A 144,179-nucleotide genomic window follows, 5' to 3' on the forward strand; every position below is an offset into this window, starting at 1 on the left:
GGCTAGGGAGGTGCACAGGAGGCCTGGTACGTGAGACTGGCACCATCTTCACCAGCCGACTAACACGCACCTCAGGACGAGTATGGAGCGCTGACCCAGGTGCCATCAAATCCCGACACGCTCCGTCGGGCGAATTCCATGTTTAAAACACCAACACAGCAACTCCCTCATTTCTCTCTCCTCCAATTTCCCCATTAACTCCTTCACAGTCTCTGTTTCGCTCACCTCCAACACCGGCTCTGGTTCTGGTCTCCTCCTTGGCTCCTCACGATAAACAGGGAGAGTTGGCTCAGGTCTGGCTCCTGACTCTGCCACACTCTCCCTGAGCCCCCCCCCAAGAAATTTTTGGGGCTGACTATGGGGCCTCCGTCCGCGCCGCCTTGCTTGCTTCGCAAACTCCATTCTCCTATATCCTTCCACGCACTGCTCCATCGAATCCCAGGCGGGCTCCGGCACTCTCCCTGGGTCGACCGCCCACCTGTCTATCTCCTCCCAAGAAGTATAGTCCATACTGTACTCCACTTTGGGCTGTTCTTGCCTGTTGACACGCTGCTTGGTCCCTTTGTGGTGGGTGATTCTGTAACGATTTTCCGTATGAGAAGGAGAGTCGGACCAAAATGCAGCGTGTAGATTGCGATCCATGTTTTAATGAACAAACGTAAAACACGAATCAATGCAAACACTACAAAATAAAGAACGTGATGAACGTAACGAAAACCTAAAACAGCCTATCTGGTGAAAAACACATAGACAGGAACAATGACACTAAGGACAATCACCCACAACAAACTCAAAGAATATGGCTGCCTAAATATGGTTCCCAATCAGAGACAACGATAAACACCTGCCTCTGATTGAGAACCACTTCAGACAGCCATAGACTTAGCTAGAACACCCCACTAGCTACAATCCCCATACATACACACCACATACAAAAACCCATGCCACACCCTGGCCTGACCAAATAAATAAAGATAAACACAAAATACTTTGACCAGGGTGTGACAGCTCTGTATGACATTAGACAACCAGTGTCTGGAGCTCTATATTCCACCACAATCAAGTACATTTCATGAAAAATATCTAATCGGGATCATTGTGAGATTAAACTAGACATTGAAAGGGAGTAATACAAGATTATGACAAGTCTTACAATGTGTTAGGCCCTATAACAGCATCTTAATGAATGTATTTCTTAACAAATACTGTTTGTTTCTTTCTGCAATGCAGTGAACCTTTCTGTGTGCAATTGTGTGTCAATGCTCTGGCAGTACAGTGTTGGTTTTAAACCAACCATTTACATTTGCACTGCTCAGTGTGGGAGTAGGATTTTCTCCTGCTGATTGGTTTCCTCCTACGCAGCAGGCCACAAAGACATGCTCTGGAGTGCCATTCTGCTCCTGTTTAATTTCATCAGGTGTTCCTGGTACTAAATAATGTATTGATTTACCAGGTGAAATCTCATTCAGGGTCATAGTTGTGAGATCGAGGAGAGAGAGAGAGAGAGAGAGAGAGGGGGGGGGGGGGGGGGGGAGACTGTTCATCATTACTTTTATTTATCTGAGCAGTAGTTATGGGAACAGGCTTTTATGATACTGCCTTGGCAGTTGCCCTGATTAGCAAGGATGGCTTTCAATCCTGCATGTATTTGCACTTAAATAAAGGTTATTGTGCAGTTGGCAGGCTACCAAGGTCCATTTGGTTGAATGGCTGTACTGCACATTTAAACCTCTTGATTGGCACAAAGTAGTGGTCCAACACAATTCTTATTTCATTGGTCTGGTTTTTATCCACGTGTCAATGTTTCTGAGTTGTATATCTCAGTAAGGTAGCTCTCTAATAAATTAAGACTTTTCACTGTCCAGCTGGAAATTTCCAGACAGCAAACTTCACTCTAAGTGTTGAAACTGCCCTTACCACAGCTGCACTGCACTGCCCATGTTCTTCTACTTAGATGAACATGGACAGTGTTGGTTATGGTCAAAATAGCTACTTGTTTTTTTGTGTTTTCCAGCTAGTTTTATGTAACCACACATATCTGTGTGTCAGCTCTAATATAGCCTATTAGTCTGGAGTTCACAGTGTGTCTCTGAGCTGTTAACAAGCTGCTGAATGGGATACCACCTACTGTACTTAAGTAGTTTTTCACTGTGATATTTACAGAAAGGCTGCTAATTTACTTTTACACTGAGATGAGAACAACACTATTCAAACCGACATGTTTTGTTTAATATGTGACATCCTTTTTCTACAGACTTTGATTTTTTTTTCGAGAAAATATACTGTGGTATATGGAGCCATCATCAAAGAACAAAATACTAGTTCAAAGTTACCTTAACGTGCCCAGAATGACGTGCCCAAAGTAATCTCCCTGTTGCTCAGGCCCTGACGCCAGGATATGCATATAATTGGTACCATTGGAAAGAAAACACTTTGAAGTTTGTAGAAATGTTAAAATAATGTAGGAGAATATAACACAATACGTATGGTAGGAGAAAATCCAAAGATAAACCAACCAGAATGTTTGTTGTTGAGAGAGACCATCCTCTTAGAATGGCAAGTATAAGGTCAATCTGAGAATTAGCTCCCTGGATGCAAATCCTATTGCTTCCACAGGGTGTCAGCAGTCTATGTTCAAGGTTTCAGGTGTGTAACTTCAAAAACGAATAAGAAATATCAGTTTTAGTACAGGGTCACAGTCTTGGAAATTTGTGTTTGCGTGCGCCATGAAGACAGGAAGCACCTGCTAAAATTGGTTTCCTATTGAACATACCTCTTTCCGATAAGAAATATTATAGTTTGATTACATTATAGGGTATCTGAGGAGTAAATAGAAACGTATTTTTAATTGTTGAAACCAATTTTACGGGTAGATTTTCGGATTCCTTTCTCTGCATGTTGAATGAGTGGATTACTCAAATCGATGACGCCAACTAAACTGACTTTTTGGGATATAAAGAAGGATTTTATCTAACAAAACAACACTACATGTTATAGCTGGGACCCTTTGGATGACAAACCAGAGGAAGATTTTCAAAAAGTAAGTGATGGAATTCATTAAAAATCCTACAATGTGATTTTCTGGATTATTTTTTTTCTCATTTTCTCTGTCATAGTTGAAGTGTACCTATGATGAAAATTACAGGCCTCTCTCATCTTTTTAAGTGGGAGAACTTGCACAATTGGTGGCTGACTAAATACTTTTTTGCCCCACTGTATATGTACCTAAATTATTAATATCCATAATATTTACTCAATTTTGACAGCACCCCTTTCGATTTGAACGAAGCCTTCCATATATATTGTCCCATTGTAGAAATGCTCAGAAAGTGCCTTTTTGGACCTGAATGTCAAAACATTCAAGAGATAAAGGTGTTCAAAGTCAACTCATTTTGCCTACCCCACCATACCATGAGACATCCATGTCTTCATCACTGGAAAAGATAAACGTTTGAGATTGATATCATTTAAGAGCTTACATGCAGAGTTGTCAAGCTATTTTATAAATTATGAGGGAGAAATTATGTCCTTTTCTTTCACCTTTAACATCAATTATCAAAAAAATGTGTAAACTCCAATGTTTTTCATGTTCGCCAGTGTTGTAGCTTAGATCCTATTTTACATCTAAGGTTTTTGTGTTTTGCCCGCCATCTGTCGAAACACAACATGCTCTTGAATACAGGATAGGTGTTCTGGCTGATAAATGTCCTAAAATGTTAATACATTGAAATGTAAACTTTAAAATGGTACCACAAGATGGTTAGAGGTCCACACATCAGAGAATGTTGACTTGAAGGGGAATATCTGTTGTTTCAAATTATACAGTCAATCCTCCATAGGAAACTTATTGAAATCATAGAAATATAGATAATAGAATAGACATGACCATTTAAGTTAACATTCCATGGTGGGTGGACCGGCTAACATCTTTGTGGCAGCAATCAGAAGTTAAAATGTCAATTCAATTGAAATGTCAATGATGTACCAGCTAAATTGTAGTGGTCTGAAGGGATAGGCCCATTCTATGGATTATATTTCTATGATTGAAATTACACCCACCATGTATTCAAGAGCATGTAATGTGTCAACCAATGGCAGGCACAACACAAAAACCTTAGATGATGTAAAACAAGGTCTAAGCTACAACATAAAGTAGGTGAATATCAAATCGGGGTTATAAATTATTTGATAATTGTCGTTAATGGTTTAAAAATGACATTCTTTAAAGAAATAATCAAAAAGTTTGCAACATTGTTCTAAAGCTTTTAAATGATATCAAACTCAACCGTTTATCTGTTCTAGTGATGAATACAATAATGTCTCATGGTATGGTGGGGTATGCAAAATGGGTCAACTTTGAGCACCTTAATCTTCTGAATGTTTTGGCATTCAGGTCCAAAAATCACTTTCTGACCACTTCTTCCATGGGAAAAATGTGTGTAAAGTTTTGTTAAAATCATCAGGAATGCTGTCAAAAAGTGATTGAATTCAAATGGATTTAACCTGCATCGTTTTGCCTTTTTGAGGGGTGGGGTGGGGGTCTTCACTTCGTTGCATTGTTTTTCCTCTTTAATGTGAGGGGATAAACAGAAAGGTACTGTTTTTGAAAGGTTTACTGTTATCCAGGCAGCCTTTAGGCGTGTTTCTTTAGTCTGTGTCTTCTTTATTTTCATGTTTCCTAGAACCACAAAACATAAGCTGTCTGACTGATGTATTATTGACTCTGTTTGCCTTGTAGATTTGTTTGACTCCATCCTGGTTGTTTCCTGGGTTGTTTCTTTCTGTCCTCACAGTTTCTCCCCGACACCTCAGATGTGTCTGCCAATCACCCTCTCTGTGTTTTGGAGGCTCCAGAGCATGAATCAGTCAGTCTGGGCATCTGGACATCCGCCTAGTTTCCATCCTCTGATCTCTCTCTGTCCCCCACACTTCCTCTGTCTCTAGTTTTCTAGTCATGTGGTTGAAGAAAGAGAGATAAAATAGATTAGATAAAGAACAGAGTAGCAGCACCATATGATGAGTGGAGAAGTGTGTGTGTATGCCATATACAGTGTGTGTGTCATAAGTGTGACTCATTTGCATGTTTAACCTAACAAGCTTTTTATATTGCCTATTAATTGCCTGGTCATGTGACTTGAGCTGTATATATTTAAACCCCGTTTGGTGTTTCTTAGTGGCTGCCCACAGGAAGTGAATGTATTCCGGATGCATGGTGGAGCCTAGGTTTTGCCAGAGCACTCGATGACTTCTTCTGGTTAACACACATGGATAATGGAGTTAGTTTGAGCTAAGTCTCTCCTGGGCTGTATCACTTCCAGTGCCCCTTTTTGTTTGGTGTGTGTGTGGGTAATTTATTTGAGGTTTTTGTGTGAGTGTGGTGTGTGAGTGAGTGTGTGTGAATATTTAGTGCGTGTGTATAAATACTGTGTATACAGTACCAGTAAAACATTTAGACACACCTACTCATTCAAGGGTTTTTCAAATCAAATCAAATCTTTATTTTTACTATTTTCTACATTGTAGAATAATAGTGAAGGCAACAAAACTATAAAATAACACATATGGAATAGTAACAAAAAAGTGTTAAACAAATAAAAATATACTTAATATTTGAGATTGTTCAAAGTAACAACCCAAACTTTTGACTAGTACTGTATATACAGTATACAGTGTATATATGGTATTGTGAGAGTGCATAGGGTCAGTGCAGATAGTCCTGGTTACCATTTATTGAACTATTTAGCAGTCTGGCTATTTAGCAGTCTAATGGCTTAGGGGTAGAAGCTGTCTCGGCGTCTGTTGGTCCAACAGCTGATGGTCCAATACTGTTTGGCGGGTGGTAGCAGAGTGAACAGTCTATGGCCCTCAAACTCAACTCTGGACCTAGAAGCCAGTTCCACTGCATGTTTTCATTGTTCCCCTCTAATCAGGGACTGATTTAGACCTGGGACAACAGGTATGTGCAATTAATTATCAGGTAGAACAGGAAACCAGCAGGCTGCGGTCCTCGTAGGGTAAGAGTTGAATAACCCTGGTCTATGGCTTGGGTGGTTGGTCTTTGGCAATTTCTCGGGCCTTCCTCTGACCCTGCATGGTATAGAGGTCCTGGGTGGTAGGGAACTCAGCCCTACAGTGATTTACTGGGATGTCCACACCCCCCTCTGTAGCTCTTTGCAGTTGAGGGCGGTGCATTTTCCATACCAAGCGGTGATGCTCTCGATAGTGCAGCTGTGGAACTTTTTGAGAATCAAAAGGGCCCATGCCATATCTTTTCTGCCTCCTGAGGGGGAAGATGAGATGTTGTGCCCTCTTCGTGAATATGCAGGTGTGTGTAGACCATGTTAATTCCTTAGTGATGTAGACGCCAAGGAACTTGAAGCTCTCGATCCGCTCCACTACAGACCCGTCGATGTGGATGGGTCTTACTTACGTCATATGGGAACACTCAACAAACTCTCTCTTTCGCTCTCCCCCCTACCTCCCTCCCTCTCTCTCAGTGTGGTTGTGGTTGACTGGGTTCGGAGTGTTGTGTGTGACGGATCCTTTGTCTCTGGGTAGAATGCCATATACAGTGCCGTGAAAAAGTATTTGCCTCCTTTCTGATTTTCTTTATTTTTGATGACATGGATCCCATTATCCCTGGCGAAAACCTGCATTCCACAGTAAGAACCTTATACCAATGGTCAACCATGGTGGTGGTGGTGGTAGTGTGATGGTTTGGGGATGCTTTGCTGCCTCACGACCTGGAAGACTTTCATTAATAGAAGGAACCATGAATTCTGCTCTGTATCAGAGAATTCTACAGCAGAATGTCGGGCCATCCGTTTGCGAGTTGAAGCTGAAGCACAGCTGGGTCATGCAGCAAGATAATGATCCAAAACACACAATGAAGTCTACATGAAAATGTAAAGCAACAAATTTGAAGTTTTGAAATGGCCTAGTCAAAGTCCAGACCTAATACCAACTGAGATGTTGTGGCAGGACTTGAAACTAGCAGTTCATGCTTGAAAACCCACAAATGTCGCAGAGTTAAAGCAGTTCTGCATTAAAGAGTGGGCCAAAATTCCTCCACAGCAACGTGAGAGACTGATCAACAACTACAGGGAGCGTTTGGTTTGAAGTCATTGCAGCTAAAAATGGCACAACCAGTTATTGAGTGTAGTAGGGCAATTACGTTTTCACAAAGGAGCATTGTGTGTTGCACAACTTTGTTTTATGAAATAAATATGTCATTGTTGTGTTATTTGTTCACTCTGGTTATCTTCATCTAATATTAGGTTTTGGTTGAAGATCTGATAACATTCAGTATCAAAAATATGCAAAAGCAGAGAGAATTAGAAAGTGGGCAAATGCTTTTTCACAGCACTGCAGATCAGGCCGCTAGTCTCCCATCTCACTCTGCTGTCACCATCAGAGGCACGGATCACCAAGCACAGATAGGGAGGAGATGGAACATAGTAACATAAATATTAACTAAAAAGGGGAGAGCAGAATTGATATTCCTCTTCAACACTGTGACAGTATAATAAAGCAATGGGAGTGAAATTAAACCACTATAAACATGGGCAGAAACTGTTATGAGAGGAATCGTAATTATGCTATGAAATGTCAGGAGCAAATACTAACTCACAGTCCCTGTGCTCAAAGTCCCCCATACACAATAAAGCTATCAGTCTCCTTCATTGATTAAAGTGACAAACATTTTGATGATCGTATTTCAAATGTTATTTGGAGAATAACACACCATCAATCAGACATTCAATTCAAAGTCTGGAGAAATAATTGCTTGAGACCACATCCCGTTGGTCTCATTGGGAAATTTTGAGCACTGGACTGCTGTTTCACATTTTGCTTATCATTAATTTTGTTGTTCATGGGGGAACATTAATGCAGGGGGTGAAAATAGACATCAAACGCACTGAGAAGCGTTCAGTCATATCTGCCTGTGTGTTCTGCATTGTGCCAGGCTGCACTATCATGGCAAGGTCTATCTCTCCAAACCACTGAGAGCTAACCTGCAGAATGAAGATAAAGAAAATGGCTTCAATTTTCCCTATCAGAAAAAGTCTGGTTGTTAGAGCGGAGAATCCATCCCCATTTCCCTGGGACCTTTGATCATGGATTACTCAGGGAGCGTGGTGAGGAGAGAGCTCTGTGTTTGGCTGGGAAACCTCATGGAGCTGCCTGAGGTACACTGTCAGAGCCTCTGAAGTCCACTGAGAACCATTCAGGGCCAGCACTCACATTAGTGGCACTCCAGTCTACTTTTTACCTAATTTAACACCTGATTTACTTAACGAAGGGCATATATATTCTCAATAGGTGGTCCAGGTAAGTCTTTCATTCTCTATTTCTCCTCTATTGTTCCTCAAGCAAGGGAGGAGGCTGATGACATCACGAAAAATCCCATCAGACCAACTCATTGAATGACCTACTTCTTGAAGTTTGCAGTTTTAAAACATTTTTTTTTACTATTTTGCTCAAAATGTAATTTTTTACCGTTTTGTGTGTGTGCAGGTGGCCTAGTTGTTAGAGTGTTGAGACAGTAACCAAAAGCTTGCTGGTTCGAATACCCGAGCCGAGAAGGTGAAAAATTGATGTGCCCTTGAGCAAGGCACTTAACCTAAAATTGCTCCAGGGGTGCTGTACTGGTATGGCTGACCCTGTAAAACAACACGTCGCTGCACCTATCTGGTGTTTGTGATGATACAACTGTATTTTTTATTTACTGTATTTATACTTGGGATATCGCTTTTAAACAGTAAAAGTTCAAACATTTATGGAGGATGTCTTTAAATACGACATAGGACTAATAAAATGTGAAACTTAAATGATTGCCAATTTTCCTGAGTTCGCCCAAAACTCCATTCACATTGTCCAATTTCTCTGCTTATAAACCACTGATATACTAGAAGAGATTTTCTATCAATTTTCCTTGAAATCCCTTGAATGAAATATTGCTTGCTTGACTCTTAGAACTAATAAAACAATATCTTTCATCAAGCTGCTGCTCCCCTATTTTCTAGAAATCCAGTGGGTGTTTAATGTGAGTTTCTGGTCATTCCTTCTGTGTTTGTTTACTATTACTCCAGTGACTATGACGGCCACAGCCAATAAAATTAGGTTAAGGTGATGAATCACACAAAACGTCTGTTATTTATTGTTTTCACTCTCTATTATCAGAGATAAATGTGTATTGAACAGCAGTCAGAAGACAATAGGGAAGAGCAGCATAATAGGCAGAGCCGTTCTCTAAACTGCTTTGTATTAGCCAGGACATCCCCGGAGACGACTTGTCTGCAGTCAAAGAGTTAAAGGGAATATGAGTGTCTGGTTAAAACAGGTTACCCGTCAGGTCTGTAGAGCTTTGGAGATGGATGGATTTCCACTGACCCACAGACACTCATGAATTGAAGGCATGACAGTCTAGTGAAAACTACAGTGTTTTCTTCTTTGAATGCTTCAACGTGTACTGTGTTACTCTATGAAATTGTACGCTCAAATGGCAATGCCTATGTATGTATGTATTTATTCATTTATTCATAAAATACACGGTATGGTAAATTGGGCTGTACTACGAAAATGAGTAACTACTGCATGAGAAAAATGATTGATCAGTTGGTCATGAGGGGAGGACATTGCCCCCTCTGCTCCCCCCTCTCTCTCTCTTTCTCCCTCCTCTCTGCAGATGCATGTTGTGATGTTATAGGGTTATAAATGGCTTCTGTGGCTGAACTTAGATTAGATTTGTTTCAATGAGATTCATTCCAGCCCTAACTCTGGTCTCAGGGCTCTCACAGCTTGTTTCTTTGATGAATACCTCCTGCCCTGTCAACAGCCATTTGCTAGCTCCCCTTTCATAAACTCCTCCTCAGAGGGAGGCCGAAACTCTTCCTCTCACAGTCAATGCCCCTGTCACTTCCTCGCCTTCTCTACCCTTTCAAAGTCAACAGAAATACAGCTCCCTGGAAATAACAGTTATAGCTTGTTTGTAGATGTATTGCAATTTACATTAACAAGCATTGCCATTCATAATTTTGTATTTGCATTACATGCAGTATAAGGAAGTATGTAGGATGCTCTGATTGATACAGTATGTTGGGACTGTTGTAGAATTAGGAGTCTAGGCTTTTTAATGCTTGTTGCTTCATGTAGAGTAAAGTATTGATGGGAGGGGCCTCCAACTACTGTTCGTTACACACCCTTAGGCCTGACAGCTCCCAGCATGCTTTAGCAAGATGTCACTTATTCCTGCTCAGTGAAAGCCTTCTCCATGATAATGACCAGGGGTGAAAGTAAGCCAGTACTGTCCAGTAAGGAGTATTGGAGCCTATAACAATAATTAAAAACAAAGATGCCATGAAAACTGTAGGCGACTACAATATTATTTAGACACCCTGAAGGTTGCTTCTCAAAGCAGCATGTACTGTACCCCTAATGACTAGACTCCAACATGGTTTTTAGGAAGTGCCACAACATGGCAGAAAGACATCTCTACTGTATTAACAATGTTTCATTCTCATATGAAAGGATACAAAAGGGGATTGCTTGCCATTAGGATTAGTACGACAAGTCCTTTACAAGTTGTCCAAAAGGCTCAGAGTCAAGGAGAGGCTAGTTATTCAGTCTAAAAAGCTTTTTCAGACAAAGAAAAAAAGTAGGAGAGTAGGGGCTGGTTCGCATCATGGGTAGACTGAAACAGTGGTCTTAATATAACAGAAACTCTTGAGGGTGCTGTGAATTAATGTGGACATTGAATTGTATGCCCTGCGCCCTCATCATTAGGCCTAGAGATTTTCACTTTCACTTAATCTGGATCGGAGTGGTTTGGCTAAGAGCAAAAAGTAGTATAAAAAGAACCAGACCCTCACTCCCAAAATGTAAGATATTTTCTTCTCAGTGCCATGGCAACTGGCAGACAGGGAAATTACTTCTTGTCCAAACACAGAACATACTGTACACAATGGAAACAATTCTATGCTCTGCCTGCTTAATAGTTCCCTTATGACTGATAAAGAATTAAAACCTCTGATGGAAAATAACATCTCTGATTGTGCATGCTGTGGAAAAATACAATTCCATTGTGTTTGTCTAAATAGCCTATATGTCTATGATAGCATGGAATAGATGAAACAAATCCAATTCCCGCCGCTGAAAATGTATAAAGGATGACATGATGCATTCTTGATGTCTCATCTAATAGCATGTCATATTTGATGCAAGGCGATGAGCCATATTAAGAAGAGACATCTCTTTATGTTGGATGGGAGATGATGGTTACTAATATGAGCACAGAGGGGATGTTCTTCAACCCTGTCTGGCTTTACCAATGACACCTCTTATCAACTGTATGATGTGCATAATGGCTAAGACAGTCAGTGATGTGCTGGATTTAGTCATGCGTCAAAACACAGATCAGTCGACATTGACTACAATAAGGGAGCACAGAGATTACAATACGGCGAAGATCACAGTGTTCAAATCAAACTGTGAGAAAAGACAGTTCTGTGGCTTGTGAAGATCTGGTTGTAATTGTGATTTTCTCTCTCGGTTAGAAAAGCTGAGTATCTTTGCAAGTGCTATTTATGTGCTGGCATGTGTGCCACCCGATTGGCTCTATAGTGTTAATGAGGTTAGGTGGGGCAACCTGCCAAATGTGTCTTCGTGATAGATTTTTGTTTTTTACCACACTGACAGTATCTCATAGTCTACAAAGGGTTTCCATTCTATTCTCCATCCCAATCTCACCCACTGAATCGGTTGGCACCCCCTCTCAATATGATGATGTCCCTGACAATCTTATATGAACTGCACCATAATCGTGTGTGTGTGTGTGTAACACTCATTCTGAGGTGGATTTCAGACCCAGTGATCAGGTCTTAGCCATCCTCTTGACCTGGAAGCAGAGGTAGACTTCCTCTCTCAGTGATAAGTCTGCTATCGCTCTCTCTACTCAAATTGAGATTGGGAAATGCCACCATTTTCCCTCACAGGACCTGACCTTTTCTGCTCTGAGCCTTTTCTCATCCTGGGGGTTTTTCTATTAGCTTTTGTGAAGAAGCCTTGATTTCTGATATCTACAGTATAAGGAAGCCACGGTCACTGCATTGTGTGTGTTTGTTTACCACCAAGCAAACACACACGTAACACACACACACACTTTGTGCGCCTTCAAATGTATGTCCAGAAGGCAAGACACAAATCTTCAGTAATCAGTCTAGTTTCTGCATCTGTAATTCAAGAGCCCCTTGCGACTGTATAATTTAACAAATGTGCAGCACAATGTTCAATTTACACAAATGATGCAGTTTATAATAAATGCAGTTTTGAGTGGGGAAAACAAGCATTACATATGCAATATCTACTGAACAACATTAAGTGCAAAAAAACAACAACAATGCATAAAATATACAACTACTGTAGATTCATTTGAAGCTATTAGGAATAGTCTAGTCAAATAGTGTGCTGAATCTCTACCAGTGTTGCACATTATTTTGTAGCATGTGGCTCAACTGGCTATCCTCTTTTACGTGATTTGCCTTATCTTGTTTTAAGTGAAACACCATTAAAACCATAATGTCCAACTTGAATGATCTGTACCAGCGTTCTTTAGGGTAACACTCTGGGTATGTTGCAGTCAATGAGATCAAATGAATAAGCACAGAGCTTATGATGCCACAGTGAGCTCTTCAACATTGGATCAGTGACTTTATAGGATCTCTACAGGAAAGCCTATAACGGCATACAGAGCAGGGGGTTACTATGTAATAGGCCTCCTCCATACACTCTCACATCGCTGCCTGAGAAACAAGCAGCTGGGGTAGGATGTTATTTGCAGAAAGACCCTCAGAGGACGAAACCATCAAGGCTTGTTCTTTCTCTGTCTGGTGTCCTTAGGCCAAAATTCAACAAATGACAGGTACAGAGTGGGCTCGGAGATGGCTGAAACATTCATATATGACTCTTCATCTGTGTCACACCAATAGACAGCTGCTCCCTCACTCATAGGTTTGGACACTGAAATAAATGTAGAATAGATGATGAAGAAATAAGTTATATACTGTAGCTGATTCACAGCATTGAATGATGAGGTATGTCTAAGCCTCAGAAAGCACTGGAGATGCATGTCATAGACAGTGCCTAATCCCATAGACTTTATAGAGCCAAAAATACATGATCCTAATCCCACAAATCCGCTCCACAGAATATTCTCTGTAACCCCCTAGATCCTGACAGTCAACTAGCCTATTACTCTAATCACGATTTACCACGGGAAAAGATCCTCAAAGGAAAAGCTCTATTAGCTTTTCCTGCATGTTTATGTGATCATGCATACGAAAAGTCTTCTTAACCAAGACTGAGATGCCCATTTGGGCATACTGTATGTAGACCCTTTCGAATAAGATGTTTTTTCAGTCATGTCTTCATCTTACCTTCTTACAGTATGTGTACATAAGCAAGAGTAAAGAGAGAACACAAAGAGTGCTTCTGTGTTAACAGTAAACTGCTGATTATGTGTTGTGTGATCTACTACATGTCGGTGAACTGTTTGAACTCTTCATATGCTCTTGAGACTACAAGGTTAGCTGCCTGTTCTAGAATGTGTGTTGTGTGTGTTGTGTCTGTACCATTTATTTCTATGGTCAGTACATCTAAAGTGGGTTGTTTCCAGAATGCCTATTGTGTTGTGCATGCTGTTCTGTACATCTGGGTGGGCTGTTTTCATTAACCCCGTCCAATGCCATAAACGGGTCACCACTCTGGGGAGGTGATTATCCTCTAGCCTGGGTAATGGTCCTTACTCACAGCACTTAGTGAAAAGAAATGAGGGCTGAAAGACTACACACTAGGAAGGAAGAGACTCTCTCCATCACTACTGTATGTGTTTAGTAGCGTTCTTTCATCTTGTTTTCATGTTTAAGTAATCCCTTTTTGACATTCCACGGAATTGGGCCAACAACAAATAGAATGATGAGATTACTATGGAAACACAGGGGAATGAAAAAGCAGCTACTATGGGCATACTGTTCTTGCTTTCCTTTTTTAGTTTTACTTCAAATAAACCATTAAACCATATACTGTGTGTGAATGTCCTGGGCCCATTTTCAATTGTACCACAGTATGCTGAAGAAGGGCTCTCTTTAATATGACTGCAGTAGAGACAATAAGGGCATCTCCTACACTCCATTGGTTTTCCATTATTATATTTTGCATTGGACGATCCGCCAGAGTGAATGCTATGATCAAATTTGATTATTGCCTTCATACATAAATAGACTGAAAAATGGCATGATAAGGGGGTCATTTGGTTAATTGTGACTTAATTTAGCAACAATACTGCCAATAAATCTCATTCTTGGATTGAATGGGTGCCAGGGGAACGGTAATACACGAGCAAAATAAATAAGCAAAAGCACAACAAATTCTGATTGCTTTTATCCCTTTGTTTTCTGGTTCCTCTTTGTCTTCATTTCTCTATTATGACCTCTAGAGTCGATGTCCATGCCCCCACGGAAATCAAATGAGCATAATAAAAAAATCCCCCATAAAAATCTAAGGCATGGGCTTCGTCTCTATCAACCGTATCTACCGATGTCGGCCTTCCATATCTGCAGTGAAGAGTGTCATATCTTCAGCAGTGTTGTCAGGCCATGAGACATCCCGAAAATAGGTATTCTCCCGAAAACCTCTTTACCGTCCAAACGGTTTGGTCTACAAACCATTATGGAAAATCTTTACTCTCACGACTCTCTGTTTTGCTCTACGACTCCCACAAGCGTCACGGGACTAGTCTTAAGTGGGTTAAACTAATGTACATGACAAAATGTCCATTGGCATAACACTAAAGCTCTGAAATAGATATTATTCCTGTACAATGGGTGTGGAAGGGAAAGTAGTAAGGGACTTATGCAATGTATCTTCACATCGACTGAGCTGCTTTTGATAAATAACAAAGTTGGATACTTGGCTAAACTGTTGTTAGAGTCAAGCGGCAGGGATAACAACACCATTAGCTACCACACCCCCGGGTGGCTCTCATAGTGTAATTAAAAGGCTGTCATCGAAAGCCTGTCGACTAGGGAAGCTGTCCAAGAGATCACATGGGTGCCAGACCAACATTCCCTCCCGCAACCAGCCTCACTATGTTGCATCCTCTCCTTCTCTTCTCTCCAGCTCTCTTCCCCAATTGCTCTCCTCTTCCAACCCCCTCAATCTCTGTTGTTTCCACGCTTGGCCCCACTGCCTCATCTCCTCTCTGACACACCCCCAAACCCAACTTCCCCATCTCTCCTCATCCCCTTCACCCCTCCAGCCCAGCTTCATTCATTTCTATCATTCTTTTTCCCTATGCGGTATAGTTGGGCAAGACTGCCCTCTCTAGCATAACATTAGTTTCCTTCTTTCCTCTCTCCTGTCAGTGTCAGTCCATCCCCCCTCCGTGCTGCAGTCCCTGAGGTGTCTTTAGTTTGGTGGGGGCGAAGGGTGTCATGGAGGAGGACTGCCATCTACTATCTTCAGTATTCTCTGTTTGTTTCTGAGCTATTCTCTCTGAGATGTGGCATCAGTACAGTAGGACAACAGTGCCATCTGCTGCACCAAAATATGACTTAAAAAGTGGGGAATCATTTCAAATAATAACCCTATTTAATGTCTCTGCTTGTGTTCGATAGCTATACAATACCTTTCATCATGGATCAAGTTTCAATGCCTGTAGACATCTTGTGCAACAGAAACATATTGTTGCAACAAACTAAACATGGATGTAATTCACATATTTTATGGAATATTTGCTGTACATTGCTGTTTTTCCTCATACAATACAAGCCACCTACTTAATAAATCTGCAATTAGCCTAAACAGTTCAATTGTGTAGCTTTTTCTTGTTATTACTGTAGCTGCAATACTATTTCTCCCTCTAACCTGAAGGCAGGACTCAGAGCAGAGGTCACCCTCCATGCTCCCACACAGTGGCTCCATCAGCACCTTCCCTTTGTCTGTCTCCTTCTCACCAAATCTCTCCTATTTTTACTCATTCCTCCCACATACACACTCTTGTTCAATGCCTTTTCACGTAATCTCTCTCTCACACACACACAAGCACGCACACACAGAGAAGATGGGGAGGGATTTGTTATTAAAATATGTTCTGCGTTTTTGACACAAATCAACTGTACGAGTTGTTCAGGCTCTGGTCTTGTCCCATCTTGATTACTGTCTGGTAATATAGTCAAGTGCAGCAAAGAAAGACCTACAGTGGCAAAGCTGCATCTGGCTCAAAACAGAGTAGCACGGATTGCCCTTAACTACACACACAGAACTAACATCAACAACATGCATGCCAGTACTTCCTGGTTGAGGGTTGATGAGAGATTAACTGCTTCTCTTCTAGTTATGAGAAAAATTACTGTGATGAAAATTGTCTGCATAATCAAATAACATTCAGCTCAGAGACCCATTACATACCCCACAAGACATGTCACCAGGGGTCCACAAGTCCAAAACGAATTGACAGCAACGCACAGTATTATACAGAGCCATGATCGCATGGAACTCCCTTCCATCTCCAGTTACTCAAGCAAACAGCAAAATGACCTTTAGAAAATGGATTAAACAGCAACTCATGGAACGGCGGGGACTGTGAGGGGGAAAACACATAAACACAGGCACATACGGGTTGTGACTTCTGACAATGAGATGAAAGGTTGTCAGAATGCCTAGCCTACATACCACAGCCAGCAGGTGGGAGAACTATACCTACCTTTTGATTGCTGGCTAGTGGGAGGTCAGTGCTGGGAGCACTACATAATGTGTCAGCACACTCTACAAAATGGAATTAGAGTCCTACCTCCAGTCAGAGGCACATTACAGCTAGCAAATAATGTGGCCAAAACAAAATGATTTGTGCGTGTGTGTATGGACTCACGCCTGGGAGGCCGCCCGGTTACAAAACAAATGCAGCTCTACTAACCCGGTGCACTTGTTTATGTACAGCAGCCTATAACAAAATGAATGCGCCCCAGCACAGGCCATCACCCAATTATAGAGCCATAGCCAATCGGCACAGTGGCCCCATTTTATTCCAGTGAGTAAAAATGTTTTGATATTTTTTATTTTATGATTTCTTTTATGTTGACTATGCATTAAAATGTCTGTAATGGAGTATATATTGGCAAGAACTAATGTTGACATCAGTGGCGTAGGGGAGGACGGCTCATAATAATGGCTGGAACTGAGCGAATGGTATGGCATCAAACACGTGGTTTCCAGGGTTTATACCAGGTTTATACACATCATTGGATCTGACATTTCTGCATGCTGGCATTCATAGTTATGAACATTAGCTAGATGCGAAAGTCAAACCTAGGCCTATCGAACGTCAAGCTACCTCCACCACAGTGATTCTAAGAGGGAAAAGGCTATGCGGACACTTCTGACCTGCAAAACAATATTTAATTTCCGAATTGGTGAGAAGTGAGGCATACCTCCACATCTGTAGTAGCTGCAGCCCCTTTCCTTTCTTCCAGTACCTGGCAGGTTATGATAATATCATGTGGGAGAGTATTGATGAGTCTGCAGTCCTCTAGCTCACGTAGTAGACAAGACCTGCTGTATGAAGTACTACAAACCCATGGCAGGGTGAGACAGATGGGTATACAGATAAGATTTACTTGGATCCCAGTCCATGTGGGACTGGAGGGGATCAAGGCAGCTGATGTACTGGCCAAACAGGCCCTTAGCAGTGGGGAGGTGGGAAGATGTTTTCGGGTACTTTCCTCCCAGCTCTGCTGACAAGTATTTTTCTCCGCTCATACAGGAATAAAGGCCTAGTGTATTACTTTGTTAGTTACAGTGAGCAAGGACAACCAGTTCCATCAATCATAGATAACGAGTTTTAATGTTATTCCACCATTGCTACACATACACCACAGGTGTCATACAAGAGTGTTGTAAACCATCACTCAGAACCCCATCAATTATCTTCCTTTTTTTTTTTTTTTTACACATATACACACTACTGTTCAAAAGTTTGGGGTCACTTAGAATTTTCCTTGTTTTTGAAAGAAAAGCAATTTTTTTGTCCATTAAAATAACATCAAATTGATCAGAAATACAGTGCAGACATTGTTTATGTTGTAAATGACCATTGTAGGTGGAATTGGCTGATTTTGTATGGAATATCTACATAGGCGTACAGAGGCCCATTAAACAAGCATCACTCCTGTGTTCCAACGGCACGTTGTGTCAGCTAATCCAAGTTTATAATTTCAAAAAGACTAATTGATCATTAGAAAACCATTTTGCAATTATCTTAGCACAGCTGAAAACTGTTGTTCTGATTAAAGAAGCAATCAAATTGGCCTTCTTTAGACTAGTTGAGTATCTGGAGCATCAGAATTTGTGGGTTCGATTACAGGCTCAAAATGGCCAGCTACAATAGTAATTTACAACATTAACAATGTCTACACTGTATTTCTGATCAATTTGTATTTTCTTTCAAAAACAAGGACAATTCTAAGAGACCTCAAACTTTTGAACGGTAGTGTATATCTATTTTTTTTATACAAAACGTACACATTTCATCAACAAGCAATGTCAATTCACAAATATCAATTCATCTCTGTTTCCAAATAGTCAATTGTGAACATATCAGAACAAACCACAACAACTCAATGAGTCAGTCTTTGGTTCATTAAACATCACCACTGAATATTCAATCTTTCCGGAGACCTGCTGGCCCTCACAGTCTGAGGCACTGTGTCCGAAGCTTCTGTCCTACTCCTAGTCACATCCCCACTTGTTCTCGTTTCTTTTTTCTGTGTTTCCAGTGGCAGTATGCTGGTGTCCTGAGCGTCCTGTGTTCTCAAAAGGTTTTCTCTATTGCGGCCATTAAGAGTTCTGCAGGTGACCGGCCACATTCCAAGGGAGCTGCTCTGTAAGACAATAAAGCCAAGTATGGATCAGTCCCACTGTTTGCTGCCTTTTTTAAGAGTCTCTTCAAGATTTGCACACCTTTTCAGCCTTTCCGTTACTTATACAGCGTAGTAGAGGTTATAAGTCTGAACTCATAATGCTCTGCAAACATCTCAAACTGACATGTATTATCAGAAGCCACTACTAGGGGAATCCCATGCCTAGCAAAACATTTCAAGTGCAAAATGACCGTCTTTGCTCTTGTGCTGGACAAGAGTGCAATTTCAGGGAAATTTGACAAGTAGTCGATAGTCAACAAATAGTCCTTACCATTGCAGTGAAACAAGTCGACTCCAACCTTCTCCCAGGATGAGGCGGGTACCTCTCCCATAACCATGGGCTCCTTGGGCTGTCTATAATGACATTTGAGACGTGTCACAATTTCCCACCATTTGCTCAATGTCAGCATTTATATTTGACCATTAAAGGGACTCTTTAGCCCTTTTCTTACATTTCTCAGCCCCCAGATGTCCTTCATGTACTCTCTGTAACATCTCCTGTTTCATTGAAGTCGGTATCACCATTCTATTGTTCTTCAACAGCACACCATTGACAGCTCTGCGCTTAGTGGGAAGTACTGCTTACAAGAGCCTTTTTGCCAGCCATTTTCCAGATTATGAATCACCTTGCAAAGAATGGCATCCGTTGTGGTCTCGTCAGCTATTTTTCTTAGTTGCTGCTCAGAAACAGGAAGTGACTCCATGACCATATCCACATGCAGGGCAACCTCCTCCTCCTCCATAGACTCCTGACTGAGGCTGATTTGGGCCACTACTGGTGGAGCCCTTGAGAGGGCATCTGCTACCACTAAAGTTGACACAGGCCCATAGTTTAGAAGAAAATCATAGTGTTGCAACTTCATCATCATCCTTTGAAGATGAAGAGGCATGTCATTCAGATTTAGAGAGATTGGAATAAGGGGTTTATGGTCTGTTTCTAGAGTCACCTTCGGTGACAAATGTAACTTGTCACAACCAACGACCAACCCTAGGCACTCCTTTTCTATTTGAGCATAACGCTTCTCAGCATCGGTCAAAGAAGGGGCTGCATAAGCCACAGGCTTCCACACACCTTGATGCTCCTGAAGCAGCACTGCTCCAATGCCATCTTTGGAGGAGTCCGTTGGACACCTTAGTAGGCCTCTCAGGTTTGACAATTTTTTGCACTGGCTTCAGCAAAAATGTTCTTTATATTGTTCCACTCTCTTTCATGTTCTCTGTTCCACGAGAACTCAGTCTTGTCCTGAAGGAGTGTCCTTAATTTCACTGTTCTAGCTGACAGATTTGGTACAAACTTGACCATACCCAAAACCCGCTGAATGCCTTTCCTATATGATTTAGCTTCAAACCATGCTTCTGAACCCTCTGTAGTCTTTTCCATCCGCTCATTGTGTTCCTGAATAATGGACCCCCAGAACACAAAATCATCCACATACACACAAACTCCCTCTCTAACCCCTCAATGACACTTTCCATGGCCTTGTGAAAGAGCTCAGGGGCAGCTTATGCCAAAAGGTAACCTTTTTAAGGAATATCTTCCAAAGGGGGTATTGACAGTACACAGTTTGGTGCTGGCTGTTTTCACGAGCACATCGAGTTTCACCATTCCTCCCAACTCCTCCTTTAGATCCTTCCGTAGTGGCACCGGAACGCTGCGCGGTGCATGAATCACTGGCTTGACATTCTCTGTGAGGGTAATCGAGTGAAGGAGAGGTAATGCTCCAAATCCTGTGAACACATCCGAATATCTTTGAGCAATCTCCTCACCATTTTGATTACTTGTCACCCGTTGAACACTGTGCAGCCAGTCAAAGTCATCAATGGTGTACACTCGCTTAACCAGGCCCAACGACTCACATGCTGTATCCCCAAAAAGAGAATCATGCCCCTCTGGTACAATCACAAACATAAGTGTGTGGCTTCTTGTTTTCCCCTTTACAGTTAATCGACACAAACCTTTAGTCTCAATTACTTGGGCATTGTACGCTTTGAGAGCCACAGCCTTTTGCATGACGACTGGTTTGTGCTTTAACTCATGACAATTCCTCATATTGATTAGGTTGGCTTTAGCTCCTGAATCCAGCTTTAAGGTCAAAATTGTACCATTGTACAACCCAATGGTCACTAACTACAGTAAGGACCTGTGATGGTTCTTGCCCATCCTCCACGCATTCCACAGTGCCCACAAACAAATCACTTTGTTCATTCTCCATTTCAATGGTGTGAACATTTTGTCTCCCATACTTGTCCTTTGTAAAACACATTTTTCAAAAAATATTTTCTCACTTGCACTTGTAGTAACATTTCCCAAAGGCAGGACACTTCCTGGTCTGGTGCCTGGTGCGGTGCCCCACCATATTGTTTGTGAATCCTTTGATCAAAGTCATATGGTTTGTGGCTCCTTTGCTCATAGCGCCCCCTTGTGTCCTAATCTACAAAATCCATTGATGCGCTTTCCACCTCCATAGCAGTGTTTGCCGGTGTGGAGCTAAAGGTTTTAACAGGCAATTGTGCCAGCTCACTGTAACTCTCTGTCCTGTGGCAATCTAACTCTGGAATAATTTATACCAAACACAATCTGATCTCGAAGCAGAGATGAGGTTAGGTCTACAAAAAGCACAGACGTGTAATTTAATCTCAAATCAGTAAGAAAAACGTTCACACATAACGTTCATATGTCTCGTTCTTCTTAGGTGAACAATATGCATCAAACTGATCCAGTAACTCCGCAAACTGGTCTTTATCCTCATTTGCAAACGTGAAGGTATTGAATATATCGATCGCCTGTGTTCCCGCTATAGTAAGAGAGCAACTTTACATTCACCCGACTCCTTTGTAACTCCAATGGCAGACATATACAGCAACAACCGCTGCCGAAATGTTTTCCAATTCGCATCCACATTCCCATCCAGGCTCAAAGCCTCTGGTGGCTTGATTACATCCATTGCACTTCCATAAACTCCAACATTCACAGAAAAAACACAACTTCCACTCCTGGTACCATGTATTACTTTGTTAGTTACAGCGAGCAAGGACAACCAGCACCATCAATCATAGATAACGAGTTTTAATGTTAATCCGCCATTGCTACACATACACCACAGGTGTCGTAAACCATCACTCAGAACACCATCAGTACACTTTTCCCCCAGCTCTGCTGACAAGTATTTTTCTCCGCTCATACAGGAATAAAGGCCTAGTGCACTAATTTGGTGAGGAAGAAAAAATATTTTATTTAAAAAAAAAATTCATTGGGATTTATCAGGGATTGCTGCAGAACCCCTACTTCCCGTGGCTATGGTGGATGTTGAAGTGTCAATGAACAAGACCGAGGCAAAAGTCAACAGGAGCAGTGGAATAGAGACACTTAGGGCCGAAGCACAGTTTTGACTGCTCCTACAGTTCTTCTTCCGTACTGCAGTTTAACTGACACCCGGCACAGAAAGACAATTTCCTTACAATGCCATACAAATAAGTCTGATTTGAAAATTCCTAATAAGACACTTTAGTCATCAGCTTTGTGCACAAAACATGCATTGAATTATAAAAAAAAAATTGGCGCTGGGCAGACGGGCGGCTCAGGCGACGCTGGGCAGACGGGCGGCTCAGGCGGCGCTGGGCAGACGGGCGGCTCAGGCGGCGCTGGGCAGACGGGCGGCTCAGGCGACGCTGGGCAGACGGGCGGCTCAGGCGGCGCTGGGCAGACGGGCGGCTCAGGCGGCGCTGGGCAGACGGGCGGCTCAGGCGGCGCTGGGCAGACGGGTGGCTCAGGCGGCGCTGGACTGAGTAGCTCTGGTGTCTCTGGAATGAGGGGCGGGAGCTCTGGTAGCGCCAAACAGGCGGGAGACTCCGGCTGCGCTAGAGAGGAGGAAGGCTCTGGCAGCGCTGGAGAGGCGGGAGACTCCAACAGCGCTGGAGAGGAGGAAGGCTCCGGCAGCGCTGGACAGGCGGGAGCCCCTGTAAGGATGAGCCGGAGAGACAGCCTGGTGCGGGGGGGCTGCCACCGGAGAGCTGGTGCGTGGAGGTGGTGACGGATAGACCGGACCGTGCAGGCGCACTGGAGCTCTTGAGCACCGAGCCTGCCCAACCTTACCCGGTTGAATGGTCCCGGTCGCCCTGCCAGTGCGGCGAGGTGGAATAGCCCGCACTGGGCTATGCAGGCGAACCGGAGACACCGTGCGCAAGGCTGGTGCCATGTAAGCCGGCCCAAGGAGACGCACTGGCGACCAAATGCGTAGAGCCGGCTTCATGGCACTTGGCTCGATGCCCACTCTAGCCCGGCCGATACGCGGAGCTGGAATGTACCACACCGGGCTATGCACCCGCACTGGGGACACCGTGCGCTTCACAGCATAACAAGGTGCCTGCCCGGTCTCTCCAGCCCCCCGGTAAGCACAGGAAGTTGGCGCAGGTCTCCTACCTGGCTTCGCCACACTTCCTGTGTGCCCCCCCCAATACATTTTTGGGGCTGACTCTCGGGCTTCCATCCACGCCGCCGTGCTGCCTCCTCATACCAGCGCCTCTCCGCCTTCGCCGCCTCCAGCTCTTCTTTGGGGCGGCGATATTCTCCAGGCTGTGCCCAGGGTCCTTTACCATCCAATTCATCCTCCCATGTCCATTCCTCTTTTCGCTGCTGTTGCTGTTGCCCGTTATCACGCAGTTTGGTCCTGTTGTGGTGGGTGATTCTGTAAGGGTTTTCCTGTGGTGAAGTAGAGGCGGACCAAAAAGCAGCGTGATTATATTGATTCATGTTTAATAACAAAAGGATAAACACGAACACTACAAAACAACAAACGTGGACAACCAAAAACAGCCCTGTCTGGTGCAAAACACAGAGACAGGAACAATCACCCACAAACACACAGTGAAACCCAGGCTACCTAAGTATGATTCTCAATCAGAGACAACTAATGACACCTGCCTCTGATTGAGAACCATACTAGGCCGAAACATAGAAATACCCCAAAACATAGAAAAACAAACATAGACTGCCCACCCAACTCACGCCCTGACCATACTAAATAAATACAAAACAAAGGAAAGAAAGGTCAGAACGTGACAAAATCGAAATGTTCTTTTGCCTATTTCTCTTTTCTGTCTGGATAACGCATAGATGGTGGACAATCTATTCCTAGTATTTACCAACTTGGCCGTTTTAAATGATGTATATTATAAAATAAAATAAGCATGTTTTTTTCAATGACCTTGTTGATTGATGACCAACCAAGAACACTGCGCATGACTGCAACAGAAGAACCATATCTCCACCTTAAAACAATCCTTGCTGCTTTATTCTGTGCATACTGCAGCCTCCTAACTTCACTTGATGATGCATTTCCCCAGACCACCGAACAGTAGTTCACCTGACTCTCAATTAATGCTTGTGTTATTTGCTGAATCATTTTTCCTGGTAAATATTTAGCTATCCTTCTGATTATGCATGCTGTTTTAATATATATATTTTTTTACATAGATTAGTTATTTGAGACGACCATGATAAGCAGTTATCTAGCTGCACTCCCAATAGTTTGGTTTCTGCCACTTCTTCAATTTGTTCTCCTCCCATACTTAATTGTATCCCATGCTGTTTTGGCCTTTTCCTAGTTGAACAGACCAACATAACTTTGGTTTTCTTGGTGTTTAAAACAAGGTTGTTTTGGCAAACCCACCTCCTGATATTCTACAAATCTCCTTGTAAAACCTGCTGTACCTGTTGAACCGATTGTCTTGCTGCATAAATTGTAGTATCATCTGCAAATATAGTAGATTGAGTTTCAACCAAGGCATATGGAAGGTCGTTGGTATATATTAAATAAAGAAGTGGCCCAAGGCAGCTGCCCTGAGGTATTCCACAGTTTAACACATTAGGGGAAGAAAATGAACCATTGATAAAGGTGGACTGTTTCCTGTCAGATGGATACAGCTCTGAAGTGCGAAATCAAGGGTGTATGATAGGCAGCCTAGTCTTTGCAAGTCTGATCTGCGATGGATTTGTTATTATAATGTTTATACTGGTCACAACAAATAGTGTGGTAGTCTTTTCAACATGTGGAGCATAAACTGTGTGCATTAAGGAAATAAGACGCCTGGGTACTGTGTTCAGTGATTGAAGCAAATAAATGCCTGGCCTATTAATTGAAGTTTTACGGTAGTTCCTCACTGTCTGTGGCCCACTGCATCCAATGCAGCAATGACATTGGATGCCAACCGCAGAAAAAACCCACTGAAGAAGAAGAAGTCATGTGGGACCAGACAGGTCGTCACTAAAGATTATCAATTAGAGTGACAAGACAGTCAAGTGACCACTTTAACAATGAAAATACATGTCCTGAAAGATGGAAGGCAGGCTGGAGGAGGCAAGATAAGGTGGGACCATTCCAGCCACTGAGAGGGCATAGAGATAGGACCCATCTTTGTATATCAGTGCCATTATAGCATCTGTGACAGCATGGGCAGTGCCATTGAGGCTATCTCCATTTTAAAGTGGTCCATTTTCTTGTTCTGCATTGGCTGATTGCTCCCAACTCATTGGAATCCCCACCCAATTGACTACTTTAAAAAGCCCTCAATGGCAACGTCCATGGCAACTATTTTTCAAAGTTGCCGAAATGCCACATGCATCCACTTATATCAGTGCATTCGTAACAAGCTAACCACTATGACACTTCTATTCGATCTAGCAAATTAGCAATTTTGTTGACACAAATGCACGCTCTCTCATTGACCTCCATACAAAAATTCCTCACTTCGTGGGCTTATTTTCATGGACAGATTTTGGGCAGGGTAAAACCTCTCGCCTCACCACTTCCACCCTGTAGTCACTAGCTTCTATAGCCACAAGGTCATAAATCCTGCCCATTTCCACAATTTCTCTTCTTAAAATTGTATTTTAAACCTAGCCTTAACCCTAAACACATTGTTAACTTTATGCGTAAACCTAACCTTAAATTAAGACCAATGGTTTTTTTTGGGTGTCATGAGTAAATACATACATGGAGTGTGTCTGAAAGTGGGCGTGTCAACAGAAGCGGGAGGTACAAGGGAAGTGGGTGTATGGAAAGAGAATCAGATAATTGGGGAGATTTGTTGCCACACAAGACTGTTTTGCGTGGCTGATTGGGCTGCAATACGACTCGATTTTTGACAACTGTAGCATTTTAGCTAACTCTTTTCCTAACCTTAAACTTCTTATCCTAACTTGCCATGTTCATTATCCTAACCTGCTACCCATTTTAGCTAAGCCGAAACCTAACCCTTTTCCTAACCTTAACCTCATTCTCCTAACCTGCCGCGTTAATTACCCTAACCTGCTAAGTTAATTCTCTTAACCTGCTACATTCCGGGTCGCCTCTGGGGATAACATCAATGAATACACCGACTCAGTCAACGGATTCATAAAAAAATGCATAGATGATGTGATACCGATTAGTGTCTATCAAAACTTTCCCGAATCAAAAACCGTAGATGGATGGCAGCCTTGTAGAAGTAGAGAGATGCTGCTTATAGACATGGCAAGGTGACCGGGGACAATAGTATGGTTAAACAAACAAATACAACCTATACAGATTCATCAAAATGGCAAAACATGTAGAGAGACAATGTGGAGGAGCAGTTCAGTGGGTCAGACACGAGGCGTGGCAGGAGCTCCTAACGATCACGGATTACAAAAAGAAAGCCAGCCATGTCAAGGACACGAACGCCGCCCTACCAGATTACCTAAAAAACTTTATTCTCATGCTTCGAGCACAATAATGACTCTGAGCAGACGAGGAGAACCCATGAGGATGAGGGTTACGTACTTACGGTCTCCACTGAAAACATCTGTAAATCATTCAAACGTGTTAACCCTCGCAAGGCTACAGGCCCAGATGGCATCCCTAGCCGCTCCCTCAGAGCATTTGCAGACCAGCTGGCTATTGTGTTTTCTGACATTTTCAATCGCTCTCTAGGTCAGGCCGCTACCCCCCTCCTGCTTCAAGATGTCCACCTATCATCCAGGTGCCCCAGAAGGGAAAGTGACTGAACTGAATGACTACCGACCCGTAGCACTCACTTCCATCATCATGAGGCGTAACGGATTACATGTAATCCTTAACATATAAGGGATTACATGTAATCCTTAACATATAAGGGATTACATGTAATCCTTAACATCTAAGGGATTACATGTAATCCTTAACATATAAGGGATTACAAAAAAACGTTAACTGTAATCCGTTACGTTACCATCAAAAATATTGTAATTGAATTACAGATACTTTTGGAAAAGTAGATGATTACTTCAAGGATTACTTTTAAATTCGGAAAGGAAAAATAATATTTAACACTTCTCTGTTTTCTCAATGACATTCAAATCAACATTGAAAAAAGGTGCAAGTTTAAATTTGTTCCACCTGAGCGAGTCTGACCACAAATCAAAGACCACTATGACGACACACCAAATGTGTTTGATTGATAACGAGAAAAGAACAGGAATAGGCTTTTCTAGGCTACAGTCCAATCTATTTCTTCCAATGGTGCGACTGCTGTGGGCATCCAAAGATCATTCAACTTGAATAAACGCTTGGAGGTAAGGATGACAGCAGTGATATCTACATAGCGCATTGATGTGAATCACACTGCTGTTCTCTCATTTAGCTACTTGCGCCTTACAGATTGTGGTTGTTGTGGATGGCTGTTTTCAAATCTAAATGTGTATTTGAACCCAATAATGGTTGAATTCAAGAAGTTTAAGCTGCCTATCAATCATTGTTTTTGAAATCGGTGGACAGCCATTGGAAAATGCACTCTTGCAACAGCTTTACAGTGTGGATCCCAACCTACGGAATAAAAGTGAGACTTTTATTGCTCAATATAATTCATGCTGATAAAAAAAAAATCCATAGGCCTAATGGATACATGCTCGAACTTTTGATAGACTTAAAGGGGCAATCTGTAGTTGCTACATCCATTTTTTGGTCTTAGAAATTATGTATACATATGTATATACATGTATATACATTGATTCTTGAAGATTATATCTTACAAATAAATAAATGCCATGAGTTTAGTTCAACTGTCATACTCCACGAGAACCCAAAATATAAGCTTGTTTTACTCCAATGTTTGTAAACATTGTAAATGTAACATGGTTAAAACAATAATTGTTATATAATGGATGGTCAGTCCTTGCATCCATAGCTCTGTCTATTAATCTGAGAGTGGTTACATTTCTCCAGGCCCATCCCTCAGCTTTTACCAAACCAGATGTGGGGTGTCCGTTTTGTTATTGTTTCATCTGTGGATTTGCCCTTTAAACAGCTGCATATTATGAAGATATCAAAGTGTCACCAACAAAAAGGTCAACAACAGACCCATAGCAAATGCAGAATATGGCATTCCATTTTTCATAATCGCAGCATTTATTTTTCAACTCGAATCAATGAGCCTAATCAGTCCTCTAAGACAACAAAATCATAAACATCATGGCTAATAAATCCTTAGTTTTGGGGTCATGCTCAGGTAAAACAATTTGACTAATCTATACTTATATATTTCCAAGTATTATTCTTGAAGATAAAGGAGCATAAGATGAATTGGAATGACTGGAATTCTGACAGACTTTGTTTTTAATGTAAAGATATAATTTCATTGTATTATATTATATGTAGTAGCAAGCGATGGGTTAGAAGAAGCCTACATAACCAACCCATAAAGTAAAATGTAACATCCATATATGGCCAGCTATGTAAACTTTTACATTGATTTATCCTGCAATAGATGTCGTTATATTGGTAACATGCATTTTTGTCTTCTTTTAAGGGGAAAGTAATCTAAGATTAATAGAATGTAATCAGATTACGTTACTGAGTTTGGGTAATCCAAAAGTTACGTTACTGATTACAATTTTGGACAGGTAACTATTAACTGTAATGGATTACAGGAAACAGGTTCCCTGGAGTGATGAATCACGCTTCACCATCTGGCAGTCCGACAGAGGAATCTGGGTTTGACAAATGCCAGGAGAACGCTACCTGCCCCAATACATAGTGCCAACTGTAAAGTTTTGTGGAGGAGGAAAAATTATCTGGGGCTGTTTTTCAATGATTAGGGCTAATCCCATTAGCTCCATTGAAGGGGAATCTTAACGCTACAGCATACAATGACATTCTAGACGATTCTGTGCTTCCAACTTTGTGACAACTGTTTGGGGAAGGCACTTTCCTGTTTCAACATGACAATGCCCCCGTGGATAAAGCGAGGTCCATACTGAACGGTTTGTCGAGATTGTTGTGGAAGTGCACGACCTCACTAAGGCTCTTGTGGCTGAATGGAAGCAAGTCACTGCAGCAATAACCCAACATCTAGTGGAAAGCCTTCTCAGAAGAGTGGAGGCTGTTATAGCAGTAAAGGGGGTACCAACTCCATATTAATGCCCATGATTTTGGAATGAGATATTCGATGAGCAGGTGTCCACAGTAGTATGTATGTATTATTATTTGTATTGTTATTATCTATTTTTATTATATACTGAACAAAACAAAAAAACACAACATGCAACAATTTCTAAGATTTTGTTGAGATACAGTTCATATGAGGAAATCAGTCATTTGAAGTAAATTGATTAGGCTCTAATTTGTTGATTTCACATGACTGGGAATACAGATATGCATCTGTCACAGATACCTTAAAAGAAATGGGCCTCCCAATGGGCCTCTGGATCTTGTCACTCTATTTTTGTGCATTCAAATTGCCATTCGATAAAATGCAATTGTGTTCATTGTCCGTAGTATATTCCTGCCCAAACCATAACCCCACCGACACCATGGGGTACTCTGTTGATATCGTTAACTTCAGCAAACCGCTTACCCACACGACACCATTCACATGGTCTGCAGTTGTGTGCCCTGTTGGACGTACTGCCAAATTCTCTAAAACAATGTAGGAGGTTGCTTATGGTAGAGAAATTAACATTCAATTCTCTGGCAACAGTTTTGGTGGACATTCCTGAAGTCACCATGCCAATTGCACCCTCAAAACTTAAGACATCTGTGGCATTGTGTTGTGTGACAAAACTGCACATTTTAGAGTGGCCTTTTATTGGCCCCAGCATAAGATGCACCTGTGTAATGATCATGCTGTTTAATCAGCTTCTTGAAATGCCACACCTGTCTGGTGGGTGGATTATCTTGGCTTAAATGCTTACTAATAGGGATGTAAACAAATTTTAGCATTTTAAAGAAATAAGCATTTTGTGCATATAGAACATTTCTGGGATCTTTTATTTCAGCTCATGATACATGGGACCAACACTATATTGTTTATTTGGCTTTGTCCTGCATTGTTGGATCTCGGAGCTCAAGAATTTAATTGTACCCTGTAATTACATCTGCAACCCTGTACATGTGACAACTAAACTCTAATCTAGTCTAATCTAACAGTAGTTCTCTTAACCTGCTATGTAAACATTAAACTGACCCGTGGTGCACCTGGCTGTGGCCGGTCTAACCAATATTGAAGCGCTGATGTTACACCCATCGCCGTTGATCCACCCACTTCTTTTGCAACGCCCACTTTCAGACACACTCAAACAGGTCAAATAAAATCAAATGTGATTTGACACTCTATGTTTGCAGTTACCCATACTTGATTTTGTGTAGCCAATTTTGACTTTTTGGTTTTGGAATATGATTTTGGTACTGTATAATCTGACTTTGTGGCTATGGTGGAAGGGTTAGTTGTCACGAATATCACCGAAGGTGGCTCCCCTTCCTGTTCGGGTGGCGCTCAGCGGTCGTCGTCGCCGGTCTACTAGCTGCCACCGATCCCCTTTTCCTTTTCGTTTGTTTTTGTCTAATTGTTTTCACCTGTTCCTTGTTGGGGTTTTGGGGTGGGTATTATTTAAGTTTGTTTAGCCCGCTTGTGGTTGTGCAGGTTTGTTGTTATTGTACGTAGGTGGTATATTGTTGATTTTGGGTTTTCGCTGTCCGGTTTATGCAACAGTGGTCTTTGGGTTGTGTTGCGCCTGTGTTTTGGCTTCACCCATTTTTGTACCTGTTCCTGTTTACTGAGGACATTAAAGCGTTTTTTTCCCGTGAAACTTCTGCTCTCTGTGCCTGACTCCACACCCATCACTCTCCCGACGTTACTTTAGTGCTATCAGAAAACCTTGGGACATCCCTACCCTAAACTCTAACTTTAACCCCTACTCTAACTTTAAGCATAACGCTTACCTAACCATAACCCTTTAAAGGGACATTTCTAAATTGCTCAACTTCATATCATCATCTCCAGCACCACCCAACATCAACATATGTGAAAATGGAGTGTTTCTATGTTTTGTAGTAAAAAAAGATAGAAGCATTTCCAATGACATAATCAACCAATTAGTAGACAATAAGTAGTCAATGCCTACTCATAATGGGTTAAAATCACACGATGCACACCAATGTCACTGGAAACACTTATCTTCCTCTTGTTTTTTTCCTCAAACATAGAAAGGTGCCATTTTCACATGTTGATGTTGTGGTGGTGCTGGAGATGATGAATATGCAGGGATGCAAACTGGTGAGGGCCCAAAAAGGTGAAAATGTAAAAAAAATCCCTGCTAGGGGGAAATGCAGGTTTTTACTAATTAAACAACAATGAATATGATCTACATGATCAGTCTCTGTGTGTAAAATAAAGTGGTTAATGTAAACCTAACTCACAGCTAAATAAATTAAAGAAAGCAATCCAATGTTATTTGTTGCCTAGACTTTACTGCAAATGACACTCAAGTCTTGAGAAAAAACAATACACTAATATTGCAGTTAGCCATGACAGCATTTATAATAGACCGCTTGTGACCACACACATCTAAATATTGCACTTGGGAAAAAACTTCTTAAAGTAGAAATAGAATGAAACAAACAGGCATTCTATTTTTTGCTCTATTATAGTGGCCACTATAGTAGACATCGATCAAGTGAACAAGGCTACATCTGTGCAAAAATAACATTCACTGAGTAAACAATGTAATAATCCCCCCACACTCACACACAGATGTTACTGTCAAGTTCAATAAAACAAAGGCAATATCTTCGGGCTACACTGCACATTATTACATTGTACACTTTCTGCCTGTGGACATCGGTTCTACGATGTACCAGTAGAGCATGATACCCTTTGTTGGCATAATTTATATTTTTCAGGCAGAGAATACACCCTTTTTATCCACTATATTGAAAAAGTGGGAAAGAGGGAAAGTGTGTGGTGTTCCTTTCACCGATATAGTGGCATCCAGCTTAAGCCAGGCCCAGCTCCAGCTACACTTGATCCCTGAATCCACTTGTTTAACAAGCAATGTATCATTTTCACCTAATTCTCTCATTCAGAAAATTAACCACATACTGTAGAGGGAAAACATTAGTTCACAGATAGTTTGTTAGCTAGTTAACATTTCACACAGATTGCCAGGGTCCAGTAAGCAACTAACACGTTATAACTTTGAGGTAACGTCAAGGAGTCATATACCAGTTAATACTATAGAGAATTGGTTAGGTTACTAGCGTTAGCTCATCTGATGTTGTAACGTTAGCTAGCTAACGTTAGCTGTCGGACTTTATTAGCCAGCTAATTTTCACACCATAAACTCAGTTATTTGATCAGTTAAGTTGGCTAATGTTGCTCAACATTTATCTGGCTAGCTAACGGAAAATTCGATCCAGCTAGCAAGATACTTAACAAGGATTACAAACCAAGTAATATGACTTATAGGTCTTCGTGTTCCCTTGAGAAAGGAAGTTCGACAGCAGTGGTGAGCGCTCTGAGGTTGAGCCAGTCCAGGTTGAAGTGGGCCTACCTGCAGTGGCGGGTGTAGGGGAGACTTTCAATGTATGCCCTGAGATTTCTACCAGAGATGATTTTGGACCAGTAGGAGTAGGGCTGTGGCGGTTATGACATTTTGTCAAGCAAATAACTGCCGGTCTCATGGTAATTGACAGTTAATTAACATAAACATGTTTAGCATCTCCTGGCTTCCATGCATAGCCTACAAGCCACTGATGCAGACCTTTGGAACATCTACGTTTTTAAAAAGTATAAGTCAATTAATATAGCCTACACCATCAAAATAAATCCATTATTTATTTTAGACAGTCTTTTTCAGAATAACAGAATAGCATACTCTGACTTGTCCTTTTGTTAGGCCCTGATATGGCTATGGCATATGGCTGTGGGCTATATTAGTTAATTTAGCAGACAAGATGTGCTTAGAATTCTGTGGCATTATTTTTTCTTATTTTATAGTATGAAGAATACAGTTGAACATAGCTTTAATAAAATAGAAAGGTTATTCTCCAAACGATTTCAAATGAAGTGTGCACATTCGGCTATTCTGTGTTGAGTGGTTAACAAATGCTCTGTCTGTCTTGAGCTTTGACACAGAGTTTCTTCTGATATGGTCAGGTTAGGTTATATTTGCTATTCTGTGAGGGCCTATGTTCCGAACCTGCTTCGGTGCTTTAGGTGCCAAGGATTCGGACATGTTGCAGCAGTATGTAAAAGGGAGATCCCACAATGTGAGCAATTTGCAGGAGGGCATAGTCATAGAGAGTGTACAGGTGGAATAAAGAAAGCACTGTGTGTCAACTGTGGGGGTGCCCATGTAGCTGGGATCCGAAGTGCCCTGTGAGAGAGAGACAGGTTGAGATTGCCAGAGTGGTGAGGCGGTGAAGAGTATAAAAGATAGCCAAAGGGTGAGTGAGTTGACTGGGAGCCCCTCATTGAGTAGACTCTTCAGGAGTGAGACCCAGAGAGGCTGTTTTAGTAAGGTTAGATTTCTTGCGTTTATAGCCACGGTGATCAACGTAGTGCACTGATGGAGCGGAAATCACAGACGATAGATGTGGTAGTTGCATCGGGAGGGAAAGATTTGAGTGTGAGAGATTTTAGTGCAGAAGATCTACAGGAAGTTTTGAGAAAAAGGGTTCTATCCACCAGCCTATGGCCTGGTGTAGGATCGTTTAGGGTCAAGTAATGGGATGGGGTGGTGGGTTTTGGGGGATAGTGTTTAGGTGCAGGTTTAGATGGCGGTGCAACTTAAGTTTTTCCCATTTCCCCTTTCCCTTAAATGTTTTGTTTTGTTACAATGTGGAATGCCCAACTGAGAAAGGCAGCAATACACGAAAACCGTCTAATCCGCCGGGAAATTCACAAGAAGAAGACCCTAGAACATTTACAACTTCAATAGTGTAACGTTAGATGGACTTGTTTAGATGTTGTGTGTGTATGCTGCTCAGCTGCTCGTTTCAAGACTTCAAGCAGTAGCCTGATAACATGTTTATGGTCACGTTATAGTCACCATGGCGCCCTATTAGCAGCCTTAGCACAGAGCTCCTGTAAATGTGTACATGTTTTGTTTTTTTACTTTTTAATTGTTGTTTTTTAAATCAGCTCTTTTGTATTTGATAACATCAAGTTTTTATTGCATATATCTGGCGTTTTTTGAGCCACAGATTTTCAGACTGACTGACAGGTTAACACTTTTTGGCTTGGCTAGCTAGCTTTTGTCTGAACAATGCATCTGGACACAGTACCATCTTCTTTGTTTCACCTGGCTTCAAGATCTTTTGAGAACATAATTTGAGGAGTCGTCTGAAGCGTGATAGGAATGGGAGATACAGAAATACAGCAGTGCTGAGGCAGAGGGTTCATAATGAGGATGACTGGTGTGGTGAGTCTTCTGGTGCCCAGAGCTGCTGAGGCATCACCCAAGTGGGTGTTATACAGAGAGGAAGAGGAGAAGTCCAGTGGCTATAAGACTCGGTCTGGTTCCCAGTCTTGCCCTCAACAAGATCATCACCATTGTCTACCATCCGCTGATGGTTCAAGCCATGAACTGATCCTCTATATCTGCAGAGGATGCAGCTTTCAAATGATTGGCCTCTACTGGCTGACCTTTCATGATACATTGCTTGTTTGTTTTTTTTGCTCGTCAAGCAGTTTGAGATTCCATGAAAAGCGCTATAGAAATTTAATAAATTATTATTATGTTGCAGGAGTATGTAGGAGGTAGATTCTGAGGTGTGAGAAGTGTGGAGGAGGGCATACACAAAATAATGTGTAGTTTCAGTTGAAAAAGAGGAGTGTTTCAATTGTGTGGGTGGTCATGTTGCTGGGGATCAGAAATGTCCTGTGCTAGTGAGACAGGTTGAAGTTTCCAGGTAGTAGCAGCCGCAGATAAGTTTTTGGTTATCAGAGATTTTAGTGCAGAATAACTACAGGGGGGGTTGAGAGAAGGGGTTGCAGCCTCCCAGCCCTATGGCCTGGAGTAGGTTATGTGTGGGCCAAAGTAGTGGGAGGGGGTGGTGAGGATAGTGGTGTATCGGGTTAGATGGCGGTGCAATATCCTTTTCCTTATCTCGTGAACAAATGTGCTATGCACTTTCCAAACTGTGAACGGCATAGCGTCTAGTCTACCCGAAAGCCCCGTACAAAGAAGAAGAAGAGTAAACGTCAGAGTTGGGACGTCCCAAGGATCCCAGATAGCATGGACCATAGTGGAAAAAGACCAGACGCGATAGCGCCATTTTGAACTGTCTGCGAATGGCTGGTGTTGGAAGGACTTGTCCGGGAGGGTGCGCGAGTGATTGAACAAGCCGGGAGAGGGAGGAAAGAAAGTCAAGCAGGAGGGTGGCCCGCAACGTCTGTCCCACTATATAGCGCCATCATTTGAGAAATACCGCTTGCACGAGTCCATACCCGGACATACAAGCCCGGGAATCGAGCGCGCGGCTAGAATCCCACTCGCCATGGCAGGTAATGGTAGCTAGCTAACTAACTGATAAGACACATAGCCCGGTGGTAATAACGGAACTGTAGCTAGCTAGAGAAGTCTAAATATAGCATTGCAATATCTATCTAGCTAGCTGCTAACGTTAGCTAGGAAATATACCGGCGGTAATGACGTTATATATAAACAATACTGTGTTTAGAGGTAACTGCAAGTCTAGCTAACTTAACTAACTGCTAAAGATAACTAACGTTAACTAAGTAAGGTAACTCATGACATATCACTGGCCCTGAACCAATCATCATCACTGGGGTCCTAGCTCCACGTTCCTCTCACACATCATAACTAGCTAATATGCATCGCTTTCATTTCAAGCTAACAGGTAGTATTATACTGTTGCTAACCACAGTTATACCAAAGACTATACTTTCCGTTACCATTGTGGCTATGGTATATAATATAGCTAACTGTCTAAGATGAGGTGAGTTAGCCATGCGACCAATTATTGTTAGTCAAGCTAGCTAGCTTGCTAAATTATCCATAATGTGATAGTACTATCACGTTAGCTAACTAGCTACTGGTAGCTTGCTAGGCCTGTGCGCAGCAAGCTAACCTAAACTTTGAGAGAGACACCGGTGGCATTTGTGAGTTTCCTCTGTCCTGCATTGTGGGATAGCACGTTCACGTTCTCGAACCACCATTTCTATATGATGTCTTGCAATGGAAGGCTATCTTAACACATTTAGCAGGTTCGCCAGTCGCCGCAGACTGACTGGCGAGTTGAGCGGGAGTCATGATGTGAAAGATTAGTGAATGATGACTTGCCTCTTCTGAACAGCACCTTGCACATACCTACCTGTACGATGTCCACCTTTAATGCCCCACCACCATCATGGATTAAGCCATGAGTCACAGTTGAGTTTTACAGCTGGATGTAATTCAACTGGATGTGGGATTTGATTTGATATTTACTTGTGCTTGAAAATGAAGATTATCAACACAATATAACTGCCATTTCCCTCAGGTGGATTGCTAGGTGTGATGATAAATACCTGGCTTAAGTCAATCTAATGCAGAATGCATTTAGCTATGACTCAGATTATGCATGAGATTTAGTGTAGGCTGGGCAAACCCATTTTGGTGATCTCTGCAGTGGTGAACTGTGACTATAGGACCTAGGCCTTCAGAGGGACAAAAAAATCAAGAAAATAACAAAAAACATAGCTTCACTTAATGCGCCCTACATATCTACTGTAGTTGGACCATTCTAGTTCTATTGAAGGAGGAGCAATAATTTTTGAATGAATCTAACAGGCCTGGCCGTGCTTCGGGCTGCCGCACACACAAAGACCGAACCGGCATAGACACAACGTGACACAGCATAAAATAATGCACTGTTTACACAACTCATGATAGCCAACACCACTATAACACCATCACCAAAAGGGACAACTATGTCACATCAAAGGTGACAGACTAATGGTCCTGAAAGAACAGTGACCTTAATACCTGTGCATACTATGGCACTGAAGGAGAGCTAATTTTGGTCAAACACATAGACATGACTGATAGACAGGCTGCAGAAGTCACACACAGCATCATATAATGTTAAAGAATAAGCAGCCCATTCACTCTAGTAGGCCCCATGAAGTCATAACAATACAAAAGCACAACTACTTCATGTCCAGAGTCATTAAAAATAGTTTTTCAACCACTCCACAAATTTCTTGTTAACAAACTATAGTTTTGGCAAGTCTGTTAGGACATCTACTTTGTGCATGACAAGTAATTTTTCCAACACTTGTTTACAGACAGATTATTTCACTTATTATTCACTGTATCACAATTCCAGTGGGTCAGAAGTTTACATACACTAAGTTGACTGTGCCTTTAAACAGCTTGGAAAATTTCAGAAAATGCTTTCATGGCTTTGGGCTAATTAACTTGATTTGAGTCAATTGGAGGTGTACCTGTGGATGCATTTCAGGCCTACCTTCAAACTGTGCCTTTTTGCTTGAAATCATGGGAAAATCAAAAGAAATCAGCCAAGGCCTCAGAATTTTTTTCGTAGAACTCCATAAGTCCGGTTCATCTTTGGAGCAATTTCCAAACGCCTGAAAGTACCATGTTCATCTGTACAAACAATAGTACGCAAGTATAAACACCATGGGACCACAAAGCTGTCATATCGCTCAGGAAGGTGACGCGATCTGTGTCCTTGAGATGAATGTACTTCGGTGCGAAAAGTGCAAATCAATCCCAGAACAACAGCAACGGACCTTGTGAAGATGCTGGAGGAAACGGGTGCAAAAGTGTCTATACAGTAAAACGAGTCCTATATCAACATAACCTGAAAGGCCGCTCAGCAAGGAAGAAGCCACTGCTCCAAAACCGCCATAAAGGCAGACTATAGTTTGCAACTAAACATGGGGACTAAGATCGTACTTTTTGGAGAAATGTCCTCTAGTCTAATTAAACAAAAATAGAACTGTTTGGCCATAATGACAATTGTTCTGTTTGGAGGAAAAAAGTGGATGCTTGCAAGCCAAAGTACACCATCCCAACCGTGAAGCACGGGGGTGGCAGCATCATGTTGTGGGGATGCTTTGCTGCAGGAGGGACTGGTGCACTTCACTAAATAGATGGTATCATGAGGGAGGGGGAAATTATGTGGATATATTGAAGCATCTCAAGACATCAGTCAGGAAGTTAAAGCTTGGTTGCAAATGGGTCTTCCAAATGGACAATGACCCCAAGCATACTTCCAAAGTTGTGGCAAAATGGCTTAACTTATTGAGTGTGGGGGGCAGTATTTTCGTTTTTGGCTAAAAACCGTACCCATTTGGAACTGCCTATTTCTCAGGCCCAGAAACTAGAATATGCATATAATTGTCAGATTAGGATAGAAAACACTAAAGTTTCCAAAACTGTCAAAATATTGTCTGTGAGTATAACATAACTGATATTGCAGGCGAAAACCTGAGGAAAATCCAACAAGGAAGTGCTGTTTTTCCTGAAAGCTCTCTGTTCCAGTGGATGCCTTGCCTCCATTTAAAGGGATATCAACCAGATTCATTTTCATATGGCTTCCTCAAGCTGTGAACAGTCTTTAGACATAGTTTCAGGCTTTTATTTTGAAAAATGAGCGAGAAAGAACCCATCGCGTCAGTTGATGGCTGGGTGCCAGCAGAGTTTTTCATGCGCAACAGCCATTTTCTCTCTCTCCTATGGAAGAAGCTACATTCCAGTTGACATATGATCGATTATATATTGTAAAAACAACCTGAGGATTGATTTAAAAAAAACATCTGACATCTTTCTACGCACTTTACGGATACTATTTGGAATTTTCGTCTGCGATGTCGTGACCGCTCGAGCCTGTGGATTTCTGAACATAAACGCGCCAAACAAATTGAGGTATTTTGGATATAAAAATAATCTTTATGGAACAAAATTAACATTTATTGTGTAACTGGGAGTCTCGTGAGTGCAAACATCCGAAGATCATCAGAGGTAAGCGATTTATTTATTGCTTTTCTGAAATTCGTGACCAATCTACTTGGCTGCTAGCTGTTTGTAATATTTTGTCTACTGAGAGAGATGTGCTTACATAAACACTTGGATAGCTTTCGCCGAGAAGCTTTATTGAAATTAGACACCCCAGGTGGATTAACAACAAGCTAGGTGTGTTTTGCTATATTGCACTTGTGATTTCATGAAAATTTTATATTTTTAGTAATTTGAATTTGGCGCTCTGCAATTCAGCGGATGTTGATGAAAATGATCCCGCTAACGGGGTGGGTGCGTCAAGTAGTTAAGGACAACAATGTCAAGCTATTGGAGTGGCCATCACAAAGCCCTGACCTCAATCACAGAAAATGTGTGGGCAGAATTGAAAAGGCGTGGGTGTGCAAGGAGCCCTACAAATCTGACTCAGTTACACCAGCTCTGTCAGGAGGAATGGGCCAAAATTCACCCAACTTATTGTGGGAAATTTGTGGAAGGCTACCCGAAATGTTTGACCCAAGTTAAACAATTTAATGGCAATGCTACCAAATACTAATTGAGTGTATGTAAACTTCCTACCCACTTGGAATGTGATGAAATATATAAAAGCTGAAATAAATCATTCTTTCCACTATTATTCTGATATTTCGCATTCTTAAAATAAAGTAGTAATCCTAACTGACCTAAAACTGATTTTTTACTAGGATTAAATGTCAGAAATTGTGAACCTGAGTTTAAATGTATTTGGCTAAGGTGTTTGTGAACTTCCGACTTCAACTGTATATTTTTATTATTTTCCTCAGACTAACCGGTGGTCTAAAGTTTAAATGCAACAATGTTTCAGTCATGCGCTGTTGAAACTACCACAACTCAAAAACCAACTCAAAATATTTTTACCTCACTGGTTTGATGACAACCTGCAGAACACAGTTGGCTACGTTTTGGAATGATACAGGTTCACCAAAACAGAAAGATCACCACAACACTTTTTTTTTTTCAATCACTCATCAATTATGTTGAAATAAATTGAGGTTGCACATCCTGTTAAAATCAACATGGCAAAAAAACAAAAACAATCTGGGAATACTGTGTACATCACTGGTTTATGGACAATTTCTAGAAGAGAGCTAGCTACATCTTGAGGTGTTGCCAACACGGTAACTGTAACGCAACACATTTGTTTTGTTAATCGGTTCCTTGGATATCAGGGTGAAATCAATAGAACCGGCAGCAAACGTTTGGGGTGTAGTGCAGTTTTAAAATAACACTATTCTAAGGCCACATGGAAACTTGGAATAACCTATATATGGTTGGTTAGATGAGAACTTGTAGAAGGCTCATTTCTATATTATGAAATGGCAGATGTTGATTTTGGGAGGCTGCCATCACGGAAAACGGAACCGATCACTTTTTCTGTTAACCTCAACAAATCACGACCCGCCATAGGATATCAACCATGACAACGGTTGTCTGCATTTAAGTCGTAGTTTGACTGTCAAATCAGTGTATTGGCTGGTGGCCCAGCAGCCTATGACAAAATCAATAGTACAAAACAAAATATGTTGATCTGTTTTAAGCAACTGATCTTGTCATCGTCACCAATCTGAGGTAAAAAGGATGTGTAATTCGATCTGGTCAAAGCATCCACGTGTGTGGTGTAGTAATACGTACAGTCCACATCATGGAAAGTAGAGCAACTAGATTAGATATTAATTAGATATGCCAAAATAATTCTGTTTTAATTTAGGATGGTAAATTAAGCAAATTCACAGATTTTTGCAGTCACATATTTCTCACTAGTTTAACCATTTTAGAAATAAATACAGTGGGGCAAAAAAGTATTTAGTCAGCCACCAATTGTGCAAGTTCTCCCACTTAAAAAGATGAGTGGCCTGTAATTTTCATCATAGGTACACTTCAACTATGACAGACAAAATGAGGGGGAAAAATCCACAAAATCACATTGTAGGATTTTTAATGAATTTATTTGCAAATTATGGTGGAAAATAAGTATTTGGTCACCTACAAACAAGCAAGATGTCTGGCTCTCACAGACCTGTAACTTCTTCTTTTAAGAGTCTCCTCTGTCCTCCACTCGTTACCTGTATTAATGGCACCTGTTTGGACTTGTTATCAGTATAAAAGACACCTGTCCACAACCTCAAACTCCACTATGGCCAAGACCAAAGAGCTGTCAAAGGACACCAGAAACAAAATTGTAGACCTGCACCAGGCTGGGAAGACCTGAATCTGCAATAGGTAAGCAGCTTGGTTTGAAGAAATCAACTGTTGGAGCAATTATTAGGAAATGGAAGACATACAAGACCACTGATAACCTCCCTCGATCTGGGGCTCCACGTAAGATATCACCCCGTGGGGTCAAACTGATCACAAGAACGGTGAGCAAAAATCCCAGAACCACACGGGGGGGGACCTATTGAATGACCTGCAGAGAGCTGGGACCAAAGGAACAAAGCCTACCATCAGTAACACACTACGCCGCCAGGGACTCAAATCCTGCAGTGCCAGACGTGTCCCCCTGCTTAAGCCAGTACATGCCCAGGCCCATCTGAAGTTTGCTAGAGAGCATTTGGATGATCCAGAAGAAGATTGGGAGAATGTCATATGGTCAGATTAAACCAAAATATAACTTTTTGGTAAAAACTCAACTCGTCGTGTATGGAGGACAAAGAATGCTGAGTTGCATCCAAAGAACACCATACCTACTGTGAAGCATGGGGGTGGAAACATCATGCTTTGGGGCTGTTTTTCTGCAAAGGGACCAGGACGACTGATCCATGTAAAGGAAAGAATGAATGGGGCCATGTATCGTGAGATTTTGAGTGAAAACCTCCTTCCATCTGCAAGGGCATTGAAGATGAAATGTGGCTGGGTCTTTCAGCATGACAATGATCCCAAACACACCGCCCGGGCAACGAAGGAATGGCTTCGTAAGAAGCATTTCAAGGTCCTGGAGTGGCCTAGCCAGTCTCCAGATCTCAACCCCATAGAAAATCTTTGGAGGGAGTTGAAGTCCGTGTTGCCCAGCAACAGCCCCAAAACATCACTGCTCTAGAGGAGATTTGCATGGAGGAATGGGCCAAAATACCAGCAACCGTGTGTGAAATCCTTGTGAAGACTTACAGAAAACGTTTGACCTCTGCCATTGCCAACAAAGGGTATATAACAAAGTATTGAGAAACTTTTGTTATTGACCAAATACTTATTTTCCACCATAATTTGCAAATCAATTCATTAAAAATCCTACAATGTGATTTTCTGGAGAGAAAAAAAATCTCATTTTGTCTGTCATAGTTGAAGTGTACCTATGATAAATTACAGGCCTCTCTCATATTTTTAAGTGGGAGAACTTGCACAATTGGTGGCTGACTAAATACTTTTTTTGCCCCACTGTAAATCAATCCTCTTATGCACAATTTAACTGGGCACTCTAGAAAGAACTCCCCATAGTGACTGTGCAGCAGCCCATTCAATCGACTTCCCTATTCAGTGTGACAAAGTAGGCAGCGCTCTAAATATAGGCCTGTCTGCCTTCCAGCATGTATTGTAAGTTAGCCAGCTAAATAGGCCTTTGCAATGCCTCTCTAATGATGGAATTAGGACTGGTCGATTTATATTAAATTCATTCGGGTTCATGTTTTGCGCAATATTCAAAATACCTTTATCACAAGAATCAAGGTTTTGTATTTTTTGTTTTTATGAGCGATTATGTCCTCTTTTGTCTTTTTGGTCTCATCTCCTTCGCTCCATCTGTGCTGTGTGCACCTTCCCATTTACACCGGAGATCTGAATATGATGACGAGATACTCATGTCCCTGCCCTAACAATCGTCGTCGTCGTCCCAAAGGCTGGAAGGCTGGCGACAAGCTTAGGTCCAAAATAAACGCATTGGGCTTATTTTGGACAGATTTTGGCAATAGTGAAACCTCTCGCTTTGCCTCTTCCTCTCTGTTTACACACACAGACACCAAGCCCCTGCCACTCACACCAACGAAGTTGAGAGATTTCTTCTAACTCGCTATTTGCTTTTGAGGTTTGGTCCAACAGAATCAGTCATATTAACATCAAAGCACACTGAGAAATTATTTTACTGAATTAGAGGAAGTTGACCCTTCTAACGATACCTTTTTATGTTCTAACTACGCAATTTGCTCTCAGAGAAGACACCCCTGTTTTAGTAGGATCATTGAACATTGATTCTGGAAAATGAATGCTCAATTGATTGCGTGTTGCATTGCGTTACCATGTAGCGCTAGCATCATTTTAGCCAAAGACTTATACTGTCTAGTCTGTTTTATAAATGCAATGAGCACCCAACACTATTTTATAAGGAATTGGCAACTTGTTCTCATTCTGCAAAATAAAGTAAGCTCCTTGATTTCAAAATCGGAACAAAGTGGAAAGGCTAACATCCTTTTCAGATGGACAGAAGGGTGTGTTCATAACAATTCAACTGTTATGCCTTTTTTTAAATAGCAAGTAGGTGGCAACTTGAAAAAACATCTGGCTATTCACTAGCATGTGGGATTGTGCTTGAAGTTGTTTGAAACCTGTGTTGATTTTCTATAATGCGTGCTACAAGAGGTTAGTAATTATTAGTGAAAATGCATAATGCATGGTTCTGGATAAATTTGTAACAAAAAGGGCATTTTCATGGACAGACATGAGTGCCAGATCAATGATTACTGCAAAAAAGTTTATATTTACCCTAATTTCACAAGCTCAATTCATTAGATTATTGCTGACTGTTTGAAATGCAGTGTATTTGACCTTTTTAATTGTACAACAACGTTTTTTTTGTTTGTTTGTTTTTTGCCCATAAATTTGGAATAATCTAGATTTGATTTCTAGGCCATCTTGCCCAGCCCTAGATGGAGTAAGTTATTACTTGTTGCCAAATGGCTCTATGGTGCTTGTATCACAATTTTCTGCAGAGGCAGATGACAACCTAATTTCAGAAAATAAACCAATCCCATTGCCTTTTATCGATAGGACATTAGGCTTCCCCCTCTGCATTGAGAACCTCATTGTCATAACCGTTCCTCCTGCAGTTATCACACACCCAACCAATCTACACCCCAAACGTATATTTGTATGGACAAATCTCACCAGTTTCATTGTGCAATGAAATAAATGATCACATGTGGAAATGTACAACTCAACCTGTTTCATTGTGTAATGGCAGTTTTCAATCAAGTACCTGTCAGGACTAGTTATACTGTACCTGTATTAACCCAGCAAGAGAGAGAGATTTTGATTTTGACAAATTTGGGGCTGGCTGTGCACATCTTTTTGGGGAAAGTTTTATATTTCTTATCTACAGTGCATTCGGAAAGTATTCAGACTCTTGACTTTTTCCACATTTTGTTACGTTACAGCAGTATTCTAAAATTGATTTTTTTTAAATCCTCATCAATCTACACACAATACCCCATAATGACAAAAACAGGTTTTTCAAAGAAAGAAAAAAATATTACCACTAAATACTAACTGCAATATCACATTTACATAAGTATTCAGACCCTTTACTCAGTACTTTGTTGAAACACCTTTGGCAGCAATTACAGCATCGAGTCTTCTTGGGTATGATGCTACAAGCTTGGCACTGTATTTGGGTTACTCCCATTCTTCTCTGCAGATCCTCTCAAGCTCTGTCAGGTTGGATGGGGTGGGTCGCTGCACAGCTATTTTCAGGTCTCTCCGGAGATGTTAAATCGGGTTCAAGTCCTGGCACTGACTGGGCCACTCAAGGACATTCAGAGACTTGTCCCGAAGTCACTCCTGCATTGTCTTGGCTGTGTGTTTAGGGTTGCTGTCCTGTTGTAAGGTAAACCTTCGCCCCAGTCTAAAGTCATGAGCACTATGGAGCAGGTTTTCATCAAGGATCTCTCTACTTTTGTTCCGTTCATCTTTCCCTCTATCATTACTAGTCTCCCAGTCCCTGCTGCTGAAAAACATCCCCACAGCGTTATTCTGCCACCACCATGCTTCACTGTAGGGATGGTGCCAGGTTTCCTTTCAATGTGACCCTTGGCATTCAGCCCAAAGAGTTCAATCTTGATTTCATCAGACCAGAGAATCTGGTTTCTCATGGTCTTGAGTTTTTAGGTGCCTATTGGCAAACTCCCAAGCGGGCTGTTATGTGTCTGTTACTGAGGAGTGGCTTCCGTCTGGCCACTTCTCCCCCGATTGCTCAGTTTGGCCGAGCAGCAAGCTCTAGGAAGAGTTGGTGGTTCCAAACTTCTTCCATTTAAGAATAATGGAGGCCACTGTGTTCTTGGGGACCTTCTATACTGCAGAAGTTTTGGTACCTTTCCCCAGATCTGTGCCTCGACACAATCCTGTCTCGGAGCTCTACGGACAATTCCTTCGACCTCATGGCTTGGTTTTTGCTCTGACATGCACTGTCAACTGGGACCTTAGGCAGATGTGTGCCTTTCCAAATCCTGTCCAATAAATTGAATTTACCACAGGTGGACTTCAATCAAGTTGTAGAAACATCTCAAGGATGATCAATGGAAACAGGATGCACCTGAGCTCAATTTCAAAGCTCATAGCAAAGGGTCTGTTTGTCATTATGGGGTATTGTGTGTAGATTGAGGGGGGGAAAAGATTTAAGGCTAATGTAACAATTGGAAAAAGGTCAAGGGGTTTGAATACTTTCCAAATGCGCTGTATTATAGAAATATCGTACTGTAGTATTCCCCCTGCTTTGACCTAGTGTATGTTGTTGGAACTTTTGACATTAACTGCTGTTGATCTTGAGCTGTGCCTCTGCCTGCGAGTTGTATTGTCAATAGGCTGTGGAAGTACAGTCCTAGGCCATTGCTGTTAATTTCTACTGTATTGTCTGTCCATGAAGTATGTTATTAAAGACAAATTGGCTTATTGCACGAGATCAGACCAAGACAGACACAGAATGACCTTCTGAGACTGTCTACACATTTTCTCACTGCAATGGTCAGGATACAGGCTCCCCCCTCTCTTCTAAACTCCTCTTCCTGTCAGATTTGTAACGTAAACCATCATGCGATAGATATCTTGATCCGTAACTGTCATTCTGCCATTTCAGGAACTGGAGGTGGGAGCAATGACGTGCAGTGGTGCTTCTCACAGGTGAAGGGTGCCATTGATGATGACGTGGCCGAAGGTAAGAGCCCTTACTCACATTGTACAGTACCACTGTTGCTATGACCAATGGCAGTACTTGTTGCAGAATCATCATGGAGTCCTAGTAGTTGTTAATCATTTAGTAATTTATTGTAAACTATTGTGCTGGATAAATCCTAGTCAATGAGACACGCTCATCTACTTATCTTGCATTCCCTTGTGGTCACCCATGTCTCCTAATCTCCCTAAATATCACACTGCTATCCTTGCAAACAGTCTAACACTATGTGCAAGAGTGGCTGCGAAGTTGATTTCTGACAGTGGCTTGCTTGCTGCTTTCATGCAGACAGTTTGTCTGAACATCCAACAAAGGTGCACTGTATGCCGAGTTGCCGAGCAATTCTATCATCTCCTGCAAATCCTCAGATCTGCCAACCTGCACACGTTTTGCGTACCATGGCTGTAATTTGAGGTCCTATTGCAAAAAATACGCAAATAATAGGCTTCGACTTGGCACATTTTTGTTTTTTGACAACAGTCTGAAGTTGGAACTGAGCCAATCAGAGGACTTTGGCGAGGAGAAATAAACTCTTAACTCTGCTCTGGCCTTCCTTGGGCCCACCCCCAGTAGTCATAGTATTATTTTCCTCCCCCATGCTGGATGGCAGCCCTCCACTTCGTCCCCGTTGACACCAATGATGCGTGAGGAAAATGGTAGCGAAAATGGACAACCAACTTTTAGCAATAAACATTTTCCAACATTGTATGTGTTAGTCAACCACTATTTTGTAGTTATGTGCTCATCACCTTAGATGAGGCAGCATTATGACGAAGGTAGTTAGCTACAGCATTTAGTAAACTAGGCAAACAGTTTTTTGCCGGCACATGCTTTGATCCCCGCAACCATAGTAGGAGGAAGCGCATTGACTAGCAAGGAAGTGCGTGTTGTTGTGATAGTTCAGTGTGTGTGTTGCTACGTGGTAGAAAACAGACACTGCAGAGAGCTGTTAGACTAATATCGCTCTTCAGAGAAAGTCATGTCAGGCTGTTAGATTAGTAGGCCTATAATAATCAGTTCTTGATCTGACCTCTTGATATAGCCATATGTTTTCATTTTTGCCATGAAAAAAAATATTGCAGTACTGGTATGTCACAGCCCTACTTGTATGTCGAATACCCCCTAAATTTAACCTAGAAAAATGTGTCATTGAGACCACCTTAATTTAAGTTAGGATCAAACACTCTACTATGGTGTTGGCTACAGTGTTTGATATAATATAAGACTCTAGGTTTTAGAAAGTCGCAGTTGTGGGTTTTTGAAAAATGCTAAATGCTCGACCTCCCCCGTACCCAACCTCAGGGCTACATCACCACCACCCAATCCTAGAGAGAGCCCTGATTTGTAGAATGAAACATATTTCTGGTTGGCTGCTGAAGAGCATCAGATTACCAGGTGTCCGTAAGTCTATAGTCTACCATTCCTACTGAGCCAGTGTTCTGCCAACAACATTATTGGGCTAATAAAGGTGCATTTGTCTGTGATTTGAGCAGTGTGGGTGTCACGCTCTGCCGCCATGGGGTCCGCCTCTGGGCTGAAGTGGTAGGTCTGGATCCTAGATCAGTCTAAACCTGCACAGAAGGTGAACTGATTCACTGTGTGCACTGCTCATGGTCGTAGGTCAATCTCTTAAGGATTTAGTGTGTGTGTGTTACTCTGTAGACTGGCACTAGGCATATGTATGTGTGGTAAATGGGGGGTGGGGGGGTGTCAGTCAGTGTATTGACAACGTGGCATTCAGCCTCCCCATCCTTACACGCGATACAAACACTCACCCACATACCCCCACCCTCGGCCCCAGGGTGTTCAGCCCAGACAATGGCCTCCTGCTCCTGCAACCTTTCTCGGCATTGTCTTTCTGCTCCAATAGGCAACAAAGCGTGTGTGTCAGCCTCTGTCTAAAAAGCCTCCATACTGCTGTTGGTGTAATGTGTGCTGCGGCCTGTAGAAACTAGGTTACCGATCATTGTGTGTTTGCTTTGGATGCGTTCACATTCTCAGTAGAATACTATGGCCTGCCTCAACTCATCCAGGCCTAAGACTCTAGCTCCTAGACATCAGACAGACTCCCTAACTAATCCAATGCCTGTAATGCTGACATGCTACCTGCCCTTGCATGGATACAATGACCTGAAATTCCTTAAGTGTTGGATAGAAAATGATAGTGGCCTAATTTCTTGTTTTCCTGATGTTGTTCAGCCGACATCATATCTACTGTGGAGTTCAACCACTCAGGAGAGCTGCTAGCCACAGGAGACAAGGGCGGCAGGGTCGTCATCTTTCAGCAGGAAATAGAGGTATGGCTGCCTGTTTGGAAGTTTAGTTTGAATTCAAAATCTGCATTATTAATTCTAGTTATGTTTGAATGAAAAGGAGGTGATGAGGAAGACAAAAGCAAACATTTTCCAGCCTTTCCTCTGCCTTTCTCCATCCCTTACTCCATATCCTCTTTTCCTCCTCCTAACAGAATAAGAGTCAGCCACAGTGCCGCAGTGAGTACAATGTTTACAGCACTTTCCAGAGCCATGAGCCCGAGTTTGACTACTTGAAAAGTTTGGAGATTGAGGAGAAGATCAATAAAATCCGCTGGCTGCCCCAGAAGAACGCAGCTCAGTTCCTGTTGTCCACTAACGGTTAGTCAGTTACCTTCACCTACAAACAGCCAGTTCACTCTCTGGTGAACTTTTGTACGAGCTTTGTTTGGCTGTTAAATATATTTATCTACTTGTCTGTTCTGATTGGCAGACAAAACTATAAAGTTGTGGAAGATCAGTGAACGAGACAAGCGACTGGAGGGTTACAACCTGAAAGAGGAGGATGGACGCTGCATCGACCCCAACACTGTCACTGCACTTCGGGTACCTGCTTAGCTAGCTGATTACATGCCAGGGGTTATAGTATAGAGAGACACTTGTTGTCACTGTGACCCTCACCCGCTAACTCTTCCCTCTGTGCCCTTGCAGGTGCCCGTGTTTAGACCTATGGACCTTATGGTGGAGGCGAGCCCTCGAAGGGTGTTTGCCAACGCCCACACCTACCACATCAACTCCATCTCAATTAACAGTGACCATGAGACATATCTATCCGCAGATGACCTGCGCATCAACCTCTGGCACCAGGAGATCACTGACCGCAGCTTTAGTATCCTCAACCAGCTGTTAATTATTGTGTGTGTGTGTGTGTGTGTGTGTGTGTGTGTGTGTGTGTGTGTGTGTGTGTGTGTGTGTGTGTGTGTGTGTGTGTGTGTGTGTACACCACCAGTTTATCCTGAATACCTTCTCAGTAGTTGTTAGTCCCCCTTGACTCTAGCCCCTCCAAGACATTGTGGATATAAAGCCAGTCAACATGGAGGAGCTGACAGAGGTGATCACAGCAGCTGAGTTCCATCCTAACCAGTGCAACACCTTTGTCTACAGCAGCAGTAAGGGCTCCATCCGCCTCTGTGACATGAGGGCATCAGCGCTATGTGACAAGCACTCCAAACGTGAGTACCTATGATCACCAGTCACTTAGAGGCTTCAGCATCAACCTCTATATTAGGGGCTTACACATTTGACCACTGGCTTGAATGAATTCACATCGCTGCTAAGGACAGATGTGGGAATATCTTGGAAAAGGCTTGCTAGCACAGCAACATGCACTTATCGCTAATAGCAGTTTATAAATGAACGTTACCTCATCTCCCCCTCCAGTGTTCGAGGAGCCAGAGGACCCCAGTAACCGCTCCTTCTTCTCTGAGATAATTTCATCCATCTCGGATGTCAAGTTCAGCCACAACGGACGCTACATGATGACCAGAGACTACCTGTCTGTCAAGATCTGGGACCTGAACATGGAGACCAGGCCTGTGGAGACGTTCCAGGTGAGACTGGTAGAGGGAGTGTGGGGCGTACCAGGTGGGACTGGCAGAGGGAGTGTGTGTGTGGGGGTTTGAGGTTGGGGAAAGTCAACAGACTTGGTAGTTTGTGTGCATGCATGACTGTAAGTCGCTTTTAATAAATCTGTCTGCTAAATGGCATATTATAGGGTGTCAATAAAAAACGCATATTTTGACCAGTGGGTAAAATATGTTAATTGTGTAGATAATTCTCTAAGAAAACCAATGGTCCAAACCTCACCCCTCTATAATAACCCAGGTAAAAATAAGGAAAATTGCACTGCATGGATGCTGTGCAAGAATTAAGCTACCAGACAGGCTCCCATTGAACTCATCTTTGTTCTCGAATCCGCATGACATAAAACAATATCGAGGTAATATGGATATTGATTTTGAGACGTGACATGTAGCATTTTCATATGTTAGTATACGCTTTTCATATTAATGTGAAGATTTCTCACAAAAACAAGCTTATCTCTGTGAAATGTCAACGGAGCACTGAAACATGTCAAATCCTCAAGTTGCTTCGAGAAATCTGCACCGCTCTGTCAGCAGAGCTCTGTGCTTTTTATCGGATGTATTAGGTTACAAAATCCAACTATGGATACACTGTTAATGAAATGTTAGAGCGAGTCCCCACTGAACAATTCAGAACATGAATAATCATATTTGTCTTGGTAAAAATGCATTTTATAACATAAGGATTTTCACCCACTGTGGGCAGAGTGGGTTGACACCCGGTATATTATTATATATGGTAGAATAATTATTTACTTTTATCGGCGGGTAGGTTTTTATCAAGGACTGACCCACCTCATTTTCTTTATGCCGTTTCAGACAATGTCCACTAGAGGGTTCTCTAAGATTAAGTTCTTGCCGGACTGCTGCACTATTGCACCCAAACAATGAGTTTTACTTTGAACTTATTTAATTGTGTTGTAAGCCATTTCAATCATTTGAATTAAAATGACCCTCCTAAATACCCAGAGTTGATCCCTGTTGTGAGCTCTGAGCTGAGGTTCGGGTATGTGACTCTATGTTGAAGACCTTTGACCTGTCTGTCTCCCTCCATGGCAGGTTCACGAGTACCTCAGGAGTAAGCTGTGCTCGCTCTATGAGAACGACTGCATCTTTGACAAGTTTGAGTGCTGCTGGAATGGAAACGACAGGTTAGCATTGCCAAGTTCTCATTGTATTCATAAATGACAATAACAAGCCATAGGTTCTTCATTTCTTGTTTTAATCCTCTCCCTCATTTCCCTCTACAGTGTGGTGATGACAGGCTCGTACAACAACTTCTTCCGGATGTTTGACCGGGGCCAGCGGCGGGACGTGACCCTGGAGGCGTCCCGGGAGAGCAGTAAGCCACGGCAGGTCCTGAAGCCCCGCAAGGTGTGTGCCGGCGGGAAGCGGAAGAAGGACGAGATCAGTGTAGACAGCCTGGACTTCAACAAGAAAATCCTCCACACTGCCTGGCACCCCCAGGACAACATCATCGCTGTGGCAACCACCAACAACCTCTACATATTTCAGGACAAAGTGAACTAGATGTGTCCGTGAAGGCAGACATGACATCCACTACCTTCAGCCTCTAATTTTAGTCCAGGACAGTGATTGAGTGACAACAACGTCGCAGTCAACAACAACAAAACCTGTCATTGGACAAAAAAGACTATGCCATGCTTCCAGGTGTGGAAAACTGAAACCTCATTCTTGCCCACCATCAGCCTCTGTGGCACAGTGACACGTCGCTCAACTTGTTATTGTTTCGGTGATGTTGTGCCAATCTGTGTGCCGCCCGCCAAGTATCGCCCCACCCAGCCCAGCCCAGCCCAGCCCCAGGGCAACATGGGTAAAGAGCACCATTTTATATGTATGTCTGACAAGCACACTTTTTTTTTTTTTTTTTTTTTTTTTTTTTTTTTTTTTTTTTTTTGCTGATGGTTAGAAAAATCAAAACACACCTAGAACCATCCCTACCCCTGTTCAACTCCTCTCATTGTCTGGTGCCATAGTCATGTATTTTTATTAGTCAACTGCCAAGCTGTTTGTTTTTTGTTTTTAATTCAATTGCAAGAACTGGAGTTTTTATTTTTGTTCGTCTTCATAGTTGGAAAGGAAAAGGCACAATGCTTGCTCACCGTTAAATTATTTGTTTTATTTAAGCAAGGTTAAAAGATTAACGTTTCGGCCTTCATCATATCACATTTCTTCACTTGTGCACGCACAAACAATTCATGCATACACAAACCCAATAGGAAACAAACTCACACTTATTAAAGAGCCTCGCTGTCTCTCAAAGCTGTTGCTGCTGGTGGTGGACTGCTGCACCTCAGAGGAACACTTTAAAACATGTACTGACAGCATGTTGTATGTATGTAGTGTGACTGGTCCTTTCTGCACACACTACTAGATGCACAACCAGTCTGTCTGGCCCAGTGAGGACTCCTTGCTATTGCTGTGAGTGGACTAGCAGGCTAAGGCTTGGGAGAGAATTGACTGAGTCTGGGAACCAGAGTTCTTGCTGTGTCTTGTTGGGTTTTTTTCTTTCTTTTTTCCTGTTGACGGTTTTCTGTTGTCAAAGAAGTGCTATAGGTATCATACGTGATCTGTGTCATTGTACTCTATTAGTATAACGCAAATGACATATTGAAACGTTATAGATGTGTGTAGCGTTTTAAGCCGGCATTTCATGAAGAACTGCCACCATAAATGGCTAGGTTCAAGGAAAATCCTGAATCTGAGTACCCATTACCATGATCTTGCTCGTCAAGCCTGTGTCTACACCAGTGAAATTTGAAGGTTGAAATCATGATGTTTGACAATAATTACAAATACAATCCAACTGTTGTAAATCTACAATGACAGGAATAAAGTAAATACTTTTTTTTTTTTTTACTAATGTGTCACGCCCTGGTCATTACATTCTGCTTCAGAATAGACTGTATTCCTGCCATAGTCTGAGGATGACATCCCTTTGTTGATAACCCCCCCACATGGAAATATGAATATGGACTATTCCCCAGGTACATGACATTCTTATACAAGGACTTGTTTTTATGCACCTTGGGTACATGCATATGTGCACATTCTCCAATTAAAAAGGTATTTCAGTTCTCAGAAATATACAGATGCCAGTAATTGTGAAAGTAGTGAACGCCCATTTGATAATTTTTCCCCCGATATTTTCTCACAAGGTGGTGAACCATTTCCAGCAGTTACATAATGTTTGTCTACCCTGCTCGACTGCCTTCGTTATCAACTACTGGCTTATCTGACGTCATCACAGAGTTCCAAGAATATTCCTGTTCCACCTACTGGTTCCAGATCAGCTAACAAAACACAAATACTGTGACTGTGTGGCTACTCTACAATAAATTAAAGGGGACCCGGGTCAGTTTTGGTACGCGATTGCGCGCACGTCCGAGTGTGTGGAGGAAGTGCACGTGTTGCATTGACAGTCTTATGCAAGCCACCATGCACACAGGCAAGATGTCCGAAGCTGCTGCTGTATCAGAGAACAACGGACTAAATGGTAGGTGTCTTCGAAATGCTTGGTTATATATCATTGTCATTCTAATTGTTTATTAGAAAACTTGTCAGATCATTTGAAACTGTGTATTTTGATACTTTACTATCTGTTTTTGAGAGATAAAACAATCTACTGAGCTTTGGGTTGATTTTCTATGTAGACATGGAAAAGGGTTGTTGGAGGGCTAACATCGTGAACGGTGTGCTATTTCTGTATTGACAGTATCATGGACCAATAGGATTTTAAGAGGCGGTGTAAACTGTATGATTGACCATCAGTAAACCAATCGTTGATGCACGTGGTGCTGAATAGGCGGGGCGATTTTCATGGCAATAAGACATAGAGATAAATGGAGGACTCTTCTTTATCTATGCCGTTATAGTTCCTATGACCTCATGGGCAGCGCCATTGAGGCCACAACCCACAGGAACCTCCACCCAGTGGTGGACTACTATGACTACTTTCAAATGGCGGATGCCCTCAATGGCGCTGCCCATGCTAAAATAGAATTCTGGCCACTAGAGGCTTCTATAAATCTCTATGCAACAAGACGCGATGGAAGAAGAAGAATAAAGAAGTCTGAAAAATCAAATATTGGGTTTGGCCAAATGTTCGGAATTTAAAAATGTTGTAATAGTTCATATACCCAAGGGCTGAGGAAAAAATATTCCGAAAACCTAACGAAATCTACTTTGAAATATTACATCATTTTTTAAATGTATAATCAGCTAATTATGCATTGTGTAACAGTGTAATAGCTAACGTTACTTGTCGTCGATGTAATCAATACACATAGCCTACTGGGCTATTTAATCTGGTTTTGACTAGATGGGATCCAGCTAATGACAAACAGAAGTGACTTTTCGTAGCAGGTTAGGTTAATTAGGAAAGGGGTTATGGTTAGTTTAAATGCGAAAAAATCTCCCCGACGCGACTCGGAACATGCGACTTTTGACGTCAATTTGACATTAGCTGCATCCCTTCTAGCCATGATCAGTTAATCGGCGAGTGTGAATTTATATGTAAACCAGCAAAGAGTGTCTGCTACACCTACCTCAACACACCTGTCAATGTGGGATTGCTGCACTCGAGAGTCTGGTCAATTTGTATTTTTATTTTATTTTTTTATTTTACCTTTATTTAACCAGGCAAGTCAGTTAAGAACAAATTCTTATTTTCAATGACGGCCTGGGAACAGTGGGTTAACTGCCTGTTCAGGGGCAGAACGACAGATTTGTACCTTGTCAGCTCGGGGGTTTGAACTCGCAACCTTCCGGTTACTAGTCCAACGCTCTAACCACTAGGCTACCCTGCCGCCCCAGGCTACCCCTAGGCTACCCTGCCGTATACAGCCTGATACCTAATGGAAAATAATAATACAATATGATCAGTCTATAATGATCTATGTCATATACCATATGCTTTATTACAGATGTATTCACTATATCAGTCCCAAACATACATTTAACACAATTTAATCTTAACATTGCATTGTGATCTTCCTTTCTCAGAGTCTTCTACTCAACTGTGTTTGTCGTTATGAGTGTGTCTATATGGATTTGTCCTGTTAGCACATATTGGTGGACTATGTGATCAGACTGGAATGGACTGAGGGACGTGTTTATCAGAGTGTCACACATGCCATGCCTCTGGAGTAATCACACAGTCAGCTCTGTGTTAACCTGGGTTTGGATGGGTCTGGGTTTGGATGTGGTGGAGCATTACCAAGCCCTGAACCAGGGGGGCTCGTTGACTTGGCGCTCTGATTTATTTATGGACACAGTGGAGAACGTTTTACAGGACACACCAGGGCCAGGAGGGGTGGAGTACGAAAGTGGGGGTGGTGAGGCTGGGGATCAGAAGCTTTTCATTCTGAAGTTTGAGAGTACATCTCGTGTCAGTTACGTGCTAGCTTCTGTGAGGGTCAGAGGGGGAACAGGTTTATTATTGCTAGAGACAGCTTACTCACTCTGCCTATAAATAAGTGGACACTCATTTTTGCTGTGTAATTCTCAGAATTGAGTAAAGCTTCCTGTATACTGAAGTGTCATTGTCGGATAAAAAACGTTGGGAGCTATCCCTGAATCTGCACTGTTCTTCAAGTAAATGTGTTTTTGTAAAGAGTAGTTTGCTAAAAGTATTCCTTGTGCATAGAGTTGTATGGTTTGTTTAACTTTGCAATCATTGGTTTTTGTTTGACACATTTTAAGGTGAAAAATCAGTCTCAGCATCACTCTGTTACTGTGGAATTGCCCATCTCACTCCCATCCACACACTAGAAATTCAGTTGACTTTACTCTTCTTTTGTGAGTCTTTGGTGCCATTGGTTAGGCTATATATTTTATGGTTAGAACGAACCAGGATCTATGTTTCTCTACCTCATTTGTTTGAATCTTTTCAGGGTGTCTACCAAGTTTTTATGATGTTTCATGGATCCCCCACACCAAGTAAGCAAGGTCTCCAGGAGCTTCATGGGGTTTTGGTGGGCTTTGTTCCTGTGGGGTTCAAGCCAGCTTGACAGGGGGTTGTGGATGGTGGTCAGCTCATAACACTAGGCTTCCTGAGCTTCTCTGTGACCTCCTACAACAGCTGATAATGGCTACACAACAGAGAGAGGAGCAGCCAGAACGTTCGGCTCACTACCGGCGCCATGGTAACCTTGTTTAGGCGATGGAGCATAGACAATAGCTGTAGATAGTGGCTCGGCTCATGCCACTGTGTCATCCTTGGGATGAACCTGGGTGCTGAGTCGGGCTTGGGGCAGGGGGATGGGGACTGCTTTTATCCAATGCCTGGCCAGCGAAAACAGTTTGTGCTAGTTACCATAGCCACAAGGTTGAAAAAAATGTCTAGATCATATGTCTAGATCATTTTTGTTTTGTTTTAAGGTTAGGATTAGGTGTACGGTTGGTTAGCAGTGTGATTAAGGTTAGGTTTATAATAACATTTTAAGAAGAGAAATTGTAGAAATAGGTGGAGTTTATGGCTTTGTGGCTGTGGTAACTAGTGACAACCCAGTGATTCTAACTGTCACATGACCAGATTGTTTACTCTCTTGGCTATGAGATCATGTGCTCTGCTTGTGAGCTCTAGCTTCCTCCTTTCTGGCAGGATGTGTGATGGAAAATGAGAGATTTGATATGTCTCTATTCCTTTTAAACGTTTGTGTGTAATATTTACTGTTAATTTTTTATTGTTTATTTCACTTTTGTTTGTTATCTATTTCACTTGCATTGGCAATGTAAACATATGTTTCCCATGCCAATAAAGCCATTTGAATTCAATTGAGATACTGGATGTCTCTCCAGTGACAGTATGTGGATGTCTCTTGCCCTGCAGCAACTTGCCTACCAATATAGCAGTGGTTTCCCGCCAAAGTTTGAACACACCTACTCATTCCAGAGTTTTTCTTTATTTGTACTATTATCTACATGTAGAATACAAGGAAAGACATCAAAACTATGAAATAACCCATATAGTATCATGTAGTAATCAAAGTCTTAAACAAATCAAATTAGCCACCCTTTGCCTTTGACAGCTTTGTACACTCTTGGAATTCTCTCAGTCCGGCTTTCAACATACTCTTGAAAGTTGTAATAGTAGATGCACAAGGTGCAATTTTGAAATTGGGTATTGCATCATCAGTTCCTCTTGTCATGTTAAAACCAGTTTGTGTCATGAATAGTGTCTGTGCCCATAGAAATAGATGTGGCGCGCGCACGCTCAGGGGGGGCGCGGGATGTTCCCCAATGCTGGAAGGGGGGCCCGGGTGCAAAAGTTTGGGAACCTCTGCAATAGAGGACCACAATGAAAACAAGTCTTTGACTTTGTCAGAGATATGTGTATAGGTGGCAGGGAAGTCAGGCGCAGGAGAGTCAAACGGAGTGTAAAAGAGTATTTTAATATATGTCCAAGTAACATGCTCCATTACACTAATAAGAAAAATGAATATAAACAAATATGGATACGAAGACCCGTCGCGCACCTAAACAAAAAACACTACACTGACAATAAACAATCTCTGACAAAGACATGAGGGGAAACAGAGGGTTAAATACAGAACATGTAATGAATGGGATTGAAAACAGGTGTGTGGGAAGACAAGACAAAACCAATGGAAAATGAAAAATGGATCAATGATGGCTAGAAGACCGGTGACGTGGAACGCCGAGCACCGCCCGAACAAGGAGAGGCAACGACTTCGGCAGAAGTCGTGACAGACTTGTTGTGTGTATAATCTTCGGCAATTGTGGTACATGTATTGGTTGCCTGATGTGGCTTCTTTATGTATTTCAAATTGCCAAATCAAAACTCGTGTCAGTGTTACTCTGAAGAGTTTGTATCAAAGCTGTTATTGGCACTCTCCCCTGTAGCCAGTCCCTGCCTGTGCTCATGTAGGAGCATGATCAGCTGGCTTGTATATCACAACAGGGACTGTAAAAACTGACATCACACAGAGGTATTTACTGCCCTTTCACCATGCAGTAAATAGACACAAGACCGGCTTAGGGAGAGTTAAACTTCCTTGGTTGTGTGTTTCTGCCAGACTTTCTGTCTGTCTAGCTCAGCGTTCAACACAGTGCCCTCCAACCTCTCTTGGCAACTGGATCCTGGACTTCCTGACAGCCGCCCCCAGGTGGTGAGAGTAGGCAACAACACACCCCCCACACTGACCCTCAACTCGGGTGTGTGTGTAGTTTCCTCCTGTACTCCCTGTTTACCCACAACTGAGTGGCCGCACACGACCCCAACACCATCATTAAGTTTGCTGACAACACGACGGTGGTATGCTGATCACCGATGACAATGAGGCAGCCAATAAGGAGGAGGTCAGTGAGGTGGTGTGGTGCCAGGACAAAAACCTCTATCTGAATGTCAGCAAGACAAAGGAGCTGATCGTGGACTACAGGAAACGGAGGGCCGAGCACACCCCCATCCACATCGACAGGACTGTAGTGGAGCAGGTCGAGTGCTTCAAGTGCCTCTGTGTCCACATCCCTAAGGAATTATCATGCTCCAAACACACCAACACAATAGTAAAGAAGTTACGACAACACCTCTTCCCCTTCAGGAGACTGAAAATATTTGGCATGGGTCATCAGATCTTCAAAGTTTTATAGCTGCACAATTGAGAGCATCTTGATTGGCTGCTTCACCGCTTGGTATGGCAACTGCTTGGCATCTGACCGCAAGGTGCTACAGAGGGTAGAGCGTACTGTATATAGCTGCCCAGACTGCATTGATCCTTTTTGCGCTAACTCTTTTGACCCATCACATACGCTGCTGCTATTGTTTATTATCTATCCTGTTGCCTAGTCACTTTACCCCTACCTTTATGTACATATCCACCTCAATTGCCTCTTACCCCTGCACATCGACTCGGTACTGGTACCCCGTGTATATAGTCAAGTTATTAGTTACTCATTATGTATTTATTCTTTGTGTCATAGTTTTTTTATTTTAATTGTTCTATTTTTCTCTCTACCTTGTTGGGAAGGGATAGTAAGCATTTCACTGTTAGTAAGTCAGCATTTTCACCTGTTGTTTATAAAACGTGACAAATAAAATGTTGTTTGATCTTTATCCCCTTCATCTTCCCTTGTCTACATTGTCTTTTGAATGTTTGGGGGTTTTTTTTTCAGAAAAAAACCAATGTTTTTCTTATAATTTTATGTTCAGCATACTGGCACAATGTCCCAAGGTCTGCTCTAACAGAAACCATAGTAATAACATCAACAATGAGATACAAAAACATACCAAAGTTGCTCTCTAGAGCTCAATGGGGATACATTTGCTTATTCTCCCCTTACTTCGGAATGGAACTAACATCATGTGTCCCATGTGTTCTTGTCCTCAGGGTCCTGGGTGGAGTTGGAGATGAACAGAGCTGCGGCCACAACTGCAGCGAGGTTGTCCCAGTCTGCCTCTGCCGTAGGCCAGGCTCTGGAGCTGCTCCCCCTGCCTCAGGTGGAGGAGGAGGTGGAGTCCATGGTGGGGGGACTGGAGCACGTGCCCTCCTCATCCTCTATCCATAATGGAGACATGGAGAGAATTCTACTGGACGCTCAGCATGAGTCCAGCCGCAGCAACTCTTCCTGTGACAGGTAGGGGGCAGAGTACAGTTTTAATCTTGGCCTTGGAAAACTAGGTAGATAATTACCCCCCCTGTTGAGGTCCTTTCATGTTAATTAATTCTGTGTTCCCGGTCCAAAATTAATAAATCCATAATAATACATAAATTATCACCTAATGTTGTGTTAGATCTTTTTATCAACTTAAGTTCTTGTGAACATTACACGTTTTGAACTTCTATTTGCTATTTATGGCCTGTAGGCCTCATTGACCTGAGCTCAGACAACTAGTTTTTGAGTTAAAAAAAAGCATCATGTATGGATTATTTTGACTACAACAAATACTCAGATGAAACATATTGTGCTATTTATCACAGACTACTTTGTGTCAAAGTTTAACAAGGACTCTCTTCTCCTCACCAGTGTCATGATCAAAGATATGATCAAGAGCCTCACATACAGTATATCGTTTGGTTGTTGTGCTGCCACAGAATGAATTGTGAGCAAGGCCTCAAAAAAGCTTTATATACCAGAGCTGGAGAAAAGTTCTATATATTATTGAAACAATGGTGTGGTGTGGTGCCTGTGGGGGAAAGATTATATTGGGGAAAGGTTCCCTTGGGGGTTGCCATGGAAACCAAGAAGGGGAGTGAGGTGTGTGTGTGCGGGAACAACACAGGTGTACAAAAGTTAAATAAAACACTCAAAATGTTATGAAAGTCATCAAAAGTATTTTGTGTGTTCAGATGCCCTGTGTGGACAAAGTCATGGAACCTTATGACAATCAGATTAAATGAACTACATTTTTCAGAGAGAACTTGTAAATCGGTCCAATTCGACCGGAACACAGAAGGAGGGTTAAAAATCTTTTGATTTCCCTGGTGAGGTCACGTACTAGCCCAAAATGAATGTGATTTAATATCTGAATTCATATAGTATAAAGTGTGCTGTGATGGCGATGTAAATACAATGGATTTACAATAGGAAACAACATCCTCATCAGCTGTGTGTGCACAGGGTGATGTTCCCCACCAAACTTAAATCCACTCACACTGTGTGCTTTCCATTTCTGACCCATGAGGCTGCCTGCTATAAACCCAGGCTTATCTGATCACCCGGAGTCAGTCAGCTGTCAATGAGTCACCTGACAATGTTTACCAGGTGTGTTTCTACAACAGCTTACTGCAGAAGCTTACAGATAGACAGACTCATCCAGACTCATCCATCCACTTTGAGGTTGCAGGCTGAGAGGCAAAGTGAGATCCTAATAGAGGCAAGATCTGCATGCACATTTAGCCATTAGAGATAAAATCTCTCTATTAATATATTGGGAATTTGAACAAAAACTTCAACCTGATTACTGCCTACATTCTCATTCACCAAGGGAGAAAAGACTTGGAGTGCAGTGATTGGCTGTAACAGTTTGTTATTTTGTTGTTTGATCCTCCCTACAGTCCTCCCCGGCCTCATAGTCCCCAGGAGGATGATCATGATGGACAGATCATATTTGATGTGGACGTGAGCAGCAGGAGAGACAGCCAAGTAAGAGTTATTGCTCAGTCTGCCTGAGCTGCCTACGTCACTTGTCTGTTTCCATGGCAATATAACCTGCTGCTTCTCTCACTATCTGTATCCATGTGAATGACAACCATAGCATTTGTTACTATGGTGATGGCGGCATGAAACCCCGACCCGGTGGGTTTGACTCCATGGGCATGGCAGTAGCCACAGCTTCAGGTTCCATTGCAGTTACACACACACACACACACACGCATACACACACACACACACACTGTCAGTGGATGACATGGAAAAGCCACACTCTTGTCTGTTGATGAATGGAGACTTGACTCTATGTGCCTGTAACCATGGCAGCCTCACACACAGGGTTTATTGTAAGGTCTGTATTGTATGGGTGATCAGCCATATAGTCTTAGTGGCTCAACCTAGGATGAGTTGGATGGGCTTGTTGATTTGACTTAAATCAGTGTCCTAATGCTCTGCGTGTGTTCCTGTGCAGTCAGAGGAGGATGCCCTGGAGAAGGAGAGGGACATGGATATCCTCATGAAGGACTCTGACTGGGTAGCAGACTGGTCCAGTCGGCCCGAGAACATTCCCCCTAAGTGAGTGATGTACACAGCCCATTGCTCCTAAAACATACAAGTCTTAGTGTATCTGGTCTCCTTGGTAAATCCTAGTGTGTTTGCATTATACAACTTAGACTGAACATTTTGACATGATGAAGAGAAGATGAATTATACTGTTATGGACAACTTTGGTTTTTCGTTGAAGAGTGAATGGTAAACTTGATGATGATGTTGACGTTACTGTATGGTAACTATAATGTGTTGTTGCCTGTAGGGAGTTCCATTTCCGCCACCCCCGGCGTTCAGATACACTCAGCATGAGAAATACAAGGGCGATGAAGAAAGGAGGCGTCTTCTCTTCAGAGTTCCTCAAAGTGTTCATCCCCTCGCTGTTACTGTCACACATCCTGGTTCTGGGGCTGGGGTAAGAGAAAACATAGGCCACTATTTGGCCATCAACCTCAGCTAGGCAATCATTTCTGTGATAAATGTGATGTCACTTTTTTTATGGTAGTGAAAAAGCCGAGTGATGACATTTATGGAATGTTTGTTTCAACCCATCAATGGGTCTGCCTGCAGAAAAACATGTTCCATTATTTAGCCGTTAACTGGCCAAGTAAATACTCTATTCATAGATGAATGTAGACAAACACAGCAATTCTCAAATATAATCTCATGAACAGCTTTTCATTTCCTTTTGTTACAGTTAACATAAAATTAGAAAACCCCAATCCGATCCAATATAGAATGTGGTTAGGAAAATTGAGAGGACTGTTTTGTTTACTGGAAATCAGATACCCATAGAACAGAACTGCATGTACAGAAAATTATGAAATAATATATTATGAACTCTGACTCATACCTGCTCACACACACACACACACACACACACACAAACACTTCCATGCAGTTTTCTGTATAGACCAGCAGAGGGTGTGTGGCTGCAGCAGACAGTGGGAAGCTGCAATGCTCCAACCCTGTTTATGTCTGTGTCTGGCTGGTAAAACAGCTGCTGCTGACATGGATATACACCTGTACCACACCCTTAACACACACTTTATGACAGCATACATTATAAATTACATGACAGGGACACACTCCATCTGTCACTTATCAACCTACTAGTTAATGACTCAGGGTGTAACTGCCCTCTCCCTCTCTCCCCCTTCAGGGTGTACATTGGGAAGAGGTTGACCACGCCCCCTACAAGCTCTTTCTGAGCGGGAAACTGAAGAAGTGCCTGAGGAATGGCTGTAATATTTTGGGGGGAGGGGAATGTTGCTGTTTTGCAAAGAATGCCCATCTCTCCTCAAACTTTCCTTCTCTCCCTTACCCCTCTTTCTCTCTCTCTCTGTATGCTTTTTCCCACCTGTCAAAGCATTTCCTCTTCCTGTATCCTGGGCAGACCTGAGATGTGCTGTTCTCAGGACAGATGCGTTGCCCTTTCTCTTATTTTACCCCCTGCCCCTCTTTCTATCAGTCATTTTCTGACTGCTTCCAGAGTAAGGCCATATACTTTGCTCCTGTTTGGGTGGGTATTTTGGGAAGCGGCAAAGCGTAAAACCAAACCTAACTCTTCTACACACTAGCTCCAGCACTCTGTAATTGCCTGGTTGTACGAGAGAGAGCTGTCTGCCCGACAGATTTTGAAGATAGAAGTAGCCCAAGATGGTGCCACCTACAACGGTGGTTGGGTGAAACTCTCAAACCCTGAACAGGTCCAACCAAATTCAGAAAGAAAGAAGCTAACCTGAAGATGTGAGCATGCCTTTGAAAGTAATCATTTTGTTCAGAAGTAGAAACACATTTGACTATAGTTATGGTCATTTCCTATAGATGTATTTTACCACCAGTGGTGTATTGATAATGAAGCCTGGGTTTTGATTATGAAGGGTGTTACCATAGTGGCCATCTCAAACCCACAACCACCTGACGCTGTGCACTGGAGGGAATCTGCTTGGCCTGCCAGATGAGATGTCTACAAGACCTATGGTATCAGAAATATATCTACACCTAGATGGAAAATATCATATTACACATGTATCCAGTTGTTAATCATTATAAAAATGTCTGTCATTTCAAATGCATTTTAAACCATTTTCAAAACTGCCATGAATGACTGGAAAATTATGGATATATTCCTCCTATTAAATGTAAACTGACACAGTTGTTTTGTGGGTGGAAGTTGGGTAGCCACACTGGGGTGGTGTGTTTGTTCTGTTGCGTGTCATTCTCTTGTTTGTCTGTTTTGAGTTCTCTACAACATATCGTGGGCCTAGTTATTTAGGCCTGGTTCACTGGGTAGACCTCTGATATGCCTGTCCAAACTTAAGCATGCTCTGACTGTCACGGCGATCTATGTCACAGTGCTCCAAGATGGACAGCAGTATTTCAAAGTTGACACAATGTGCTGTTTGTACCAGCTCCACCATTGGACCTTGCTGAGATCAACCTCTTGTATACAGTATCTTATTTGCATCTCCCTCTACACAACTGCCAAAAGGAACTGAGGTCCACCTTGAAACTCAACTGTTCTGAGTAACCACGTGCCTCACCTCTGTTCCCAAGCCTCCATTGTGGTTATTTTGGTCTCACTGTCTGCCTGTGATCAGACATTGAGAGGCTAGTCCATGGCATGTTTTTGGGGTGTTTTTTTTCTCAATTAGTTTTATTGTCTGTATTGTTGTGACATTGGAGTCTGAACAGACAGAGAATGAGGTGTAGCTATGATGAGATGGAACTACAGGGATTTAATGAAGATTATGTTAGAAAGGCACCTTGCAAGGCCCAATGTGAAAAGGAAAAGGAATGTGTAGAAATGGTTCCCCTCAGACTGCTATGGTAACAATAGTTATTATCATACACATCCTTTTGATTTCATTTGATGTTTTTTCCCCTCATTGGAAAATGTAAAAAATAATTTGTCAATAAAATTCCCTGAATCAAGCTGAATTGTTGCTAAGGATTCTTTTGTGATTGATCAACTACACTGAACAAAAATATAAACGCAACATGCAACAATTTCAACGATTTTACAGAGTTACAGTTCATATAAGAAAATCTGTCAATTGAAATAAATTCAATGGGCCATAATCAATGGATTTCACATGAAGCTGCAGGGGTGTGGCCATGGGTGAGTCTGGAAGGGCATAGGCCCACCAACTTGGGAGCCAGGCCCAACCAATCAGAATTAGTTTTTCCCCACAAAAGGGCTTTATTTCAGACAGAAATACTCAGTTTCATCAGGTGGCTGGTCTCATACAATCCTGCAGGTGAAAAAGCTGCACGTGGAGGTCCTAGGCTGGCGTGGTTACACGTGGTCTGCGGTTGTGAGGCCGGTTGGACATACTGCCAAATTCTCTACAATTATGTAGGAGGCGGCTTATGGTAGAGAAATGAACCACTCAATGATATGTGGTTCATTTCCTTCAATTCCTGCAGTCAGCATGCCAATTGCATGCTCCCTCAAAACTTGAGACATCTTTGGCATTGTGGCGTTGTGTGACAAAACTGCACCTTTTTGAGTGGTCTTTTATTGTCCCCAGCACAAGGTGAACCTGTGTAATGATCATGCTGTTTAATCAACTTTTTGATATGCCACACCTGTCAGGTGGATGGATTATCTTGGCAAAGGAGAAATGTTCACTAACAGGGATGTAAACCAATTTGTGCACAGCATTTGAGAGAAATAAACGTTGTGTGCATATGGAAAATGTTTGGGATCTTTTATTTCAGCTCATGAAACATTGGATCAACAGTTGTAGCGTTTATATTTTTTGTTCAGTTTAGAAACACACACAAACTTAAATGCATCATCTCACTATTGTCATGGTTTTGGTATTTTCCTAAACAACTATTGTGGTCAGAAGGAAATTTGGGGAATGCATTGGAGAGACACCCCTTTCAGCTCCTACCCAGGTACCAGTCAGAGCCCATTCCTGCTTTGCTTCAGATAAAAGCCAACAGGTAGAGGCAGGGTGATATGGCTGCTAGCCAGTCCTCATACCTCAGCCTATAACACTCAGTCAGTTGTCATATTCCAGAGCCTTCATTTGGAACTGGTCAGGCATACACAACACCAAATGTTTAGCAGAGTGCGCACCTGCAATGGAGCTCCTCATGTCTCTCCCTGAATGTCCCTAGGGAGGCCACAGGCCTGGTTCTGCTGACTGGAACCTCTTTCTCTTCCTGGACATTGTCCCTCTCTTGTTGTTTCTCATATCGCTGTCTTTATGTAAGTGCATAGAGTCAACACTGACAACACTGTGTTGTTGCTTCTAACATGATTTTGGATATCTTTTTAAGCTCCTCAACTGGAAAGTAACCACCCCCCTCTCTCTTTCGCACGCACGCACACTCACACACATCCTGTTACTAAACTGATTAGGTTCAAATTATCAATCAGTGAAACCCCTTTTAGTGGCCTCTGGCTTTCTGTAGGCACAGCACAGATATACTGTAGAGGTCTCACCAACCACTGGTGAACAACACCTGCTCTTTCTATGACATAGAAAGTCAGTTGTCCAACTGAATGTATTCAACTGAAATGTATATTCCGCATTTAACCCAACCCCTCTGAATCAGAGAGGTGCGGGGGGCTGCCTTAATCGACATCCACGTCTTCAGCGCCTGGGGAACAGTGGGTTAACTGCCTTTCTCAGGGGCAGAACAAAATTTTTTACCTTGTCAGCTCAGGGATTCAATCCAGCAACCTTCCTGTTACTGGCCCAACGCTCTAACCACTAGGCTACCTGCCGCCCCATAGACTGACCAGGTGAAAGCTAAGATCCCTTATTCATGTAGCCTGATAAATCCACTTCAATCAGTGCAGATGAAAGGGAGGAGACCGGTTAAAGAAGGATTTTGACACCTTGAGACAATTGAGACATCAAATCAAATCACCTTACAGTGAAATGCTTACTTACAGGCTCTAACCAATAGTGCAAAAGAAGGTATTAGGTGAACAATAGGTAGGTAAAGAAATAAAAACAACAGTAAAAAGACAGTGAAAAACAGTAGCGAGGCTATAAACAGTAGCGAGGCTATAAAAGTAGCGAGGCTATAAACAGTAGCGAGGCTATAAAAGTAGCGAGCCTACATACAGACACCGGTTAGTCAGGTTGATTGAGGTAGTATGTACATGTAGATATGGTTAAAGTGACTATGCATATATGATGGACAGAGAGTAGCAGTAGCGTAAAGAGGGGTTGGCGGGTGATGGTTGGTGGGTGGATAGCCTGGTTAGCCAATGTGCGGGTGCACTGGTTGGTCGGCCCAATTTAGGTAGTATGTACATATGTACATGAATGTATAATTAAAGTGACTATGCATATAAGATAAACAGAGAGTAGCAGTAGCGTAAAAGAGAGGTTGGGGGGGTGGCACACAAAGCAAATAGTCCGGGTAGCCATTTGATTACCTGTTCAGGAGTCTTATGGCTTGGGGGTAAAAACTGTTGAGAAGCCTTTTTGTCCTAGACTTGGCACTCTGGTACCGCTTGCCATGAGGTAGTAGAGAGTGGCTGGGGTCTTTGAACATTTTTAGGGCCTTCCTCTGACACCGTCTGGTGTAAAGGTCCTGAATAGCAGGCAGTTAAGCCCCAGTGATGTACTGGGCCATACGCACTACCCTCTGTAGTGCCTTGCGGTCGGAGCTGGATTTTGTATGTGGAATGTGTATGTGTGCCATTCAGAGGGTGAATGGGTAAGACAACGATGTAGGCGGTGTGTAGCGGTAAGCAGTTATGATATGAAGGTTTGGCTTGGAAAGTTTTTTTTGACTGGTCACAGAAAGCTGATGTGTTGTCCACAAGCGAAGGGAAAAGGTGAGCGAAGGTGAGCGCGTAGATGCGAGAAGGAATACAATGATCAAAGGGATCATGCTTTTTTTATGTGGCTGCTAGGAAAGTGAACTGTGTTTGCATGTGATCAGGGGTGTATTCATTCCGTCGATTCTGTTGAAAAACAATTCTTGAATGGAAGCAAATGGAATGAAACAGGAATAAACATACCTGATATTGTCTAATAGAAACTCTCGTTTGTAACTGTTGGAGTAAAGATTACACCCTAATTCAGCTAGACGCATGCAAGAGCGTGCAAGACAATAATGAATGTGTCAATGTCTGTCATCTTGATTACTCAAATTTCTCTCGACCTGTGCACCTACGTTGTAACCTTTCATTAATAGGCTAGTTTGTAGCAACCTCATGATGGGTATAGGGAAAATTAAAGTATCATGTAGTAGCCTAAACCTCTTGATGTTAGATTGATTTGGTTGAATGGAATATGAATGACAGTCATCCAATATGCTGTAATAGAAATAAGGACATGCTCATTTTTTATCATCTTCCATCATCTTCAATGGCACCAACCGTGACTGGTATCAAGAATTCCTAATGTTTGGTGTACTCAGTGTATTTTCTGGTTCAGTGCCTAATGAAGAATAATGTCCTCTAGTGGTGAAAATGAGTATGAGGCGAGGCTCTGCTTTGTGTGTTCGGGAAGGCTGGGGACCTGTGTGTCTCTGTATGTTTGTAGCCTATATGAAGTTCATGTTCAGTAGAAATGACTGATATGTGTGTCAATATGGTGAAGTTATGCAATACTCGTACACTCTGACAATACAAATGACACAGATACTGAGAGTCATACTCTAAAGTGAAGTGTAACTTGATCTTAACACAATTGCACTGAACCTTTTGATACTCAGCCTGGCATGTGGCGAAGTGGTTGACTCGGATAAACAGTCAGTACGGCTTCCTGAATCGGCTGAGTCAGTGGCTGTTGAGCAGCATCCAAGAAAAATTCACCCTCACTCCAATTCTTCTCTAACAAGTGGGACATGAGGCAGAACAGTAAATAATGGTAATCAATGAAGGGGGGGATACAAATAGGAATTATCCTAGAATTCAGTTCTACTTCCTTTGTAATAATGTATGCATACAAGTGGGATGGCATGCCTAGACATCATTCCACCTTCATAATACACTGAACAAAAATATAATCACAACATGTAAAGTGTTGGTCCCATGTTTCATGAGCTGAAATAAAAGATCCCCAAAATTTTCCAAACTCACAAAAAGGTTATTTCTCTCAAATGTTGTTGTTACGTTCGTTAGAATGAGGAGACCAAGGTGCAGCGTTGTAGGCGAACATCTTACTTTTATTAAAATGAACACCGAAAAACAACAAAATACAAAGCGAACGTAAAGATCTGCAGGCTACACAGCAACTATACAAAAATCAAGATCCCACAAACTAAGGTGGGAAAAAGGCTGCCTGAGTATGATCCCCATTCAGAGACAACGATAGACAGCTGCCTCTGATTGGGAACCATACCAGGCCAAACAAAGAAATATGAAAACTGGATTGCCCACCTTAGTCACATCCTGACCTAACCAAAATAGAGAATTAAAAGGATCTAAGGTCAGGGCGTGACAGTTGTGCACAAATTAGGTTATGTCCCTGTTTCTCATTTGCAAATATAATCCATCCTCCTGTCAGGTTTGACATATCAAGAAGCAGATTAAACAGCATGATCATTTCACAGGTGCACCTTGTGCTGGGGACAATAAAAGGCCACTCTAAAATGTGCAGTTTTGTCACACAACACAATGGCACAGATGTCTCAAGTTTTGAAGGACCGTGCAATTGGTATGCTGACTGCAGGAATCTCCACCAGAGCTGTTGCCAGAGAGTTGAATGTTAATTTATCTACCATAAGCTGCCTCCAATATCGTTCTAGAGGCTTTTGCTGTACGTCCAAACGAACTAAAAACCGTAGACCACGTGTAACCACGCCAGACATCCGGCTGTTTCACCTACGGGATCATTCGAGACCAGCCACCTGGACAGCTGAAGAAACTGAGGAGTATTTCTGTCTGTAATAAAGACCTTTTGTGGGGAAAAACTCTGATTTGCTGGACCTGGCTCCCAGTGGGTGGGCCTATGCTCCCAGGCCAACCCATGGCTGCGCCCCTGCCCAGTCATGTGAAATCTATAGATTAGGGCCTAATTAATTTGATTAGGGCCTAATTAATTTAAATTGACTGATTCCCTTATATGAACTGTAACTCAGTAAAATCTTGAAATTGTAGCATTATACATTTATATTTTTGTTCATTATATGTACATCCTCCTCCATCTCCCTTTTTTCTTTAGATAATATCAGTAAAATCCTGTTGAGATATGGAGTGTTGTGTTTCACTAGGAAACGACACAGAGAGCTGGCCACCACCCTGTAACCCATGGTAACACCACAAGCTGCAATGGGAGGAGCTGGGGAACTTGCCGCCTCTGGATTGGCTGGAAGCAGGTGTTCTGAGGTTCCATATGGGGATTGTGTAGGAGGAGGAGATGGGATGGGGTAGGAGGAGGAATGGAGAGCAACATAATGTTTATTTGTGTGTGTGTCTGTTACCACAGAAAACAGTGATCATTGCTGTGCACTACCTGTTAATCCAGACACAGAAACACATTCTCTATCCATTGGGGGATGTTCAGATATGTGTTATCTGTGGCAGTGTAACAGAAGCGACAGTGTATAAAATATGGATTTACGACTCCTTGAACACCATCTGTTTTCGTAATGCCAGGACCATACCCTCCATATGCTGGTGGAATACCCAGAGGTCAGACATGGGGCCCCTTCAGTTTTTTGTCAAACTGCCCACTTTTCTCTCTTATTATCCAAGTCCCTCCCTCTTCCCTCTTTATTACAGAGGGTTGTACAGTATGAAAGGCCACCACAGTGACAGGCCTCTCACTACTCACTACTCTTGATTGTTGGGTGTGGTTGTGTGGACATACTTTTAGCGTTTGCATGTGGACATAAAAACTCCTCTTTGACATCCAATCATCCACTCCTCTCTTCCATTCTGCCCTTTCCTAGACAACCCTAATGCTCACCCAGACACGGGCCCCGATGTCCCCCCTGGAGAGCAGCCAGGCCAGTTTGTACTATGTTGTTATGGAAACTAGGCCTTGGCTCTGTCTGTCTTGACAGGAGAACAAAATGGCCTTGTGTCCTTCCAAGATGGGCAAACTGTGTTTTGACTCTGCTGAACGCTATTATCATGTGTGATACTGCCTGATCTAGCTTTTGTCTTAATGCTGTTACAAGAAACCATGTATAACATGTTATGTAATCGAAAAAATACAATTTAATGTCATCAAATGTACAAGTATGCATAAATGCCCATGAGAACTTATGATCATCATGTAACTAAACATAGGCCTATACAATCTGCATTCATGTATATAACAAATATCAGTGGACACTGATATAAAAAAAAAAGTCTGATTTTGTGATACTGAGGAAAATATGTAAAAGTTCAAACGCAATTATTTTTCAGAATATAGTTGAGTCATGTTTTTTCCACGTGTGAGCAAGCGAGGAAGAATTCAGAACATGAACAACTGCTGCCAGAGCTCTCAGCGCCACTAGTGCAGAAGACTTGCCCAGTCACACATGTGGATGGGATGGTGCTGAAGGGACAGCGCCCTTCATTGTTGAGCGGGGTGTGACGTGGAAAAGTCAGAGGTGCTCTGACTGCCTTTTGACCCCATTCTGAAGATTCGAAGTTTTCAGTTGACCACAATTTAACCCAATAGTTACATTTATTGACGTAGTTTTCTCACTACCTCTCCGGTGCAAATCACATTAAGACCAGACCAGTGTATGAGGCTTTTGATTGACGTCATACCACTCTAAGTAGTAGGCTACTCTTAATCGATTGGGGCAACAGATGAGCTACATTTGATTAAGAAAGCATTGTCTGTCCTAGCTAGTGAGTGCACTGTTCATTTTTGGGCATTACTTCCGGACAGACGGCTCTGATATCCTCCAGCTATATCTGAGCACCATTTACCAGACACTGTGGAGTTTGCTCGCATCTTAAAGGTAAATCTTCTCAGCATATCTCAACCTCACTCATTCATTGCGCATTTGGGATGGGAATTAGGTTACTAGGCTGGGCAAGTTACTGGATCATTTATTCATGTTTTGCATTTAGGCTGTGTGTTATACAGTATTTTCTATCTACATGAGAAAGCAATTATGTGACTGCAAGAGATTACATTTGGTCTCAAAATCGTATGGGTATAGAAAATTATAGGATATAGTGAACATTTGGTGCATCTCTGTGTAATTGCTTGAGATGAGCTCAGGAAATATTTGGACTTGCATTAGCAAATATTTAGCTATTTTCGATTTTACAGATAAAATAATGTCGCACCTTTCCTATTAAATTATGATGAATGATATTCTTCCCTTTCGCACTGAGGACAGAAACAGTATTTTCATCCAGCGCTGATACCGTTCAGGGACGACCACCTGCGCTATCAACCGGCAAGGCGGTGGCTGTCCAAGCTTAGGGTTCGCAATTCGCAAGCAGCGCTACAAAGGATCAGAACTCATCAACCCCGCTGTGCAATCATGTCGACTACCGGGGAAGTCCCTGCCTTCTTCAAGAACATGGGCTCGGGTAGCCCCATGCCACGGCAGAAATTCTGTGGCATGTTCTGTCCAGTTGAAGGTTCTGGCGACAGCAAGACGTTGGATTTCCAGTCACTGCCGGGGGGCAGTAGAAGGAGTGACGGACAGGTCATTGACAGGCAGACGGACATCTCCCAGCCAAGGGTCGAGATACGGGAGAGCAGAGGAAAAGCAGCCCTGCAAAACCTGGATGACAGGGTAAGAGCTACAGATTTTTGTGCTTTGTCACCCTGGATGAAATGAAATAAAATAAATGTATTTCTTTCTTTCTTCTATATATGTATGTCTGTCTGGCTCCCACAGATAAAGCAGAAATAAATCGACACAGTCATGCAGAAAGGAGTTCACTGGGATCTCTAGAAACTTCCCAATCGGTAAAAAAATGTCAAGTCGCTTTCCAAACCATTTAGCTATTGCCTTTACTCAATCAATCAATGCCAGGGCAATTAATTATGCCGACCTCTTGAATTACTGCGTACGAAACATGACAACCATTATTCTAAATGAGGAAAAATTGACACAAACCTGGTTAATAAAACATTTATATTACACCAAATTGCAGATACAAAATATACACTTACAAAAATACATCTCCCAACATGTTTACTGCTCATTTTAAAATAAATTCTAGCCTAATAAAAATATTCAGACAATAGCAGAGTAAAAACGACCAAAATATTATATTATTTATATTATTACCATCATCAATTACAATCGATCAGGGAATTATTTTTACCTAATAATTTAAAAACAGAACAATGGGCCTGTCTACAAAATGGTTGAAATGGGTGAAACAGCACCGCGCATGGTCAACTGGTATAGTTGATACATTTCGCCAGTTCCAAACGAGATCTGGTCCCTGCAGATGGTATAGCTTCCGCATTTCGCCTGGTTCACACGTAATCTGGTACCTTCAGAATCGGCACCCTCTCCGGGTATTTTGTAGGATACTGGGTTGCAACATAAACTACCAGTTGCATAAAATGACTTGGTTATTTAGCCATTACCTACCAGGCCTAGAGGATAAGGTTTTATAGGCTATTTCATGTTATTGAGGTATGGATCATTGACTATAGGGAAAGCAAATCCAGAGCAAGGATAGCACACAGTGATCATTCAAATCACCTTTCAACAGACGGGACATTATCAGGTGAAGTTTGCCTACATTCCCCATCAGGCTCTGTGATTGGCCATTACTTCCTGTGCTATGCTGGGTGGAGTAGCCATCAGAGGGAGTAGTTCCTGCTGTGAGCTGGCCGAGATTGATGTTCCATAGGGTCCCTCTGCAATGGGTGTAGGCTATAGGTCGGTGGAAAAAAAAGCTAAGCTAAGCACACACCTCTGACAGATCATCTACTACTATAATACTCTGCAAATATCCTCTGATTTATATTCCATTTCTTGAGTAGTCTAATGTACTAATTTCTCACAATCTGATACTTTTCCATACATTTATATAATGTTTTATATACTTTAGAAGTATTTTTTAAATATTTAACCAGGCAAATCGATGGCATAGGAACAGTGGGTTGGTTACCTGCCTTGTTTAGGGGCAGAACAACATATTTTTACTTTGTCAGCTCGGGGATTCGATGTAGCATCCTTTCGGGTTACTGGCCCAACGCGCTAACCACTAGGATACCTGCCGCCCCAGTATATCTCTTTGTATTGTTGATCTATGCTTTTTGTGTGGTTATGATGACGTTCTTACGCCAGATTCTTCAACGATTACATGAATTTATATCCAGGGCAGGCAGTAGTGGTGTAGCTAGCTGGAGCCTACTACTGTACTGGAAATGGCATAGTGCCTGACTTTTCAATGGATCAGGGCGGGGTTCTGCGCATGCACGTTGGGCTTCGTCCAGAGTATATGTCCCTCCCTCCCTCCCTCTGTGTCTGAGTCGGTCTGGCAAGGTTTGGTGCATCCGCGGAGAACAGGAGAGAAGACGTGATCTGGAGCTGCGATTCTTTTCCTAGATTCTGCGAGCGGTGGCCTCCCCCTTTAGGACGCACGACTCCTTTTGGAATTGTACCCACTCTTTGCTGCTATTTTTTTCTGCCGATTCCACACCGGCCTTATCCACCCGTCGCGCCTCAGTATTCTGAACATCCATTCAATTGATAGCGGTCCACTAAGTGCAGCAAGAACAGAACAGCGAAGATGTCTGGGCAAGGCTATCAGGGCAGGAAGAACATTCCCCGCATTACAGTGAGTTAGGAAAACATGTATTCATTCCATTGAACGAAATGAACATTGTGCATGTAACCAATTAACCTACAACATTCGCCACTCACCAGTGAAATTGGTGAAATTAGGCATGTGGTCCGTAGTTCAATGCTCTCTCGGGTAGACCTACAGCTCAGAGGTGAAGGACCTGTTTGCATCATCTGTGAAATCATTTCTGCACGAGCTCTTGGTTATAGGCCTTTAATAAGGTGCCTATAAATAAAATCGGGTCAACACACGTAATCTTTCAGAGCATCTATTTCAAGGAATTATTTCAATTGTCTTTATTTGACAACATGTAAGCCTGTGGTTGACTGTCCACGTTTGAATAAGCTATATCACATGGCTATTGTAAAACTATCCTTGAAATCCATGTTGTCCGTGAATCATTTTCACGCATAAACGGCAGTCAGCGCACTGCTGAGGTTTCGCGGTCGCGCGTTATTACATTTCCACGCCGATGTTCTTTGTTAGGGAACGGTGTCTGGCCGGTTATCACCGCAAGCAAACGAGTGGAGCAAATGCAATAGTTTTCTCGCAACCGCCCATCCGCTGCAATGTCGGGTTCGCTTTTCTGCACAATGCAAACTCGGATAATTCGGTTAAATGTTTTATTTAAAGGCGGGGTTAGGGAATGCAGGCCGTTATTGTTGACGGATTTTGTGTGGTTTGGGTGAGGCAGCCCTGTCTTTTCCCCCAGGTTATTCCCGAGAGCCGGGAGAAATCATGGCGAAGAGAGAATAGCGGTAGGCCTATAGGATAATAAAAAGAGAAGAAGAATGGGAGAGGGGCGGCAGTAGCTCCAATTTCCTTCCTCGTCTCTTACCTTCCACAGTAATGAAGGGAAAGGGGCAAAAACTATAGACTACTGTCTTTCCATATTGATTTCGCTGAACTGGATCATTAATAGGTTTTCGTCTCTAAAACTGTACTGGTCTATGAACTCCTCGTGGTCACAATAAACTACTGACCCTCATGGTTCCCCACCCCAATGCAATGATCCCATACCTGAATACACCCTTATAAAAGACGTGTAGGCCCACATGTCATAAAACCTACCCTTTCATCGAAAATATGACCTAAAGAAAGATCTTTAACAGTCTAAGCTTTTGGGGGGAGAGCGCCTCTCCTCATTGTGTGTGCATGAGCTTTGGTGTGGACAAAGAAAGCACTTTGAAAGGGGCTTTGGCTGGCATCCTGGTGGGTTACTCCAGCAAGCTGTCAGGCTGGCTGAGTCTGACACAACTGGAGCAGGTTTGCCCTAAACTCCTGCCATATCCCTCACCCTGCTTATGTGGATACTGCATTACTCAGTGAAGGGAACAGGCCAGGCCTAACTCACTAATGATCTATTCACACATGCACACACACAGTCTTGTATAACTAACCTTGTGGGGGGACACAATTCAGTCCCATTCAAAATCCTAACCCGTACTCTTACCCTAACCTTTTCCCGAAAACCTAACCTTAACTCTAACCCTAGCTCCCAACCCTAACCATAAAACTAACCCTAACCCTAAATTGAATTATAATTCACTCTAACTTTCACCCCAAACCCCCTAGAAATAGCATTTGATATTGTGGGGACTAGCAACATGTCCCGAGTTGGTCAAATTGTTGTTTGGTTAATATTCTTGTGGGGACTTTTGGTCCCTACAAGTATAGTTAACACACACACACACACACACACACACACACACACACACACACACACACACACACACACAGCCGCAGTGTGTGCTACTGTGCCACACCCCTGTGGCAGGGAGCAATGAGCACACTGTGTGTTGTCTGTCTGTCTTAAAGACAGCCTCAGTCACACACACTTATGGAACCACACAATCCCCTTATAATCCAAACATCTGCTGCCTATCCAGGTCGTCCCTGTCCTTGTTTATTTCATTAATTTACCCATAACATAGCCATCGGTCCCAGGACCAGTGGCCAGTGCGTGTCACTGGGTCTAATTGACTGTCATATCAACTGTTTCAAGGTAGATTGATGACCATGTGTATGAATGTGTTTGCGTTTGTATATCAGCTGTGTGCACAGTCAAAGAGAAGCTCTTTCATTCATTCTCATCTTCTTGCTCCGGGTTCTGTCTTCATCCAGTTCTGGAGTAGACTCCATGATGAGCCTAACTGTTAAAGTGTTAAATCAGAGGAGTCATAGTAGCCCTAACAGTGATCAAGATAACTATAAACGGATATAGAATGTATACTCTGGACCAGGGAAAGAGACAGAGTAAGAACAAAGTAGGGTAAATCTAACATACTAAACAATTCACTGTAAAACCAAACACACAAAGGATGGATGCTACTTTCTGTATTGCAAGTTAATCCAATTGTGTCGTTGTTTTTACACACACACACACACACACACACACACAAATACACACACACACACACACACACACACACACACACACACAGAGATTGGAAAGTCAAAGGCCTAACAAAGGACAGCAGGCAGGCTGTCGTCATCAGCTGGAGTGGTCAGCTGCAGACTGCAGAGAGAGGCAGACTGGGGAGCAGCACACTTCAGGGCCTCATAAAATATGAATCTCATCCTAAAATCACCACCTGGGACTGCCTTCAAAAGATGACTCATTCAATTCCTCCATGAATAAGATTATTTTAATTTACAGTCAGACACACTCAAAGTTACAGTTGAAAAAGAAGGAAACATAAAATATTTTTAGATGTATTTTTATTCAAGAGTAGAACTGAAAGGGCTCCTGTATAAAGATGATGGACTTTATTGCAGGATTGACATGTCATGAATACTTTTACTGAGAGAGGTCTTCCTGTGGTTCCCAGGCTCTGGGGTCAAGAGTTCAGGAGTCAGTGCAGGCCGCATTGGATGCCTTTTTACCCAGAAGACCCTGTCTCTTCCTGTTATATCAGTCTCTCTTACTAAAGACAGTCCAGCCTGGCATTTTCCTACAGTAATCCCGCAATGCACTGTGGCCCGTGGCATTCCATGTTCACACATTACACAACGCACACTCTTGGTTCTAAGGGCCACCGGCCACCTGCCATATATGCTGGAAAATATAATCCAGGATATCCCCATTCATAAACCCTCCAGTGTGAGGTAGCATGTATTTATGTCCACTTCACCAGCTGGGCACAGGAAGATAGGGGAAGGAAAGCAACTGGGATGCATGCATTCCTCATGCCTTATGGTGCCCCAGTGCAACCTGGGATTGCTTCCTGACAAGCAATGTTTCCTTTTTCTTTAAGAGGATCTGGCGGCCGCTACACAGTACTTCTTTAGTCAGATTGTTGGCTCCACAAAATCCATACTTCTAAATCAGAGCGTCTGTGCGGTGAGATTAAGAGTACAGTAACAGTCATAGTCTACGTGTCTTAAACCAGACAGCCACCCATCAGCAGTTCCAGGTCCAAGAGACATAGAGCTGACGGGGTCTGAGGGCGGTGTCCAGGTTTCCCCTCCACTGGAAACAAACTATTGGATCAGTGGCTGTGATTTCGATGAGTCGGCATGCTTGATGCTTCTCTACCCCAGCTGTAGCACATGTTTCCTGGGAGTTTTCCGCTGGGAGAGAACAACACATGCTGTTGCCTGGTTACCTCATTTGACAGCATTAGTCTTCGATCTAGGAAGGCTGCTCAGGCCCAGTAGATGAACATCTTTGCCTAATGGTTTAAATGTTCAAATTTGCTGATACAGCTTTATTTAGGCATCAGTATAGTTTTAATCTAAGCCCTCTATCACATGATACACTGGAATGATCTTCCACACACTGTGGAAAGAGGACTGATCAATGCTACCTCACTCAGTCTATCTCTCTGATATACAGTAAGTCTAACCTATCTAGGCTCTTGTCTGCTGCTGGGCTTGTTATTGGTTCAGATCTGATTTTGACCATAGGGACATTTTGAAAACTTTATTCTTCACTTAAATCTTAATTGAATCAGTTATTATTTGGGTATTTTTATTAACAAAGATGTATGGGCTGTGTTAGTTGGTCAGAGATGATTAATGAACATTGACCAACAACCATAGGCATATTATTTGTCTAAGTTGAATTGATAATTTTTTGTTGTTGAAACCCTGTCCACATCCTCTTTGTGTGTGGCTGGAACTTGTTCTTATCCAGGGAAGGTCACTGTCATGGTTGGCTCAGGTCCAGTAAAATCAAAACGAGATGCTCTCCCACAGCATGATGCTGATGGTCGTCACAGGCCAAGCAAATGGGGACTTTCTCTGACCTGCAAATGCATCTTCAAATATACAGTACCAGTGAAACATTTTGACACAGCTACTCATTCCAGGGTTTTTCTTTATTTTTACTATTTTCTATATAGTAGGGTAGTAGTGAAGACATCAAAACTATGAAATAACACATATGGAATCATGTAGTAACCAACAGTGTTAAACAAATCAAAATATATTTTATATTTGAGATTCTTCAAAGTAGCCACCCTTTGCCTTGATGACAGCTTTGCACACTCTTGGCATTCTCCCAACCAGCTTCATGAGGTTTTCACCTGGAATGCATTTCAATTAACAGGTGTGCCTTGTTAAAAGTTCATTTGTGGAATTTCTTTCCTTAATATGTGTGAATCAATCAGTTGTGTTGTGACAAGGTGGTATACAGAAGATACTCCTATTTGGTAAAATACCAAGTGCATATTATGGCAAGAACAGCTCAAGTAAGCAAAGAGAAACGACAGTCCATCATTACTTTAAGACATGAAGGTAAGTAAATCCAGAAAATGTCAAGATGTTTGAAATTTTCTTCCAAGTGCAGTCACAAAAACCTTGAAGCGCTATGATGAAACTGGCTCTCATGAGGACCTCCACAGAAAAGGAAGACCCAGACTTACCTCTGCTGCAGAGGATAAGTTCATTAGAGTTAACTTCACCTCAGATTGCAGCCCAAATAAATGCTTCACAGAGTTCAAGTAACAGATCACGTCTCTTCATCAACTGTTCAGAGGATACTGCCTGAATTGCCTTCATGGTTGAATTTCTTCAAAAAACTTCAACTGAAGGACACCAATAAAAAGAAGAGACTTGCTTGGGCCAAGAAACATGAACAATGGACATTAGACCGGTGGAAATCTGTCCTTTTGTCTGATGAGTATAGATTTTTGATTCCAACCGCCATGTCTTTGTGAGACGCAGAGTAGGTGAACGGAAGATCTCTGCATGCGTAGTTCCCACCGTGAAGCATGAAGGAGGAGGTATGATGGTGTGGGGGTGCTTTGCGGGTGACACTGTCAGTGATTTATTTAGAATTTAAAGGCACACTTAAACAGCATTGCTACCAGAGCATTCTGAAGCAATACGCCATCCCATCTGTTTTGCGCTTAGTGGGACTATCATTTGTTTTTAAAAAGGACAATGACCCAACACACCTCCAGGCTGTGTAAGGGATATTTGACCAAGAAGGAGAGTGATGGGGTGCTGCATCAGATGACCTGGCCTCCATAATCACCCGACCTCAACCCAATTGAGAAGGTTTGGGATGAGTTGGACCGCAAAGTGAAGGAAAAGCAGCTGACAAGTGCTCAGCATATGTGGGAACACCTTCAAGACTGTTGGAAAAGCATTCCAGGTGAAACTGGTTGAGAGAATATCAAGCATGTGCAAATCTGTCATCAAGGCAAATGGTGGCTACTTTGAAGAATCTAAAATAGAAACTATATTTTGATTTTGTTACACTTTTTTGGTTACTTCATGATTCCGTTCATATTATTTCATTGTTTTGATGTCTTCACTATTAGTCGAAAATGTCAAAAATAGTAAAAATAAAGAAAAACCCTTGAATGAGTAGGTGTTTCCAAACTTTTGACTGGTACTGTATACATTTTTTTTTATACCTACAGAGATCCTACAATTCAGAATCAGAATAAATAATACATTTTATGACCATCTTAAAACAATTCCATATGTTAGCTCAGTAGATATTGCGATCTAAGGGCTTAAACCTACAGGGGTTAAACACAAGAAACCGCTAAGTAGGATGAAATAAGAAGAAACATGGAATAGGCATACACATTTATATACGGAAATACTCCACAGCAGATTGAATTTGAAAGCACTTGACTGTTGTTATCTTGGGACCACATTTTTCCTGTAACTTTCCTTGCCGTTTTTGGTAAAGTATGAGTATCTAAAACTGAATGTATTGTTGTTATATCATGATGGCCGTCTTACACATATTTGTAAGAGTGTGTATGAATGGATTTCAGTAAAGACTTCCAGTTTACACATCTAATGGCACGACAGAAGATGATGTAATGATAGTCAAACACATGACTCAGTTGTTCAGTGAATAGTTGCCAAAACAGGATGGAGTCTTGCCAGGCCCTGTAGCACAGCATTCTGCTCCACATAGATGTGAGAATAGACTGGGTTCATCACTCCTGTCACATGAGTCATCAAAAATGACAACTGCTGATATGCATGTGCCAAGACCTGACATAGTCATCTCTAACAAGACATTAATTGGGGGTTTGTTTGAAAGAGAGTGTGTTTCTGTGTATGTGTCTGTGTTTTATAAAATGTTTTTTAGCTGGCAGGGAACAAGTAACCACCTTTATTGGGGAAAATATACCAAAGGATGTCAATGTCACAGAGAGGGTTTTTCTATTCTTTAGCCCAAATGCATTTTGGGGCGATGTATTGTTTCCCTTTGGAAAGCAGTTCTGATTGGGGCCAGCGTTTCTAGCAGGGAAACACACTAGCTGCTGAAACTCAAACAGAGCAGCCTTTGTTTGTGGAGGATGCTAAAGGGCTCGTGACCAGAATGGTGCCACTCCCCTTTTGGAGAAGAGCCCATCACCACTGGGGCAACACAGTGGGGGTGCCAGGGGGTCAGGTCCCCCCCTCTAAGTCTCACACAGAGACAAGTGGCCTGGAGACAGAGGCGTGGATGATTGATTACCAGGTCTGCATCCTGATTGCTCCCTTATTATGCCCATTATTCTGTCAGCCAGTCAGGGTGAGGATGCCGGAGGGGCGTGTCTTCAGGCGGGCTTTGCTGCTTACCAATGTATCATCAGTGCACTCCTCACCCTAATTTGGAACCATGTTCGTATCAGCCTAGCTGGTAAATTATCCATTAGAAGATGTATATTCTGGATTTTGTTCCTGGTCACGACATGTTGTATCCAGCTGTCTGTAATAAGTACACTGTAGTTCTGCATTCACTTTGTCCCTTGCTGTATTAGGATGTGCATGAAGCATTGCTCACACAGTCTCTCTTTAAGACTCTGTAAAAGCTGCTGCTGAGCTCCGATCCACAACCTGCTGTGTATCTGTCTTTTGTTCCTATTTAACTCCTGCTTCCTCTCTCCTATCTCTCTCTCCCAAACACATACTTTCTGTCCCTTACTCTGTTTCACACACACACTGTAATGGTTGAACGAGCTTCGCCCAAGATCTGGTGCTGATTCATATCTGTGCATTGAACTAAAATATAAATTCTTACAGCTCTGCTCTCTGCTCTCTCTCTCTCTCTGTCTCTCTCTCTTATAACAAAAGCCTAGATCATTGTGGGAGGACACGTGGTTCCTTATCAACACAGAACTCACTTGGACAAAGCCTAATATAAGTGTGACGCGACAGAGCAAAACAAGGCAGAACGTCAGATAATGCTGTGACAGTGACACATGTTGTTACACTGCCCAATATGTCAGAGAGGTAGTCACATCTGCATCTTTTGGCCATGGTGTGGGTGACAGATGTAGGATCTTACATTTGAAAAACATTATCCTGCAGTTACAGTAAATGTGAATTATTATGTAGATTCTAATTGATGGACATTTTTATAGGGTCGTGATACATATTTCGTAAGGGAAAATCATGTCTGAAATTTCAATGTGGAAATTACAAACTTCAGAAGCTTTTTTTAAACCTCAAATGCGCTACGTTCTCCTGCAACAGGATAAACAAATGAAGATCCTATATTTTGATGTAATATGTTAATAGCACAGTGCTAGCCGATGCTTCCTGTAAAGAAAGTGGCTTGTACTGCGGTGGTGCCAAATACAATACTCACCCTCATAAGCTCATTTTAAATGGTCACAGGAAGTCTCAGGCCATTCTGTGTGTGTTGCATTCTGGTGTCTGGCATTAAAGCCTTTTCCTGAAAGAACACTTACTTCACTGTGTTAATTCTGTGAGAATGAAGAAGAAAGGGATGTGTTTACTAACTAATAGTTATATTATTTGTATTATCTTCTAGAGCGATCGTCTCCTGATCAAAGGGGCGAAGATCGTGAACGATGACCAGTCCTTCTGTGCTGACATCTACATGGAGGATGGCCAGATCAAGTGAGTTTTACAACAACACCTCCTGAGGTTCACTGGCTCTGCCTCCGAGAGGTTAACTATCTCTGAACCATCTTTATTATTCATTACACCTAACAATGGTCGTTGTTCGGTTTTACAGAGTAGTTTACAGAGTAAGTGCAGTCATAATGATAACTCTATTACAACTATCTATATCTCTATTTCTGTTCCTTCTCTCTCTCTCTCTCTCTCTCTCTCTCTCTCTCTCTCTCTCTCTCTCTCTCTCTATCTCTATTCCTCTGATTTCAGACAAATTGGCGAGAACTTGATAGTGCCCGGTGGGGTGAAGATCATCGATGCCCACGGGCGCATGGTTATGCCAGGGGGTATCGATGTGCACACACGCTTCCAGATGCCCGACCGGGGCATGACCTCAGTGGACGACTTCTACCAGGGCACCCGCGCCGCCCTGGCAGGGGGCACCACCATGATCAGTATGTACACTACCACCTACACCCTCTCTCTCTTCCCTCTCTTGAGAGGCATTGGGAGGGTGCAGTGCCAGCTCGATCTATGGCAGCGCCAAGTCCTGAACCCATAAAGACCCATCCGTTACAGAGTGTTAGGCTTGCGTGCCAGGTGCTGCTGAGTGCGGTGAAAAGTAGATGAAGGAGACATTCAAAACCATTTGCAAGTCGTTTATCCACTCTCCTCATAATTGCTCAGTAATAGCGTGGCCTGGGCTGAAGCATTCCTAGAGTTTAGATGCCTCAGCACTATGCCATCTGTTCAGGTCCCCTTCCCTCCTCAGCAGTCACACAGACTCCTGGAGAGTTAGATAGCTTTGTCCTATCATGCAGAATGCTTACTCCTGCTGACAACACTGCAAAGTCCACAGAACCAGCTATGTAAATAGTTCACACGTCTCACAGCCCTACAGTTGCTGTACAGTACATCCTGATGGAGAACAAAAAAATGATGCAAGACCCAGATATAGCCGTTTAATCTGAGCTACTTGGCAGGGCTTGGGGCGGCAGGGTAGCCTACTGGCTAGAGCGTTGGACTAGTAACCGGAAGGTTGCAAGTTCAAATCTGTCGTTCTGCCCCTGAACAGGCAGTTAACCCACTAGGTCGTCATTGAAAATAAGAATTTGTTCTTAACTGACTTGCCTAGTTAAATAAAGGTAAAATAAATTATAGTCGAAAGCACCCCTAACATTACAAAGGAATATTTTAGGACCAATTCGCTAACTAATTGTATGTGTCTGTGTCCACTAGTTGACCACGTGGTTCCGGAACCTGGGGCCAGCCTGCTGTCAGCCTTTGAGCAGTGGCGTGAGTGGGCGGACAGCAAGTCCTGTTGTGACTACTCCCTGCATGTGGACATCACTGAGTGGCACAAGGGAGTTCAGGAGGAGATGGAGGCCCTCGTCAAGGACCACGGTATTGCCACACCCAGTACATATGACATCCTATAGTAGGTTAAGATTAGTTGTGTTTTCTCTTTGTGTATGGTTGTTACATTTCCCAAAGATTGGTTTAAACATGTACGTTTGTTCAGTCTAGTTGGGTCTCAGTCTGTTTCTTCTACAACCATTATTGGTGTCTTTGTCTATCTTTGTTTCTCTTTCTCACTCCCTGTACCTTCCTCTGACACGCCCTCTCTTTTCTTAGGTGTCAACTCTTTCTCACTCCCTGTACCTTCCTCTGACACGACCTCTCTTTCCTCAGGTGTCAACTCTTTCCCACTCCCTGTACCTTCCTCTGACACGCCCTCTCTTTCCTCAGGTGTCAACTCTTTCCCACTCCCTGTACCTTCCTCTGACACGCCCTCTCTTTCCTCAGGTGTCAACTCTTTCTCACTCCCTGTACCTTCCTCTGACACGCCCTCTCTTTCCTCAGGTGTCAACTCTTTCCTTGTCTATCTGGCTTATAAGGATGTTTTCCAGCTTACTGACTCTCAGGTATGACTTCCTTTATCATACGGTAGCTTTTTTGACGTTGGCTCCCTGTTTGCTTCACTGGAAACACACAACGATCGCTACCATCACAAAGATCATTAACGGTTATAATAATCTTTAAGAATATAGTATGAAAGGAATTCAATTTATTTCGCACCTCATTAACCATACTATTAAAAGGTATGTGGCAAAATGAAACTGAATGCTTAATAAATTACACTGTATGACATCATATACTCTAGCGCTTAAATCCAGCTGCTTCCCATGGCCTGCTCTGGCTGAGGGCTGTGGGCTGGGTTGATGGTGGATGGGGAGGCTGATGCAATAAATGTCTGTGTGGGTCCCCAGCGGGTGTAAAGGATGATAAAACAATGCACCAGTCCATGTCTCTGTCTCTGGTAAAAACAGATTCATCTTGGACGCTAGGCTCATTTGAAAACAGCCTGTGTTGGTCTTTGCAGCTGCCGGAGGAATGCATGGAGGCTGCCCAGGCCAGAGCATTATACTCTCATTTGTGCACGTCTCCCAAGGAAAACGATGATAGCTCTTTATTTCATTTCTGGCTGTTGGGAAACGATGACTCATACTAGACTCATACATCAGTCATACATCAGTAACTGGTTTTACCACTGATGCATCTGTGAGTGTATGAGTTTTACATACTGTGTGTGTGAAATTGACAAGTATGCTCAATTAACTTTACAAAACCATGACAAGATGCCAAGTTTGTCTGTGTGTCTGTTCTATGATCCATCTGTGGTTGTCTGATGATGCTGACATGGTTATTTTCTGTAGGTCTATGAGGTGTTCAGTGTGATCCGGGATCTGGGAGCCATCGCTCAGGTCCATGCTGAGAACGGAGACATCGTGGCTGAGGTAAGACCTGGGGCTAACAATACACCATTTACTGGACTATAAAACCCTATTTACTATACCTAACACCGGACAATTTTAAAATATGCCTGTTCTTTTCCGTTCAGGAGCAGCGTCGTATTCTGGAGCAGGGCATCACTGGACCTGAGGGACACGTCTTGAGTCGTCCTGAAGAGGTAGGATGCATCAGCATTTTACTTCCTACCTCTTTCTGTTTTTATCTTCCCTTTTTGTTTCCCAAATGTGTCCTTGCAAGGTCACCTTGACCTCTGAACCCTGGGTGTCTATTTCAGGTGGAGGCCGAGGCTGTCAACCGCTCTGTGACAGTAGCCAATCAGACTAATTGTCCCCTCTACATCACCAAGGTGATGAGCAAGAGTGCTGCTGATGTCATCGCTCAGGCCAGGAAGAAGGGTGAGACACTGTTTCTAGGATGTTTGCTAGGATACAAACATACAGAAAGATGAAGGGAAGATGCACACATGTGAACCAAAAGAAGGGAGAGGCACCATATTGTTTGCGTCAATAACATCATTTAAATCTGTAATCACATCATGTTTCTGATTGGCCTTGGAGGCACTGTTGTGTATGGGGAGCCAATCACTGCCAGCCTGGGCACAGACGGCTCACACTATTGGAGCAAGAACTGGGCCAAGGCCGCCGCCTTCATCACATCCCCGCCCCTCAGCCCAGACCCGACCACGCCCGACTATCTCAGCTCCCTGCTCTCCTGGTGAGAGCACTAACTCAATGCATTGACACTACCAAGCCTGTGTCTTCTGTCTGGGTTGTCCGTTTCGTCTTACATTGATTGTTTAAAAACATCTCAGACGAGGCCTTTTGCCTCTTGCCAGGCCGTCATTGTAAATAACAATGTGTTCTTAGTTGACGTGCCTGGTTGAATAAAGGTTCAATAAAAACAAAACTGGATTGGACTATGAGGACAAATACCCATATTCATGATGTAAAGTGTTATCATGGTAACAATATCAAGTCGGACAATCATCCCAATCTGACCCCAGGTGTCACAGTCTGTTTGCTCCCCTCAATGTCTCCTCTCCCATCCTAATCTCTTTCACTGTGCCCTCCTCTCCAGTGGGGACCTGCAGGTGACTGGCAGTGCCCACTGCACCTTCAGCACTGCCCAGCGTGCCGTGGGCAAAGACGACTTCACCCTCATCCCTGAGGGTACCAACGGCACTGAGGAGAGAATGTCCCTCATCTGGGATAAGTGTGTGGTGAGAGATGAATACATACTATATACTATACAATACAGTCACATATTCTCACATACGGTACTTAGAGTGGAACATACTGACATGTAGATATAGTGTACAGTATGTGTATTTGTACACATTTTTACCTTACACACTCACATGTCCTAACAACACAAAGTTAACCGCCTGGTCTCTGTTTTCACCTGGCCCATCCAGGTGACAGGTAAAATGGATGAGAACCAGTTTGTGGCGGTCACCAGCACCAACGCTGCTAAGATCTTCAACCTGTACCCCCGTAAGGGCCGCATCGCTGTGGGCTCTGACGCTGACCTGGTACTCTGGGACCCAGATGTCATCAAGATCATCTCAGCCAAGAGCCACAACTCGGTCTGCCAGTCACACACTACGCACAAATACTGTACAGTCAGAAAGGCATAATCTACTGTAAATCCAGCCATATGGTATTACATGTTACCACAGATTGATCTTTGGGAAAATGCCCAAAAATAAATTGTTCATTTTCAAACATTGAAGTGAACATAATAGGTTAAATTGTAATAGTTCTATGAAACGACTCTCCATATTGGTCTTTTTATGGTCATCTTACTCCTGACCACATATGATTGGTTGGGTTCCCCAGCACTAGGGCGTGGGCCTTATGTTGACTCAGGGGAGTGATGTCATCCTCAAACTCTGCCAGAGTACTGAAACATCTCATTTCTGATTGTTAGCAGGCAAGTCACACTGTTTGTGTGTGTGTGTGTGTGTGCGCGTGTGTGTGTGTGTGTGCCTGTGTGTGTGTCTGTATGTGCCAGTCTGTATGCATATGTGTTTTTGAAATCGAATTGCTCTAGCTCTCTATGTTCTATGGTTTCTTTCTTTCTGTTTGGTCAGGAAATAGACTCATTTAAATGTGGAAAATTGGTCATTCAGAGAGAGTGGTGTGTTCGTCCGTGTGAGGTGGGATGTCCAGCCTCCGTGTGACTTCATGCTGTTTCTAAGCCCTGTGAAGCCCACCAGATTGCCTAGTCAGCCAGTAGCTTTTAGGAGGTCACACTGGTCACACTGCACACTGCACACTGCACAATGCTCTCCACTGCACACACCCTGTTGTAACTGCCTTGTAACACTCTGCTCCTCGCTGCCTGGCTTAATCAATGGTCTGTTGTTTGGAGAGACTCAAATCTCACCAGCACATCAATGACACTCTCTCTAGAAGGGTTTTTAATTGCCATTTATCTAACCATTGAAAAACACATAGGGAACTGTTAATGAATTGAACATTGGCCCACTATAAAACAACTGCTCCACTGGCACACTAGTACCACACTAGTACTGAACACCAATCAACTCACACAAATCATAAGAGGCTGATTGATATATGGAAATATTGGTCAGATTGAAAAAATGATATACCATATTTCCTCTCCTCCTTTCTCCCCCTATCGCTCTTCCAGAATGTGGAGTATAACATATTTGAGGGCGTGGAGGTGCGTGGCGCGCCCCTGGTGGTGATCAGCCAGGGTAAGATGGTCCTGGAGGAGGGGAACCTCCACACCACTGAGGGGTGCGGCCGCTTCGTGGGCCGGAAGCCCTTCTCCGACTACGTCTACAAGAGGATAAGGGCTCGCAGCAGGGTACAGCACTGTTATGGAACTGTGTCATTCTGGGCTGTGTTGTGCATTTTTGTATTTTATTACCAGCTTGAGTGTTACTGATGTAACTAGGGGGAGTGGGTTACAGTCTTTGTTGATACCCTGTATTATGTTACGTTGTTTGCTGACAAGCTGGATGTTGCATTCCACTATCAGTAGGTTTAGGTTGTTTGATCTTGACTCTTTATTCTGCCTCTTCCCTGTTTTCCAGCTGGCTGAGCTGAGGGGAGTTCCCCGAGGCCTCTATGACGGGCCTGTCTGTGAGGTGTCACTCACACCCAAAACTATGACTCCTGCCTCTTCTGCCAAGACCTCTCCAGCCAAGCAGGCAGCAGCTGGTGCCCAGCCTGTCCGCAACCTGCACCAGTCAGGATTCAGCCTATCTGGTGAGGAACACTTGGGTGGATCAATGGATCCATTCATTAGAGATACAGTATCTGTCATTATTTCTCAATCAATCAAACGTCTTTGTGAAGCCCTTTTGATGTCAGCAAAGTGCTTATACAGAAACCCAGCCTAAAACCCCAAACAGCAAGCAATGCAGATGTACAAGCACGGTGAAAGAAACCTAGAGAGGAACCAAGCTCTGAGGGGCGGCCAGTCCTCTTCTGGCTGTGCCGGGTGGAGATTATAAGAGTACATCGCCATTAAGGCCAGATCGTTCTTCAAGATGTTCAAACGTTCATAGATGACCAGCAGTGTCATATAATAGTTGCGCACTATTATAGCTTTGATGATAAACTTTTTCATAACAATGAAAATCCAGTGATATTGACATCCTCCTCCTCTTCTGTATTTGTAGGTGCTCAAGTTGATGACAACCTTCCTCGACGTAACACCCAGCGCATCGTGGCGCCACCCGGTGGCAGGGCCAACATCACCAACCTGGGTTAACAACTCCTATTGGCCACCAGGGGAAATGAGGGCTTGAGGGGAGGGGCATCAGGGACTAGGGGCCATTCCACCAGGAGGCAAACCCTCTAGCTACAGTGCCTGACCAAATCTCCCCTCCTCAATCTCTCAACCCCTCTCACGCTCCCTACATCTTTCCCCGACTCTTTCCCCCCCAACCCCCAAATGCCCCACCCTAGAGGAGATACATAAAAATGATTTGCCTCATTTGAAGAAAAAAAATGAAAAAACAACACTCCTAATAAGAGCACTTTGGACTGTATTATTTAGTGTTTTATACTGTACTTTCTACCTGCCATGTATCATTCAGTTTTGTTTTTTATTTTCATGTTATAATAGAGGGCTGAAGTGAGACTAGACTGAGCAGTTTTAACACGGCCAGAAGGTCAAGACGGTGCTTGTTGCATTTGCATAGAGGAAGTGCATTCCGTCCCTCTTTTCTAATTTTGGATGTATGGTGAATGAAGTATGGAGACACAAGGGCAGCATGTTGTACTTGTGTTTTACCTTCAGATAATAGACGGGTTGGTTGTTTAGTAACAAAACCGACGTGTGTGCAACTATTAGGCAAAACAGACAGTGTTGGCTTAAACTATTGACAACATGTAAACTCTATTTAGTCTCCAAATGTTTATTGAAAACATAAATACATTTGCACAATGAGCATTTGTCTCTCAAATACATTGTTACAGTTGTAAGGTTAGCTAGCTAGCGAATTTGAGCCATATTAGCATAGACATGACATCAGTCAAAACACCTTGAAACAAGACATGGTATCAATATCAAGATTCAACGAGCTGAAACGAGCCACCTACAATTCCCTACATGGCAGCTTCCTGTCATTGTTGCTCGCTATTGGTCCGTTCAGAATCATAACAACGCACGCCTTCCGGCCACATTGATGCGGGCGCATAACTTTCGTTACGTTGTCGGCCAACCCGTCTATGGGCACATTAGATTAGTTGTGCTAAAATTGTGTAGTGAACATGGAGATGCTAATATGACTTCCTCAATTGATATGTTCACTGTCTGTGTCTGCTTTATCTTTGTTCTCTACTGTTTATACAGCTTCGCCCTCCAGTGTGATTTTCATCTCCCACACTGTTCAGATCAGTTCAGCACTGGCTATGATCAACGCCATTTATTGACTTGCTATAAGGAAAATGATTATGAGACTGTAAAACCGTCCATTGTTATCGTTTGAAAATCACTGCACGCTGGTAGTAAGCTGTCCTCGTCCCCAGGCTACGCGATGATACATGAGATTAGTATAAGTCAAACCACTGTAGTGTTGAAAACCTAAGAGGAACTTGTCACTGGTGCTCACCTCATGTCATCCCACCCGTAGCTTTGTTAGATTCTAGATTAAATGAAAAAAACATGCCCCATATTTGAAAGCTGCTTGTGAAGCGGGGAAAGTCCAGTATAGTAGGAGAAGGAGTTGGCGGGAGTTGAATAGAACGCTGTCTCCCAGGGAGAGGCCATTATGGAACTTCCATGAGAGGAGATGTGACTCAAAGTTAGGATGTTGGGAGGAGTGTAGCCGGGTGGAAGGGAAGGAAGAAAGATGTTGGTGAGAATACTAGGGAATGCCCAATTTCTCATAGCCTCATTCAATTCACCCTCTTAGCAAGATGGTGCCACACTCCTTGTACTCAGCTACGCTGTAGTACAGTATGTGTCCACTGCCCATATACCTGGCTCGAAGGGTATTGTGACCACTCACTGTTATGGGATCTTTAAGATCCATAGACCATTTAATTGACAGTGTTGCAGGTAATCACATGTACTGGTCACATACACATATTTAGCAGATGTTATTGCGGGTGCAGTGAAATGCTTGTAAGATAGCATCCTCCCACTGTTCTAGAATGTCCCAGTACCAACCAGTGCATTTAGAAGACTCACGGTCTTTTCTATTCATCCACTCCATTTCCCTTGTAACTCTTTATGTGCCTGAACCCATAGAATTTGTACTGATAGTTTGATTTGTTATTATTCTTATTGTGGTAAGAGAAGGATGTAAGATAAAAATGTAAAATAGCCAGTGTTAACCGATACAAAGGTGCCAGATTTTGTTCTTTGGTATTCCACTGGTAGTGCTCCTGTAAAAAAAAATCTATGCTTAATATGTTGAAAATGTTTGAATGTTTTAGGGTTTTTAACCGTACTTGTTTCTGCTATTTAGTGTCATTCTGTACTTAGTGGCCTAAGGCTGAACACTATTCATTTGAGCTTGAAAGTAGACATGGAGTATTGTATTTCTAACTAGTGTGCAGTGTTATGTTGTGAGGGTCTGGGCACACACACACACACACACACACACACACACACACACACACACACACACACACACACACACACACACACACACACACACACACACACACACACACACACACACACACACACACACACACACACACACACACACACACACACACACACACACACACACAGGTCTCAGTGCACCACTCCTTTGGGCCCAGACCTGGAGTGACAGTAATGGTCCTTCACTCTCACTCGTTTTGCACGGTCTGGTTTTCATTAAGGCAAAGCAGTCCTCCAGCTGTTTTTCTTCCTTCACTCGCATGTCGGTGAGATCTTGGCCTAAAAGTTGCCATTCTGCAGTCTTCGCCTTTTCCTCTCCATGACTTAATACAGAGCAAAACACTCACTCACGCTGTTATGCACACACAGACACACACACTGTTATGCACACACAGACACACACACTTGCACGCATGCACTCACGGAACAAGTGGTGTCTGTATGTCCTTCCAGCACATTGGAACTTTGGTTTTCATGGCCGTGTTAAGGTCTCGTAGGAAGCTCTTAAAAGGTAGTCTCTTTCAGGGTAGTAACAGTATCTGTGTTTATGGAATCCATAGCAGGGAAATTAAATGTTGACACTTCAGTGTCACTGCCTACAGGGAATGAGATGAGACAGGGATGAGAGGGAAGGTGGTGTTGAGCTGTCTGCTTGTTAGTGTTCAATCACTCAGGTGGCAGCGTTCAGGCCACTCCAGTGCTTATACTCCAACAAAACTGTCAAATCTCCCATGTGAGATTAGGGCTAGGACAAGTCTTCGTCCTCACATGTGTAGAGTACATGGCTGAGCAAAACATCTCTTTAGTCTACATTTACCTCCTCTCTTCTTCTATCATTCTCATTGAGATATTATGGTCATCATGATTATGATTTTGATTATTATTATCATGATTATTGTTGTCATTATTATTTTTACTATGATCACTAACAATATTTAAAATCGTTGATTCTCCAGATGTTGTTCTCGATCCAATGAAAAACCCTATCCGGTGTATTGGCATCTTTTCAGCATGAGTCTCCTAGTTGCTTGCTTAGTGTTGGAATGCATATCTCTCAAACAGAGGGTGGCGCAGGGTTAAAATTATTCATCCCTCTATTCCCATAGACTGGACTTTTTTCACTCTGATTTGGGGGAGGGGGGAAAGAGGGGGCTGCCGAAGCACAAATACATTTTGGCGGCCAGGCGTACATGAGTCCTCCTGAGACTAAAAGTATGTCTTCGCTTGTTTCCACCCCGCTCTTCCTCTCTCTCTGGCTCTTCCATTGTTGCCCTCCATTGTTGCCCTCCGGCTCTTCCATTGTTGCCCTCCAGGCCTCACTTTTTGTTTGTCATGGCAACGCTTGTCAGATCGTAAGTTACCCATAGCAACCCGTCCAGACCTGGTGCTATTAGAATAACATAGTGCCCGTGGCAGACTAGCTGTATGGAAGCCATGCAGACTATAGAACTCCCTCATCTCTCTCTCACACACACACACATACACATACACACACCCTCACACTTGTTTTCTTCTCTACCCTTCGTTTCTAAAATGAACTGTTGCTGCAGACTTCACCCAGTTTCAGTGTGTCACCATTTGTATATAAGCTTATGGCTAGTTGGGTGGGATCGACATGCTTCTTCTGACAAATGATTTGTGGGCCCTGAATTGTGTCATTGAGAGGGCGCCACAAGCTTCACATGATAGCAATTACCCAGAACTCCTTTACAAGGCCACATATATCTACCCCCTAGGCACACACTGGTTGAATCCACGTTGTTTCTATGTAATTTCAATAAATGATCCTGAACCAACGTGGAATAGATGTCTGTGCCCAGTGGTACCATGCACCCAGCGCTGTCTGCAGCTGTGGTGGAGCACAATGCCTAAAGCATTGACTCAGATATTATAAACCAGCTGCCAACGCCGGCCTCGCCATCGTGTCCCCTCCATATACACACACACACATGAAAGCATACACATAGACACACACAATCCTTCTTCTTGCTCTGTCAGCTTGGATATTTTTCTATGCTATGCTAAATGTGATGTAAGCGAAACGCAGATTGAGAGAAGAGCTTTAGGTTTGAGGTTGCTAATGCTGTTAAAATCCCACCCGCACCCCTGTCCTCCCCCCTCCACCTAACCCCTTCCCATTGTGAAAGTAACTGTGTGATGGTGTTTGTCTTGATGGCTGTGGGGTTTTGAGGATGCTTGCTCTCTATGGAAAGTGTCAAATCCCATGGATGGTGATGTAAAAACAATGATTTCAAAGAATTAAAGGATAAAACAAAACAAAGCTCAGCCTCTGGCATTTTGTGTGTGTGATAGTGAATGTTGTCTTTTGACCTTAGGAGGTAGAATGCGTTCCCTCCATCCTCTCCTCACCTGTGGTAATACCAGTTTGTTTAATGGTCACATCACATGGCCACTGATCATGTTTCATAGGAACATTTGATTTGGCAGTATTTAAGTTTAGCCCTAGTGCTCTGTGTGTTAAGGTTACTGAGAATATCAATGTTTTTGAGTAGGAAATATAGATACACATGAATATTAAGGCTAGACATACAAATCAGTCAAACAATTCCAAACAATTCCACTCTAAATTACATACAGAAACATTACTGAATTGTCAATACTCTTCAATGGTGCCTCTACTTATTCCGCTCATGTACTGTAGGCTACTGTACAACTCTTGAAATCCCCACAGGAACAACGGGCAGCTCAGTCCTGTGAGCGCAAGTACACTCTCATGACACAAGATGGCAGTATGTCCCCTAGTCTGTTTACAGGAGTAAACGGAGACAGCAACATAAATCTATGGACAGCAAGGAAATAAAGATTTAGAGAGGCAAGAATAAGTGTACCTAGGGTAAAGTATTACGTTAGAGCCATTTTTGAAGGAAAGGAAATGTGTTGAAATTATATTTATGTTTACAGAAACCATTTTTTATGTGTTTATTGTGACACCTGTGGTTATCTGTATTGCACCAGCAGAGGTTAGCATTAAAGGTTTTAATGGTACCTTTGCGCCAGTCAGCAATTAATAGCTAAACTGTCTGTGATAGATGCCAAGTTGAGATAGGCCTACAGTTTTCAACTGTATCTATCTATCGTGTTGTTTTGTGTCTTAGCGTATCATTTCATTTAGCATTTTTGTTGGATAATTTAGGAGTTTACCCTTTCCATAGGGTTTCCAAACCACGGGGCTGTGTGAGTATTAACTAATGCTCATTGTCTCACTTCAAATGGCATCATTCCTAGTACACACGGCTCGACCCTCAACCGACCTCTTGTTTCCACTAGTTACCACAGCCACAAAGTCAAAATTGGCTATGTATTGTGAAAATTCATGAACAAAAATGTGCTTTCTGGTCTTAATTTAAGGTTTGGAATTAGGCATAAGTTTCGCAGCGTGGTTAAGGTTATGGTTAGGTTTAAAATTGGATTTAAGAAGAGACTTGGCTTACGTCCGACGGCAAGTTTTACAGTTCATCAAGGGGATAGGAAGCGGGCTCTCAAGGACAAAGGCAGTGGGGTCTGCTCCCCCGAAGGCCAATGTCTGTGCCAATGCAGAAATCTAATTAGCATAATCACAAAATCCACATAAAAATCTGTCAGTTTAAGCTAGAGATTTCAGGTTGTTTTTGTATTGGATGCGTCTCAATCCACCACATCTGCCTATGTAACACGTCCGCATCTGCGGTGAAAGGTGACAGAGCTAGAGCGATGTTTGTCAGACCATGAGACATCCCGAAAATAGGTCATCTGTAGCGTCTGAACGGTTTGGCCTAAAAAATATTATGAACCACCTATGGAAAAATGAGACTCACGAAAACGATGCTGTTCTCCGTTCTGCTCTACAACCCCAAGCCTCTTGAGCGGATCTGCCAACTTCTGTCTATAGAGGCCAGACAGCTTGGATAACACACTAATATGACCCCTCTGTGAAAAGATGAGACCCTCACGAACATGCACATGTTGGTTGTTTTGCTCTAGACCTCATCTGAAGGTAACCCGGTAACAGTTATAATAATTGTTTTAAACATTAAACATTTTAGCTAGGCAAGTCAGTTTTATTTAATTTTTATTTAACCTTTATTTAACCCTCCTGTTGTGTTTCGGTCGAATTCGATGCGCACACACACACACACACACACACACACACACACACACACACACACACACACACACACACACACACACCACTCCCCTTCTTGTCTTCCATGGCAACCCCCACGGGAACCTTTCCACAATAGAATCTTTCCCCCACGGGAACCACACCTGTTGGCATTCTCACAAACAACATTGTTTCAATAATATATAGAACTTTTCTTCCAGCTCTGGTATATAAAGCTTTTTTGAGGCCTTGCTCACAATTCATTCTGTGGCAGCACAATGACCAAACAATATACTGTATGTGAGGCTCTTGATCATGACACTGGTGAGGAGGAGAGAGGCCAGGAAACTGACAGTGAAGGTGCACTAGAGTAGGAAGTGACAGAAGTTGAAGACAACTTCCACCAAGAGACAACCGATGTCTTCCAGTTGAAAACAACTGATCCAGACCAAGAGACAACCGATGTGGAACAATACAGTGATGAGGATTAGGGCCCTGCTGAGGTTGTTGTTACATTTCGGAATAGGAATAGGAATATGTCCTGGTCTTCATCCCCAGCTGAGAGGAGAGGTCGGCTGCCGGCTGAAAATGTTATCAGGATTACCCCAGGGCCAACGAGATATGCCATATCCCGGGTTGATGACATAACATCCTGCTTCGAACTGTTCCTGACAGAGTCATTCGAAACTATAGTGATAAACATGACCAACTTGGAGGGGAGGCACGTTTACAAAGACAACTGGAAGGAGGTAGCCTGGACAGACGTCCAAGCATATGTGGGTCTCTTGATTTTGGCCGGTGTGTACAGATCCAGAAACAAATCTACCGCCAGTTTATGGGATGCAGAGTCTGGTCGGGCAATTTTTTGTGCCACTATGTCACTCCAGACATTTCACATGTTGTCACGGGTGATTCGCTTCGACAACCGTGATACAAGACCAGGCCGTCGTCAACAAGGCAAGCTGGCAGCGATCAGAGAGGTTTTGTACAAGTGGTTGGAGCACCTTTTGATAAAATTAGGTGATAATATATGTATTATCATGGATTTATAATCAGCTATAATGGGGCAGTTATTTTGGACCGAGAACACAGAATGAATTAAAATGAAATGAATACAGCAGGAGGGTTAACTAGGCAAATCAGTTAAGAACAAATTCTTCTTTACAATGACGGCCTACCAAAAGGCAAAAGGCCTCCTGCGGGGACGGGGGCCTGGGTTAAAATTTTTTACAATGAATACAATATCAATAGAAGATAAAACACACATCACAACAAGAGAGACAACACAACACCACATAAAGAGAAACCAAAGACAACAACATAGCAAGGCAGAAAGTCATGACAACACAGCATAGCAACATCATGGTAGCAATACAACATGATAGCAACACAAACATGGTACAAACATTACTGGGCACAGACAACAGCACAAAGGGAAAGAAGGTAGAGACAACAATACATCACACAAAGCAGCCACAACTGTCAGTAAGAGTGTCCATGATTGAGTCTTTGAATCAGGAGATTTAGATAAAACTGTCCAGTTTGAGTGTTTGTTGCAGCTCGTTCCAGTCGCTACCTGCAGCGAACTGAAAATAGGAGTGACCCCCAAGGATGTGTGTTCTTTGGGGACGTTTAACAGAATGTGACTGGCAAAACCGGTGTTGTATGTGAAGGACGAGGGCTGCAGCATACTGGACCCTATTCCAACTAAACTACTGAAAGAGCTGCTTCCTGTGCTTGGCCCTCCTATGTTGAACATAATAAACGTCTCTCTATCCACCGGATGTGTACCAAACTCACTAAAAGTGGCAGTAATAAAGCCTCTCTTGAAAAACCAAACCCTGACCCAGAAAATCTAAAAAACTATCAGCCATTCCTCTCAAAAAAAATTGAAAAAGCTGTTGCGCAGCAACTCATTGCCTTCCTGAAGACAAACAACATGTACGAAACGCTTCAGTCTGGTTTTAGACCCCATCATAGCACTGAGACTGCACTTGTGAAGATGGTAAATTAGCTTTTAATGGCGTCAGACCCAGGCACTCTGTCCTCGTGCTCCTAGACCTTAGTGCTGCTTTTGATACCATTGACCATTGTTCTGGCCTGGTTTAGATCTTATCTGTCAGAAAGATATCAGTTTGTCTCTGTAGATGGTTTGTCATCCGACAAATCAACTGTAAATTTCAGTGTTGCTCAAGGCTCCGTTTAAGGACCACTGACCTCTTGGTGATGTCATTCGGAAACATAATGTTAACTTTCACTGCTATGCGGATGACACACAGCTGTACATTTCGATGAAACAGGGTGTTTTGAATCCCCAAAATTGCCCTCCCTGGAAGCCTGTGTTTCAGACATAAGGAAGTGGATGGCGGCAAAGGTTCTACTTTTAAGCTCGGACAAAACAGAGATGCTAGTTCTAGGTCCCAAGAAACAGAGAGATCTTCTGTTGAATCTGACAATTAATCTTGATGGTTGTATAGTCGTCTCAAATAAAATTGTGATGGACCTCGGCGTGACTCTGGACACTGATCTCTCTTTTGACAAACATATCTAGACTGTTTCAAGGACAGATTTTTTCCATTTACGTAACACTGCAAAAATCAGAAAATTCCGGTCCAGAAATGATGCAGAAAAAATTATTATTTAACCCTCCATCCCCACAGTGAAGCATGGTGGTGGCAGCATCATGCTGAGGGGATGTTTTTCATCGACAGGGACTGGGATACTGGTCAGAATTGAAGGAATGATGGATGGCGCCAAATACAGGGAAATTCTTGAGGGAAACCTGTTTCAGTCTTCTTGAGATTTGAGACTGGGATGGAGGTTCAACTTCCAGCAGGACAATGACCCTAAGCATACTGTTAAAGCAACACTTGAGTGATTTAAGGGGAAACATTTAAATGTCTTGGAATGGCCTAGTCAAAGCCCAGACCTCAATCAATTGAGAATCTGTGGTATATCTTGAAGATTGCTGTACACCAGCGTAACCCATCCAACTTGAAGGAGCTGGAGCAGTTACACCTGGAAGAGAATTGAGAATTGCAGCTGTAATTGCTGCAAAAGGTGGCTCTACAAGGTGTTGACTTCACTCAAGTTTTCTGTTTTTATGTCTTATTTCTTGTTTATTTCACCCCCAAAATTATTTTGCATCTTCAAAGTGGTAGGCATGTTGTGTAAATCAAATGATTCAACCCCCCCAAAAATCCATGTTAATTCCAGGTTGTAAGGCAACAAAATAGGAAAAATGCCAAGGGGGGTGAATACTTTTGCAAACCACTGTAAATGGATGAGAGAACTTCCTACTGCCTGAGCAATGTTGTTGATGTAAATTGAGAAGAGCATCGGGCCTAGGATTGAGCCTTGGGGTATTCCCTTGGTGACAGGCAGTGGCTGAGACAGCAGATTTTCTGACTTTATACGCTGCACTCTTTGAGATAGGTAGTTAGCAAGGATTATTTGTGAGGATAACATTGAGGAGAGTAGCCCCATTGGAGTCCCATTGCTTTAGGACTTGGTCAGGTGGTTTAAGCATGTCCCAGGTTAGGTCAACTAGCAGGACAAATTCAGACTTAGTGTAAGGTGCCAGGAGAGAGCTTAGGGCAGGTAGGGTACAGGCCGGTGCTGATGGAGGACGATAGCACCCAGCAACAGTCAACAAAGAGCTTTTTGAAAGTTTAATGCTTAAAACCAGCAAATCAAATTGTATGGGGACAGACTTGGTGGAGACAACCGAACACTGAAGAGGATCCTTGGTAAAAATGGCCACTCCCCCACGTTTGGAAGATCTGTCTTGCTTTAGAAGGTTATAACCAAAAAGGTTAACATCAGTATTCAAAACACTCTTCCTTAACCATGTCTCAGTAATGACCAACACATCTGGATTGGAGCTGTGAATCCACACTTTCAATTGATCCATTTTAAGTAATAAGCTTCTAGTGTTAACATGCAAAAAGCCCAGGCATTTACAAGAGGAGAAATCAGTGAAGCAGATTTCAGAGCAAGTCAGAATTGGGACTAGCAACAGTAGATGGGCCAGGTTGTACATTTCCAGATATCATCAACAGTAATACAATCAAGGAACGGCAGGGTACAGGGAGAGATCTGCAGTGCTGGTTTATGACATCTGAATGTGCATCAGATGGCAACAAGATCATATTGTACAGCAATTTCATCAGGTAACATGAATACAAAGCCTGCAAGAGTTGGTTAGAATAGGATGGGAGGCCAAAAGTCTGAGTAACCAATAGAGAGTCAGAGTTCCGAGTGTGGAAACATACATAGTCTGTCCCACGGTTAGGTAAAGAAAGTTTGTAGGCAACAAAGTATTCAGGACTCATGAGGCAAATAGCAAAATAGCAAAATGCACAAGAAACAAATAAAAAATATAATGACTTGGGGCTAGCCATTGTAAGTTCAGAGTCACGCGCCCCAACAGTGCCTGTGTGCTAGAGAGAGAGAGAGAGAGAGCTGAGTGAGGTGGGGGGGTGGGGGTACCTGTACCAGACAGGGGGAGACAGGGCAGATGGTGAACAGGTGGAATCCAAGCAGCAGTGCAGTAGGCAACGGGAGTTGGTGTCACACCCACTTGGGAGAAGCTTTTATTTCTGGAGGCAGATTTCTTGTAGACAATACCAGTGGATGGTCTCTGAACAGCTGGAGGGGGCTTCAAAGTCTCCTTCCCTAGCATTGTAATGTACTTTATTTTACATTTTTTTTCATTTAGATTTTTCTTCTTGGTTCTCAAAATAGCATCATACCAAACACTACTCACTCAGTTTCAGGTTGGATGCTGTCCTCAGGTCTCTGTTTGTTTGCTAGAGCACCCTCCATATAGCTTGGAAACAGGAAACCTTGGAAGTAGTAATCTCTCTGGTTCATTTTGGTCAAAATTAGGTTGTAGGTTTAGAGTTTTGATCTGAAGCGAGGCCATGCTGTGGAGGGTATCATCGTGCATATGTACCTGCCGAAAAATCCAAGTTTATCTAACTCCAAATCAATCCTTTTGTAAAAAACATGTTGAAAAATGTGAGAGCTCACATGCAGCTGTGTCTCTCTCTCTGAGGGGGGTGTATACATTTAACAGTTAAGAACAAATTTATATTTACAATGATGGCCTACCCTGCCCTAACCAGGACGACGCTGGGCCAATTGTGCCCTATGGGACTCCCGATCACGGCCAGTTGTGACACAGCCTGGGAACGAACCAGGGTCTGTAGTGACGCTTTAGACCGCTGAGCCACTTGGGAAGCCACAATTCATGGAAGTATATATGAAGACTGTAATAAGGGTTTATAAATATGTAAAAAGACAAATAATAAATGTTTCTTGATCTTTATTACATATCTCAGATATAGGATAGATATTTCAGAACAAACTTCCTTTAGAATATTTTTTGGGGACTATCTGTTGTTCCGTGTAGTGAATCTGTTATTCAATGTGTTTGTATGGGCTAAAACTATTCTATATACAGTAGCTTAGTTCCTCAGCTTACACATCTCAGAGGAGCTGAAATGGTCAAACCACACAGACACCGTGGTGAAGAAGACACGGAAGTGACTCTTCAACCTCAGGAGGCAGAAAACATTTGGCCATCTCCACAAAGCCCTCATTGTTCTACAGGAGACCTATCAAGAGCATATTGAAGGGCTGATATGGCAATTCCACTGCCGCTGACCGCAAAGATCTACAAAGGGTGGTACTCTCAGCCGAACGCATCAATGGGTGCACACTGCCTTTCCTCCAGGACACCTACAGGAAGGCCAAGAAGATCATCAGGGACCTCATCCACGGCCTGCTCTCCCTGCTTCCATCACTCAGAAAACGGCAGTATTGGAGCATCATGGCAAAAACTGACAGACTGGCCAAAAGCTTTTACCCCCAGACAATCAGGCTGCTCAATAGCCACCACTTGTCAGCTACCTGCTTCCCCTGTCCCCCAGACTTCTGCTTTGGGATGTCTCCTGGTCTGACAAACACGGCTGTAGCTCTGCCACCTTCCACCGCAGACGTGGAAGGCCGACACCTGGCGGATGCGGTGGAGTGAGACACAGCCTATGCAAAAAAGATTTATCTCTAGTTTTACAGACAGATATGTATTTTTATTTATTTGATCAGATTTTCCGCGGGGGCAAGGGCATCGACTCTAGGGGGTTAAGTTTTACAGCACCAAATTTATGCCACTGTTCTCAGAAATCAGAATCTATCTGACTCTGACAGCTGTCACTGTCCTTCATTTGGAAATGTTAAGTTATGTATCACTAGATTTGATTTATTACAAGATTAAGGGTATACTGTGCAACTTTCACAAGGTCTGGATGCCTTATATGGAATACTGTACGACAAAAGGAGTCTGTATTGAAAACATGCCCATGTCAGGGGAGATAGCTATTTAGGCAATCCCTAGCTGCTGGGCTGCTCAGTCATGGCCCTGGGGGTCTGCCGTACTGTTGGTTGTCACTCTGACCTTGGCCTAACACACCTGAAACCAGTAATGAATGTTTCACTAAGATCCTAAAGCTGAGTGGGGTGTGTTGGGTTGTGGCGCTGCAGGGCCATGGACCCCTAGGAGCAGGACGGGGCAATCCACCTATATTGTGTGCAAGTAAAAAGAGCTCTACAGTACTATTATGCCTATGATATGAATTATATGGAGGGTATACTGTTTCTGTGTGTTAATGTGTAGGTGTGTTGATATGTGTGTTTTTATGAAACTTTAGTTTTACTTGAGACATAAAAAAATATATATGGGAAGTAGGTTGTGTTGGGGAGAAAGTTGAGTTATTGACTAGACTGGTGGGGATTGGGTGTGCAGGCAGCTCGGTCTGGCTGGCGGTCTGGCTGAAATTTGATATAGAGGATGTCTTAATAAAGTCTGTGTACTTTATTTGTAGGAGTTGTTAATTTGTTAGGCTATTGGTTAAAGATACAACACAATACTGATTACTGAATTATCATTCAATCATTATCAGTCTTAACAATCCCTTAAACATATTTAATAATGATCTCTTACCTATCTTGATGACTGTGGGCATTTTTGCATACTTTTTGTTGTTTTAAATATGGACGGCTATTAGATTATGTAGAAATGCAGGAAAAGAGCTTTAGATGCCCCCAAAAATATGAAGACCCCCAGACACCCACCACATTATGTCACCCCCACTTCTAAAACCAAAGTTACGCCCCTGGCTAGAACTTCACTAGCTAGCGAGCGGGAGTTTTCAGCATTGAGTGTGTCAACAGGCATTGTTAGCATCCGTGCATTTCGTTTCATATGGATTGATTTGAGACTGCTTGATTTAGCCAGCAAGCAGACACTAGCTAGCAAATTGTATATCACCACAAAACACCTTAGTTAGTTGTAGTATTAGGTAGTGAAGACATGCTACTTAAACAAAATTGCAATATTTGCTACAGGTTTAAAGGTTTTGGAAAGATGAACTTTGACTCTTTTGAGGATGAAATTAATTCAGTTGGTAACATTTTCAAATGTTAGGACAGCAGTAGCCAAACTTCTTTTGAGTGTTTGAGAGTTTTCAGACAGATCAGTGCAGACGGACATCATGAGACAATGAACTAATGCTATGGTCATTGAAATCAAGAAATCTCCCAAGTTGTTTATTATTGGACCAAATGGATTAATGGGGGGGAAAGTGTTGGCACCTACCTGTATTTTGATGTCTAACAGAAGTGGCTATGTCAATGTTTCTTTGAAGTCATAACATATTGCGGGCTGCCTAATAGCTGAAAAGGCCATGCATACCTGGTTATAATTAAACTGAACAAAAATATAAACTCAACATATAAAGTGTTGGTCCCATATTTCCTGAGCTAAAATAAACATTCCCAGAAATGTTCCATATGCACAAAAAGCTTTTTTCGCTCAAATGTTGTTCACAAATTTGTTTACATACCTGTTAGTGAGCATTTATTTTTTGCCAAGATAATCCATCCACCTGACAGGTGTGGCATATAAAGAAGCTGATTAAACAGCATGATCATTACACATATGTACCTTGTGCTGGGGACAAAAAAAGGCCACTCTAATATGTGCAGTTTTGTCACACAACACAATGCCACAGATGTCTCAAGTTTTGAAGGAGCGTGCAATTGGCATGCTGTCTGCAGGAATGTCCACCAGGGCTGTGAATGTTAATTTATCTACCATAAGCCACCTCCAATGTCGTTTTAGAGAATTTGGCAGCACGTCCAACCAGTCTCACAACCGCAGACCACTTGTATGGGGTCGTATGGGCGAGCGATTTGCTGATGCCAACGTTGTGAACAGAGTGCCCCATGGTGGCGGTGGGGTTATGGTATGGGCATGCATAAACTATGGACTACGAACACAATTACATTTTATTGATAGAAATTTGAATGCACAAAAATACAGTGACAAGATCCCGAGGCCCATTGTGAGACCCATTTATTTTTAAGGTATCTGTAACCAACAGATGCAGATTTGTATTCCCAGTCATGTGAAATCCTCAGATTAGGGGATCATTTCAATTGACTGATTTCATATGAACTGTAACTCCGTAAAATCATAGAAATTGTTGCATGTTGCGTTCATACTTTTGTTCAGCATTTTAATCACACATGCAAAACAACAGGTGACATGTTTCATTTTCATAGAGAATTGGTGCAGATACAGTGAAATATTCAACTGTGATTGGAGAGAGGCATGATAATATATTTAGTATGAAAATATTTTTCTGTATTTTACTTCCTTTCCATTGCATTTCATGGGGATGAGATTTCAATACGTTACACAGATGCTTATACAGTGCCTTGCAAAAGTATTCATCTCCCTTTGCATTTTTCCTATTTTGTTGCATTACAAGCTGCAATTTAAATTGATTTTTATTTGGATTTCATGTAATGGACATGCACAAAATAGTCTGAAATTGCTGAAGTGAAATGTAAAAAATTACTTGTTTCAAAACATTGTACGGAAAAGTGTTGCGTGCACATGTATTCACCCCATTTGCAATGATGCCCCTAAATAAGATCTGGTGCAACCAACTACCTTTAGAAGTCACATAATTAGTCAAATAAAGTCCACCTGTGTGAAATCTAAGTGTGATCTGTTACATGATCTCAGTATATATACACCTGTTCTGAAAGGCCCCAGAGTCTGCAACACCACTAAGCAAGGGGCACCACCAAGCAAGCGGCACCATGAAGACCAAGGAGCTCTCCAAACAGGTCAGGGACAAAGTTATGGATAAATACAGATCAGGGTTGGTTTAAAAAATAATAATTCAAAACTTTGAACATTCCATGGAGCACCATTAAATCCATTCTAAAATAATTGAAAGAATATTGCACCACAACAAACCTGCCAAGAGAGGGTCGCCAACCAAAACTCACGGACCAGGCATGGAGGGCATTAATCAGAGAGTCAACAAAGCGACCAAAGATCTGTCCATAGGACCACTTTAAGCTATACACTCCACAGAGCGTGACCTTATGGAAGAGTGGCCATAAATAAGCCATTTAAGCCATTGCTTAAAGAAAAAAATAAGCAAACACATTTGGTGTTCGCCAAAAGGCATGTGGGAGACTCCCCAAACATATGGAAGAAGGTACTCTGGTCAGAGCTTTTTGGCCATCGAGGAAAACGCTATGTCTGGCACAAACACAACACCTCTCATCACCCCGAGAACGCCTTCTCCACAGTGAAGCATGGTGGTAGCAGCATCATGCTGAGGGGATGTTTTTCATCGGCAGGGACTGGGAAACTGGTCAGAATTGAAGGAATGATGATGGCGCTGAATACAGGGAAATTCTTGAGGGAAACCTGTTTCAGTCTTCCAGAGATTTGAGGCTGGGACGGAGGTTAACCTTGCAGCAGGACAATGACCCTAAGCACACTGCTAAAGCAACACTCGAGTGATTTAAGGGGAAACATTTAAATGTCTTGGAATGGCCCAGTCAAAGCCGAGACCTCAATCCAATTGAGAATTTGTGTTGTGACTTAAAGATTGCTGTACACCAGCGTAACCCATCCAATTTGAAGGAACTGAAGCAGTTTTGCCTTGAAGAATGGGCAAAAATCCCAGTGGCTAGATGTGCCAAGCTTATAGAAACATACCCCAAGAGACTTGCAGCTGTATTTGCTGCAAAACGTGGCTCTACAAGCATTGACTTTGGAGGGGTGAATAGTTATGCACGATCAAGTTTTCAGTTTTTTTGTCTTATTTCTTGTTTGTTTCACAGTAAAAAATATTTTGCATCTTCAAAGCGCTAGGCATGTTGTGTAAATCAAATGATCCAAACCCCCCCAAAAAATCAATTTTGAGTCCAGATTGTAAGGCAACAAAATAGGAAACTTTTTTGCAATCTTGCAAAAAACTTTTGCAAGCCACTGTACATGCCAGCAGCACTGCACTTTACAAGAACTGAGCACATGTTAAATTGTTCGGTACAAAGCACTGTGAAAACTGCACGTCAGATGTTAAGCATGTCATAAATATTGACATTAGACAATGTTGAACATATGTACATTTTCCTGAAGGACTCCTCTTCAACAGTGGTGTAAAGTACTTAAGTATAAATACTTTAAAGTACTACTTAAGTCGTTTTTTGGGGTTTCTGTACTTTACTTGACTGTTTATATTTTTGACTACTTTTACTTCACCACATTCCTTAAGAAAATAATGTACTTTTTACTCCATACATATTCCTTGACACCCGAAAGTACTTTCATTGTGAATGCTGAGCAGGACAGGAAAATGGCCTCATTCACACACATATTAACAGAACATCCCTGGTCATCCCTACTGCCCTGATCTGGCGGACTCACTAAACACACATGCTTTGTTTGTAAATTATGCCTGAGTGTTGGAGTGTGCCCCTGGCTAACTATAAATAAATAAAAAATAAGAAAATGGTTCCGTCTGGTTGGCTTAATAAAAGGAATTTGAAATTATTTATACTTTTACTTTTGATACTTAAGCATATTTTAACAATTACATTTACTTTTGATCCTTAAGTATATTTTAAACCAAATACTTTTAGACTTTTACTCAGGTGACTTTTACCTTAATAGAAAATGACTCAAGTAAAGTTATCTTTACTTTTACGCAAGTATGACAATTGGGTAATTTTTCCACCACTGCTCTTCAGTGATCAGAAAGCACATGTTTTCATTCAATCTCTGTACTAACTCAGTACTCTGTATTCAATTTGTGTTCTGACACTGACACTGTGTATCCTCATTTTGATTCCTATCTATACACTGCATCACAGCACATACAGTACAGTACATCTCTACCTCCAGGTGTGTTACTTTCTCCCTGAGAGCAGTGTTCTATCTCCCATTCCCTGCAACCTGAAGACACATCAGACCTCAGTCTAATGTTAATGGCTAGACTGACTCCAGCAAGTCTATAGATATGACTTAACTTCACGCCAATTACAATCACATATTTTCCTAGAATTTGAGATTTTTTACTATCCAGCAACCTTTAGTGTTCCCAGTCACACTGCCTCCCCTTTCGCTCCCATGGTGAGGCGATGGACTTTGGCTTGACATGTAGCAAGGGCTGAAGGGCTTTGGCAAGGAGCACCCAATGGTGGCGGTCTTTCCCCCGCTGCAAAGCACCACGCCTTCAGCAGGCTTTTACTCTGGACCCGAGCAATGTGGGTATGGCCTGGCACCCCCACTGAGGAAGAGGAGCCAGAGAAGGTCCTACAGCAGCCCAAGGAGGGAGAGGCTGGGGAGGGGGCTTGGTGGGGCTTGGTGGAGAAGCTGGAGGAGGAGGGGGGAGGCTTGGATCTGATAAGAGACGATGGACCTGGACTGGGACCATAGGAAGAAGCAAACCCCAAAGATTTGGAGCTCCTGCCCCCCTGTCTGAGACAGCGTCCATGCAGAACGTTGAGGAATGCCCTCTTGAACTCCTGGCTGAAGCAGGGATAGATAATAGGGTTGATACAGCTGTTGAGGTAGCCCAGCCAGAAGGTGATCTTAAAGATGGTGTCAGGTGGCCTGTACGATGGGAATATGGAGCCTGTGGAAAGAACAGACAGAAAGCACACACACAGATCTGTCACTTAAACACATACAGAAGTTCACAATGTCTATATGAATCATTGGCATGTTCTATCGGCCATTCTCTGTATGTATTAACACCAACAATAAGATGAGCAGAGATAGCTCACACATTAACGCACACCATTTCACTATAGTTCCAATTGCAGACATACTGATGTTCACTGTGTACTTAACACTTTGTAAGTTATCTTTCTAGGTTAGACTTTGGTAAAGCCAACATACCTGGATTTGTTTCTAAATGTCTTAAACATTCAACTCTTTCATTCCTGTCTGAGAAGCTCAGGGGCATCAGCTCAGAGTCGGCATGAAATATTGTGCTGTTCATAGTGAAATGCTAAACTCCAGTAATGCTTTGCTGCCTTGGAAAGAGGAAGGGTGATTGTGGGCGCCTGCGTACTGAGCACAAAATCATGCCCTTTATGTTTGTTGTCCATAATGGTTTAGGAATCAAATAATGAATAGTGTTTTTGTTCATTTCATTTCTTCCCTGAAGTATAACCCAACGCTGGCATTTCATTTGCTCTGCTTCTCCATGGCAGTAATTTAATTCCTGATGTACTTTAAAAGAAAACAGACATGTATAGCGAGCATTCAACAGGGGTAACCAAGGTCGTAGACTCCATTGTTATGTATACAATAAAACACAAATAAATCAATAAACTATTCTAATATTGGACTGGTGTGTAAATGCATTCTAAAGTAGGATAAGAAATGCACAGTATGGATGCATTCAGATACACCTCCCCAGACCAAAGGAGGAGGATTCAGAAGAATGAGTGTTTTAGGCCATCAGCATGCCTTCTACTAATCTGCTAACCTACAGTAGGTGAGTTCAACACCAATCTCCATTTCATCTTGAATAACAGGTCTCTCTAATCCCTAATCAAGAATATTAGGGATTGTACTGTATACTGTACTGTATACTGCATCTCATTAATCACATTCTGTGGGGGTATTAACGACGTGGATGACAGCTTTGAGGCAATGTTGGTTTTGACTGTAGGCGACATGTATCGTCATATGGTCATATATAGCCCCTCTTAATCTTCCTATCATTCATATTTTTTGCCATCGGTCAAGATATTATAGAATGCAACATTTGTGCCCTGTCATATCTTTCAAATTACTGAACTATTGTTATAAGTGACTCATCCCATGGCCATGCTAACAAGAGCGATTTTGTAGCTGAATTTGTATAATAGAGGGTTGCTTTTGCTTACGACTCTTAACACTGTTTTTGGTGCGCTGTGGCAGAACTAAAACAACGGAAAAGCAGAAAATAGGCCGTGCTGCTTATTCCCTGTCTTTCAGTCTCTATCAATACATTCATTTCCATTCAATTTTGTCACAGCGCTTTTCCATTGAGAGGGGGAGATTTACATTTTAAAGTTCAATTGAGTTGAGTGGAGGGGTTTATTTTTCTGCGATTTGGAAGTGAAGCTTTCCCTGACTAGAAAACGACACAGTGTGAGGCAATCACTCTCTATCCAGTATTGTGGGTTTATATGCTGCTATGGGAAATCAGTTAGAGGGATTAATTTTGTGAGAAAAATGCAAATTCATTCAGTGATGCTGTTCCCTCTGATATTGTTATTTGACAGTTGATTAGACAGACATCTAGTCATATTAACGACTCTTTTTCATTTCCAAACAATTCAAAACGAAAGGCATGCAGCAGCACATACATATCATAGAGAGCAAGGAAAGGCATTGTGGGATACCCACCGATGGGCATAACCAGGAAGAAGGGCAGCCAGCAGAGAACGAAGCAGCCAACCACGATTCCCAGTGTCTTGGCTGCCTTCTTCTCCCGGGAAAACTTCAGCAGGCGCATAAGGGCGAAGGTGGTGCGTCTCCGCCTAATGGTGCCCTTTTCTCCCTCCTCCTCCTGGCCCTCTGGCACAGCAGGGGCATTTCCACGATGGATCCTCAGTGTCACTCCCTCTCCCTTCGTGACCATCCCCCCCTCACTCTTCCTGCCCTCCCTCAGGTCCCGGGACTTCTGCTTGGCCACCACATACACCCTGCAGTACATGGCCAGGATGACAGCCAGTGGCACATAGAACGACCCCAGGGCAGAGAAAATAGCATAACCCGGTTCCTCTGTGATCCGGCACTCAGTCTCGTCCTCTGGGTCGGGCTCCTTCCAGCCGAAGAGTGGACCCACGGATATGGCTGCCGAGAGGCCCCAGAGAGCTGTCACTGCGACCAGGCCGCGCCTCCCAGTGGCCATGGCCGGGTAGCGCAGCGGGTAGCTGACTGCTAGGTAGCGGTCCACAGAGATGACACACAGACTGAGGATAGAGGCAGTGCAGCAGAGAACATCCAAGGCAGCCCAAGCACTGCAGAATGGCCGGCCAAACACCCAGCGCCCCAGGACCTCCGAAGTGGCAGAGAAGGGCAGCACAGTGGAGCTCAGGAGCAGGTCGGCTGCTGCCAGGTTGGCGATGAAGTAGTGTGTGACAGAGCGCAGGTGGCGGTGGCACACCACAGACAGAATGACCAGGATGTTACCTAGAACCCCGAAGATGACAAACACTCCCAGCACCAGCCCCAGGGTCACAGCCTTAGTGTTATCCATATCAGAATAGGAAGAGGAGCTGCAGTTGGGACAGTTCTCTGACACTGGGAAAGTTATGTTTTCACCCGAGGGAACCATTTTGGCTTTGTTTATGGTTAATTCATTAGTTTAATGTTTTTGGGATTGACTGCAATGTTCTGTTAAATCAGAAGCCAGCTTTGCAAACTTCAGCTCAGGAGTTGGGAGTCCACCATTTGTATCTCCCCTTTGTGTGACTCAAGACTGCAAAAGTTGCTACCTCATCAATCACAGATCTTTGATGCCAGGAGGCAGGAGCCCTTGCCAATGCGTGCACAAATCACATGTCCTTGGCAGAGACATAAAAAAAATACTGACAGGTCAGGATAGTAAATCTTCAGCACTGCCACTGATTGTTGTGCCATTTGTCTGTGGAGTTTGGCTGCAGGGCTTTCTGGGTGATAACAAGATCCAATATGTTTATGCTGTCTCTTCCTCCATGGGACTGAGATGGTAGAAACTTGCTGGAGGGATGATTTTATTAAGCAAAAGTCCCACTAAAAACACAGGAAAAAGAGAGCAGTTAATAAAAAAAGACATCCTCCTAGGCTCCATCCCTTTTTCACAGAATGGCAGAAACTAAGGTGGGATTCAATCAGAATCGGCATCAGACTGCATTCACGGTAAACACTGCAAATGTCAGCTCAATCGGAAATTACATTTAAATGTCAAGCGCAGTATATTGCAGAACTTCCTTGGTCTGGACTGAATCTAGGCCTAAATGTACCCACGGGACACAAACTGGTTGAGTCAAAGTTGTTTCAATGTAATTTTTCACCGTATTGTGATGTGGAATCTACGTGGAAAATACGTCACAATACGTTGGTTGACAAGTTACATTGGAACAAGGTTCCATGATTCAACCAGTTCATGCCCAGTGAATAGTCAACCAGTTCATGCCCAGTGAATAGTCAACCAGTTCATGCCCAGTGAATAGTCACTGTTGCAAATAAGACTGAATAAGACTGAGACTGAGTAAGCATTCATCTAGTTTTACAACCATATGCCAGGCATCCATCACATAAAAGGATATAAAAATGTTTTATAGTAATCCTAAATAAAACCACAAGACAGCAAAAAACAACAATAACATGATGGGTGTGCTGTAAAAATGCATTAACGTGCCAAATATCTTCTTCCCCGAGAGAGAGGTGCTCTGTAAAGATTTCTTCACTTCACACATCATTAAATACCACCAGAGGTCCCGCTTCAATAAACACACCATTTTCGATTTCCTTTTCATCAAAATAACATTACTGAATCTGTCTGTCGATTTGACTCCTGATGCATAACAGCATCTACTTCAAACACCAGCTCCACTGACACAGAATCATTGGTAGTCATAACGTAAGTTATGAGGGAAACCATCAAAGCATAGAGTTTTTTTTTTGTTTACATAAAACAAAAGCTAATTTTCACCTGGGTCATAAATCAGGCAGCAGCATGTGCTAACTCTGTAATGGGCAGTGTGTGAGTACGTTATAATATTGTAGATATATTGTGGGTTCTATCAATTTAATTGTTTGCATAATTCCTAATACTCATTATTTTTTATTTATACTTATTATTATTTTTACTATCCCTATGTTGATTGGAGTAAACAAACAGACAACAATAACTCTACTGCTACTTACAGCTATTTTCACTCACTTGTAGGGTGCATGTAGTTCAATAATTATACATACATTGAGTGTACCAAACATTAGGAACACCTGGTCATTCCATGACACAGACTGACCAGGTGAATCCAGGTGAAAGTTATGATCCCTTATTGAAGTCACCTCTTAAATCAACTTCAATCAGTGTAGATGAAGGGGAGACGACAGGTTAAAGAAGGTATTTTAAGCCTTGAGACAATTGAGACATGGATTGTGTATGTATGCCATTCAGAGGGTGAATGGGCAAGACAAAATATTTAAGTGCCTTTGAACGGGATATGGTAGTAGGTGCCAGGCGCACCGGTTTGGATGTGTAAAGAGCAGCATTCCTATTGAATGCTTTCCACACTTTTTAGTACCCAACGAATGGAGGCTGTTCTGAGGGCAAAAGGTGGTGCAACTCAATATTAAAAAGGTGTTCCTAATGTTTTGTACACTGTGTATATTCCTAATTTCCTCGTTCTGCAAGTGCTGGATTTTCACCCATAGTGGCCAATCCAGCATTCATTGTGATCTCCCTCCAATGCCCACAATTATCCCATCTTTCCCAGTATAATGCCATTTTTCCATTTCCTTTTGCAATACATCTTGACACAGGCATTAACTCAGCAGTCAGATGACAGGCTAGGGATTGAACTGGGGTGATAATTTCACTCAACACCAATATGGGTGTACATGTTGGTGATTTTGCATGTCATTGGATGAAATAAATGTTGGTGGAGCAGGACAAGGGCTAGTGATAGAGCTATCTCAACGCAGCAGAATCTCTGTACTGGTCACTTGGTCCAGCAGGATTAAAGACAATTACAGATAAGGGTTATTATGCTGAATTCAGTAATGTGGAATAAGTAGTGGAATTTATCTTTGAGCTGATTGACTTTTGTTTAGATGCCCAGAGAGTTTGATACGAGACAAGATACACACACATTTAAGGGTATTTTCTATTCGGTGCATGGAAATTTAACCGCAAAAGTCCTTTTTATGTGCATTACGTCATCACACACAGCCTTTTATCAAGTCAATCTAATGGAAACACATCTAAGGACGGAAAATGTGCATATTGTTTTCATGCAAATGTTTTAATATTTGCATGAACACCTGCTGCTAATTGGATAGAAAACTAGCTAGTCTCAGAGAAATAAGTAGTACTGCTAGGTTTCACACAGTCAAATGTAACAAATAACATTTTTTTATATAAAGAACTATATAAATAATATATATATGAGATGTGTATGTAACATTTAAATGTGACATTTTTGTCATTTAGCAGATGCTCTTATCCAGTGCGACTTAATTAGTGCATTCATTTTAAGATAGCTAGGTGAGGCAACCAAATATCACAGTCAAATATACATTATACAAATATTCCATTCAAGCTAAACAATGGATATACACTGAGTGTACAAAACATTAGGAACAACTTCCTAATATTGAGTTGCACCCCCTTTTGCCCTCAGAACAGCCTCAATTCGTTGGGGCATGGACTCGACAAGGAGTCGAAAGCGTTCCACAGGGATGCTGGCCCATGTTGCCTCCAATGCTTCCCACAGTTGTATCAAGTTGACTGGATGTCCTTTGGGTGGTGGTGGTGGACTATTCTTGATACACATGGGAAACTGCTGACGTGAAGAACCCAGCAGCATTGCAGTTCTTGACACACTCAAACTGTTGCGCCTGGCGTCTTCTACCATACCCTGTTCAAAAGGCACTTAAATATTTTCTCTTCTTATTTAAGCTGTCTCCTCCCCTTCATCTACAATGATTGAAGTGGATTTACAAGGAACATCAATCATAGCTTTCACCTGGTCAGTCTATGTCATGGAAAGAGCAGGTGTTCCTAATGTTTTGTACACTTAGTGTATAGCGTTTTGCAAAAATGCTCATTTTAATACACACCTAAAATCTATAAATGAAAAACCTGAAAACAGTCATACTTTACACACACATGAACATGCCCATAAGCAATCATTTCTGGTGAAAAAAACATAAATGTGAAAAATTGTGGGATATAGCCTTTTGGAATTAAACTCTTAATTTGGTATTGTGCTCTCAAAAGGTTTGAAAACTTAACATACTCCCAGGACAAGTCTATCCGTGAACATAACAGTCTACCTGGACTATTGTGTTTTGTGTTTACAGGGGGAAAAAAAATCATTTTCTTTTCTCATACCACCAAAGCTTTCTAGTAGCCTAATGTCCTCATAGTTGACTGGTTGTTTTGTAGAATAATTAGGTTCTTATTGTGGTGCTAAATGTTAATTTATTGTTTGGTTGATTGATTGATTCATTTTATGTTTTGAGGAGCAACAATTTCAATGTCACAAAAAAATAGACATATAGGAGGAGTTTAGATAGGAAGCCCAATTCCGATATTTTTTCCACCAATTGGTCTTTTCACATCAGATCTTTTTCAGAGCTGATCTGATTGGTATTAGAATAAGGCTGCATGTCTAAATGCAGCCTACGTGATGTGCTCAAAGCAAGGTTCTGATTGCTTATAGCCTACTAATGCAATTTATGTCGGCACAAAATGCCCATCATATCATTTTGAAAGGTTTCTGATTGGTAGTGAAATGGTGCAGAAAATGTGATGCAAATGACCGAGGGCAGACTATGCATTCGAATTATAGTCTACAGTTCTCATACATGTTCTCTCAAACTGTTTAAATAAAACAAAAACTAAAAGTATGACTTATTTCAATAATGTATAGGCCAGCCATTGTATTTACAGATTAGGCCTAACAGAGTTGACAAACATTCCCACCAGTTCGTTTAGAATAATAAATTCAAGAACAATATTTCATCAAATCATCGAAATACGGGAATGGCTTACCTTGTTATCCCCAAATGTCTTCCAAACGTAGCGTTATTCGACAGTACAAGTATGCTCAAAGTATAAATAAAGTATACTGAAAGTATAGATATTTTTCGTAAGGACTGGTATAACTATTCAGACGGTATTTATGACTTATACCCAGACGCGCACACCCCCTGTAGCGCACTGAAGAATCGGTCTGCTCATGTCCTCAGTCAGAGAAATGCAGCCGCTAGAGACGCGCATCACCTAATATTCAAAACTGAGACACCACCACCCCTTCTTTCTCACTCCTACATCTTCCTTTTACATTTCTTCATCTACAGTCAGTGGCATATGTCGGCTATAGTCAGATATTTTGCCCAGTGAGATGCACTGCACAAGTATACGTTTTGGTTAAACGGTTGAGGGGTCTAGGTAAACATAAATGGTAGACAGAATGGGTCTGGGTAGCTATTCTGATCCTGTTGTAAACTTTCACCCAAGGCATAATAAATTACTTCATCTGCAGACAGACCCCGAGACAAACCTCCTTCAGAAAGTGTGTGTGTTTAAGGTTGCTATGTGGCAGGGAGAATACATGTGAACACTTGAGGCATGATCTGACAAATGGCACTGACTCATGAAAATTGAGATAAATAAAATGTGATAAGAACAATTTATAATTTCTCCTTTCATATCTTATTTCATTTCTCGAAGCAGGATGGGCAAAATGGCATTCTCCTACTGTACCACTGTGTCTTTGATGGCAAATCACTATGAGGTGCAAGCCTCCGAATTGAATGATTGTGTTTGTGTGTATAAATAACCCCGTATGAGGTGGATAAAGTAAACTATTGGCATTATTGCCCTGGAGAGAAGTTGATAAACAAAAGTGGGACTGATTTTCTCTCTCCCCCAAGGAATCAAAATGACCCTGTCTGAACCAATTGAATTATTGGTTGGGTTGGAGGAATGTACGCGTGAAATTATTTGAATGTTCTTATGATTTTGGAATTTAGCTGGACTTTCTCTGTTTGACCATGGACCATATGGCATAACCGGCCATAGGAATGATCGAGCAAAATAAGAAAAGGGAGCATGATGATGTCACACACGACTTTGTCATCTACAGATGAAGTTTGTTTCAAGTTGCAAAGTTTGAGACCTGGTCAAGACCCCGATCGTTTACATAAGTGAGTCACCATAGATCAGGAGAAAAGCTCGGTGAATGTCTGATCATTATACAGAAGGAGTTTCTCTCTCTTAATTTCGCTCTCCTGGATAGAGGTCATGCTGAGGTTCAAGGCTTGCTGTCTATACCTCCTACCCTCATCTCCACCGAAGGCAATATGAAGGCAAATCAGCTTTAATTATTCAGGGTGAATGCTCTGTGTTCCTTGTTCTACATGAAGCATTATACTAAAATGTTTGTGTGTGGTTAAAAGGATACAATGCTGAGGCATTACAAAACTGGTATTTAATTGATGCATGCTTTAATGGCTTGAATTTACTTAATGTGTTGGTTTTTAGCTGAGCAGAAGGAATACAAACATGTTCACCCTGTTATTTCTGTATCACCACATGTCCGCAATCATTCTGCCATTTGTGTGCCTCTACTGATAAACATTTATTTCCTGGCATTTATTTTTATTTTCCATTTATGTATTCATACATTTTGTTTGTGAAATGACAGCAACCTTTTAGATTAAATTATTTTAAACTTAAGGTTCTTACAATGAAATTGGCCAGAGAGCAAGAGAGAGAGTGAGAGAACAGGGTAATGAAAAGCAATAATAGAAGTGTAATTTGGCCCACCACTGTGCTGTTTGTCTGATGGATGCTGAGGCAGATGCTGTGCTGAGAATATTAAAAGCACAGTCTCCTTTTCCCACAGGTTAGTGTAGTTACCCTTAGCCTTGAACTCCAAACTGAGCCGACATACTGTACGTTGCTACAGTAACAATTAGGCACATATTGAAGGATGAAAATTGTTGGCCAATCCATCTATTTTATATAACAGACTGTTTGACTCACTGGAGAAGGCCTTGGAAATGTCTACCTAGATTCAATCAGAATCAAAGCCCCAGGAGAAGCCTCTGGTGGTAGAGTCACCTCAGCAGGCGTTGATTACCCATTGCTACTGCTAAACTGGAGGCAGTTTCTCACAACTGAGGTTTCCTAACATAGCACAACTTCAGACATTTTAGTCTGATTACATTTGGGTAAAACTGAATCCCCATTGCCAGGGGAATGCAGACAGCCTCTTCTCTTATTGTCGATCAGTGGAGGGAAATACAATTTCCTCTTATCAGCTCCAGGTGGATAAATGTTAAATTATTCATAGTGGGGTGAAGGCTGGGTGCTGGGAGATTAGTGTGTCTAATTGTTCCACAGTTACTGCTAAAATCCAGGAAGAAGTCTGGGTATGCACAGGTACTGTGAATGCATCTATATTGTTCCACAGTTACTGCTAAAATCCAGGAAGAAGTCTGGGTATGCAGAGGTACTGTGAATGCATCTATATTGTTCCACAGTTACTGCTAAAATCCAGGAAGAAGTCTGGGTATGCACAGGTACTGTGAATGCGTCTAATAGGAAACAGAGACATGATGACTTTCATAAACAAAAGACCAAAAGAAATCCAAAGTATTCTGAATCTTCTATCTCAAAGTATGCAATATGTTGAGTCATTATGGCCTGAGGGTTGTGGTGTGGTGAGATGCCAGGAAAGGAAAATATAATAATGAGAAAAAGTAAAACATCACTTCTGTTTATGTTATCCTCCTGAGCATCTTGGAAGCAATTTGTGATTTAATTTGCATTCACCTTATTCATTCTGCCATCAACATCTTGTCTTGTCAGACATGCATCTCCTTCCTCACTAATTGACGTACTCACTATGTCAACCACTCATTCTCGCGCACACACAAATGCGCATGCTCAGTTTAACCCTATATTTTTCTAAGCACTTACTTCACAGCAAGTCATTAAAAAAAAAACACTCAGAAGCATCACTCATTGTCTGCAACATCAAAAAAGCTTAAATCACACCTCATTTCATGCAGCCATCTCAATACTGAGCCAGTAGCAGTCACAAGGTCAGCTTCTCATCCTCTGACAAGCATGTCAAAAGGAGTAGTAGTTCATAGAGTTTGGTATAAGGGTTTTTGGCATGGATGAGAGTCTTGGAGACCAGACCCTTATTTTTTACATAATGTTGCCGCTACCGTCTCTTATGACCCCTATCAAACATGCAATCTCTGGAGAATAAAATACATGACCCACGCAGAAGATTAAACTACCAATGGGACATTCAAAACTATAATAATTTATGCTTCACGGAGTCGTGACTGAACGACGACACTATCAACATACAGCTGGCTGGTTATACACTGTACCGGCAGGATAGAACAGGGGCGTCTGGTAAGACAAGGGGCGGCGGATTATGTATTTTTGTAAATAACAGCTGGTGCACAATATCTAAGGAAGTCTCGAGTTATTGCTCGTCTGAGGTAGAGTATCTCATGATAAGCTGTAGACCACACTATCTACCTAGAGAGCTTTCATATGTATTTTGCATAGCTGTTTACATACCACCACAGTCAAAGGCTGGCACTTAGACAGCATTGAATGAGCTGTTTCCTCATAAGCAAACAAGAAAACGCTCGCCCAGAGGCGGCGCTCCTATTAGGGACTTTAATGCAGGGAAACTTAAATCCTTTTGACCAAATTTCTATCAGCATGTTAAATGTGCAACCAGAGGGGAAAAAACAAACTCTGGACCACTTTTACTCCACACACAGAGACGCATACAAAGCTCTCCCTCGCCCTCCATTTGGCAAATCTGACCATAATTCTATCCTCCTGATTCCTGCTTACAAGCAAAAATGAAAGCAGGATGCACCAGTGACTAGATCAATAAAAAGTTGTCAGATGAAGCAGATGCTAAGCTACAGGACAGTTTTGCTAGCACAGACTGGAATATGTTCCGGGATTCCTCCGATGGCATTGAGGAGTACACCATATCAGTCATTGGCTTCATCAATTAGTGCATCGATAACGTCATCCCCACAATGACATACATACCCCAACCAGAAGCCACGGATTACACGCAACATCAGCGCTGAGCTAAAGGCTAGAGCTGCCGCTTTCAAGGATCAGGACTCTAACCAGTAAGCTTATAAGAAATCCCGCTAGGCTCTCCGATGAACCATCAAACAGGCAAAGCGTCAATACAGGACTAGGATCGAATCGTACTACACCGGCTCTGATGTTCTTCGGATGTGGCAGGAGAATGTAAAGGGAAGCACAGCCGAGAGCTGCCCAGTGACATGAGCCTACCAGATGAGCTAAACGACCTCTACTTCTATGCTCACTTCGAGGCAAATAACACTGAAACATGAATGAGAGCACCAGCTGTTCCGGAAGACTCTGTCCCGGCTCTCAGCAGCCGATGTGAGCAAGACCTTTAAACGGGTCAACATTCAGATGGATTACCAGGACGTGTACTGTGAGCATGTGCTGACCAACTGGCAAGTGTCTTCACTGACATTTTCAACCTCTCCCTGTCTGAGTCTGTAATACCAAAAAATTTAAGCAGACCACCATAGTGCCTGTGTCCAAGAACACATGTCTGTAGCCATGAAGTGCTTTGAAAGGCTGGTCATTACTCACATCAACACCATTATCCCAGAAACCTTAGACCCACTCCAATTTGCATACTGTCCCAACAGATCCACAGATGATAAAATCTCTATTGCACTCCACACTGCCCTTTCCCACCTGGACAAAAGGAACACTTATGTGAGATGCTGTTCATTGACTACAGCTCAGTGTTCAACACCATAGTGCCATCAAAGCTCATCAATAAGCTAAGGACCCCGGGACTAAACAGCTCCCTCTGCAACTGGACTTCCTGACGGGCCGCCTGCAGGTGGTAAGAGTAGGTAACAACACAGCCGCCACGCTGATCCTCAACACAGGAGCCCTTCAGGGGTGCATGCTCAGTCCCCTCCTGTATTCCATGTTCTCTGATGACTGCATGGCCAGGTACGACACCAACACCATCATTAAGTTTGCTGATGACACAACAGCGGTAGGCCTGATCACCCACAACAACGAGACAGCCTATAGGGAGGAGGTCAAAGACCTGGCTGTTTACCAGGACAACAACCTCTCCCTCAATGTGATCAAGACAAGGGAGATGATTGTTGAGAGCTTCAAGTTCCTTGGTGTCCACATCACCAACAAACTAACATGGTCCAAGCACACCAAGACAGTTGTGAAGAAGGCACGACAAAACCTATTCCCCTACAGGTGACTGAAAAGATTTGGCATGGGCCCACAGACACTCAAAAGGTTCTACAGCTGCACCATCGAGAGAATCCTGACTGGTTGCATCACTGCTTGGTATGGCAACTGCTCGGCCTCTGACCGCAAGGCACTACAGAGGGTAGTGCGAACAGCCCAGTACATCACTGGGGCCAAGCTTCCTGCCATCCAGGACCTCTATACGAGGCGGTGTCAGAGGAAGGCCCTAAAAATTGTCAAAGACTCCAGCCACCCTAGTCATAGACTGTTCTCTCTTCTACCGCATGGAAAGTGGTACGGGAACGCCATGTCTTGGTCCAAGTGTCTTCTAAATAGCTTCTACCCCCAAGCCATAAGACTCCTGAACACCTAAGCATGGCTACCCAGAATAAACTCAGCAAAAAAAGAAACGTCCTCTCACTGTCAACTGCGTTTATTTTCAGAAAACTTAACATGTGTAAATATTTGTATGAACATAACAAGATTCAACAACTGAGACATAAGCTGAACAAGTCCTACAGACATGTGACTAACATAAATGGAATGTGTCCATGAACAAAGGGGGGTCAAAATCAAAAGTAACAGTCAGTATCTGGTGTGGCCACCAGCTGCATTAAGTACTGCAGTGCATCTCCTCCTCATGGACTGCACCAGATTTGCCAGGTCTTGCTGTGAGATGTTACCCCACTCTTCCACCAAGGCTCCTGCAAGTTCCCGGACATTTCTGGGGGGAATGGCCCTAGCCCTCACCCTCCAATCCAACAGGTCCCAGACGTGCTCAATGGGATAGAGATCCAGGCTCTTTGCTGGCCATGGTAGAACACTGACATTCCTGTCTTGCAGGAAATGACGCACAGAACGAGCAGTATGGCTGGTGGCATTGTCATTCTGGAGGGTCATGTCAGGATGAGCCTGCAAGAAGTGTACCACATGAGGGAGGAGGATGTCTTCCCTTTAACATTCTTTCTACGATAAACGTAAATCTGACCATCACCCCTGCTGAGACAAAACCGTGACTCGTCAGTGAAGACAACCTTTTGCCAGTCCTGTCTGGTCCAGCTACGGTGGGTTTGTGCCCATAGGCGACGTTGTTGCCGGTGATGTCTGGTGAGGACCTGCCTTACATCAGGCCTACAAGCCCTCAGTCCAGCCTCTCTCAGCCTATTGCGGACAGTCTGAGCACTGATGGAGGGATTTTGCGTTCCTGGTGTAACTCGGGCAGTTGTTGCCATCCTGTACCTGTCACACAGGTGAGATGTTCGGATGTACCGATACTATGCAGGTGTTGTTACACATGGTCTGCCACTGCGAGGACGATCAGCTGTCTGTACTGTCTCCCTGTAGCGCTGTCTTCGGCGTCTCACAGTACGGACATTGCAATTTATTTCCCTGGCCACATCTGCAGTCCTCATGCCTCCTTGCAGCATGCCTAAGGCACATTCACGCAGATGAGCAGGGACCCTGGGTATCTTTATTTTATTTTTTTTCAGAATCAGTAGACAGGTCTATTTAGTGTCCTAAGTTTTCATAACTGTGACCTTAATTGCCTACCGTCAGTAATCTTTTAGTGTCTTAACGACCGTTCCACAGGTGCATGTTCATTAATTGTTCATTGTTCATTGAACAAGCATGGGAAACAGTGTTGAAACCCTTTGCAATGAAGATCTGTTAAGTTATTTTTCTAATATGTTTATTTGCATTGCCCCCCACATCCCCTTCCCCCTCTTTTACACTGCTGCTACTCTCTGTTGTTATCATCTATGCACAGTCACTTTAATAAGTACTTACATGTACATATTACCTCAACTAACCGGTGCCCCCGCACTTAGGCTCCTTACCGGTACCGCCCTGTATATAGTGGCTTGTGAAAGTATTCACCCCCCTTGCCATTTTTTATATTTTGTTGCCTTACAACCTGGAGTCAAAATAGATTTTTGGAGGGGTTTGTATCATTCGATTTACACGACATTCCAACCACTTTGAAGATTTAAAATATTTTTTCTTGTAAAACAAACAAGAAATAAGACAAAAAAGACAACAGAAAACTGACAGTGCATAACTATTCACCCCCACCCCCCAAAGTCTATTTTTTTGTATAGCCAGCTTTGCAGCAATTACAGCTGCAAATCTCTTGGGAAATGTCTATAAGCTTGGCACATCTAGCCACTGGGAAGTTTGCCTGTTGTTCAAGGCAAAACTGCACCAGCTCCTTCAAGTTGGATAGGTTCCGCTGGTGTACATCAATCTTTAAGTCACACCACAGATTCTCAATTGGATTGAGGTCTGGGCTTTGACTAGGTCATTCCAAGATATTTAGTTGGAAGTTTACATACACTAGGTTGGAGTCATTAAAACTAATTTTCTTCACAAAATAGATGGCATCATGAGGTAAGGAAAGTTATGTGGATATAGTGCCCCGCACACAAAATATTACATACATTTTCCAACCTAGCAGAGGCGTCACGAAAGTCAGAAATAGCGATAAAATTAATCACTTAACTTTGAAGATCTTGTCATCTGGTTGCAATCTGGTCATCTGGTTGCAATCACAAGGGTCCCAGCTACATAACAAAGTGTCCTTTTGTTCGATAAAGTCCTTCTTTATATCCCAAAAAAGTAAGTTTCAATTGCGCGCTTGACACAGTAATCCACCGGTTTCCCTCGTTCAAAATGCATACAAATGAATCCCGTAAGTTACCAATAAACTTCTTCTAATCGTATCAAACAACGTCCCTATTCAAACCTCAGGTACCCTAATATGTAAATAAAAGACAACAATTAAGACAGAGAATACCGGAGACCATTACCGGAGATAAATAACGAGCCGTTAACTATTTTTAATGACTGTTGTCATCTAGTGGAATCCCTAGGAACAGCAATCTGGGAGGTCTTCCTTTTATATTCCCATTCCCAGCCATTGTAATCAGTGGTGAGCTGGGGGAAACAAGTCTGGATGGATTGTCCTCGGGTTTTCGCCTGGCATATCAGTTCTGTTATATTCACAGACATTATTTGAACAGTTTTGGAAACTTTAGCGTGTTTTCTATCCAATACTACCAATTATATCCTAGCTTCTGGGCCTGAGTAACAGGCAGTTTATTTTGGGCGCCTCATTCATCCAAACTTCCGAATACTGCCCCCTAGCCCGAATAAGTTTTAAGGACAACAAAGTCAAGGTATTGGAGTGGCCATCACAAAGCCCTGACTTCAATCCTATAGAAAATGTGTGGGCTGAACTGAAAAAGCGTGTGCGAGCAAGGAGGCCTACAAACCTGACACAGTTACACCAGCTCGGTAAGGAGGAACGGGCCAAAATTCACCCAACTTACTGTGGAAGGTTCCCCGAAACGTTTGACCCAAGTTAAACAATTTAAAGGCAATGCTATCAAATATTAATTGAGTGTATGTAAACTTCTCACCCACTGGGAATGTGATCAAAGAAATCAAAGCTGAAATAAATTCTTCTTACATTCTTAAAATAAAGTGGTGATCCTAACTGACCTAAAACAGGGAATCTCTACTAGGATTAAATGTCAGGAATTTTGAAAAACTGAGTTTAAATGTATTTGGATAAGGTGTGCGTAAACTTCCGACTTGAACTGTATGTTTCCCCTTAAACCACTCGAGTGTTGCTTTAGCAGTAGGCTTAGGGTCATTGTCCTGCCGGAAGGTAAACCTCTGTCCCAGCCTCAAATCTGTCGAAGACTGAAATACAGTGCCTTGCGAAAGTATTCGGCCCCCTTGAACTTTGCGACCTTTTGCCACATTTCAGGCTTCAAACATAAATATATAAAACTGTATTTTTTTGTGAAGAATCAACAACAAGTGGGACACAATCATGAAGTGGAACAACTGGATGACTGAAATTGGATGTTTAAAACTTTTTTAACAAATCAAAAAATGAAAAATTGGGCATGCAAAATTATTCAGCCCCCTTAAGTTAATACTTTGTAGCGCCACCTTTTGCTGTGATTACAGCTGTAAGTCGCTTGGGGTATGTCTCTATCAGTTTTGCACATCGAGAGACTGACATTTTTTCCCATTCCTCCTTGCGAAACAGCTCGAGCTCAGTGAGGTTGGATGGAGAGCATTTGTGAACAGCAGTTTTCAGTTCTTTCCACAGATTCTCGATTGGATTCAGGTCTGGACTTTGACTTGGCCATTCTAACACCTGGATATGTTTATTTTTGAACCATTCCATTGTAGATTTTGCTTTATGTTTTGGATCATTGTCTTGTTGGAAGACAAATCTCCATCCCAGTCTCAGGTCTTTTGCAGACTCCATCAGGTTTTCTTCCAGAATGGTCCTGTATTTGGCTCCATCCATCTTCCCATCAATTTTAACCATCTTCCCTGTCCCTGCTGAAGAAAAGCAGGCCCAAACCATGATGCTGCCACCACCATGTTTGACAGTGGGGATGGTGTGTTCAGGGTGATGAGCTGTGTTGCTTTTACGCCAAACATAACGTTTTGCATTGTTGCCAAAAAGTTCAATTTTGGTTTCATCTGACCAGAGCACCTTCTTCCACATGTTTGGTGTGTCTCCCAGGTGGCTTGTGGCAAACTTTAAACGCTTTAGACACTTTTTATGGATATCTTTAAGAAATGGCTTTCTTCTTGCCACTCTTCCATAAAGGCCAGATTTGTGCAATATACGACTGATTGTTGTCCTATGGACAGAGTCTCCCACCTCAGCTGTAGATCTCTGCAGTTCATCCAGAGTGATCATGGGCCTCTTGGCTGCATCTCTGATCAGTCTTCTCCTTGTATGAGCTGAAAGTTTAGAGGGACGGCCAGGTCTTGGTAGATTTGCAGTGGTCTGATACTCCTTCCATTTCAATATTATCGCTTGCACAGTGCTCCTTGGGATGTTTAAAGCTTGGGAAATCTTTTTGTATCCAAATCCGGCTTTAAACTTCTTCACAACAGTATCTCGGACCTGCCTTGTGTGTTCCTTGTTCTTCATGATGCTCTCTGAGCTTTTAACGGACCTCTGAGACTATCACAGTGCAGGTGCATTTATACGGAGACTTGATTACACACAGGTGGATTGTATTTATCATCATTAGTCATTTAGGTCAACATTGGATCATTCAGAGATCCTCACTGAACTTCTGGAGAGAGTTTGCTGCACTGAAAGTAAAGGGACTGAATAATTTTGCACGCCCAATTTTTCAGTTTTTGATTTGTTAAAAAAGTTTGAAATATCCAATAAATGTCGTTCCACTTCATGATTGTGTCCCACTTGTTGATTCTTCACAAAAAAATACAGTTTTATATCTTTATGTTTGCAGCCTGAAATGTGGCAAAAGGTCGCAAAGTTCAAGGGGGCCGAATACTTTCGCAAGGCACTGTAGGTTTCACTCAAGAATTTCCCTTTATTTACCGCCATCCATCATTTCTTCAAATCTGACCAGTTTCCCAGTCCCTGCCGATGAAAAACAGCCCCACAGCATGATGCTGCTACCACCATGCTTCACTGTGGGGATGGCCTTCTCAGGGTGATGGGAGGTGTTGGGTTTGCCGCAGGCATAGCATTTTCCTTGATGGCCAAAAAGCTACATTTTAGTCTCATCTGACCAGAGTACCTTCTTTCATATGTTTGAGGAGTCTCCCACATTCCTTTTGGCGAACACCAAATGTGTTTGCTTATTTTTTTCTTTAAACAATGGCTTTTTTTCTGGCCACTCCTTTACTGACTTTACTGAATTAATTATTTTACTTCTGAAGGTAATTGGTTGCACCAGATCTTTATTTAGGGGCTTCAGAGCAAAGAGGGTGAATACATGTGCACCCACCACTTAATTTTTTATATTTTTTAAACAAGTAACCTTTGTAATTTCTCTTCACCAATTTGGACTATTTTTTGTATGTCCCTTACATGAAATCCAAATAAAGATACATTAAAATACAGGTTGTAATGCATCAAAACAGGAAAAATGCCAAGGGGGTGAATACTTTTGCAAGGCACTGTATAGTCTCGCTATTGTTATTTTACTGCTGCTCTTTAATTTATTTCTTAATCTTATCTGATTTTTTAAAAACTGCATTGTTGGTTAGGGACTCGTAAGTAATAATTTCACTGTGACTAATACAATTTGGTTTGATATCAGTAGCTGGCCCACTGGAAGGGTCAGCCCCCAGTTGTGAACCGTGGTTGTGCTGGCTTGGCACCAGTCATGGACCAAGGTTTCACTGACCCAACATTGTGCCTGGACAGTGGCTGAATGGATCACCATGAACCACAATACACACTGTTTGTCAGAATTTCAAAAGTGTGACTAAGAATGCCATTTAAATTATATGAGGGTGGTTGATGAAGTAATTGAATTCAGGCTTGTGGCTAATGAAGATTGGATGCTGACAAATTGGCATGACCACGGCACTATGTCCATATATGGAGTTCCTTGCCGATTGGCCGTGTTCCAATATGAATGTCTGGGCCCATATATGGAGTTTCTAATCTAAGGCTGCATTCCAATATGGAAGAACAAGCCCATATATGGATGTTGCTGTTGCGGATTAAGTGTTTTATCTGAAAGTCAAGAGCCAATTTATGCTTGATCTGAAAATCTGGTCAGAGGTGCCGTATGGATGGTGTGGCCAAATTAAGCTCCATACCGTATCGTCATGCGCGTCTCAAATTCTGTAACAATACAGAGGGTCTGTATAGGTCCGCATTGACATGATTGGTTGACGGTAGGTGAGTGTGGCAGGTCCTGTATAAACACAAACTTACTTCCTTGACAACTTCCTTCACAACAGCTATATCACCGTAAATGCTGCACGGCCAGTGCAGACGTCGGATTGACCATGCAGCACCTTTAAAGCGCTCCACCCAAAACTGCGCTATAAACTATAGTCCAGTTTCTCGCCATCTGACAAATATGTTGGAAGGGGTAGTAGTTGAGAGTTTGTTATGAGGGTTTTGGCATGGATAGTCAGCCCCAAGTCGTGAACTGTGGCTGTGCTGAGCCTGCTGGCAGGGCCAACCCCCGGCCATAGGCTGAGGTTGTGCTAGCGGAGCTGCCCTTGGTGGTGAACCAAGGTTGAGCTGGTCCCTCCAAAAGGAACTGAAGGGGCACTTATTAAGGATTCTGTGCCTTCTGCTTGGTGACAGGAGTGAGCATTGGTGTGGGACCGGTCTAGGTTCTGGGTTTAGGGAAGAGTGCATGGGCAGGAATGGTTGGTGTGTCGGACTAGTAGGAGAAGGTGGAAGTTGATACGCTGTGGTTTCGCTGAGGGCCTGACTAGAGTTTGTGGGCGTCTGACAAGTGATAGGTTTGAGCAGATGTAGAAGTATTTGCTTTGATGGCATTGGGAAAGCCATTGTGTTTGGAACCTGTGTCTGGTAATGGGGAGGTATCTCTGTGATGAACAGACTCTCAAGGGCACGATAGTGGAAGTGGTGCAGCCAGCGGCAATTTTGGCATGTAAATCTTGATGGGGCAATCAAAACATTTTTTTAAATGCATGCCAGTAAAGCTACTACACAACACTAAACAATACATTAATTACACTATAATGGTGACAAACGGTGCCCACAAACTGTTAGGACCTAAATAAAGCTGTCCCAACACCTTACCACTGCTACACCTGGTTATCAGCAGAACTTTGATCAGCAGCAAAACAGTTAGTTCAGCCTCATTTACTGCCTTAAAAAAATCAGCTGATATGGCTGAATTGCTTAAACAAATGTGGTTTCTACTGACAATTGAGACGTACAAACTATGGCATAAGTGGACGACAAGCGGATTAAAAAAATTTCTATTAAGACGGTAATGAGCGAGCTAGGACGGACATAGTCAATATAACTATTTGTTCAGCACTTTTGAAATGTACAGCGAAAGAATTCAGAACATGGGCCATTACAGTATTCTCCTTGGACACCAAGCCAAGAACTGTAGGATAAGTAAAGGGGGCATATAAGCAGACAATGAAAGGTCTTACATTATTTGATTGTAATATTGTTAGCGGGGCTTTGCTCTGTCTGTCGTTTATCCTAGAGGAAAGGGCAAGAGGAAGAGGAGGCCGCAATGGACCCCGGCAGTGAGGCAGCATGCCGGGCCAGTCACAGCATGAGGCCTGTTACGATACACACACACACACCATGCACTCTAGCAAAATGATGGCCTCTAATAGTTTAGTTGTGAAATTGTAGCCTCTTACACTCACCACAGACTAAAGCAGATTCAATCCGAAAAACAAGAATAGTGCACGATAAGAACTGACAAGACACTAACATCAATCCATCAATTAAAATCAAATCAAATATATTTATAAAGTCCTTCTTACATCAGCTGATATCTAAAAGTACTGAATGGAATTGCTTTTTATTTATTCTTTACAACAGAAAGGTTAGTGTTTCAAAGCAATTAGGTAGATTATTTCTAATTAAATTCTGAAAAGATACATATCATTATTATTTATAGCAGTTCGAAAAAATGAATTGGTTTGGATAGATGACCAAGGTTTGTAATGGTCTTCATATCATCTACAATTTTAACAAGCTAAAATACTTGTTGATATAAAATGTTGTTTTGTCAATATAATCATATTTGACTTAGGAGAAAACATATAGGGCTATTCATTTAAACATGAACATTTAAGGCTATAAGCAAGGTTATATCACTGCGTATTTGCTTATAATACTACAAGCTAATTGTATAAAGACACCCAGGGGTACCATAGCCTGACAACTCACACGAAATTATTCCGCTGCTCTTTCGTTCGCTACATACTTTAATCTTCCATCATTGAAGTTGTTTGTGGTGAAGATGGGCACAAGGGCCGTTGTACAAAAATTCTTCAGTGATTAGAACATCTTTAACCAATCAGAGTACACTCTTTAAAATCAGGGTTCCAAAAGTCTCTTTGGCTGTTCCCATAGGAGAACCTATTTTGGTTTCAGGTAGAACCCTTTTGGTTCCATGTAGAACCCTCTGTGGAAAGGATTCTACATGGAACTCAAAAGGGTTCTACTTGGAACCAGAAGGGTTCAATCTGGAAACAAAAAGTTTTATTCAAATGGTTCTCCTATGGGGACAGCCGTAGAACCCGTTTAGGTTCTAAATACACTCTTAGAAAAAAAGGTGTTGTCAAAGCCAATGATGAATTTTCAAACCGCAGCTTTATCCACATGGGTTCTGGCACTGGCTCAACCCATCGGGTTTCTGGACTAATCAGATGGCCCCGAATGTGTTTGCATACGGTGAAGGTACTCAGATCCAGACTTATTGCGGAGAATGGGCGTGGCGTAGCGTTTGGCCGGAGCAAGGAATCTGGGTAGCCAGGAAAGGGGTACCAATCGATCTACTGAGACCTTACCAATATGGCCACTCGAGTTTGTCTGATCATTTCTTGCGCACGCACCCCCCTGAGGGAATCCGGAAAAACAAAGAAGCTGACATAGGACTTGATGAAGTTCTGTAGCAAGAAAACAAATCAACAAAATACTGTAGCTATTTGTAAAGTTGATCAATGACTACCTCGAAATTAGCATTTATTAGGAAAAAGAGTATTACGTTGATTCACTTATTATCTTCCGTCTTGGAACATTGCAGGTAATGTTTATTTAGCTAGCTAGCCAGAGCATCGGTTGAATTAGTCCCACTGTGGCTATGGTAATTTCATTCTAAAAGGATCCATGAGCACCACAGTGATGTTTATGTCAAATTGGGTGTCAAAGTAAATCTAATAGTCTATATTTTGAGGGGAAATTACAGCGTATAAACATTTGTCAACCATTTTCCATCCTAAAAATTTGGAATAAGCAAAGGATTAAATTTCTGATCAAATAGATGGAAAAGGGGTCTTATACAACATCTATCAGCATTAAAATGTATTAGAAATACATTTAAATAGAATAAAGTTGAAGTAAAGAACCCTGCCAACTAATATCAAAACTTATATTTAGTTTTAGAAAATTGATTTGCCTTCTGTCAGTTTAAGAAGCATTAACTTGTGCCCTGCAATTCCATTACCAAAAACCTACATATTTTAAGATATTTTCTAATTTCTCTCCCTCATAAGGAGGGAGGATAATGAAAGTTCACAGAAGTAACAAGTAAAGACAAACCTACCATTTAGTTACATTGTTCTTACTGAAATCAAGTTTTGTTTCTGAATTATTAAGTGATTAAAACTCATAATTCTGTTACAAGAAATTGGTAAAGGAATTACTGCACCTGAATTTGCTTCATTGGGAAATCATAGTAGTCACAAACCACAGTTGGGTCACCTGCTACTGTCCTCCAATCCAATGGAATACTGTTATGTTCAGCTCAACAGTGTTGTTTTTTCTTTCTGTCATCTGGTGGTAAAAGCAAGACTGAAAACGGTCCGGACAACCCCTCCCTCTCACTCTCCCTCTCTCTGCCGCTTTCTTTATCTCTTCTTTCTCTCCAGTTCATGTAACCTCTCCCAGCTCTTACTGACTAATACCATGGCACCTACCACCGACCGTCTTTCCATTTACTGGAACAAGCAGACGTCCATTGACATTGAAAATTAGCTTACATTGGTCAGTCCGCCCTGGCCGGACCAAATCCGAACCAATCATAAACATCTATGTTTCACAAGTTTGGACAGCACAGTACAGTACAGTAGAGCACAGTAGAGAACAATACGGTAAAGAAAAGTAGAGTACAGTAGCGCTCACTAGAGTACAGTATAATGTACTGTTTTTTACAGTACTGTAAATATCTACTTTACTGTACTCTACTTAACTAAACTCTACTCTGCTGCACTGTACTGTGCTGTACTGTGATGTCCAAACTTGTGAAACACAGACGTCTATGATTAGTTCAGAATTGATCTGATCAGGACCTAACAAATGTGGTCTTGCTTGGGGTGGAACTCATTACAATAATTGCCAGTGTGTAAAATAATACCCAAATATGCAAAAGAAGGACATGCATAGTTCTACCTTTGTGTACATATTCAGGATACATCATCATGAAGAGATGAATATTCATATGTCACGACTTCCACCGAAGTTGGTGCCTCTCCTTGTTCGGGCGGCGTTCGGCGGTCGTCGTCACAGGCTTTCTAGCTGCCACCGATCCACGTTTCTTTTTTGATTTGTTATGTCTTGATTGTACACACCCGGTTCCCATTACGTTATTATTATTTCCCTATTTAACCCTCTGCTTCTCCTTATGTTTTGTGTGTGATTGTTCCTGGGTTTGTGTTAGTCTTTTGTTAGGGTTTGCTATCCCTGAGTGGATTTATTGGCTGATTGTTTTTTCTGAGTAAAGTACGATATTTTACTAATTTCTGTGTCCTGCGCCTGACTCCGCCCTCTGCACAACTGACACTTGACATCATATCTATAATTATGCATCTCTGTATAGTACATACAGTATTAGGGACCTATGATGTAATTATTTTACCGTAATTCCGTTACAGGATGCAAATCCACTTCACCTACTGTAGTTCAATAACCAAAAATACATTTTTCAAACTCAAGATGTCATGTCATAGCGGACACCCCATTCTTTCGGCAGACATCTTTGAATCTTAATTCGGAGTAGATCTTTTTAGAGTTTTTGTGGAAAATTGTTTTTGGAAAATGTGATCTCATAAAAAACAGATTTTACTCTAATTCTGTTCCCAAACTTGTGTGTGTGTGTGTCTGTCTGTACAGTAGGTGACATGTCCATGATAGCTATCTAATAACAATATTTATGCTAGGTAAAGGTTTGGCTTATCATGTTCATGTCTATGTAGAAGAAGACTGTAGGAGGAAGTGGAGAGGACAGGGACAAGTATCAGAGAGAGAGAGAAGGGCAGAGAAAGAGAAGAAGAGATCTGGGTCAGCAGCTTCAGGCCAACAGCCTCTTCTGCCACATTCTTTATTTTCTGGATCCATGTATTGAGCCTAGGGCAACGAGTAGCAATTTTACAGCCAGACCCTCTACTACATAGTTTATTACGTCATCCACAAGTATGACCACCAGCGGTGCATAAAGACCCTCTACGTCATCCACAAGTATGACCACCAGCGGTGCATAAAGACCCTCTACATCATCCACAAGTATGACCACCAGCGGTGCATAAAGACCCTCTACATCATCCACAAGTATGACCACCGGCGGTGCATAAAGACCCTCTACGTCATCCACAAGTATGACCACCGGCGGTGCATAAAGACCCTCTACATCATCCACAAGTATGACCACCAGCGGTGCATAAAGACCCTCTACATCATCCACAAGTATGACCACCACCGGTGCATAAAGACCCTCTACGTCATCCACAAGTATGACCACCACCGGTGCATAAAGACCCTCTACGTCATCCACAAGTATGACCACCACCGGTGCATAAAGACCCTCTACGTCATCCACAAGTATGACCACCACCGGTGCATAAAGACCCTCTACATCATCCACCTGTATGACCACCAGCGGTGCATAAAGACCCTCTACATCATCCACAAGTATGACCACCACCGGTGCATAAAGACCCTCTACGTCATCCACAAGTATGACCACCACCGGTGCATAAAGACCCTCTACATCATCCACAAGTATGACCACCACCAGTGCATAAAGACCCTCTACATCATCCACAAGTATGACCACCACCGGTGCATAAAGACCCTCTACGTCATCCACAAGTATGACCACCAGCGGTGCATAAAGACCCTCTACATCATCCACAAGTATGACCACCAGCGGTGCATAAAGACCCTCTACATCATCCACAAGTATGACCACCACCGGTGCATAAAGACCCTCTACGTCATCCACAAGTATGACCACCAGCGGTGCATAAAGACCCTCTACATCATCCACAAGTATGACCACCAGCGGTGCATAAAGACCCTCTACATCATCCACAAGTATGACCACCAGCGGTGCATAAAGACCCTCTACATCATCCACAAGTATGACCACCACCGGTGCATAAAGACCCTCTACATCATCCACAAGTATGACCACCACCGGTGCATAAAGACCCTCTACATCATCCACAAGTATGACCACCACCGGTGCATAAAGACCCTCTACGTCATCCACAAGTATGACCACCAGCGCTGCATAAAGACCCTCTACATCATCCACAAGTATGACCACCACCGGTGCATAAAGACCCTCTACGTCATCCACAAGTATGACCACCACCGGTGCATAAAGACCCTCTACGTCATCCACAAGTATGACCACCAGCGGTGCATAAAGACCCTCTACATCATCCACAAGTATGACCACCAGCGGTGCATAAAGACCCTCTACATCATCCACAAGTATGACCACCAGCGGTGCATAAAGACCCTCTACGTCATCCACAAGTATGACCACCAGCGGTGCATAAAGACCCTCTACGTCATCCACAAGTATGACCACCAGCGGTGCATAAAGACCCTCTACGTCATCCACAAGTATGACCACCAGCGCTGCATAAAGACCCTCTACATCATCCACAAGTATGACCACCAGCGCTGCATAAAGACCCTCTACGTCATCCACAAGTATGACCACCAGCGGTGCATAAAGACCCTCTACGTCATCCACAAGTATGACCACCAGCGGTGCATAAAGACCCTCTACGTCATCCACAAGTATGACCACCTGCGCTGCATAAAGACCCTCTACATCATCCACAAGTATGACCACCAGCGCTGCATAAAGACCCTCTACATCATCCACAAGTATGACCACCAGCGGTGCATAAAGACCCTCTACATCATCCACAAGTATGACCACCACCGGTGCATAAAGACCCTCTACGTCATCCACAAGTATGACCACCAGCGGTGCATAAAGACCCTCTACATCATCCACAAGTATGACCACCAGCGGTGCATAAAGACCCTCTACATCATCCACAAGTATGACCACCAGCGGTGCATAAAGACCCTCTACATCATCCACAAGTATGACCACCACCGGTGCATAAAGACCCTCTACGTCATCCACAAGTATGACCACCAGCGGTGCATAAAGACCCTCTACATCATCCACAAGTATGACCACCACCGGTGCATAAAGACCCTCTACGTAATCCACAAGTATGACCACCACCGGTGCATAAAGACCCTCTACATCATCCACAAGTATGACCACCACCGGTGCATAAAGACCCTCTACATCATCCACAAGTATGACCACCACCGGTGCATAAAGACCCTCTACGTCATCCACAAGTATGACCACCAGCGGTGCATAAAGACCCTCTACATCATCCACAAGTATGACCACCAGCGGTGCATAAAGACCCTCTACATCATCCACAAGTATGACCACCAGCGGTGCATAAAGACCCTCTACATCATCCACAAGTATGACCACCAGCGGTGCATAAAGACCCTCTACATCATCCACAAGTATGACCACCACCGGTGCATAAAGACCCTCTACGTCATCCACAAGTATGACCACCAGCGGTGCATAAAGACCCTCTACATCATCCACAAGTATGACCACCAGCGGTGCATAAAGACCCTCTACATCATCCACAAGTATGACCACCAGCGGTGCATAAAGACCCTCTACATCATCCACAAGTATGACCACCACCGGTGCATAAAGACCCTCTACATCATCCACAAGTATGACCACCACCGGTGCATAAAGACCCTCTACATCATCCACAAGTATGACCACCACCGGTGCATAAAGACCCTCTACGTCATCCACAAGTATGACCACCAGCGCTGCATAAAGACCCTCTACATCATCCACAAGTATGACCACCACCGGTGCATAAAGACCCTCTACGTCATCCACAAGTATGACCACCACCGGTGCATAAAGACCCTCTACGTCATCCACAAGTATGACCACCAGCGGTGCATAAAGACCCTCTACATCATCCACAAGTATGACCACCAGCGGTGCATAAAGACCCTCTACATCATCCACAAGTATGACCACCAGTGGTGCATAAAGACCCTCTACGTCACCCACAAGTATGACCACCAGCGGTGCATAAAGACCCTCTACGTCATCCACAAGTATGACCACCAGCGGTGCATAAAGACCCTCTACGTCATCCACAAGTATGACCACCAGCGCTGCATAAAGACCCTCTACATCATCCACAAGTATGACCACCAGCGCTGCATAAAGACCCTCTACGTCATCCACAAGTATGACCACCAGCGGTGCATAAAGACCCTCTACGTCATCCACAAGTATGACCACCAGCGGTGCATAAAGACCCTCTACGTCATCCACAAGTATGACCACCAGCGGTGCATAAAGACCCTCTACGTCATCCACAAGTATGACCACCAGCGCTGCATAAAGACCCTCTACATCATCCACAAGTATGACCACCAGCGCTGCATAAAGACCCTCTACATCATCCACAAGTATGACCACCAGCGGTGCATAAAGACCCTCTACATCATCCACAAGTATGACCACCACCGGTGCATAAAGACCCTCTACATCATCCACAAGTATGACCACCACCGGTGCATAAAGACCCTCTACATCATCCACAAGTATGACCACCAGCGGTGCATAAAGACCCTCTACATCATCCACAAGTATGACCACCAGCGGTGCATAAAGACCCTCTACATCATCCACAAGTATGACCACCAGCGGTGCATAAAGACCCTCTACATCATCCACAAGTATGACCACCAGCGGTGCATAAAGACCCTCTACATCATCCACAAGTATGACCACCACCGGTGCATAAAGACCCTCTACATCATCCACAAGTATGACCACCAGCGCTGCATAAAGACCCTCTACATCATCCACAAGTATGACCACCAGCGGTGCATAAAGACCCTTTACATCATCCACAAGTATGACCACCAGCGGTGCATAAAGACCCTCTACATCATCCACAAGTATGACCACCAGCGGTGCATAAAGACCCTCTACATCATCCACAAGTATGACCACCAGCGGTGCATAAAGACCCTCTACGTCATCCACAAGTATGACCACCAGCGGTGCATAAAGACCCTCTACATCATCCACAAGTATGACCACCACCGGTGCATAAAGACCCTCTACGTCATCCACAAGTATGACCACCAGCGGTGCATAAAGACCCTCTACATCATCCACAAGTATGACCACCACCGGTGCATAAAGACCCTCTACATCATCCACAAGTATGACCACCAGCGGTGCATAAAGACCCTCTACATCATCCACAAGTATGACCACCACCGGTGCATAAAGACCCTCTACATCATCCACAAGTATGACCACCAGCGGTGCATAAAGACCCTCTACATCATCCACAAGTATGACCACCAGCGGTGCATAAAGACCCTCTACATCATCCACAAGTATGACCACCACCGGTGCAGCCATGGAAGATGATGAAATGGAGGAAGCACCTCTGGATCTAGGACCACCTGAGATTATTATGAACCTCACGGAAGTGACCACTGAGGACCTTGTTGAACAGGATGTGGCCGTGGAGACAAACGAGGAGAGAAACAAGGAGAGAAACATGGAGAGAAACGAAGAGGAACATCGTCACACCAGGCGTCATCTGAGGTACCAGCCCCCAGATTCCCTCAAGTCATTTCAGCAGAGGCTCCTCCAAGCAGTCGAGAGGGATGCAGCCCAACCTGATGCTCAGAGGAAGGAGGATGAAGAGACCCTCTTTGCCATGAGCCTGGTGCCAACACTGATGAGGCTGCCTCAGCAAAGAAAAGCAGCAGTCAAGGTTAAAATGTATCAGCTGCTTTTCGAAGCCGAGTTCAATTGTACGTTTTTTTTCTTCTCCACAATATAGGTAGTGTCATATTATTGCGACAGAAGTAAAGTAGGTCATTTTTTACAGTATACTCATGTAGGCTAATTCGTATTTCAGATCAAAGGATTAATATGAGGCAAATGTATAGCTGTTGTTTCTGGATTAGAAAATATCCTAAAACAACAGTTTGCTGTCTAAATACACTGCTCAAAAAATAAAGGGAACACTAAAATAACACATCCTAGATCTGAATGAATGAAATATTATTATTAAATACTTTTTTCTTTACATAGTTGAATGTGCTGACATCAAAATCACACAATAATTATAAATGGAAATCAAATGTATCAACCCATGGAGGTCTGGATTTGGAGTCACACTCAAAATTAAAGTGGAAAACCACACTACAGGCTGATCCAACTTTGATGTAATGTCCTTAAAACAAGTCAAAATGAGGCTCAGTAGTGTGTGTGGCCTCCACGTGCCTGTATGACCTCCCTACAACGCCTGGGCATGCTCCGGATGAGGTGGCGGATGGTCTCCTGAGGGATCTCCTCCCAGACCTGGACTAAAGCATCCGCCAACTCCTGGACAGTCTGTGGTGCAACGTGGCGTTGGTGGATGGAGCGAGACATGATGTCCCAGATGTGCTCAATTGGATTCAGGTCTGGGGAACGGGCGGGCCAGTCCATAGCATCAATGCCTTCCTCTTGCAGGAACTGCTGACACACTCCAGCCACATGAGGTCTAGCATTGTCTTGCATTAGGAGGAACCCAGGGCCAACCGCACCAGCATATGGTCTCACAAGGGGTCTGAGGATCTCATCTCGGTACCTAATGGCAGTCAGGCCACCTCTGGCGAGCACATGGAGGGATGTGCGTCCCCCAAAGAAATGCCACTCCACACCATGACTGACCCACCGCCAAACCGGTCATGCTGGAGGATGTTGCAGGCAGCAGAACGTTCTCCATGGCGTCTCCAGACTCTGTCACGTCTGTCACATGTGCTCAGTGTGAACCTGCTTTCATCTGAAGAGCACAGGGCGCCAGTGGCGAATTTGCCAATCTTGGTGTTCTCTGGCAAATGCCAAACGTCCTGCACGGTGTTGGGCTGTAAGCCCAACCCCACCTGTGGATGTCGGGCCCTCATGTCGGGCCCTCATACCACCCTCATGTTTCTGACCGTTTGAGCAGACACATGCATATTTGTGGCCTGCTGGAGGTCATTTTGCAGAGCTCTGGCAGTGCTCCTCCTTGCACAAAGGCGGAGGTAGCGTTCCTGCTGCTGGGTTGTTGCCCTCCTACGGCCTCCTCCACGTCTCCTGATGTACTGGCCTGTCTCCTGGTAGCGCCTCCATGCTCTGGACACTACGCTGACAGACACAGCAAACCTTCTAGCCACAGCTCGCATTGATGTTCCATCCTGGATGAGCTGCACTACCTGAGCCACTCCGTCTCATTCTACCACTAGAGTGAAAGCACCGCCAGCATTAAAAAGTGACCAATACATCAGCCAGGAAGCATAGGAACTGAGAAGTGGTCTGTGGTCACCACCTGCAGAACCACTCCTTTATTGGGGGTGTCTTGCTAATTGCCTATAATTTCCACCTGTTGTCTATTCCATATGCACAACAGCATGTGAAATTTATTGTCAATCAGTGTTGCTTCCTAAGTGGACAGTTTGATTTCACAGTAGTGTGATTGACTTGGAGTTACATTGTGTTGTTTAAGTGTTCCCTTTATTTTTTTGAGCAGTGTATATTCATATTCATATTTTGATCTGAAATACAAATTCCATGAGTAAACAACAAGAATTACTACCTTTACCACGCAATATTTATGCCACTAACTACACTACACAAGCAGTATTTAGTTATCATAAATCTCACCTTCTATGGTGTTATATTATGTAATGCTTGTATGTGTTGTTTTACTCCTCCCTTCCAGAGATGGAGTCAATTTAGCCAACCAGCTCACAGGAAGGACAGGAAGAGGAGAGTTGTCTGGTTGTTGTTTTGACCTCCCTCGTTGTAGCTTTCCTTTCACACACGTCAGTTCTGTTTAAATTCAGTCAATTTATAGAGTCATTTCTTTCTAAAGTCTTAGGATAGCATTCATTATTAGTGTTACATAGATTTTTGAATTGACAGATTTGAAATTCATACACTGGAGAATTCACAGATGCTCTTGTTGGTGTCTTACAAGACTAAAGGTGAATATATTTTTTTCATTTAAAACCACTTGAAAACCAGGGTGTTGAAATGTTTTGTGTTATGTTCCATCGACTGGTCCATGACATCCAGGAGCCATTTGTTTGTTTAGCTGTGTTATGGTTACTCATTGTTTTCTTTTTTTCAGACAGAGACTCATACACACTCCACTGCTCTCTGTACCTCAGATCTCCAGATCTCCAGTGCCCTGCCCTCTCTCTCTTTATGGCCATGTCTGAAGTTCCCCTACTATGTCTAGGCTTTATGAGTAGTCCCTGTATCTGTCCGCAGTTGTGCCAAAAATACATGCTCTTGTTTTTCTCTTACAGATTACAGGCTACACATTCATTTTCATATTTTTACATGTACAAACATGCACACACACACACACACACACACACACACACACACACACACACACACACACACACACAAGGGGGCTCTTAAAAGAGCTGTTTCACTCCACGGCATACTGCCATGGGACTTCACCTGCTGGCGATGAGAAGTAGGTGGTCAGCTTCTCCCTCACCTGGAGTACCTGTCTGGGGGCTTTGTTGGCACCTGCCCTGACATCAGATAGGTGACCATTTGGCGTGCTCGTCTCAATCCGGAGCGGCTCCTGGAATGACCTCCGCAGGAAGTTGTGGAGAACACGACCAAACACTCTCCGATACATTCTCCACTGTGCTGCCAGAATTCCTAACCTTGCCATGGACAGTCATTTGTTAAAGAACATTACAGGCTTTGGCAATGGTAACTGGTGTCCAGGGTAGGGCCTCATGAGGTTGGGTCTTAAAGGGAAGGCCTCGTCACCGACGAAGACGTGGGGAACAGGTCCCAGGTCTTCAGCCCCAGGGAGTGATGCGGGTGGTGGAATCTCCAATGTGCCATCCTGAAGTGCCTGTACGAAGGCAGAGTCCCGGAGGGTCCCGCCATCACTTCCCTTGCCGTAAGCACCAACATCGATGCCACAGAAACAGTAGATGGCATCTACAACAGCCAAGAGTACAACTGAATATGTACCCTTGTATTTGTAGAATTGTGAAACCGAGCACTGTGGAGCCTGGATTACTACATGTTTCCCTGCATTTTCCATCTCCAACTACAACATTTTCCATCAAGATAGAACTGCCAAAGGGGGCAGAGTTGCAATCTACTGCAGAGATAGCCTGCAGTGTTCTGTCATGCTATCCAGGTCTGTGCCCAAACAGTTCGAACTTCTACTTTTAAGAATCCACCTTTCCAGAAATAAGTCTCTCACCGTTGCCACTTGTTATAGACCCCCTCAGCTCCCAGCTGTGCCCTGGACACCATATGTGAATTGATTTCCCCCCATCTATCTTCAGAGTTCGCACTGTTATGTGACCTAAACTGGGATATGCTTAATACCTCAGCCATCCTACAATCTAAGCTAGATGCCCTCAATCTCACACAAATTATCCATGGAGAATAAGAGAACCTCCTCCCAGCTGCCCACTGTACTGAGGCTAGGAAACACTGTCACCACCGATTAATCTATGATAATGGAGAATTTCAATAAGCATTTTTCTATAGCGGGCCATGCTTTCCACCTTTCCATCCCTTATCTCACCTCATTTGCTCACATCGTATATAGACTTGTTTCTACTGTATTATTGACTGTATGTTTGTTTTACTCCTCCTTGGGGACAGGTAACTCTGTGTCGTTGTATATGTCGAACTGCTTTGCTTTATCTTGGCCAGGTCTTAATTGTAAATGAGAACTTGTTCTCAACTTGCCTACCTGGTTAAATAAAGGTGAAATAAAATAAAATACAAATAAAATGCTTTCCACCTGGCTATGCCTACTCCGGCCAACAGCTCCAAGGTGCAGCATGGTAAGCGTACATTTGAACTTTATTTAAAAATGACCTCGACAAAACGGAGAACAAAAAAACAACCGTGAAGCTTTGGGCTATGTGCCCTGAACAACTACAAAGTTAACTTCCCACAAAACAGGTGGGGGAAAAGGGTACCTAAGTATGGTTCTCAATCAGAGACAACGATAGACAGCTGTCCCTGATTGAAAACCATACCAGGCCAAGGCATAGAAATACAAAACATAGAAAAGGACATAGAATGCCCACCCTAGTCACACCCTGGCCTAACCAAAATAGAGAATAAAAAGCCTCTCCATGGCCAGGGCGTGACACCCCCGCAGCAAGTCTTTCGACTCCGTCAATCACCACATTCTTATCGGCAGACTCAATAGTCTTGGTTTCTCAAATGACTGCCTCGCCTGGTTCACCAACTACTTGGGTTGTGCCGTGGCGGAGGTCTTTGTGGGCTATACTCAGCCTTGTCTCAGGATGGTAAGTTGGTGGTTGAAGATATCCCTCTAGTGGTGTGGGGGCTGTGCTTTGGCAAAGTGGGTGGGGTTATATCCTTCCTGTTTGGCCCTGTCCGGGGGTGTCCTTGGAATGGGCCACAGTGTCTCCTGACCCCTCCTGTCTCAGCCTCCAGTATTTATGCTGCAGTAGTAGTTTATGTGTCGGGGGGCTAGGGTCAGTTTGTTATATCTGGAGTACTTCTCCTGTCCTATTCGGTGTCCTGTGTGAATCTAGGTGTGCGTTCTCTAATTCTCTCCTTCTCTCTTTCTCTCTCGGAGGACCTGAGCCCTAGGACCATGCCCCAGGACTACCTGACATGATGACTCCTTGCTGTCCCCAGTCCACCTGGCTGTGCTGCTGCTCCAGTTTCAACTGTTCTGCCTTAATATTATTCGACCATGCTGGTCATTTATGAACATTTGAACATCTTGGCCATGTTCTGTTATAATCTCCACCCGGCACAGCCAGAAGAGGACTGGCCATCCCACATATGCTCTCTCTAATTCTCTCTTTCTTTCTCTCTCTCGGAGGACCTGAGCCCTAGGACCATGCCCCAGGAATACCTGACATGATGACTCCTTGCTGTCCCCAGTCCACCTGACTGTGCTGCTGCTCCAGTTTCAACTGTTCTGCCTTATTATTATTCGACCATGCTGGTCAGTTATGAACATTTGAACATCTTGACCATGTTTTGTTATAATCTCCACCCGTCACAGCCAGAAGAGGACTGGCCACCCCACATAGCCTGGTTCCTCTCTAGGTTTCTTCCTAGGTTTTGGCCTTTCTAGGGAGTTTTTCCTAGCCACCGTGCTTCTACACCTGCATTGCTTGCTGTTTGGGGTTTTAGGCTGGGTTTCTGTACAGCACTTTGAGATATCAGCTGATGTACGAAGGGCTATATAAATACATTTGATTTGATTTGATTTGATACTTCTCAGATAGAGTTCTGTGTGTCAAATCGGAGGGCCTGTTGGACCTCTGGCAGTCTCAATGGGGGTGCCACAGGGTTCAATTCTCGGTCCAACTATTTTCTCTGTATATATCAATGATGTCGCTCTTGCTGCTGGTGTTTCTCTGATCCACCTCTAGATGACAGCATTCTGTATACAGCTGGCCCTTCTTTGGACACCATGTTAACAAACCTCCAAACGTGTTTCAATGCCATACAATACTCTTTCCGTGGCCTCCAACTGCTCTTAAGTGCTAGTAAAACTAAATGCATGCTCTTCAACCGATTGCTGCCCGCAGCTGCCTACCCATCCAACATCACTACTCTGGACGGTTCTGACTTAGAATATGTTGACAACTACAAATACCTAGATGTCTGGTTAGACTGTAAACTCTCCTTCCAGACTCACATTAAGCATCTCCAATTTAAATTTAAATCTTGAATCGGCTTCCTATTTCGCAACAAAGCCTCCTTCACTCATGCTGCCAAACATACCCTCGTAAAACTGACTATCCTACCGTTCCTTGACTTTGGTGATGTCATTTACAAAATAGCCTCCAACACTCTACTCAGCAAAGGTCATCTACAAGTCTTTGCTAGGTAAAGCCCCACCTTATCTCAGCTCACTGGTCACCATAGCAACACCCACCCGTAGCACGCGCTCCAGCAGGTATATTTCACTGGTTCTCCCCAAAGCCAACACCTCCTTTGGCCGCCTTTTCTTCCAGTTCTCTGCTGCCAATCACTGGAACGAATTGCAAAAATCACTGAAGATGGAGACTTAAATCTCCCTCACTAACTTTGAGCAGCTTACCAATCACTGCAACTGCACACTGTAAATAGCCTACCCAACTGCCTCATCTCCATATTGTTATTTTTTTGCTCTTTTGCACCCCAGTATTTCTACTTGCACATCATCATCTGAACATCTATCACTCCAGTGTAAATTTGCTAAATTGTAATTACTTCGCTACAATGGCCTATTTATTGCCTTACCTCCTTACTCCATTTGTACACACTGTAAATAGATGTTTCTATTGTTATTGACTGTACTTTTGTTTATTCCATGTGTAACTCTGTGTTGTTGTTTTTCTTGCACTGCTTTGCTTTATCTTGGCCAGGTCACAGTTGTAAATGAGAACTTGTCCTCAACTGGCCCACCTGGTTAAATAAAGGTGAAATAAATCAAATAAAAAGTGGAGCCAAGACATTTGGGGAAATTCCACCTCTCCAGGAACTCGGCAGCTATGGCCCTCTAGTTTTCCTCCTTGGGGACAGGTATGTTTTCCACCAACCAGACAGTTTCAAATGGTTTGAGCCACAGAGGGGACAAAGCCTGCCACCGTGGACCGTCCAGCTCCGAAGCTGAATCCGATAGTCCTGTAGGAGTCCCCTGTCACCAAGAGCCTGAAAGATAATTCAAAAATAATTATCAATATTACATGTAACTTGAATTCCACCCACATATTATATCTACTCATATAGCTACCTCATGACTGTTTACTACTAATTATATTGTAATACTCATCAACCATCATT

General features: G+C 42.8%; 4 protein-coding genes and 1 pseudogene across 9 annotated transcripts; 4 read left to right on the forward strand and 1 right to left on the reverse strand.

Moving 5' to 3' along the window:
* The first annotated feature begins 35,134 nt into the window (after window positions 1-35,134).
* Window positions 35,135-53,195, forward strand: LOC110509872 (serine/threonine-protein phosphatase 2A 55 kDa regulatory subunit B alpha isoform). Its single transcript, XM_021591050.3, has 10 exons — window positions 35,135-35,750; window positions 46,325-46,402; window positions 48,620-48,717; window positions 48,888-49,053; window positions 49,166-49,278; window positions 49,384-49,561; window positions 49,740-49,904; window positions 50,113-50,282; window positions 51,375-51,466; window positions 51,566-53,195. The coding sequence occupies exons 1-10, from the start codon at window positions 35,744-35,746 to the stop codon at window positions 51,843-51,845; spliced, it is 1,347 nt and encodes a 448-aa protein (XP_021446725.1). The 5' UTR covers window positions 35,135-35,743; the 3' UTR covers window positions 51,846-53,195.
* Window positions 53,196-53,486: 291 nt separating this feature from the next.
* LOC110509873 (BCL2/adenovirus E1B 19 kDa protein-interacting protein 3-like) lies at window positions 53,487-64,934 on the forward strand. Its single transcript, XM_021591051.3, has 6 exons — window positions 53,487-53,832; window positions 59,687-59,933; window positions 61,355-61,442; window positions 61,921-62,024; window positions 62,263-62,412; window positions 63,160-64,934. The coding sequence occupies exons 1-6, from the start codon at window positions 53,763-53,765 to the stop codon at window positions 63,206-63,208; spliced, it is 708 nt and encodes a 235-aa protein (XP_021446726.1). The 5' UTR covers window positions 53,487-53,762; the 3' UTR covers window positions 63,209-64,934.
* A 5,499-nt stretch (window positions 64,935-70,433) lies between these two features.
* LOC110509871 (dihydropyrimidinase-related protein 2) lies at window positions 70,434-94,210 on the forward strand. 6 transcript variants are annotated; one of them, XM_036967285.2, is made up of 15 exons: window positions 70,434-71,888; window positions 72,271-72,680; window positions 82,934-83,022; window positions 83,290-83,474; window positions 84,259-84,423; window positions 84,883-84,944; window positions 85,737-85,817; window positions 85,922-85,990; window positions 86,108-86,228; window positions 86,391-86,547; window positions 86,911-87,052; window positions 87,248-87,418; window positions 88,489-88,668; window positions 88,898-89,072; window positions 89,489-94,210. In XM_036967285.2, the coding sequence occupies exons 2-15, from the start codon at window positions 72,423-72,425 to the stop codon at window positions 89,578-89,580; spliced, it is 1,947 nt and encodes a 648-aa protein (XP_036823180.1). In that variant the 5' UTR covers window positions 70,434-71,888; window positions 72,271-72,422; the 3' UTR covers window positions 89,581-94,210. The 6 variants fall into 6 exon arrangements, with proteins under 6 accessions (XP_036823180.1, XP_036823181.1, XP_090082935.1 ...); XM_036967286.2 differs by having other exon boundaries at window positions 71,392-71,888; window positions 72,276-72,680; XM_090226809.1 differs by lacking the exon at window positions 84,883-84,944 and having other exon boundaries at window positions 71,431-71,888.
* Window positions 94,211-106,820: 12,610 nt separating this feature from the next.
* Window positions 106,821-110,745, reverse strand: LOC110509870 (alpha-1A adrenergic receptor-like). The gene is made up of 2 exons (XM_021591048.3): window positions 109,812-110,745; window positions 106,821-108,042 (listed from the first exon to the last, which is right to left on the reverse strand). Exons 1-2 carry the CDS (start codon window positions 110,743-110,745, stop codon window positions 107,510-107,512), a joined length of 1,467 nt encoding a protein of 488 aa, XP_021446723.3. The 3' UTR covers window positions 106,821-107,509.
* A 25,749-nt stretch (window positions 110,746-136,494) lies between these two features.
* Window positions 136,495-137,172, forward strand: LOC149970392 (uncharacterized; annotated as a pseudogene).
* The last annotated feature ends 7,007 nt before the right edge of the window (window positions 137,173-144,179 follow it).

This window comes from Oncorhynchus mykiss, chromosome 29 (genome assembly GCF_057628025.1).
Source record: "Oncorhynchus mykiss isolate SJ-2025 chromosome 29, ASM5762802v1, whole genome shotgun sequence".
Classification (NCBI taxonomy): domain Eukaryota; kingdom Metazoa; phylum Chordata; class Actinopteri; order Salmoniformes; family Salmonidae; genus Oncorhynchus; species Oncorhynchus mykiss.

Bases quoted from the DNA above. Each gene is read 5' to 3' on its own strand.
- LOC110509872 (XM_021591050.3), top strand. The intron at 49,054-49,165 runs GTTAGTCAGTTA...TCTGATTGGCAG, and splicing joins GTTCCTGTTGTCCACTAACG to ACAAAACTATAAAGTTGTGG. The intron at 49,279-49,383 runs GTACCTGCTTAG...GTGCCCTTGCAG, and splicing joins ACACTGTCACTGCACTTCGG to GTGCCCGTGTTTAGACCTAT.
- LOC110509871 (XM_036967285.2), top strand. From the start codon at position 72,423: ATGTCGACTACCGGGGAAGTCCCTGCCTTCTTCAAGAACATGGGCTCG. The intron at 85,818-85,921 runs GTAAGACCTGGG...TTTTCCGTTCAG, and splicing joins ACGGAGACATCGTGGCTGAG to GAGCAGCGTCGTATTCTGGA. The intron at 87,053-87,247 runs GTGAGAGATGAA...TGGCCCATCCAG, and splicing joins TCATCTGGGATAAGTGTGTG to GTGACAGGTAAAATGGATGA.
- LOC110509870 (XM_021591048.3), bottom strand. From the start codon at position 110,745: ATGGTTCCCTCGGGTGAAAACATAACTTTCCCAGTGTCAGAGAACTGT. The intron at 108,043-109,811 runs GTGGGTATCCCA...TTCTTTCCACAG, and splicing joins CTTCCTGGTTATGCCCATCG to GCTCCATATTCCCATCGTAC.
- LOC110509873 (XM_021591051.3), top strand. From the start codon at position 53,763: ATGCAAGCCACCATGCACACAGGCAAGATGTCCGAAGCTGCTGCTGTA. The intron at 53,833-59,686 runs GTAGGTGTCTTC...TCTTGTCCTCAG, and splicing joins AGAGAACAACGGACTAAATG to GGTCCTGGGTGGAGTTGGAG. The intron at 61,443-61,920 runs GTAAGAGTTATT...GTTCCTGTGCAG, and splicing joins GCAGCAGGAGAGACAGCCAA to TCAGAGGAGGATGCCCTGGA.